The sequence below is a fragment of the Aquarana catesbeiana genome, linkage group LG08 (assembly GCF_042186555.1).
Source record: "Aquarana catesbeiana isolate 2022-GZ linkage group LG08, ASM4218655v1, whole genome shotgun sequence".
Taxonomy (NCBI): Eukaryota; Metazoa; Chordata; class Amphibia; order Anura; family Ranidae; genus Aquarana; species Aquarana catesbeiana.
The window spans coordinates 267,230,650-267,374,828 of NC_133331.1; the positions used below are offsets into that span (position 1 = coordinate 267,230,650).

Genomic DNA, 144,179 nt, shown 5'->3' on the forward strand with positions numbered 1-144,179 from the left:
TCCTGAATAGCAGCAGCACGGAGGAACACGGAGGCGAGTGATTTCTACTGACCATTTATCAGAGAAATGCGATCTATATCTTTTACATCATGTTAGTGGATCTATTGGGCTCTTTGTTAACTCTATTTAGTAGAAGTTATGTGCGCAATGGTCTTGTCCCACTTTTGTATTTCATATGAGGGAAAGCATATGAACGGGAGAAGCGGAGATTAGATGATCCAAGCCGGCGGATGTAAGCCTATCCTCTGCCGATTAACCCAGACTCAGTAAGCCTTGTTTAACACATATAAGAGGTATCATCATCATTTTTACTCTAACCTGCAAAGGAATCACCTTTTCAAGTAAGGTGTATAGGAATTCACACAACTGTAATCCTTTTATAATTGTTACCATCTACATATTTATTTAATATATCTTTTTTAATATATTTTTCACTCTATTTTCTCACCACCTTTTCCACATATGTTTGTTTGTTTATTATTTCACAAGAACAAATGGTGAACTAACTTTTGGATTTGTATTCCGGGAGGTCTCCAATTAGACTTTCACAGTAGACTTTTCAACACATTGTATTTATATTTATTTATATTATGCTAATCACTGTTCAAGTTTTTGTATAGTTTGTAACAAAGTGTCCACAAGTAGGATGTGACCTGTCAGCACATTGAATAGTAGGATATCCTATAGATATTACGAGCGCATCACTTTATCTATTTAATGCAGATCGCATTGCAGTACAATCTTTCCTGGGATTGTTGGCTGAGGACAATGAGAGTCAGACCCGGAAGTAACGCCAATCATGTGTGTAGTTTCCCTTCCCTCTACCTGGCGACACCCACTATGTCAGTCTCAGGCCCACAGTTACTGGGGAGTGTGGAAGAAATCAGGCAGCAGTGCACCTGCCCGCATGCTTCCATCTGACAGGCAGGAGTCTGTCAGATTTACACATAATCCCGGTGTGTAAACCCCCCCTGCGGTCAGGTCCATATGATGTATGGACCCGGCAGCGAAAGGGTTAAAAAGCAAATATCACAGAACCCTGGTCCCAGGTCACATGAACTGACCCCATCATATGAAAAAGAGCAGCGTAGGTGCTGATAATAACATTTTCAATTACCAGGACTTTACAGTTCAGGTCTGCTTTAACCTCTTGCTGTCCCGTGCACAGTAGATCTACTGCGAGCAGGCGGCACAGCCAGGCACCGTGACGTGCTCGTGCATTACAGTGTACTTCCTGGTTGGACGGCGTGCCCCCCTGCTGTGATTGGACACAAAACAAGTTTGGCAGCTGATTTTAGCCAATGATTTTGGCTGAAGTCAGCTGATTGGCTCGAATCAAAGCACAGAGTTCTGTGTCTACAAACATCCAGAACTCTGTGTACAGAGAACAGTGATCTGGCTGTTTCTTCCCCCTGAAAAGTAAAAGCAGCACACGTTACACATTGTCAGGCACAAGGTTAACCCCTTAATTGCCCCTAGATGTCAACCCCTTCCCAGCCAGTGTCATTAGTGCAGTGTACGTGTATGATTGTATGATTACTCAACCTGTGGCCCTTCAACTGTTGTGGAACTACAAGTCCCATCATGCCTCTGCCTTTTTGAGTCATGCTTGTAACAGTCAGCCTGAAAATGCCTCATGGGACTTGTAGTTCCGTAAAAGCTGGAGGGCCACAGGTTGGGCCCCCATGGTGTACAGAGCGATTACTGTATCAGTGTCAGTTAGTGACCCTTCCTGCCTATGTCTGTTAGCGCCAGATTGGCCACAACACTATCACAGTCCCACTTTAAGTCGCTGATCACCACCATTATTAGTATAGCGTTTATAGCTGCGTAAATTCCAGTATACAGGTACATCTCAAAAAATTAGAATGTCATCAAAAAGTTAATTGATTTCAGGAATGCAATTCAAAAAGTGAAATTCATATTTTATTTAGATTACACGCAGAGTTATATATTTCAAGCATTTCTTTCTTTTACTTTGATGATTATGGCTTACAGCTAGTGAAAACCCCAAAATCAGTATCTCAGAAAATTAAAATATTACATAAGATCAATAAAAAAAAAAAAAAAAAAGAAGGATTTTTAATACAGAAATGTTGGTTTACGGAAAAGTATGTCCATGTACAGTATCCACAGACCAGAGCACTTTTTTGATTTCGGCACTGCGTCGATTTAACTGACAATTGCGCGGTCATGTGACGTGGCTCCCAAACAAAATTGACGTCCTTTTTTCCCCACAAATAGAGCTTTCTTTTGGTGGTATTTGATCACCTCTGCGGTTTTTTTTTTTTTTTTTTTTTTTTGCGCTATAAACAAAAAAATGGCAACAATTTAGAAAAAAAAAAAAACGCATTATTTTTTGCTATAATAAATGTTCCCAAAAAAAAAATATATAAAAATTTTTTTTTTTCCTCAGTTTAGACCACTACAAGTCCCATCATGCCTCTGCCTTTTTGAGTCATGCTTGTAACAGTCAGCCTGGAAATGCCTCATGGGACTTGTAGTTCCGTAAAAGCTGGCGGGCCACAGGTTGGGCCCCCATGGTGTACAGAGCGATTACTGTATCAGCGTCACTAGCGATGTCAGGGTCAGTTAGTGACCCCTTTTTTTTTTTTACTAGTAATGGCGGCGATCAGCGATTTTTATTGTGACTGCGACATTATGGCGGACAGATCGGACACTTCTGGCGCTATTTTGGGACCATTCACATTTATACAGCGATCAGTACGATTAAAAATGCATTGATTACTGTTTAAATGTGACTGGCAGTGAAGGGGTTAACCACTAGGGGGCAGTGAAGGGGTTAAGTGTGTCCTAGGGAGTGATTCTAACTGTGGGGGGGGATGGGCTATGTGTGACATGACACTGATCACTGCTCCCAATTATAGGGAGCGGTGATCAGTGACAGTGTCACTAGGCAGAACGGGGAAATGCTTGCTTACATCAGCATTTCCCCGTTCTTCCTCTCCATGAGACGATCACTGGTATCTTCGCGGACATCAAGTCCGCGGGACCTGCGATCACACTCACGGAGCTTGCAGTGGGCGCGCGCCTGCAAACCGCTTCTCAAAGGGCTACCTACAGGTACGTTAATATGCCTGTACGTGTCCTTCTGCTGATGTATATCAGTGTGAGCCGGTCGGGAAGCGGGCATAGTATGCACTCAATACTTGGTCGGGCCCCTTTTGCATGAATTACTGCATCAATACAGCATGGCATGGAGGCGATCAGCCTGTGGCAATGTTGAGGTTTTATGGAAGCCCAGGTTTCTTTGATAGCAGCCTTCGGCTCATCTGCATTGTTGGGTTTGGTGTCTCTCATCTTCTGCTTGACAATACCCCACAGAATATCTATGGGGTTTAGGTCAGGTGAGTTTGCTGGGCAATCGAGCACAGTGATACCATGATCATTAAACCAGATATTGGTACTTTTGGCAATGTGGGCAGGTGTCAAGTCCTGCTGGAAAATTAAATCACCATCTCCATGAAGCTGGTCAGCAGAGGGAAGCATGAAGTGCTCTAGAATTTCCTGGTAGAGGCCTTCGCTGACTTTGAATTTGATAAAACACAGTGGGCCAACACCAGCAGATGACATGGCTCCCCAAATCTTCACCGACTGTGGAAACTTCACACTGGACCTCCTGCAACTTGGATTTTGTGCCTCTCCACTCTTCCTCCAGACTCGGGGACCTTGATTTCCAAATGAAATGCAACATTTACTTTCATCCAAAAGAGGACTTTGGGCCACTGAGCAAGAGTCCAGTCCTTTTTCTCCTTAGCCCAGGTAAGATGCTTCTGATGTGGTCTATGGTTCAGGAATGGCTTGACACAAGGAATGAGACAGTTGTAGCCCATGTCCTGTCTGTGTGTGTGTGGTGGCTCTTGAAGCCCTGACACCAGCTATAGTCCACTCCTTGTGAATCTCCCCCAAATTCTTGAATGGCCATTGCTTCACAATCCTTTCAAGGCTGTGGTTATCCCCGTTGCTTGCGCACCTTTTTCTACCACACTTTTTCCTTACACTCAACTTTCCATTAACATGCTTGGATACAGCACTCTGTGAACAGCCAGCTGACCTTTTTTGACTTACCCTCCTTGTCAATGACTGTCTTCTGGACACTTGTCCAATCAGTAGTCTTCCCCATGATTATATAACCTACTGAACCAGACGAAGGGACCATTCAAAGGCTCAAGAAACCTTTAAAAGTGTTTTGAGTTAATTAACCAATTACAGTGTGTCTACAATATTCAACTTTTTCACAATATTCTAATTCTCAGAGATACTGAATTTTGAGTTTTCACTAGCTGTAAGCCATAATCCTCAAATAAAAGAAATACTTGAAATATACCACTCTGTGTAATGAATCTATAGAATATGAGTTTCACTTTTGAATTGAATTACTGAAATAAATGTAACTTTTTGATGATATTCTAATTATTTAAGATGCACCTGTATATAACCAGAGTTTGTAGACACTATACATTTCACACAAACCAATCAATATACACTAATTGGGATTTATTTATTTATTTTTTTACCAAAGACATGTAGCAGAACACATTTTTGGCCACCCATTGACCCCCGTTTTATAACAGAAAGTAGAAAATATTGTTTTTTTCCCAAATTTTTTATTATTATTTATTTTATTTTATGTATATAATAAATAATGAAAAACCAAGTGGTGATCAAATACCACCAAAAGAAAGCTCTATTTGCGTGGCAAAAAAAAAATATATGAAATTAAACTGGGGTACAGTGTTGCATGACTGCAATTGTCAGTTAAAGTAACGCAGTGCTAAATAGCAAATAATGCCCTGGTCATAAAGGGGAGGGGGCCATCTGGTGAAGTGGTTAAAAAGTATATGTGCAAGTAGAAAGCAACACTGGCACTATAACTGACATGATGTGAGTAGGAGAGCCGGAGTCTAAGAGAAGCTGATGGCTTCGAAATCTCCCACTGTGAACTCACTGTGAACAAATGGCTAAGCACAAATTCTTTGGGCAGGCAGGTTAGCGGCGTATAAAATGACTACTCTCCCTCAACTCCTATACATGTTCTGCTCTCTTCCCGTCTCTATTCCCTGCTCCTACCTATATTTTTTACAATCCTTTTTAGGCAAATTTATCTGGCAAGGCAAAAGACCCAGAGTCGCCCGGGTTTGGCTAAGTAAACACACATCAACAGGAGGATCAGGCCTAGTAGACATCTCAGACTACTATTATTCTACCATCCTCGCCCAACTCAAAGGATGGTTCCTCCCAGCAACCCAATCTCTTTGGTGCAAACTAGAATGCCAATTCATCCCTAACAGGAATCTAAAACTTTGGCTATACAGCCTCCCTCTGAAAGCTCCGCTCTCCAAGCACTTCCCTCCTACAGTCATAGCTTCAGTCAAGATCTGGAGAAAATTCATCTCCATGTCTTGGCAAAATACATCTAGAACGCCTATGCAACTCCCCATCGCTATCATTCCACTTATGATCACCAACCTAACTCTCACCTCCTGGCCCAAGGACACTCCAGGCTTACTCAACGACATCATGATACGCAACTGTATTAAACCATTCATGCAGCTACAGACCTAAATCTACCCAATTCATCTCACTACCAGTACCTCCAAATCGCTCACTGTATTCGCTATAACCCTCACTTTCTAACCCCCATCCCCAATATAGCTTTAACATACTACTCTCCAGGTACTAAATTTTACAAAAGGAATCTCCCTATTCTACAGCTTGCTACAGGAAAAAATGCTCTTTCAACTCTCCAATCCATTTCACCTATGAGAACGAGATTTAGCACAAAGCTACAATATACCCACCAATGGGAACCAGCAGTACACTCTATATACAAAGCGACTAACTGCAATGCCCTTTGGAAGTTAACTCAAAACATAACCCAACACAAAATTAACTCCCCTCAAAAGTGCCAACTTCAACCACAATGCATCCCCAAAATGCTGAAGAACCTGTGGAGCAACTGGTTCACTTCTCCATATTTTGTGGGAATGCCCAATACTAACAGCCTACTGGTCGGCAATTTACACTCTAATATCCCAGGTCACAGAAATAACCTTGTCTCCTTCACCTGACCTAGCACTTCTGAACCTAACCATTGACAACACCCCCTACAACTTCCACAAAATAGTAACTCACATCCTACTAGCAGCCAGACACAACATCACAAAAATGTGGTAAGTAAATATAAGGGGTTATACCACGCTAAAGTGTGCAATAAACATATACAGCCGCAACAAAAACTATCAGATATCTCCACAGTGCAAAAAATGTATATAAATAAGTTGAGCTCATATACAGCGTGAGTGATCACAAAAAATGATTAAATAAATGAAATAAAGTGCAAGTGCAACACAAATATAAGTCTACGAGTAAACACTCTGCATAAAAAAGAAACGCGGACAGAGGCACAGACAAACACACATGGATTTCTTCAGAATAACAAAAGTGATGGATGTTACAGTTGTCAATGATAATAAGTGATAGTAATACAAGATTAGCTGCTTTGTGATGTGAGGCAGAAGATTTCATGCTTAGAAAAAAACTATAGCAAGCTTTCATACATTGACAGATTGCTTGGTCCACAATACTTACAGATATAATAAGTGCCACTTGGTGAAAACGACATGATTTCCCATTTTCAAGTTGGATATTGAGGAGGACTTCCAGCCACTGTCAGAGAGCTCCAGTGACAAGGAGGACCTAAAGACCCTGCAGAGGGCTAAGTCTGCTGCGTATATGACCTTGCTCTTTAGAGGGTCCACCCGTTCCGGTAAGAGTCCCACGTATTGAGTGGGTTTTTTCTATTCAATATACCCCCCCATCTCCTTGGTGACGGTGGAAAGTGACCAAGAGTTCATCACCTCATTGGAATCACCCCCTCATTTCATTTAATCATTTTTTGTGATCACTCACGCTATATATGAGCGCAACTTATTTATATACAACATCACAACCGGCTGCGGATCGCGCTCTCCATTTCAGGGACGAATCTGGAATGAATCTTTGCCTGAATTTGGCCCTCATACGGAGCCAAAGACACACAGCATTTCTGTGCAGTGCACTCCACAGATATGTGAACCGGCTCCATAGAGAGTCGGTCACATTCTCCTGCTATGCGAATTGGCATAGGTGTGAACCCAGCCTCAGTGTTTAATACTCACCTGTGCTTATCTCTGGAGGGATCTCCTCCTTCTTACATGGATCATCCTCCATCATATACAGTTCTTCCTCCTCCCCTGCATTTTCCACTTTAATATTAATCAAAGTTTCACCCTAGAACAAACAAGGGACATTAAAATACATTATTATTTATTGATTGGATATTAAAATGATATTCTCACTATAGCCCCTGGCTGTGTTCCCATTACTCTTGCATTCCATGTAATGGTATATCAAGAAAAAAAAACCCTGCAGGGAGAGTGGGGGTCTGTGCCTAGGGGTCATGACAAGGTTCACAAAGCACAACTGCCCTGTAACAGCAAAACCACCCAGGTATGCCAAAGGGGATCAGTTACCTTGTAATAGATATTAAAGAAGAAGTTCAGGCAAAACTAACTCTAAATCTAGTCTATCTAGCCCTAAAAGCAAAAATCGCTATACTGTACATATCTTTTCTGCAGCCGCCCCGATCCCACATTGAGCTGTCAGCGGTGGCTTGTGTGTGTAGGAGTGTGCAGGAGAGGCAGCTGACAACGGAAGCCTCATAGTAAGTTTATGGGTGACGTCACTTCCCAGCCATTGTCGGTTCTCTCCTGTGCACAGCATTCATCGCTGGAGACCGCACTGGAGTGGCTGCAGAAAAGGTATGTATAGAGATTTTTCCTTTACAGGGTTAGATAGATTAGTCTTAGGATGTGGCTGCCAGTAGATTTAGAGTTAGTTAGTTTTTGCCTGAATTTCTACTTTAACACAACCTTTTCTCTGTTCTTTCTGTCCAGCCAGCTTGATCTCCCTGAGTCTATATGATCCATCCAGCCACCTGCCTTTCCACCATCCGATGGATCCCCAAAGTCATAGGTTTTGTAAACCTTAATCCCCTATTCTATCTTTCCTTACTCTGACTGGCTGCCCTTCCTCTATACAAATCTGGAATCTTTCTCATCTTGGTGTCTGACCTACCTGAGAGTTCAATGGAATCTTGTGGCTCTCCTGGTAGCTCAAAAAAGATGAACATTTCTCTGTTGTATCTGAAGGAATTTCCTCCTCACTCTGCTCATCATCCCTCATGTACGTCTCTTCTTCTCTGTCTTTAATCCTATATTCAGTCATTTTTTCTTTCTACATAACACACAAAGCAATACAATTATTATCCAGCTCCACGCACATGGTTGAACTCTGATCATCCTACCTGATCCTCCTGAGGGATCTCTTGATCTTCCTGTGTGGAATCCCAAGAATACAGAGGACGGGGACATCTATCTGGGGGATTTCTGTTACTGGATCCATCTGTAGGAAACACACACACTGACTGAATCCATTGTTTCTATGTCTTTATATCAGAGGATGTGTGTATCTAGGGGGATCCTCAATACTCTTCTCTCCTTTACAAGAAATGAAAGTCTCCTCTTACCCGGTGATGTGAGGGGCGTCCGGTTCTCCATCATGATGTCCTTGTAGAGATACTGGTGTCCTTCTATATACTCCCACTCCTCCATGGAGAAATAGACAGTGACATCCTGACACCTTATAGGAACCTGACACACACAATGATACAGTCACCATCCAGACACATCCCTTGTCTGTTACTGGATAATGTCCCGGAATTCCCGGCACCGCTCACCTCTCCCGTCAGCACCTCAATGATCTTCTGGGTGACTTCTAGAATCTTCTTATCGGTGTTCCTCTCAGGTGTCAGGAAGGAAAGTGAAGGCACTGAGATGGGGCTGTGGCTGCTGATCTGCCCTCCAGACACACAGGAATGGTTGTTCAGAGCCATAAAGTCATTAGACTTCTTTATTGGTCCATAATCCTACATAGAGATAAAAGATTGCACATTGAACACTTGCTAACTGACCCATCATCTCAGGTGGCTTAATAAGCTCTGTTCTATTAAGTAATGTCATGTGACCTCCCAGAATCCTCCTCACCTCTCCAGTCAGCAGGTAGATGATCTCTAGGGAGAGCTGTAATATCCTCTCAGTAATATGACTCAGTTCCTTCTCCATCCTCACGGCTGAGACCAGGACTAACCTCTGCTTCTTCCAGAAGGCAATGACATTGATATCACTACAAAGATAAACACATGGCCCTATATAAATCCCCATAATATACAGAACAAATGAGATAAGTAATAAAGGTGCTGGATATGACAAAGAAAGGCCATCAATCAGTGAGCATGCCCACCTCTTTCATTCACTGGATTTTAGTTATTTTAAGACTGGAAGTTGAGCATCACATATGGGCATCACCTACAATGATGTGCATGCAAAAACAGCCTGCATAGGAATGCCCACTCCACCCATTAAGACATTACATATAACGCTTCCCAAGAGCCAGTCTACTACTTGCATCAAGACTGGTGGCTCTTGAGAAAAGCACTAAGGCAGGGTGCTGTAATGATTTCAGGAAGCTATCTACAGTACCCCGCTGTCCCCTTCCACAGCCATGATCTTTCTGCATTGCATAGAGAAGCCCAGAGACTCAGTGATGACATCACAGGGTCTATCATTAGGTATGTCATGAAAATGGAAACATTTTATTGAATCATTTCATTACCATGTTGATGGAGTGAGGGAAGCGAGTAACCAGGGAATGCAAAATATAATTAGAATAAACTTCAAGATTAAATAAGTAAATGCACAGGATAACATTAATAAAAATATAAAATTCATTTGGTAGAGTGTTGTATGACAGAGCAATTGTTCATCAAACTATCACAGCACTGAGGAGTATATACAGGCTGGTAGTCCGCCCAGACACGAGACGACATGTGGCTGATGTCACATCTATCTGGATATGTAGACACCTGCCTGCTGCCAGGGAAAAATCTTGTTCTAGGTCCACAGTCTCTGGCTACCTCCCGTTCCCCATCCACAGTCTCTGGCCACCTCCCGTTCCCCGTCCACAGTCTCTGGTCACCTCCCGTTCCCCGTCCACAGTCTCTGGTCACCTCCCGTTCCCCGTCCACAGTCTCTGGTCACCTCCCGTTCCCCGTCCACAGTCTCTGGTCACCTCCCGTTCCCCGTCCACAGTCTCTGGTCACCTCCCGTTCCCCCGTCCACAGTCTCTGGTCACCTCCCGTTCCCCGTCCACAGTCTCTGGTCACCTCCCGTTCCCCGTCCACAGTCTCTGGTCACCTCCCGTTCCCCGTCCACAGTCTCTGGTCACCTCCCGTTCCCCGTCCACAGTCTCTGGTCACCTCCCGTTCCCCGTCCACAGTCTCTGGCCACCTCCCGTTCCCCGTCCACAGTCTCTGGCCACCTCCCGTTCCCCGTCCACAGTCTCTGGCCACCTCCCGTTCCCCGTCCACAGTCTCTGGCCACCTCCCGTTCCCCGTCCACAGTCTCTGGCCACCTCCCGTTCCCCGTCCACAGTCTCTGGCCACCTCCCGTTCCCCGTCCACAGTCTCTGGCCACCTCCCCGTCCACAGTCTCTGGCCACCTCCCCGTCCACAGTCTCTGGCCACCTCCCCGTCCACAGTCTCTGGCCACCTCCCCGTCCACAGTCTCTGGCCACCTCCCCGTCCACAGTCTCTGGCCACCTCCCCGTCCACAGTCTCTGGCCACCTCCCGTTCCCCGTCCACAGTCTCTGGCCACCTCCCGTTCCCCGTCCACAGTCTCTGGCCACCTCCCCGTCCACAGTCTCTGGCCACCTCCCCGTCCACAGTCTCTGGCCACCTCCCCGTCCACAGTCTCTGGCCACCTCCCCGTCCACAGTCTCTGGCCACCTCCCCGTCCACAGTCTCTGGCCACCTCCCCGTCCACAGTCTCTGGCCACCTCCCCGTCCACAGTCTCTGGCCACCTCCCGTTCCCCGTCCACAGTCTCTGGCCACCTCCCGTTTCCCGTCCACAGTCTCTGGCCACCTCCCGTTTCCCGTCCACAGTCTCTGGCCACCTCCCGTTCCCCGTCCACAGTCTCTGGCCACCTCCCGTTTCCCGTCCACAGTCTCTGGCCACCTCCCGTTTCCCGTCCACAGTCTCTAGCCACCTCCCGTTCCCCGTCCACAGTCTCTGGCCACCTCCCTGTCCATAGTCTCTGGCTACCTCCTGTTCTATGTGCCCACTCTTTGGTCACCTCCCGTTTTTCTTCCACAGTCTCTGGATGCCTACTATTCCACATCCAACGTCTCTGACCATCTCCTATTCCACATCCTCAGTCGATGTCCATCTTTTGTTCCACATCCCCACTCTTTGGCCATCTCCTGTTCCACGTCCCCAGTCCCAGACAGTTTTCTGTAACATTACAGTCACAGAATATTATAAGTAGACCTTTGGTGATTTCAGTGGCTGCATCTGAAGCCCACTACATCAAATACATTTACCACTATTGCTCTGCCCAATCCGCACACCTCCCCCCATCATTTCTCTACCCAATCCACACACCTCCCCCACCTGCAACTCTTCCCATGGATCTGGATCCATGAGGGAGGAATAAATAGCCATGGGAGGGGCATTTAATTCCCACTTACCAATGATGTGACAGCCCAGTAAAAACTGTATATAACAACAAGAGTAATAATGTATCTACATACATAAGTATTGAATAAACAAATCTAATAAAATATAATAACATAATAATTACAGCAGTCTTTCCCATGCCTGAATATCTTCCACTCCTCACACTGCAATGAATGCGAGCTTATTCAGCCCATGATATACCAAACCAGCTGCTTTTATCAGCACTTCGGCGACCACTTCCTACTTCCGCTCTGTGCGTTCCATGAGTTCCTGGTTGCCATAGTGACGCCCAGAGCGCCTGGAGAATCCTCCTGAGGTTAGACGGTGATAGATTACTTTCTTTTTCGAACCACCACTAGAGGGCGGTCGCGTGCCGCGTGAGAGAAGGAAATGTCTTCAGCTCAGGAGCGGCGGCCATTTTGTCGTGGAACTGTTTTATTATTATTATTATTATTATTATTATTATTATTATTATTATTTTTTTTTTTTTTTTTAAACATACCTGAATAGTATGGGATTGAAACAACCTATAGTTGCCCAGAATGCTGTTATATAGCTCTGAATTTAACAATGTTTTCAGTGTGATAAAAAAAGAATTTTCACTAAACTATTTTGTTGTAGCACAGATTTTTTTTTTTTTTACACACCAGTTTAGATATTGCACCTTTATGCCAGAGTAATTAATTTTTACCTATTGAATTGGTGATAATTGCAATTGTTAAAGTTGGGAAGATTTGCACACGAACAAGAATTTTATTGCAGAAGAAATAAACTGTGGAGATTTCATAAAGGGTGTTTAATGCCCCGTACACACGATCCGAAAATCGCACGACAGACATAGTTGCCAACAGTCCCGATTTTCCTGGGACAATCCCAAATTTGGGACCCTCGTCCCGATTTAAGCTTGACCCGATAATTTTCCCGGGGTTTTGAGTTTGTCCCAAGAAAATCGGGAATGTTTTTGCTAAAAAACAGCAGCGGCTACACAAACATATCCGCCGCCGCCACCACGAGTGTTATTTCCCCTTGTGTTCAGTGCAGAGGAGAGGGGCAGCCAATCGGCTTCTCTCTTCAGTGTACAAATAGAAAATTCTATTGTACACTGAAGCCTATTGGCTGCAGGGATTGGCGGCCCCTCCCCGCTCTCCACTGAACACAAGGATGTAATCTTTTGGATGAGGTACAGGGAGAGATGGAGCTGGGTTCTGTTAGACCATGCTCGGCTGGGGACTCCTGGTGTGAGGGGGGGTCCTCTGGGGACTCCTGATGTGAGGGGGGTCCGCTGGGGACTCCTGGTGTGAGGGGGGGTCCGCTGGGGACTCCTGATGTGAGGGGGGGTCCACTGGGGACTCCTGGTGTGAGGGGGGGGTCCGCTGGGGACTCCTGATGTGAGGGGGGGTCCGCTGGGGACTCCTGGTGTGAGGGGGGTCCGATGGGGACTCCTGATGTGAGGGGGGGTCCACTGGGGACTCCTGGTGTGAGGGGGGGTCCGCTGGGGACTCCTGGTGTGAGGGGGGCTCCGCTGGTGACTCCTGATGTGAGGGGGGCTCCGCTGGGGACTCCTGATGTGAGGGGTGCTCCGCTGGGGACTCCTGATGTAAGGGGGGGCTCCGCTGGGGACGCCTGATGTGAGGGGGGTCTGCTAGGGACTCCTGATGTGAGGGGGGGCTCCGCTGGGGACTCCTAATGTAAGGGAGGCTCTGCTGGGGACACCTGATGTAAGGGGGGGCTCCGCTGGGGACACCTAATGTAAGGGGGGCTCCGCTGGGGACACCTGATGTAAGTGGGGGCTCTGCTGGGGACTCCTGATGTGAGGTGGGGGTCCGCTGGGGACTCCTGGTGTGAGGGGGGTCCGCTGGGGACTCCTGGTGTGAAGGGGTCCGCTGGGGACTCCTGATGTGAGGGGGGGCTCCGCTGGGGACTCCTGATGTGAGGTAGGGGTCCGCTGGGGACTCCTGGTGTGAGGGGTGTCCTCTGGGGACTCCTAGTATGAAGGGGTCCGCTGGGGACTCCTGATGTGAGGGGGGTCCGCTGGGGACACCTGGTGTGAGGGGGGTCCGCTGGGGACTCCTGGTGTGAGGGGGGGTCCGCTGGGGACTCCTGATGTGAGGGGGGATCCGCTGATGTAAGAGGGGGCTCTGCTGGGGACACCTGATGTAAGGGGGGCACAGCTGGAGACATCTGATGTAAGGGGGGATTCTGCTGGGGGCACCTGATGCAAGGGCGGACTCTGCTGGGACACCTGATGCAAGGAAGGACTCTGCTGGTGGCAGGCGACGTGGCAGGTGACACGCTCATGGATCCCACTGATTCAGCATTATGGTAAGTTGAATGATTTAATTTTATATTACAATGTAATAATAGAAATAATGCACTTCAATCATCCTGACACCAAATCAACAATGGTGCCAGGATGTTTGAAGTGCTAACGCCAGGTGTTTGGAGTATCTTTTTCTGCTGATTGTTAAACTTTCTAGAATACACATATTTGCATTGTTGTGTAGGATCTGGGGCTGCTGTCCCTCCATCCCTCTCCCTCCCTTTCCCTCTCCATCCCTCATTTATCTCAGACTCTAACCACACCCCCTTTGAGCCATGCCCATTTAAGACACGCCCACTATTTTGCATAAACCACGCCCATTTTTCGATGCAGCACGCTTCGCGAGCCACCTTTTTATTTTTCCCATATGCCACGCCCACAAACGCATGCCCTGCCCCCTAATTATAATAAGACTCCGCCTACAGCCAAAAAAGTGTCCCTAAAAATTTTTTCACAATGTTGGCAACTATGACGACAGATCGTTTGTTTCTTTTTGCATGCTAGTCGTATATCAAACCTGAATAGTTTACTAAAGTTCTCGTACGACAGAATAAAAAATCGGAAGTGATGTCATGTGTTGTAGTGTATTTGTATTGTTTTTTCGGATGACAACTGTACTGATTAAACGAAAATTGTACGATCTGGTATCATACGAGAAATATTTCCGTGCTTGTCCGATAAAATAAGATCGGATGAACTGTTGTGATCGGCTCTCGAAAGCTGTGTACTAATGATCCGATTATCGTACGGTCGTGTAAAGCGGTATTTTTCGTCCGATTTTCAGGTCATGTGTTCGGCCATTAGACAGTGTTTAGATTTCCAACAAATGTCGGTGTGGGTAACAAATTCATATAGTTACATAATTACATATAGTTAGTCAGGTTGAAAAAAAGACCATCTAGTTCAACCTATTAAAAAAATAAAAAAAATAAAAAATCATACAATCCCATATACACAATCCTATTCCCACAGTTGATCCAGAGGAAGGCAAAAAAACCCCAGCAAAGCATGATCCAATTTGCTAGAGCAAGGGAAAAAATTCTTTCCTGATCCCCCGAGAGGCAATCTGATATTCCCTGGATCAACTTTACCTATAAATGTTAGTATCCAGTTATATTATGTACATTTAGGAAAGTATCCAGGCCTTTTTTAAAGCAATCTACGGAGCTGGCCAGAACTACCTCTGGCAGGAGTCTATTCCACATTTTCACAGCTCTTACTGTGAAGAACCCTTTCCGTACTTGGAGATGAAATCTCTTTTCCTCTAGACATAAGAGTGCCCCCTTATCCTCTGTGGTGACCTCAAAGTGAATAACTCAACACCAAGTTCACTATATGGACCCCTTATGTATTTGTACAGGTTGATCATTTCCCCCCTAATCTCCCCGATTATCCTTTTTGAGAACTGGTGCCCAAAACTGAACTGCGTATTCCAGATGAGGTCTTACTAATGATTTGTACAGGGGCACAATTATATCTCTCTCTGGAGTCCATACCTCTCCTAATACAAGAAAGGACTTTGCTCATTTTGGAAAACACAGCTTGGCATTGCATGCTATTAAGGGGTTAACTGTGTTCCCTAGGTGAGTAATAACTGTGGGGGGGATGGGATTGACTGGGGGAGTAGACTGATCGGTATTCCTATATACTAGGAACACACAAGTGTCTCCTCTCCCCTGGCGGGACGTGGATCTGTGTTTTTACACACACAGATCCACGTTCCTGCTCTGCCTCGAGCGATTGCGGGTGCCATAGCGGACATCACGGCCGCCGGGCACACGCATGGGCTCCCCCTATACCAGCGGGAAGCCAAGGACGTCATATGACGCCCGCCCTGGATAGGAGAGCCACGTCATATGACTATGGGCGGGATGGGAAGTGGTTAAAGTGAATGTAAACCCTCACATATACCCAGTGAAGTGAACACCCTCAGATGATACACAGAGATTAAACAATTCTCTCTACATAAGTTTTACATGTATATCTGCTGTCTTCAGCTCTATATACTTTTAGAAAGTGCACGTCCTATTAGAATTTTCTCCTCCGGATTCACCTGTGGGTGTGGATTCTTGCCATACACTGTGAGACAGCTGATTGGAGGAAAGGCACCCCACCTCCACATAGGCAGAAAAAGGAAGGAACAATGCAGAGCTGTGCTGTGAATAGACCAGCTCTCTGCTAATCTTTTCATAGCACCTACCCAGACACAAAATTCAGCCTGGTTTTAATACAGTTGATAGAGAACTTGTCAGAATTTATCAGGCTGATAACAGAAGAACAGAGCAGTAGAAAGACACGAGACTTAGGGCTTTGAAGAAAGATAAGAAAACACTGCAGATATATGTGGCCAGCTCAAATTTCATGAATGGGGTTTACATCCACTTTTAAGCTTACGATCTACTAAAACCCCCATATCCTTCACCGCCATTGATTCCCCTAGTTGTACTCCCCCTAGTATGTATGATGTATGCATATTCTTAGCCCCCAAGTGCATAACTTTACATTTATCTACATTAAACCTCATCTGCCACATAGTCGCCCAATTAAACAGTGCATTGAGGTCAGCTTCATGTACATAATTAAAATAGTATTTAAAATTAGGACTGTGACTTTGTATAGCAGTGACTGTCAGAAAAGCCCCTCGCTGACTGTTATAGTACTACTGTGCTATTGTATGTGCAGGGATGGAGAAAAAGGGAAATGGTTTTAGGCTGAATAGACTTTGAGGAAAAACACAAAAGTAAAGCTAATTAAATATCTGGACTGACTATATTGATGGTAGGACATGATCAGGGTAATAGTGGCTGGTAGGTTGAATCAGGGCAGGGGCGGATACACAGTCTAGTCTCGGGAGGGGCACTGCCAGAAAATATGTTTTTTTTGCGGGCAATGTATCGGGGAAATGGCTGGTGTTACTTCTTCAATCACCCCGGCACCATGGTTGTTATGGTGTCAGGATGATTGAAGCGCATTATTTCTATTATTACATTGTTATATAAAATGAAATGGTTCAACTCACCATAATGCAGAATCAGTGGGAGCCCTGAGTGTGTCACTTGCCACTGTCGCCTGCCCAACAGATGCGGATTGTCACTTGGGATGCCATCTAACACACATTGCAGATTGTCATTTGCCACACCACCTGCCACATGTTGCGAATTGTCACTTGCCACCCTCACCTGCCACCAGATGCGGATTGTCACTTGCCACGTCACCTGCCACATGTTGCGGATTGTCACTTGCCACTGCCACCTGCCACACGTTGCAGATTGTCACTTGCCACAAGTTGCGGTTTGTCACTGCCACGTCCCTGCCACAAATTGCGGATTGTCACTTGCCTGCCACCAGATGCAGATTGTCACTTGCCACGTCACCTGCCACAAGTTGCGGACTGTCACATGCCATGTCACCTGCCACTCGCTGCGGACTGTCACTTGCCACACGTTGCGGATTGTCCCTTGCCATGTCACCTGTCACTCGTTGCCGATTGTCACTTGCTGTGTCACTTTCCTGCTAAGGTGGGGATTGTCTCTTGCTGTGTCCCAGAGTCAGGCAAGCAGAGAGATGATGTAATCTCTCTGCTGCCCGCGCCTGCCCACCGAGCATCTCAACTACCTGGCCCGTCTGCTCTCTCACCCGCCCGTGGAGCCACCCGCTCTCTCGCCCGCCCGTGGAGCCGCCCGCTCTCACCCGCCCAGTTGCCCGCCTGTGGAGCCGCCCGCTCTCTCAGCTGCCCGCCGAACATCTCAGCTACCTGGCCCGTCCGATCTCTCACCCGCCCGTGGAGTCGCCCGCTCTCTCACCCACCCACTAACGCACTTGGATCTAATTTTTTGGGGGGGGGGGGGGGCAATTGCCCCGTTGCCCCACCTCGATTCGCCCCTGAATCAAGGTTAAGAAATTCTATAAGATTACAATTATTGTATGGGAAAAAGTATGCGTTGGGAGCTACGAAATAAAATGTAAGAGGATAATTTATGTAAAATACTTCCTATTGGAAATACTGTATGTACTTGAATGGATGTATACTGATAATATGGAATGGAGATATACCCTAAATGTATTGTATTATGATAAAACTGTATAGATACATGCATGCTATTTTAGTGGATGTTGGAGGAGTAACAGAAACGCATTTAATTAAATAATTAACTAAAATAGATAGTACATAGTAGGTGAGGTTGAAAAGAGACACAAGTCCATCCAGTCCAACCTATGAGTGTGATTATATTACATTGTATACCCCTGTATGTTGTTCATTAGTTTTTTGAAACTATCGATGCTCCCCGCTGAGACCACAGCCATTGGAAGGGAATTCCTATCATCTACTAGGACCCCCAGGTCCTTTTCCAACTTAGATTCCCCCAGAGGTTCACCCCCTAGTGAGTAAATTGCATTCATATTTTTGCCACCTAAATGCATTATTTTACATTTTTCTACATTAAACCTCATTTGCCATGTAGTTGCCCACCCCATTAATTTGTTCAGATCTTCTTGCAAGGTTTCCACATCCTGCGGAGAATTTATTGCCCTGCTTAGCTTAGTGTCGTCCATAAATACAGAGATTGAACTGTTTATCCCATCCTCCAGGTCGTTTATGAACAATTTAAACAGGATTGGTCCCAGCACAGAACCCTGGGGGATTCCACTACCCACCCCTGACCATTTAGAGTATTCCCCATTAATCACCACCCTCTGAACTGGCCCTTGTAGCCAGTTTTCAATCCATGTACTCACCCTATGGTCCATGCCAACCAACCTTACTTTGTACAGTAAACGTTTATGGGGAACTGTATCAAATGCTTTTTGCGAAATCCAGATACACCACGTCTACAGGCCTTCTTTTATCTAGATGGCAGTTCCCCAAGTCTATTTCTAATTCTGTCCTCTGTTAACCATGGAGGTGCTTCCTGTGATGCAGTTTTGGTTACTGAAGCCCCCCGATTCCCTCATGAAGACTGAGGAGAAGAATAAATTCAATACCTTGGCCATCTCCTAATCCTTTGTAACCAGATGTCCTTCCTCATTCTTTATGGGGCCAATATGGTCTGTCCTCCCTTTTTTACTGTTTAACACCCCCCTGTTCGGTTCGCATCCAGAACATGCGAACAGGCAAAAAATTTGTTCAAGCACGCGAACACCATTAAAGTCTATGGGACAGGAACATGAAAAATCAAAAGTGCTAATTTTAAAGGTTAATATGCAAGTTATTGTCATAAAAAAGTGTTTGGGGACCTGGGTCCTGTCCCAGGGGACATGTATCAATGCAAAAAAAAGTTTTAAAAACTGGCATTTTTTTGGGAGCAGTGATTTTAAAAATGCTTAAAGTGAAACAATAAAAGTGAACTATTCCTTGAAATTTCGTACCTGGGGGTGTCTATAGTATGCCTGTAAAGTAGCGCATGTTTCCCGTGTTTATAACAGTCCGAGAGCAAAATTACATTTCTAAAGGAAAAAAAAGTCATTTAAAAGTGCTAGCGCTAGTTCCGGCTATTAATGAATTGTCGGTCCAGACAATACACATAAAAGTCACTGAAAGTCATTTAAAAAAAAAAAATGCATGGGGGTCCCCCAAAATTCCATTACCAGGCCCTTCAGGTCTGGTATGGGTATTAAGGGGAACTCCGCGCCAAAATAAAAAAAAAATGGCGTGGGGTTCCCCCCAAAAATCCATACCAGACTCTTCAGGAACTCCGCGCCAAAATTTAAAAAAAAATGGCGTGGGGTTCCCCCAAAAATCCTCACCAGACCCTTATCCGAGCACGCAACCTGGCAGGCTGCAGGAAAAGAGGGGGGGGGACGAGAGCGCGCCCCCCCTCCTGAACCATACCAGGCCACATGCCCTCAACATGGGGAGCATGTCCCCATGTTGATGGGGACAAGGGCCTCATCCCCACAACCCTTGTCCGGTGGTTGTGGGGGTCTGCGGGCAGGGGCTTATCGGAATCTGGAAGCCCCCTTTAACAAAGGAGACACCCAGATCCCGCCCCCCATGTGAATTGGTAAGGGGTACATTGTACCCCTACCATTTCACAAAAAGAAAGTGTCAAAATGTTAAAAAACCACAGGAGACGGCTTGATGCAACTCCTTTATTAAAAATAAAATAAACAATAAAAAAGAGATTCCAGAGATGTAATCCAATAAATCCTTGTTCCTACTCCAGCGATGTAATCCAATTCTCGATCTCCAGCAATGGATGATCTCCAGCGACTCCAGCGAGGAACACGCACAGGATCCTGCCTCCACCGGAGGCACCCAGCCAATGACGCGGCACCAGCTTGACAGCTCTTATGTAGCTGAGGGCGGGGCCACCCGTCACGTGACCCCCATCCCCCCCTGACAGGAATGCATCAGAGGGGGGCGGGGTCACCCGTAACAGCCTCACATAATTTTTAAATGAGCAGTGATTTAATAATGCTTAAAGTGAAACCATAAAAATGAAAAATTCCTTTAAATATAGTGTGATGGGGGGGGTGTCCCCTTGGTATCCCTGTAAAATGGTGCATTTGTACCGTATATAGAACCTACAGCAGCAAAAATTACATTTATAAAGCTCAAAAAATACATTTTCCCTATAAAATAAAGCTTTCTTTATTTTATAAACAACGACTTGTCTGTATGATGATGCCACACTTTAGTGTATTTGGAGCAAGATTACAGATTTTTTGGATGAATTCTGGTGTCTCTTTTGCAGACTTTGGATAGAAGTAACAGTTGTGGAAAAATAAGACTTTTGGTGTTGGCAGTGCCTGCATACCGTAACCCTGATGAAAGCAAGAATTGACCTTGCTGTCAAAAAATTAAATAATATGACCCGGTCAAACAGTGGTGGAAAAATTGGGCTTTGGATGTTGGTGGTGGACAAGGAGGCAGAATAAGATGCTCTGGTAGCTGGGGTGTACTGTGCACTAGTCTCTGCTTGGGCGATTGAGGAGGAGGAGGAGGATGGTTTAGTAAGCCAGTTCACCACCTCGTCTGCATGCTGTGGCTGGATACCATGGGCATCATCACTAAACAGAGGAAATAGTGCCCTGCCCTAGGACAGACCACGTCCACCTTTGCCTGTGGACACATACGCTTCTGGCCCCCTCATAGTGCCATGGGACATCTGCCTCTCCTTGTTGGGGGGGGGGGGGTTATTACCGAAATGTAATAGTGACAAGGAAATGTGTACATAGATGCATTTTAATCAATGGAAAGTGGTGTTTGGTGCACTCTAACCTGAGTACTCACTACACAGACACACTCCACTGACACACTTCAATATGCTGCAGTAAAACTGCACTGACGCACTTCAATATACTGCAGTAAAAGTGCAGGGGCGGGGCCAGGGGGCGGCAAAATGAGGTTTCGCCTAGGGTGTTGAGAATCCTTGCACCGGACCTGGTGGGGTGGGTCTATGAGCAATGAGCCATGATTGGGCACAGTCATCATTACTTTCTCTGATTATGGCTCTGACAGTGTTCTGTGCCCTGATTGGGCAAATCCTTCATTGCTTCAGACATTCAGGGCTTTCAATGCACTGTGCGATGTGCAGTACATTGTGGGGCGCTCGGCAAGCCAAACAAACGGTCGAACGCCCAGACAATTCACGTGTTCGCCGAACGGGCAAACAGCAAATGTTCGGCCCGAACTGCTCGGGCCAAACTGTTTGCCCAACACTATTCAGCATTGCGTTACTTTAACTGGCAATTGCGCAGTCATGCAACACTGTACACAAATTAAATTTTTTTTATTTTTTTCACACAAATAGAGCTTTCTTTTATTGGCATCTGATCACCACTGTTTTTTTTTTTATTTTTTTGCGATATAAATGGAAAATATATATGGAAAAAGACCAAAAATTTTGAAAAAAATAATATTTTCTTATTTCTGTTATAAAACCAATTGTCTTCATAAAATTAGGACCAAATTTATTCTGCTACATTTCTTTGGTAAAAAAATCCCAATAAGTGTATATTAATTGGCTTGGGTAAAAATTATGTTTTACATATTTGAAAATTGATCAATTCTAATTTACTGATGGGCTCTTATTTCTTGAGGCCCTTTTAAATGCAAGAACAGTACAAATACCCCACAAATGGTCAAGTTTTAGTATTTGGTAAGAGGCATGGCAAGTTATTTGAAGTTGTAAAAAAAACACATTTTATTAAATTTCTTCATTTTTAACAAAATTGAGACAAAAAATTACATTTTTATTTTATATACTGTCACCAGTGCTGTATAGCATCATTATATGATTGGTGTGGCAAAGAAACAGTTGTGTGCATAACAAGTATAATGTGTGCTGCTTTTACTAGTAGATGTGGCAAGTTTTTCTCCCTGCTTTGCATTGAGAAAAAAACAGCCACATCTCTGCTCTCTGTACAGAGCTTTGTGTTGTTTGTAAACACAGGGCTCTGCACTGTGATTGGCTAAGCCGAACAGCAGGTCCTGGCCATAAATCATTGGCTGGGATCTGCTAACCGACTTGTTGGTGCTGGAAATGCCAGCTCACGTATATGTATGTGATCCGACGCAGAGGTCCTGATTCCTCTCTCTCTCTCTCTCTCTCTCTCTATATATATGATTCCTCTATATAGATCTTTATATCACTAGAGGGATCACCAGCAGGAGAAAGGAGGTCCTGATTCCTCTATTCCTCTATATAGATCTTTATATCACTAGAGGGATCACCAGCAGGAGAAAGGAGGTCCTGATTCCTCTATATAGATCTTTATATCACTAGAGGGATCACCAGCAGGAGGAAGGAGGTCCTAATTCTCCTATATAGATCTTTAGTTAGACCTCATTTAGAATTCTGTGTCCAGTTCTGGTGACCTCACTTACAAAATGATATTGATAAGACAGGATTCCAGAGACGGGTAACAAAAATGGTGAAAGGTCTGGAGGATAAAACATATGGACAGCGACTTCAGGAACTTAATATGTACAGTCTGGAGGAAAGAAGGGAAAGGGGAGACATGATTGAAACCTTCAAATACTTCAAAGGGGGTAAAAAAGGTTCAGGAGGGCAGTGTTTTCAATATGAAACAAAAATCAAGAGCATGGGGACATGACCTCAAACTAACTGGAGGAAAGTTCAAAACTAATCATAGAAAGTATTATTTTACTGAAAGGGTAGTTGATGCTTGGAATAGACTTCCAGCAGAGAAAACGAGTCAGTGAACAGTAAATGACTCCAAACATGTGTAGCGCCCTGGGGTTTAGTCAGCGAGCTCCCCACCAAATTCCTTGTCAGGAGTAGCTACCATAGTTAAATTGTTAGAGATCCATTGATTTCTCCCTAAGTTTGGCCTTGTTGTATTTTTCTCTTCTACCACTAGGTGGCCGGGCACTTGGTGGTACTAGATATGAGAAGGACAACTCAAGGTCAGGTTATGGGTATATGGGGTATCTCAGCCAATGGGCAGGGCATTATGCCATGTACACACGGTCGGATTTTCCGACGGAAAATGTGTGATAGGGCCTTGATGTCGGAAATTCCGACCGTGTGTGGGCTCCATCACACATTTTCCATCTGAATTTCCAACACAAAGTTTGAGAGCTTGCTATAAAATTTTCCGACAACAAAATCCGTTGTCGGAAATTCCGATCGTGTGTATACAAATCTGACGCACAAAGTGCCACACATGCTCAGAATAAATTAAGAGACGAAAGCTATTGGCCCCGTTTATAGTCCTGACGTACGTGTTTTATGTCACCGCGTTCAGAACGATCAGATTTTCCGACAACTTTGTGTGACCGTGTGTATGCAAGACAAGTTTGAGCCAACATCCGTCGGAAAAAATCCATGGATTTTGTTGTCGGAATATCCGATCAATGTCTGACCGTGTGTACAGGGCATTATTGTTATGCAGTATAATATTAACATCGATGACCGTTACTTGGTATAGGGAGTGAATTTAGCTAGGAGAGCCTCGTCATTCATGTTAAGATTGTAAACATAAATTTTAGGAATTAATATTAAAACAAAGAGAAAAAACAAGGGAAAAATGAGGGGGGGGGGGGGAATCAAGTGCTGGGTGTGGATTGTGGAAGAAAGGGATGGAAAGGGGGGAAAAGGAGGGAAGAAGAGACAGAGGGAAAGTAAGTAAGAAGAAATTGGGGAAGAGTGTGAGAGATGCTGAGGAGACATTCAGAGAGGAGTAACTAGGGGACAGTGGGGGAGGGGGGCCCTTAAGTACATGCCCTGCCCATCCAAATGTCATGTTACATGCTAGGATGATCATGTCGGGGTAGACAACATGTTTGCGAGAGTATCGGAGGCGGACAAGCAGAGCCAGATGGACCACAGTATCTTATACTTATCAAAGGTGTCGTTGTCAAGGGTTAGCATCTCCTCCATGCTCATGGTGTCGTTCATAATCGAGACCCATTGTGATAAAGGAAGAGTGGTGGATGACTTCCAATAGGATGGGATGAGCTGTCTAGCTGAAGACATAAAGAAATGGAGGAGGTTCCGTTTCTGTGATGTTATTGATCCTGGGGGTACAGAGTGAAGGGCAATCTTAGGGGAAGGTGTCAGCGTTTCATCATAAATTTTGTTACAGCATTCAAATACCTGAATCCAGAAGGGATGGATCCTCTCGCATTCCTACCAGACATGTAGGTAGGTCCCTGTAGATGTAGAACATCGCCAGCAGGATGCTGAGGTGAATGGGGAAATTTTGTGTAATGTGGAGGGGTCCCCTGTACTATCTTGACAGAATCTTGTAGTTCTTTTCCTGCGAGTAGCAGGATATTGTGAATTTATGAGTAAAATGGAATGAGGTCTGCCAATCTGGTCGGGGGATGTCCTCTCCCAAGTATGCAGACCACATCCTGGGGCAACATGGGAGATCATTATTTGTAAGAGACAATATATGGTCGAGAGGAGGTGTCTGGGTGTCTCAGAGAGGGAGCACAGCCATTCAAATTCTGTACAGGAGCGGTGGATTTGGGAGGAAGAATGTAAATGTTTTGCGAATGTAGATAAGTGGAGGATGGTGAGCCAATCGTAGGATCTTGTCGGTGTTACAGGTGTCTCTTGTATTGGGTGTAGAAAGGAGTGCGCTTGGGGCCAGTCAGTCCTTTTGAAGGGACCCATTGTTGTCGTTCCTATACCCTGAGGAAAATGCGGGGTTATCGAATAGGGAAGATAATGGAGAGGGATCGGAGGACAGAGTGGAACACAAACCCCTATTATACCAGAGTCAAAGAGTGGCGAGCGTTAGCGGTGAAGAAGAGGGCATACGGGTGATATCAGTTTTATATCCCCATAGCAGTGCTCGGAGGTCTACGGGAGCTAAATCCTGTTCTATGGCAACAGAAGCCTTTAGGAAGGGACAGGGGAACCATTCCAGGATGCGTGCCACATGGGTGGTCAGACAGGCCCGCTCCACCCTGTAGCTTTGGACGGGTGAGCAAATTGTATTTCACCCTAGGTAACCCCCGGTTCCACATAAATCTAATAGCGAGTGAGCGTAGAGATGTAAAGAAGGATTTGGGAACTATAATGGGGATCATTTGGAGGAGGTACAATGGGGACGGAAAGTATTCAGACTCCCTTAAATTTTTCACTCTTTGTTATATTGCAGCCATTTGCTAAAATCATTTAAGTTCATTTTTTTTCCTCATTAATGTACACACAGCACCCCATATTGACAGAAAAACACAGAATTGTTGACATTTTTGCAGATTTATTAAAAAAGAAAAACTGAAATATCACATGGTCCTAAGTATTCAGACCCTTTGCTGTGACACTCATATATTTAACTCAGGTGCTGTCCATTTCTTCTGATCATCATTAAGATGATTCTACACCCTCATTTGAGTCCAGCTGTGTTTGATTATACTGATTAGACTTGATTAGGAAAGCCATACACCTGTCTATATAAGACCTTACAGCTCACAGTGCATGTCAGAGCAATTGAGAATCATGAGGTCAAAGGAACTGCCTGAAGAGCTCAGAGGCAGAATTGTAGCAAGGCACAGATCTGGCCAAGGTTACAAAAAAATTCTGCTGCACTTAAGGTTCCTAAGAGCACAGTGGCCTCCATAATCCTTAAATGGAAGACATTTGGGATGACCAGAACCCTTCCTAGAGCTGGCCGTCCGGCCGGACTGAGCTATCGGGGTTGAGCCTTGGTGAGAGAGGTAAAGAAGCCAAAGATCACTGTGGCTGAGCTCCAGAGATGCAATCGGGAGATGGGAGAAAGTTGTAGAAAGTCAACCATTACTGCAGCCCTCCACCAGTCAGGGTTTTATGGCAGAGTGGCTTGACGGAAGCCTCTCCTCAGTGCAAGACACATGAAAGCCCGCCTGGAGCTTGCTAAAAACCACCTGAAGGACTCCAAGATGGTGAGAAATAATATTCTTTGGTCTGATGAGAGCAAGATAGAACTTTTTGGCCTTAATTCTAAGCCGTATGTGTGGAGAAAACCAGGCACTGCTCATCACCTGTCCAATACAGTCCCAACAGTGAAGCATGGTGGTGGCAGCATCATGCTGTGGGGGTGTTTTTCAGCTGCAGGGACAGGAAGACTGGTTGCAATCGAGGGAAAGATGAATGCGGCCAAGTACAGGGATATCCTGGACGAAAACCTTCTCCAGAGTGCTCAGGACCTCAGACTGGGCTGAAGGTTTACCTTCCAACAAGACAATGACCCTAAGCACACAGCGAAAATAACGAAAGAGTGGCTTCACAACAACTCTGTGACTGTTCTTGAATGGCCCAGCCAGAGCCCTGACTTAAACCCAATTGAGCATCTCTGGAGAGACCGAAAAATGGCTGTCCACCAAGAGTTTAACATCCAACCTGATAGAACTGGAGAGGATCTGCAAGGAGGAATGGCAGAGGATCCCCAAATCCAGGTGTGAAAAACTTGTTGCATCTTTCCCAAAAAGACTCATGGCTGTATAAGATGATACTAAATACTGAGCTTCAGTCTTGGATATATTAAGTTTGAAATTGCTAAAGGAGCCAAATCGACGGAATTCTGAGAAAAGGGATGGTAAGGAGGTAGGTGTCTAATGGCACAGGCTGGGTGTTCTATAACAATGACAAACAGGAGGGGAGAAAGGGGACAGCCCTGCTAAGTGCCATTGGAGATATCGAATGGTTCAGAGGCAGTGCCATTTACTAAGACTGAGGCCGAAGGTTGGGAGTATAGGGACAGCACCTTAGAGATAAAGGTTGTTCTTAAGCCTAACTGTTCTAATGAGAGTCGGAGGAATCTCCAGTTGACTCTATTGAACGCTTTTTCAGCGTCGAAGGAGAGAAGACAGGCTTTCAGATCTTTGCGTTCAATAAGGGAGATGAGGTGAATAGTTTTGGTGGTATTGTCCCTTGCCTCGTGACCCGGGACAAATCCCACTTGGTCATTATGGATCAGAGGAGATAAGCGGTTGGCCAATACCTTTGCGAACAGTTTAAGGTCTATGTTGAGCAGAGGTATTGGCTGGTAGCTGCTACATTGGGATGGGTCTTTGCCTGGCTTGGGTAATATGGAGATATTAGCACACAATAAACCTTTAGGTGGCGGGTGGGAGTCGTCTATGGTATTGTACGCCTTAGTCATAAGTGGAGCTAGTTGATGGGCAAAAGTTTTGTAAAAACGGCGGGTGTACACATCTGGGCCAGGGCATTTGCCTATCTTCAGATCTTTGATGGCACCTAGAGATTCGGGTGCGACCAGAGGTTTGTCTAGTTCTTCAGCATCTGGTGTGTTGATAGTGGGTAGTGCCATTTCCATAATGTAGTCTTGCATTTCGTCGCTCGAGGAGGTGGTATGTGTGTTTGTGGACTGTAAGTTGTAGAGTTGGGAATGGTATTCCCAAAAGGCAGAGGACATGCCTTTCGTGTTGAACATTTTATTTTGATTGGGATGTGTAATAAAGGGAATAGAGTATCGGGGTGGCCTAGGGTGGAGGACCCATGCCAGGTGTTTGCCGCATTTGTTTGCTAAAGAGTAGTGATAATTGCATGCCCTATCTCGAGCTATTAAGAAATGTGAGTCTAAAAGTTGGAGTAGGTCTCTGCGGGCATTCGACAATCGGACAAAAATGGCAGGGTCTAAATCTCGTTTGTGTAGAGGTTCGAGTTCTGCTATAGTAGAGAGGAGACGACGGATATACGTTCATATCCGTTTGAGGCGGGAGCCGTGTTGTATAAATATGCCCCGAACCACGCATTTCAGGGCCTCCCGTTGAATAAGGGGGGAGGTAGTGTCTGAGGAGTGGTCGGAGACAAAGTTACAAATGGTTTCGGAAATATCCACTACACAGACACAGACACAGAGTCCCGTAATAAATTGTCATTGAGCCCCCATTGTGTACCTCTACGCAATGTTGAGGGGCGTGCAAGGGTCAAATAGACCAGGGCGTGGTCAGACCAGAGTAGGTGACCCAGTGATGCCTGGATGGAGGTATCCAGTACTAATTGGAGTATTAGAAAGTGGTCGAGTCTGCTGTAGGAATTGTTTGCTGCTGAATAATGGCTGTAATCCCTCTCTGTGGGATGCTGGACACACCAAACATTCACTAGGTGGGAAGAATGTAGTAGGGCTTCGATGCGTGTCAGTGTAGAGGATGGAACAGAGGACTTACCCGAGGATGTGTCTGCATACGGGGACATGGCGATGTTGAGATCTCCACCAATGATAAAGCAGGGACTCCCGAATGAGGATAGTCTGGTGAGAACGGACGAGAGGAACCGAGCCTGATCCACGTTAGGTACATATATGTTGGCCACTGTGAAGAGAAAATTGTTTAGTTTCAGTTTAAGAAAGATGAAGCGACAACATCAACAAGGGAGTCTAGGACCTCAGGCTTAAAAGATTTATGGAAGGCGATGGATACCCCCTTAGATTTGGCCTGGGGGTTAGTACTGTGGTACCATTGTGAATAGTACCTGTTGTGTAAGGCGTGTACAGAGTCCGTATAGAAGTGAGTTTCCTGTAGTAAAAATGTTTTGAGCGCTTTTTATGAAAGTGATAGAGAATCTGGCTCCGCTTCCCTGGTGTGTTAAACCCCCTGCAGTTGAAAGATGCTAAATCGGGCAAACAGAAGCCATGATATAGTCAGGTGCCGGGTGGGGATTTGGGGAGGGGGAGAAGTTTGACATGTCGGGTGTCTCATAGGTCAGCAGCTCTTGGAGATGAAAACAAGGCCATAGGAGGCCTAGAAAGGGAAAGAGAAAAGATGTAGGCAGGGGGAAAAGAGAGAAAAGAGGGGAAAGTAGACAAAAAGAAAAAGAGGAAGAGGGGGTGATACAGGTCAGTAGGACCAGGTTAATATATAAGCACTTGGTTCAGTCGTGGTCATCAGCCCCACATCTGATAATAGTAAACAGAAATGTCAAGGAAAATTCACATTGGATCAGTGGGGAAGAGGACCACTATATCAAAATTACAAAAAGTTGAACATAAACAAAAAAGGCCACCAGGTGGCTCCAAAAGACTGTAAGTAAAGTAATGGCCCGGAGACAGAGGAACTCTAGGGGGAGGGCCAGCATGACTTGGGTGGGGCAGTGAGGCGGAGTTGTTAAGGTAGTGTAATTAGGATAGGAGGTGCTGTGGGGGGAGTTTTAGATAAAAGTGGGGGGCGGAGTTATATCAGGGTCAGTGTGAGAGAGGAGCGGCCGTTAGAAGAATTGGAGTAGAATCGGCACGGTCTCCGCGTTACAGCATGGGTGACTTGGAGACGCTTCTGTCTCAGCTTAGGGAGGAGGCGGCGGCCAGAGGCACGGGATGGCTGCAGGCTTCCGTTGCTAGTTTGTTACAGGGCCCCAGCCAGTCCTCCTCTGCTCTCCCCACCAGCCCCCCTCCTCCGGGCCGCACACGTGCTAGGCGGTCCAGGCCGCCGGAGCGTTTTAGCCCTGAACCGGATCGCTCAGGGAGTCGGGCAATGGAAGTGCGGACTCCGCCGGCCAAGCGCAAGTCAGCAGTGGCGGCGGCAAGCGGGGACAGGCACGGAACTCGAGCGGTGCGGGAGACGAGCGGCGCGAAAGTGTCAGGTACCGCCCCCCCTGCAGACAGTATGAGACGCATGGCGGCTGCCACGGCGGGCTCTCAGCCTGGCCGGAGGGAAGCCCGGCGAGGGAGAGATGCCTCGGCGGGTGACGGCTACGGGGCCGTAACGGCCGGGGCCCGTATTCCTGAAGGGAGGGGAAGAAAGAAAAACTCGGCGGGTGCCCCGCATGTTCGTGGGGACTTGGATGAGTCACAGTCCGGATCTACGGCCAGGCGGGCTCCCCCTGCCCGGCCCAGGGCTCAGCTACAGTGCCTTGAGGAGACAAGTGATGGTGCGGCGCGCAGGGATGACGTCTCTGTGTTGCGCTCAACGGCGGCGGTGAATCCTGCTGTGCGGCCTGCGACGGTGGAGCGGAGAGAGGCTGGGAGTTCCCAGGACAGCCTGTCTGAGGGTGAGCTGGATGATCGTGCGGAGGATGAACTACAAGAGCCGGCGCGTGCAGCGGGGATTGCGGCTGGATGCCCCGTGCGGCAGCGGCAGCCAGGTGAGCACCCTTCTGTGTTGTCTTTGTCTTCTTCTAATGTTAGTAAAGGGGGGTCTGTTATTGGTGATGTTGTAGGGGTGTCAGGGGCTCAGGGTGTTCTAAGTAATTTAGGGCAAAATGTGGGTTCCACGTCACTGGGGTCACAAGACGTGGGGGTGGTGCAGACATTGCTGGCTGGTTTGCGGGAGGTGCTGGCGCGCTGTGAGGCTGGTCAGCGGCCGGTGGCGGGCGCTTCTCCGGTGGCGGCGTGGGCTACGGCCCACGCGGCCGCACCACAGGATGTGGTGAGGGTGGGTCCGGCATCGGGTGCAGCGGCCAGCTCGTTGGTTGCTGGGGTGGGGACGGAGATTCCTGTCACACCGCCGGCGACGATAGTGGCCGGTGCTGCAGCGAAGGTTGGGGATGCTGCGACGGCGGGTAAAGGGACAGCGGGATTGGATGGGGTACGTTTGGCGGATTCTGCCAAATGTGAGGTATACGTCTGTTTTGAGGGGCCCTTGGGCTCTCATTTAAAGACAGAAGTGAAAGAGCGTATTTGGAAGGGTGAATATGTCGAAATTTTCTCCTTGTTGCCCTTGGAAAAGTTTAACTTGGACAAAGTTAAGCCGGACGAGAGCAAAAAAGAGGAGGAGGAGAAGCGGCGTTACCGTTTAATACCGCGCACTTTTTCAAATTGGCTCCAAGCGTTTCCAATTCTGGCAAGCGTTATTGGGGAAAAGTCGCCCGAGCATTGCTCTGCTCTTTTCTGCTACCTTGACTCCATTGGCGAGGCGCAAAGAGTGTACGGCGGTACAGCCTGGTTGCGCTACGATGAGCAATTCAGGCAGAGGAAGGCAGTACGCCCTGCGTTAAGGTGGGACCACAAGGACATTAGTCTTTGGATGAAGTTAATGTCATCTCCAAGAGGTTCTTCGGCTCCCTTTCAGGGTGGGGCCGGGGGTTCGGCTAGTTCCGGACAACCGGCCAGCAGTCGCATGGGTTTCTGCTGGCAATTCAATGCCGGTAACTGCAAATTTGGGGCAAAATGTCGATTCCGGCATGAGTGTTCAGCATGTGGAGGGTCACACTCACAGTTCAGGTGTTTTAAACAAGGCCGCGGAAAAGCGACAGAGGCTGGAAAAAGGGATGACACCAGTGAGGGTAAAAAGGATGGCTCCTTTTTTAAGGCGGTACCCTGATCAGAAAGCAGCCGAGTTATTAGAGTTGGGATTTACGGTCGGTTTTAGGTTGAGTAGCCGGCTTATAGTGGTTCCGCCTATGGCGGATAATTTGAGGTCGGCCAGGGAACACTCCAGCATTGTTACGAAAAAATTGTTAAAAGAGGTTTCATTGGGGCGCATGGCGGGCCCGTTTGAGTCCACCCCAATGCCTGATTTGGTTGTTTCCCCGTTAGGTGTGGTCCCTAAGAAAGAGCCGAACAAATTTCGGCTCATTCACCATTTGTCGTACCCGCGAGGGGGATCAGTTAATGATTCAATAGACCCTGATTTGTGTAAGGTGTCTTACACATCTTTTGACACGGCGGTCGTGTGGGTTCAACGTTTTGGAAGAGGCGCATTGTTGGCAAAAACGGACATTGAGGCGGCTTTTCGCCTCTTGCCGGTTCACCCAGATTGCTGCCGTTTGTTGGGGTGTCGCTGGCAAGGCAAGTTTTTTGTTGACAGGTGTTTGCCCATGGGGTGTGCGATTTCATGTTCGTTGTTTGAACAATTTAGTTCCTTTTTAGAATGGGCAGTGCGGGATGTTTCAGGCTTGTCATCCGTCATCCATTATTTGGATGATTTTCTATGTATAGGGCCTGCGGGTAGCTTGGTGTGTGCGTCATTGTTAGCTACAATTCAGCAGCTTTTTGAGTCTTTCGGGGTTCCGTTGGCTACTGACAAGACGGAGGGCCCAGTTACGGTTTTGTGTTTCTTGGGGATTGTTATAGACACGGTGGCTATGGAATGCAGATTGCCATTGGACAAATTGGAGGGTTTAAAACGGGAGGTGGCCGCGGCGTACCGGGCAAAGAAGATACAGCTTAGGTCTTTACAATCGCTGCTAGGCAAATTGAATTTTGCCTGCCGCATCATGCCTATGGGGCGGGTTTTTTGCAGGCGCCTTGCCGCCGCTACGGCCGGAGTCCGGGCCCCACATCATTATATCCGGTTAAGTAGGGATCATAAGGAAGATTTGAAGGTATGGGATTCCTTTTTGGCTACCTACAATGGCCGCTCTTTGTGGATGGATGCGGTAGTTTCAAACTTTGATTTGGAACTTTTTACTGACGCAGCAGGGTCATGCGGCTTTGGGGCTTTTTATCAGGGGAAGTGGAGTGCTGGGGAATGGCCGGTGAGTTGGAAGGAGGCTGGCTTGATACGCAACTTAGCGGTATTGGAATTGTTTCCGATTGTGCTGGCGGTGGAGCTTTGGGGCTCAGACTTTGCGAACCGTAGGGTGCGTTTTCACTGTGATAACTTGGGGGTTGTACAGGCCATTAACAATAACACTGCATCTTCCCCCCCAGTTGTGCGTTTACTGCGGCACCTGGTGTTATGCTGTTTGTGTATTAATTGTTGTGTGTCTGCGATTCATGTTCCGGGGGTGGACAATTCTGTGGCTGATGCGTTGTCTCGTTTCCAGTGGGACAGGTTTCGTCAACTGGTGCCGGGAGCGGATGTGTCCGGGATTCCTTGTCCCGAGAGGTTGTGGAGCATCGCATTGCCATCGCTCAACGGTTGATACATCGATCGATATCCGCAGCCACTCGGGCTGTGTACAGTAAGGTCTGGGAGGAATGGGAGGCTCTGATAGGTGAAGTGGAGGACAGTTCCCAAGATGAAGGGAGGATTCAGATGCTGCTCTATTTTATAGGCAGGAACTTTGAGGAGGGAGTGTCTGTTTCTTCTATGTCTAGTAAACTGTCGGGACTGGCCTTCATGTTCCAGTTGGCTGGGCAAAGGGACGTGACAAAGGCATTCATGGTTCGGCGTGCTATGCGTGGATATCGCGCTGGTCGAACGGCTGCCGACAAACGACGCCCGGTTTCATTTGAGGTTTTAAGGGAGGTAGTTGGGCAGTTGGGGGATGTTTGTTTTTCGCATTTCGAAAAGGTTTTGTTCCGGGCCATTTTTGTAATGGCTTTTTTCGGAGCTTTTCGGGTAGGTGAGATGGTGAGTAAGAATAAAAAGGGGGATGGGGGGTTGGAAGTACAGGATGTTTGGTTAAGGGGGGACACGCTGGGGGTATTTTTGAAAAGGTCCAAGACGGATCAGTTAGGGAAGGGGAAGTGGGTGAAGTTAAAAAGCATCCCGGGTTCCCCTGTATGTCCGGTTACGGCAGTTGGTGAGTTTTGCGCAATTAGGCCTCGTGTAGGGGGGGTCTTCTTCCAACATGAGGATGGTAGGGCGGTCTCGCGTTTCCAGTTTCAGGCGGTTTTTAAAAAATGTTTGGAGGCTGCGGGTTTAAATGTAGAGAATTACTCTTCTCACTCATTTCGCATTGGAGCAGCTACGGAGGCGGTTCGGTGGGGATTGGATGAGCAGGTGGTGAGGAGTATTGGTAGGTGGGAATCATCTAGGTTTAAGTTGTATGTTCGTCCTCACTTACTTTAGTAATATAATCCTACAGGGTTGGGTGAGGGCTGCTGTGTTGACTAAACATAATAATGATAGACAGCATTTAAGTTCAGAAAGCCAGGGGTTTTTAGCTGCCAGGGAATGTAGGGTGATGTTCGTTTTTCTCCTTGTATTCCTTTTGTTTGTTTTCAATGTTTTTCAGATTCGGACTCCTGTTTGGTGTGGATCCTGGGACACTCTTATGTGTATTGGGGAGCCAGGAGGGCTGATGTTAGGAGGGGGGGCAGGTTGTTGGGGCTGACAGAAGGGGAGGGAGTAGTACGTTGGATCGGGATTCCGGGCATGCTCTGGTCCAGGGTAGTACCCGAGATGCATAAGTTCGCAAGTCTGGATCGCACTCCTGATGTGGTTGTGATTCATGCGGGTGGTAACGATCTGGGGATTCGATGTGCGAGAGAGCTTATACGGGACATTAAGTTTGATCTGCTTCGGTTACAGTCATTTTTTCCGGATACCATTTTCATTTGGTCGGATATTGTGGCCAGGTCGGCTTGGCGTTTGGCTCGCTCTGTGGCAGGACTGAACAGAGCAAGGATAAAGGTCAATAAAGCCGTGGCAAAATTTTTTGTTCGTAATGGCGGTTTGGCAGTGCGTCATCGGGATTTGGAAGAAGAAACCTGGCGTTTTTTGCGAGCGGATGGTGTACACTTAAATGCAATTGGCCTTGACCTGTGGCAATTGGCTCTGCAAGACGGTGTACACCGGGCATTTCGGGTGTGGAGGGCGACACGCACGTAAGGTGTCACGTGCGCGTGCTGTGGCGGCAGGTCTATGGGGTCCTTGAAGGCGGGGCTGAAAAATAATGGAGGTTTAAGGGGGTTGGGCCCTACGGAGGTATGGGCGTCCTTCTCCCTGGTATGGAAACAATGGTGGAGCAAGTTGTATCTGGAAGGAGGTAGCTGTTTGTCCCCGAGCTTTCGTAATTACACGGCGGGGGGCCGTTTATGGGTATACCGATACAACTAGTTGGTGGTAAAAAACATTGATATTTGCCTTCAAGGATCTCTAGACCAAAAAAGGTTATTAGGAAGGTTCAGTTTGGTAAAATGTTTATAAGAATATATATTATGCATTAAGTTATTTGTTCACAAAGTATTTTTTGTATTTTATTTTGTTGTAATAAAAGGCTGCTATGGCCATTCGACTCCAATAAGAGTAGTGTCGTGTGGTCAATGGTGGGTAAAAAGGGGGGTAAGATAGAAGTATCAGTATTTCACGGTAGCCTCACTTATAGACACATCCCTTAGTCAAGTAATGGCCCGGAGACAGAGGAACTCTAGGGGGAGGGCCAGCATGACTTGGGTGGGGCAGTGAGGCGGAGTTGTTAAGGTAGTGTAATTAGGATAGGAGGTGCTGTGGGGGGAGTTTTAGATAAAAGTGGGGGGCGGAGTTATATCAGGGTCAGTGTGAGAGAGGAGCGGCCGTTAGAAGAATTCCCACCCTCCCTCCCCTTTTTTCATTGATGGATACAGTTACGGGTATTAGGGGGGGGTATGGGATGTTTATGTTTCGGGTTATTGTTTATGAGGTAAGAATTGGGGATGGTTAGGATTTTGATTGTCGTAGCAGCGGCAGGTCTATGGGGTCCTTGAAGGCGGGGCTGAAAAATAATGGAGGTTTAAGGGGGTTGGGCCCTACGGAGGTATGGGCGTCCTTCTCCCTGGTATGGAAACAATGGTGGAGCAAGTTGTATCTGGAAGGAGGTAGCTGTTTGTCCCCGAGCTTTCGTAATTACACGGCGGGGGGCCGTTTATGGGTATACCGATACAACTAGTTGGTGGTAAAAAACATTGATATTTGCCTTCAAGGATCTCTAGACCAAAAAAGGTTATTAGGAAGGTTCAGTTTGGTAAAATGTTTATAAGAATATATATTATGCATTAAGTTATTTGTTCACAAAGTATTTTTTGTATTTTATTTTGTTGTAATAAAAGGCTGCTATGGCCATTCGACTCCAATAAGAGTAGTGTCGTGTGGTCAATGGTGGGTAAAAAGGGGGGTAAGATAGAAGTATCAGTATTTCACGGTAGCCTCACTTATAGACACATCCCTTAGTCAAGGATAAAAAGACCTTAGGTGTGACATAGAGCCGTATATCAGTCAGTGTCCATAGTGACACTGAAAAAAGAAAAACCCCTTTAAGGAGGGATGCAGGGGAAACTTGCTGGGCAGAGTAGCCCCTTGGTCCCCGGCTCCACGGGGAATCAAATAAGAAACAGAACCAATAGGCATAAATCACAACATTAACCACTTGCTTACTGGACACTTAAACCCCCCTCCTATCCAGACCAATTTTCAGCTTTCAGTACTGATGCACTTTGAATGACAATTGCGCAGTCAGACAACACTGTACCCAAATGAAATTTTTATAATTTTTCCCCACAAATAGAGCTTTCTTTTGGTGGTATTTGATCACCTCTGCGGTTTTTATTTTTTATAAAAAAAAAATGTAAAAAGACTGAATTAAAAAAAATATATATATATATTTTGTTATAAATAATTTAAAACAGGTAATTTTTCTCCTTCATTGATGTACGCTGATGAGGCGGCACTGATGGGCACTGATAGGCGGCAGTGATGGGCACTGATAGGTGGCAGTGATGGGCACTGATAGGTGGCAGTGATGGGCACTGATGGGTGGCAGTGATGGGCACTGATGGGTGGCAATAATGGGCACTGATCAGTTACACTGATAGGCAGCACTGCTAGGTGGCACTGATTGGCACTACTGGTGGGCATTGATAGCTGGCACTTGTGGGCATTGATAGGTGGCACTTGTGGGCACTGTTAGGTGGCACTGTGGGCACTGTTAGGTGGCACTGTTAAGAAGCACAGATGAGGCAGATGTGCCTCTTCCACTTCGGGACCTTTGTCCCTCGCATCTGAGCCGGTGATCGGCTTTTTTTTCTACTCACGCTATCAGCGTGAGTAGAAAAAAAAACGATTACCGATCTTTTGTTTACACCATGTGATCAGCTGTCATTGGCCCCTTACTCGGATCGGTGATCAGCCGAGTCTCAGTGATTCGGTGATCACAGCGCAGCGCGTGCACAGGGGAGGCCGTCATATGACGGCCTCCCGGAAATTCAGGTCCGTGCTGTGGCCGTCATTCGGCCATAGCGTGGATGTCAAGTGGTTAAGATGGTGATGCATAAAATTGGTTATGAACGGGTTATAGGAAACTCAGGATTCAGGAAGGCATATAATATGGCTTAGGGCTAGCATAGTATAAAAATCATAGGTGGGAGGTGGAAGCAAAATAGAAACATGCACATTAAAGCTGCAAAGAAATAATATATGTTAACATATATCAATAAGCTCATGGCATGAGCTAGATAACTTGAGCAACCTGGAAAAAATGTAATGGGGTTAACAAGAGTAAAACAATTACAATAGTCCAGGGCTTGGGGTGAGTAAACCGTGAAGAAAACAGTAACAGTAATGCGATGAGGAGATCAAAATAGGCCTCAAAAACTGTAATAGTAACATGTATACGGGGGGGGCAGACTGTACTAGGATCGTGTCTGCATCAGCCCTGTGTTGTCACAGGGGTAGACCCTGTGAAGGCAGAGAAAGTGAAGCATCAAATTCGATCAGTCCGGGTTCAATCCTTGGGGTCCTGTTGAGGCGAAGGTTTAGAATTATGTTTATGACCCTGCTTCTGCCATTGTGGGGCAAAGGGTAGGCCAGGGGTAGTCGGTGTGAACGGCCAATCTGGAATAGACATCTGTGGAAGTTCCAGTATAATGAGAAAGGACGGCAGGTCTCCTAGTGTGCGGAAGATGGCAGTTTTGCCCTCCTGGTGTACTCGTAAGTGGAAGGGAAACCACCATTGATATTTCAACTATTTAGATTGTAAGAGCTGTGTAAGCGGTTTCAGCGCTTTACTCATCGCCAGTGTCTGACGGGACAGGTCTGGGAGAAGCATCACGGGGGTGTCGTTAAAGAGTATGGTGTCCTGCGAGCTAGCAGCTCTCATGGAGGGGTCCAGGGTCCACGGGCCTGAGGTTCTGTGAACACAGTCCAGCTCAATGGGTTCATCCTTAGGGCGCTGTAGCAATTGTTTGAAGATGGCGGTCACGGCCGCAGGCAGGTGTTTGGCATCTACAGACCCAGGAATCCCACGAATGCGGATATTATTACGACTATTACGATTCTCTATGTCTTCCTGTTGGTATGCAAAATGCTGCAGCATGACAGTGTGAGTGTTAAGAATTTTGTCATCTTTTCTGTTAAAAAAAAAAAAGAATTTTGTCATGTGCCTGCACTGCGTTGCTGAGACTGTCTGTGGTAGTGTCCATGTCCTCAAAGCAGGCACCCATATCCCTCTTGAGGTCAGAGATCTCTTTCTTATAAGCTTTCTCTATCCTATGGGCACAGTGTTCAAAGTCTGCTTTAGTGGGCAGGGATCTGATGTAACTGTGCAGGGAACGGATCTGTGACTCCATATCCCAGCCTTCACCTGAGCCCAGGGAGGCATTAGAGCGGCTTCAGGTGAGCATAAAGTCAGAGTCCTCAGGGAGGGGGCAACGGCTGTGAGAGCTCACCTGTGAGTGCAGGGATGATTCGGAGCGGGCCGGGGACGGATGTGCTGGTGCCATCTTGGATTCAGAACGGCGCTGTGTAGCGGCCCGAGATCAGGCAAAACAATCCTCCAAATCGCCTCCTTTTCGGTTCCCACAGGTGCCCTTCTGTGCACGGTGCTTATCTTTTCCCATATGCCAAGTTTGGGTGAGTTTCCTGGTGTTATATAGTCTGTGGAGCCGAAGGACCTGGGAGCTGTGAGGAAACACGTTTCACTGCTCCATGCGGCAAGCCACACCCCCCTAGTTATTTTATTTAATTTTTATTTTGACCAACGGGGTTAAAAAGTAATTGGAGATTTGTAATTTTTATTATGTTTTCCTTTTATTTTAATGTGATCTGTTTTATGTTTTAAGATTTAGGAAAAGTCAGAAGTGATGCCAGAATATTTAAAATTAGGACTGTGACTTTGTATATCAGTGACGGTCAGAAAAGCCCCTCGCTGACTGTTATAGTACTACTGTGCTATTGTATGTGCAGGGATGGAGAAAAAAGGAAATGGTTTTAGGCTGAATAGACTGTGGGAAAACACAAAAGTAAAGCTAATGAAATATCTGGACTGACTATGTTGATGGTAGGACATGATCAGGGTAATAGTGGCTGGTAGGGCCTATTCTGGCACTCCTCTCCTACATGTAAAAATCATAATTTTTTTGCTAGAAAATTACTCAGAACCACCAAACATTATATATGTTTTTTTAGCAGACATCCTAGGGAATAAAATGGCGGTCTTTGCAACTTTTTATGTTGCACAGTATTTGCGCAACAATATTGCAAACACGTTTTTTTTGGGAAAAAAAAAAACAGTTTCATGAATTAAAAAATAACAAAACATTCAAGTTAGCCCATTTTTTTGTATAATGTGAAAGATGAAGTTACGCTGAGTAAATAGATACCCAACATCTCATGTTTTAATATTGTACGCAATCATGGAATAGCTCCAAACTTCGGTACTTAAAAATCTCCTAGGCAACATTATAAAATGTTTTACAGGTTACCAGTTTAGAGTTACAGAGGAGGTCTAGTGCTAGAATTATTGCTCTCGCTCTAACGCATGCGGTGATACCTCACATGTGTGGTTTGAACGTCATTTACATATGTGAGCGGGACTCATGTGTGTGTTCGCTTCTGTGCACGAGCTACTGGGGGCAGGGGTGCTTTTATTTTTTTTTTTTTTTTTTATTGCTTATTTTACTTTTTTTTTTTATTTTGACATTTTCTCTTTTAATTTTTTTTTTATCACTTTTATTCTTATTGCAAGGAATGTAAACATCCCTTGTAATAGGAATGGTGTGTGACAGGTCCTCTTTATGGAGAGATGCGGGGTCAAAAAGACCCCACATCTCTCCCCCAGGCTGGAAAGCATGAGATAAAAAAAAAAAAAATTCACGATCCCATGCTTTCCAGCCGCGATCGCGGCTTTGTTTACAAGCGCAGTCCGGACATGACGTCATAACTTCGTGCCCGGGCCTCCGACGGTCATAGAGATGGGAATCTCTATGATCGTCATCTAGGGGTGGTCGATTCTTTCTCCGATGGCACGAGAGAGCCCAGAGAAGCACCGCCTGTAACAGCGATCTAGCGGCTGAACTGCCGCTATGATCATTCTTACGGTGCACAGAATCGCCGGCTGAAAAAGAGGATATCTGAATGATGCCTGTAGCTGCAGGCATCATTCAGATATTCCCACTGAAAGTCCAGGACGTCATATGACGGCCTTGGGCTGGAAGTGGTTAATGCCCATGTCCCCCAAATCTCCAAGTCTAAACAAAAGCTGATCCACTTTATCCTCCTTGGAGCAAAGCTGACTATAGCTAGGGCCTGGAAACAGTCCAAGATTTCCTTAGCGGCAGCACAAAGCAAGATCTCCTGGATTATGTCCCAAGAAAATGTATCCTAACAGACACAACCCAGAAATTTTTGAAATTGTCTGGGAGCCTTGGGCCCTATTTGTAGGCATTTTGTTTACTCCCGGTGATCTCCCCAACCAACCTGTATTCACAAACTAAGGACTGGCTCATATATTTTACCCTCTTCTTTCTCTATCACCTCCTTGTCTTCCTTTCTTATCTTCTTTCTAATAGTTCGAATTAAGGAGATGATATATTTAGCACTTGATAATTAATTTTGCACAGCAATGCAAACCTCGTCGTATATCAAATTCCCCAGAAGTAGGCTCCCATGGTGATTGCTTTCCATTTGGTGGTTACGGGGTGGGGTGGTGGCAGTAGAGGTGGGGTTTCCCCCTGGCACAGAATGATCCCATCAGGGGTGCTGGGGGCAGGGATTTCCCCCTTCTAAACCTGCTACCGCTCCCCTCCGGACGCTAGCCCAGGACCAAGATACCTGTGGAAGCCTCTATAAAGACCAGGCCATAGTTGTCAGGAAGCCCCTAGTAACCTAACTTGGTTGCATTGTTTGTGCTTATACCTCCACATCTCCAATAAACTGTCAATTTCCATGATGTATGTTGATATATCCTATTGTGATGATTTTTCATTGGTTTGAAATATAAAAAATCTTTTGAAAGTAAAAAAATAAATAGTGTCCCTCGATGTAAATCCATCCTCAATCACAATGCCCATCATCCTAAAAAATAGAAAAAATAAAACGCTTTTGCCTCTTGGGAGGCCACCGCCCGTTTGCCTCCTCTCTGCTTTGACAGATCTTATATAGGTAAGGGGCGGGAACCGCTCCCTTCTAACATCACATGACACATTACACCCTCTCAACAGGCCATTGTTAGCCTGGGGATACAACTACTACATATTCCACAGTATTCCTCATTTCTGTAGCACTGGGTGGCTACATACCAAACTTTCCAGAGATGGACCAAATGTTTTTATAGCTCATATGCTATGTATGTATGATGTTTTTATTAAGTCGCTTTCTACAATTTTTGATATCAGTAAAATAGTTTTTTTTTCTCAATAACGGTTGTATGGTGAGTGGAGTCATAGACATGTTCTACCATAAGGGTTGGTTGAGCTATTACAGGTTTTTATTTTTGAGTTTCTAGTTATATGCATAACGTGAGCTCCCATCCCTTCTCTCCTCCCCCTCTACATTATCATTATTGTATTTTTTCTTTGAGGGCATACATTCCAAATATATATGTTTATCACTGTTGATTAATTAATCATAATTATTAGGGTACGCAGCACCTTGAGGGTCCTAAACTTTCAGTGTATCTACTGTATATCTATACACACACATACATTTTGCTTCCTTTTAGGTTGAATATATTTTTATTTGCATTTCCTTAAACAATACATCTCTACATCACAAGAGTAAGAAAACAATCTTGTCCATTTAGGAAACTATGTAGAAACAACAGTATTCAAGTACATCTCTAGAATTAGAGGAGCCCTCGTGTCCCGAAATGGAAATATGCCATCAGAGAAAACAAAAGTATATCCAAATGAGGGCACATTTAATATAACAACAATTTATTTTGCTTCCTTTTATATGACACATACTGTAGAAACATATAAAACTGACAGCTAAAAAAGGACCAAATGTTCATAAAATCTGCCCTTTTTTTTTTGTTTTAATTTATATATACTGTATATATAAATATATTGATATACTACACTGACTGTATTGTGTAAACCACCTGAAGTGTAGTAGCAACTGCACTACAGCTGCACTGTATTGTGTACTGTGTACACCACCAGAAAAGTTGTAGCAAATGCACTACGGGTGCACTGTATTGTGTACACCACCAGAAGTGTAGTAGCAACTGCACTACAGGTGCACTGTGTTGTGTACTGTGCATACCACCAGAAAAGTAGTAGCAACTGCACTGCAGGTGCACTGAATTGTGTACACCTCCAGAAGTGTAGTAGCAAGTGCACTACGGCTGCACTGTATTGTGTACACCACCAGAAAAGTAGTAGCAACTGCATTACAGGTGCACTGTATTGTGTACACCACCAGAAGTGTAGTAGAAAAGGTATACCAGGAATGCACTGCAGTCTAATATATATATATATATATATATATATATATATATACTATACTGTATATATATTATTGCACCGCCTGAAGTAAATTAGAAAAAGTATTCCTGGTGTACTTTTTAGAATATACTTCAGGCGGTGTATTAATATATATATCTATATATACATATATAGATATATATACATACATACTAATACACTGCCTGAAGTATATTAGAAAAAGTACACCAGGTATATATATATATATATATATATATATATATATATATATATATATATATATATTAGACTGGCTGTATATATATATATATATATATATATATATATATATATATATATATGAAATACACTGCAGCTAACTGAATAACCTGTCTGATTAATCTAAATCACTCTATCTCTCCGTCCACACCAACAACACTACACAGGGCCGCCGTGCAGGCATCCTTATATAGTGTGGGGCATGGACTTAGTCCCCCTGAGCCATGATTGGCCAAAGGCACCCTGCCTTTGGCCAATTATGGCTCTCTTAGCAGAGGGCGCTGGGATTGGCCAAAACATGCAGGTCATGGTGCATGCTTTGGCCAATCATCATATAGCAATGCACTGCCATCTCGCAGTGCATTATGGGGCATTCCGCGGCGCTCAAATTTGCCGCAAACACCTCATAATGTTAGTTTTCGACGAACGGGCGAACACCCGATGTTCGAGTCAAACTTATGTTCGACCCGAACATCAAGCTCATCCCTACTTATGACATACTTCTGAGGATGCCAACCCTTGGATTCGCACCAAGAAACATATGCCCTCCAGATTCTATAATAAATGACTCTAGAGGCCGGATTCCTAGCATTGATCAGGGTAGTCACCACTGAACTTGAAAGCCCCCAATCTTTTAGAATGTGGGTTTCAATAGCCAAACCGTTAAATTTTGTGTTTGTAAGGTAGGATGGAACACTGGTCCCTGCGAAAGCAGGTCTGGACATGGTGGAAGGGTCCACGGGTCCCCTACTGCCATCTTTACGATTTCTGCATAACAGGATCTTCTGGGCCATGCCGGGGCTACAAGAACTGATGGGGGCAGTATGTACAGGAGAGGAGTGTGAAGGGTATTATGGGGGGCAGTATGTACAGGAGAGGAGTGTGGAGGGTATGATGGGGGTAGTATGTACAGGAGAGGAGTGCGGCGGGTATGATGGGGGCAGTATATATAGGAGAGGAGTGCGGAGAGTATTATGGGGCGGTATGTACAGGAGAGGAGTGCGAAGGGTATGATGAGGGTAGTATGTACAGGGGAGAAGTGCGGTGGGTATGATGGGGGCAGTATATACAGGAAAGGAGTGCGGAGGGTATTATGGGGCAGTATGTACAGGAGAGGAGTGCGAAGGGTATGATGAGGGTAGTATGTACAGGAGAGGAGTGTTGAGGGTATGATGAGGGTAGTATGTACAGTAGATGAGAGTAGTATGTACAGGAGAGGAGTGTGGAGGGTATGATGGGGGTAGTATGTACAGGAGAGGAGTGCGGAGGGTATTATGGGGCGGTATGTACAGGAGAGGAGTGTGGAGGGTATTATGGGGTGGTATGTATAGGAGAGGAGTGTGGAGGGTATGATGGGGGTAGTATGTACAGGAGAGGAGTGCGGCGGGTATGATGGGGGCAGTATATACAGGAGAGGAGTGCGGAAAGTATTATGGGGCAGTATGTGCAGGAGAGGAGTGCGAAGGGTATGATGAGGGTAGTGTGTACAGGGGAGGAGTGTGGAGGGTATGATGGGGGTAGTATGTACAGGAGATGAGTGTGGAGGGTATGATGGGGGTAGTATGTACAGGAGAGGAGTGTGGAGGGTATGATGGGGGTAGTATGTACAGGAGAGGAGTGCGGTGGGTATGATGGGGGCAGTATATACAGGAGAGGATTGCGGAGGGTATTATGGGGCAGTATGTACAGGAGAGGAGTGCGAAGGGTATGATGAGGGTAGTATGTACAGGAGAGGAGTGTGGAGGGTATGATGGGGGCAGTATGTACAAGAGAGGAGTGCGGAGGGTATGATGGAGCAGTATGTACAGGAGAGGAGTGTGGAGGGTATGATGGGGGTATTATGTACAGGAGAGGAGTGTGGAGGGTATGATGGGGCGGTATGTACAGGAGAGGAGTGTGGGGGGTATGATGAGGGTAGTATGTACAGGAGAGGAGTGAGGACGGTATGATGGGGGCAGAATGGGGAGGGATTTCGTGCATTGTCTGTGGGGCGACTATGGAATGATGTCCCTCAGCTGGGGGGTAAGAAGCAGCTCTAAGTGATGTCTGTCAGCTGGATATGAAGTGGTCTGGGGGTGATACAAGCTGGAGGGGGGTTGGGGCGAAGTGGTCAGATAGTGATGTCTGTCTATAATAAAAAAAAGCTATTGTGCTCATCCACTAATATATACAACAATAAATCATACAACAATACTACTCAATGAAAACAAATCTCCTGTTATAAAAGATGCCAGCCCCTAGCACTCTGTGTATGCCCAGATGATGTGATGGTAATTGATGACCATTCACGTAACCCTGTGTTATCCAGGCTCTGAGTCTGTACAATCAGAGGTGTAAACTCACCACATATATACAGGGTTAAGTGAATGGTCATAAATTAACTTCACATTATCTGGACAGAGGATTGGGGGATGTTTGTATAGATAGATATGTGTACTGCTTGGGAGATACTGTGAGGCTGTGAAAGGAGCTTTTGAGATTCCCAACACACTTGCCAAGACAGTATATTTCTTTAGAAGCAATGACACTGCTACTGTCTCCACAGCAACTAGTATGCAAAAAGCCCTAGAGTTGCCACCTGTCCAGGATTCACCCGGACAGTCAGGGTTTTGAATCATGTGTCCGGGTTTCAGTCTGCCTGAAACCCAGACACATGATTCAAACTGGGCTGTGGCTCTCCTATGAACTGAGAGCCACACGGAGCTGTGGACAGCTGTCTGTGGGCAGATTCGGCATCACTGGGGGGGCACAGGGTGATGATGTCAGCAAGAACATCTTGGCCACACCCATTGTTCACCACAGCGTGCATAGCGTACCACATTTCTACTCTTCTTGGGGCACACAAAGTTGTAATCCTATAGTGTATACTACGGAGAAAAAGAAGTGCTCTGTGCCGCTATGGTGTTCGGGTTTGGCTTTAAGAAAAGGTGGCAAGCCTAAAAAAGCCCCCCCCCACCTGAATGGTCTGCCCCTGGTCTGAGCTGAATAATGTACCCGGGTCTCCGGCAGTACAAAACTAAGCCCATTGCATACCTTTCTTAGGCCTTACAGCAAATCACCCCCATAGCAGCCCCACCCAGCACAAAGTTTGTTTTCAGAAGAAGTTTCCAACTTAAGCTTAGGAGAAAGAAGAGTCCACACAACGACAGACATTTTACTCTTTATTGGAACACAGTTGATTCATAGTTGATTTACACTAGATTATGTCAGTCATCCCAATGGTGACAGTACATTCCTTAAGTTGCAAGCAGATAGAGAACAGCATAGATGGGAGTCAAGGAGCAGCCCAAACCTTTAGGATTTTTTTCCAGAGTCCTACATCCTAAGCCAAAGGGATATGAGTATCTCCATGAGTCTTGTACCTCCTTTCCTTGTTTCTCCCCTATTTGAAACCCCCGGGAAGTTAAGGCCTAACATACATAACTAAATATTAACAAATTATGAAGAAACATTTACCAACCCATTTTCTTTTCAAGACTAAGATCAGGTGTGTTCCTATTTAGTAAGTTCAGTAATTGGTTGGTCTTTTATTGCCTTATCAAAAGATTATTTCTGATTGGTTGTTTTGGCTTAGTGCCACCGTGCATTATTTCTCTTTGCAAAACATTTCTGAAAGCGGTACATATTTAGAAGAAACATCAAAACTGGAGATTCGGTGATAAATCGTAAATAAGATGTAATTTTTCGTATAGTCACATGTATTTAATGCTTTTCAGGAGAATAACTGAAGACAATCACCAAAATGTATTAAAGTGATTGTAAACCTCAGACATGAAATATGAACAAAGCATATCCCTCTATAGTCTGTACGTATCTCAATCCAGAGCACTAAGTGTCATTTCTGTCTGCTGCTTCATTCCTCTGCTATGTGTATCACTCACTTCTGACAAGTTTTTCTGGCATCAAGTGCCTGTGATTGACAGCCTCAGCTCTGTTACGGTGTGCTGTGTGAAGGGGGGAGTGTCTCTTCCCTCCAATCAGCTCTCAGCGATCCCCTCACTGAGCTCTGCAGTGTGTCGTGTGTGTGATGCCATCTCCCCCCCTGCTTTCTGAAAGCTCAGACAAGCTGCATAAATTCTGCACTTTGAAGCTCTGTAGAGAATATAGGACTGTAGATAAACAGGTACAACTTAAGTAGGAAGATTTGTTTCATCTCTGTGTATCATCTCAGGCCAGTCACTTCGCTGGGTTAATGTAAGGATTTACAACCACTTTAATGCTTGGTATATGGAGTCGCGCAAGAGAAAAAAGGAATGCAGCTTCTAAAAGTTTGGTTTTTGAAAAATTATAAAAGGAGAATTTGAAGGATAAAAGAGGTGCATGAATTCAAAGAATTGGCTTATTTGCACTGATTTAAAACTCACAAACGAAAAAACGTCTGTTTGCGCAATTCTCATCATTCCACCCTCCATCTTCCCACATTTCCACGCAGTCCTCATTGTTACGAAGGTTGTTGGGTTCACCTGCGCGCCAGTTGAAGTATGTAATGACTTGTCCAGACAGATCTCTAAAGTCACCCTCACTCTCTATGTCGTTTATACCCATGAATGAGTGCGCTTGAACCTTTTTGCGGAGGGAGAAAATGGCTTGGTTTTCTTCTTGGGTCCGGGGTACGGCCAACTGACCTCCGCCACTGGCACAGATAGCTTTGGCCTCATCGTAAGTGACTTCTAAATTATTCATAATATAGATTTTGTTGCTGCTTCTAGCAATCCCTTTTCCAAATGAAAATACTGTCATAGTGGGAAGAAAGGAAAAAGAAAACATTTTTATCATGAGACTTCATGGAACACATAGTAGAAAGTAACATCTGCCAGTTTTTATTAGGTTAAAGGGATCCTGTAGGTCAGGGGTGTCCAAACTTTTTTCAAAGAGGGCCAGATTTGATGAATTTAACATGCGTGAGGGTCGACCATTTTGCCTGATATTCTTTGAACCATTAAAATTAAAAGCAAATTGACTAATACAATGGCAGCCATTGATGATCTCCATCTAATAATTGTCATTTAGAGCAGTGGTCATCAACCCTGTCCTCAGGGCCCACTAACAGGCCAGCTTTGCAAGATAACTGAAATACATCACAGGTGATATCATTTGCTGCTCAGTGATTGCAATATTCTAGTCTTCATCTCCCCAAGGTAATACATAAAACCTGGCCTGTTAGTGGGCCCTGAGGACAGGGTTGATGACCACTGATTTAGAGGGCTCAGCTGCTTAAAATCCAGATGTCTAAACTGTAGCCTCAGCAGTAGCTCTTGTTCATCTAAACATGTACTCCAGGACACCTAAAAATCATCCCTTGTAGTAGGGCTGCATCTGCAAGGCAGGGTTAAATGCTTGTTTATGACTAGAGAACTTGGTAAAACACTTTTACTAACCTGATCCTCCAATCCTGCAGGCTCCTCTGCACTGCTGGGTCAGTTCCTGAAGCCTGAACTCTCCTATGCTTCTGTGGTCTAAGGTCTTCTGACTTCAACAAGACCAATGCACTGCTTTTTTGCTTACTACTGCAAGGGAATGCTTTTAGGTTTCCTGGAGTTGGGCTTTAAGCTTGCCACACAAATTTAGAGCATTTACATTATTGGCTCAGTAGACTGCTGATGTCGACTATGAGCTGTGGACTTCAATAGCATAGGTTGGACCTCCAATTCTTTCAGCTCTCCTCCCCCTACTGAAGTGTCCAAAGCAACTATCTCTTCTGCGTACCTAACTATCCATTGTCCCCAAATACAAGATATACATAACCCAACTGAAAGTAGCCCCTATACAAAGCATCCAGCTAACCTTTTTCTTGCCTTTCAAGGTTTGATTGCAGATCTCTCATCCGTGAATCCATAGCAGTCATTTGCAATTTAAGATTTTCGATAGCTAAGAAAAGAGTTCACACAATCAATTTGAATGTATTATATGCTAAATAATTTTTATGTTCAGGACTTAACATTAGAATATTTTTCTACTTTTTTTTTTGCTCAGGAGACATTGAGAATTAAGAGGAAACTTTTCATTCCAGTTTTCCAGTGTTTGTAGCGGGCACCATAAAATAATAACATGCCTCTAACTGACTGAAATGGCAAAAACAAAGGACCATTTCCACCATATTACCCAATGCAGAAACCCCCTATAGACAACTTCAGACTACCAACCATATGACTCTTTACTAAATCCAACTATTCCATTTAACTTTTGTGGTTCCCAAGATCTGAGCATTTACCGTATGGACTGCATGTGTTCCTAGGGCTTTAACATCAGCAGTGAAAGCATATAACCACAAAATAGGAAGAAGGGTCCTTGTACCCAAAAGTGATGTCTGAGATGTTCTGAAAAGATCCAGAAAGTTTCTGCTGAGGAAGGTCTCCAATGAAGAGCCACTGAGAGAGAGCTGGGCTGCTGAGGCTAGTGACCCTGATGAGTACCAGTACTTAATACTGTATCAAGGCTACACTGCTACACCTGGCTAGAGACCAACAGTGCTGGAGGGACCACAGAGGACCATGCCCTGCAGTGGAGGAACCCACAAGGCCAGGGTTGCACACCACGATTGGTGAAAGACTGCTTCTCACATCCTTGCCCAGGTGGGACCTCGCTAAAGTTGCAGTATCCAGGTCTGTATCACTATAGGACTGCAAGACCCCGTGAGTTGCAAGAGAGAACTTCTGAACCCAGAACATCTCCTTTGCCCAAGATATCTGCTACAGTGTTCAGAGCTGTTGATGTCACCCTCAGTGACCGCAAGAGTTGGCCTGCTCATGTAGCCAGAGTTTCAGACACCTACAAGAGGAAGAAAATTGTTTGACAGACCTCAGAGAGGTGAGAGGCCTTGGCCACCATCTTTATTATACTCCTGCTTAATGACACAGCCTCCAGGGATTTATTCTAAGGATATGTCCCCCTTTCCTGTTGAAATTCCGAATTTCTGTTGACAGCATTTCAACATAGCCTTGGACCCCAACACTGGCCACCATCGGTCATTAGGAGAAACTGTGATTTATAGTCCTTGAGTGTTGACTTCCTGTATTTAGGGTACCCCATAGATCAGGTCTTAAGAGGTATAGACTTTGCCCCTTCAAATCAAGTTTTGGGTACCCTGTTTAAGAAGCTTTCATATTTTTTTTAACAAACTGTGTTTTGGTTCAACCCTGATTTGCTTCTGTTTACAATTGTTTGTTATTATTGTTGCTGTTATTTGCCCTGTTGAACATGCTGCCCCCCAAAAATCCTTTCCTTTAGCCTTAATGTCAGAGATTGCGGTACTGCACGAAGAGTCATTACCACCAAGAGCCAGGGAACCCAAACATCAATGACTCTTTTGGGAGAAAGCACTACAAGTTCAGACTCTAGGCCCTAAAAATAACTTCCATCCATCTAGCAAGGGTGAAGCAAGAAGCATGAAGACCCCTGTTGTAATCCTCAGGAAACAAAAGAGGAAATCTGATTGTTTAAAAGAAGGTAAGCTTCCTTCTCTGGAAAAGTGCACTGAGCATACAGAACTGCTCCCCAGTCCAATAAAGTTTGGGACACCCATGCCCCACATTTAAAGAAAAACTTTCTTTAAATGTTTTGGAGCAGGACATAAGGAAGGAAGTACAATGCTCTGACTTGATTCTCATCTGGTGTCTTGGCAATAGAGGAGACAACCGCGTTGCTCTTAGATCTGGAAAGTTAATGGGAAGGAGAACTTCATTCTCTGACAAAGTGCGCTGAGCATCCAGAACTTCTCCCCAGTACAAAAAAGTTTGGGACATCTACAACGGTCCCAAAGCATAATGTTTCCACCTCCGTGCTTGACTGTAGGGATGGTGTTCTTAGGGTTATAGTCAGCATTTTTCTTCCTCCAAACACAGCAAGTCGAGTTTATGCCAAAGAGCTGAATTTTGGTGGAAACATTATGCTTTGGGGCTGTTTCTCTGCTAAAGTTACAGGCCGACTTTGCCACATTGAGGGGCCAATGGACAGGACCATGTATTGTAAAATCTTATAAATTAAAATTTGTGCGCTAGCAAAATATATAATGAAGTAGTACAATTAGGAAGCTCCTTGGGATAATACCCGGAGCCACAATGTGTTTGAATCCCAACACAGAAAAAATACCAAGACAATAAATACAAGTAGTGCATTAAATCATATCTCCATAAAAATAAAATGAAAGAATATGAAAAAATATTTGAAAAGAGGTGAAAGTTCTGAAGGTACGATTGATCACTCTATCGTTTACAAGACACCGCATTCAGTCCATGAAAACAAGTTAGCAAAAATAAGTGAAAAAGAAAAAGAAAAAAAGGAGACGTTCCTTTGGTGTGTCACATCAAAAGCAGAAAAGTGAAAAGATGCCAAAACGCTTCCAAACCACCATTGATTGCAGGAGAGGAGTAATGGATGTGCCCTTACCCCATTCGTTGGACCTCCTCTATGGCGAGGTCGTACGGGCTTGCAGATATAACCCTCTGCGGGGACAGATGGAATATTGGTGTCCGGGTCCTGTTAGCGTGTACCACCGACTCCGAGCTGATCCGACTGATCCGACTGATCCGACTGCTCAGCCACCAGCTTGTTGTATAAGCTGTTTAATTTATATGCTTTTTACTTTATGGATATTTGGAGTATTTTGTTGCAGCTGCATTTTGTGAATTTAAGCAATTTTCATTTACTGTGTCTTGCTCATTAGCGCAGGTTTTTTCCACCATTTATTGTAAAATCTTGGATGGGAAACTTCTCCCTTTAGACAGAACACTGTCGTGTTGGGTCGTGGATGGGTCTTCCAGCATGACAATGACCCAAAACATATTGCCAAGGCAACAAAGGAGTGGCTCAAGAAGAAGCACATTAAGGTCATGGAGTATCTCCAGACCTCAGTCCTATAGAAAATGTATAGAGGGAACTGAAACTTCGAGTCGTCAAGCGACGGCCAAAAAACCTTAAGAATTTAGAGAAGATATGTAAAGAAGTGTGGACCAAAATCCCTCCAGAGCTGTGTGCAAACCTGGTAACCAACTACAAGAAATGTCTTACATCTTTTGCTTGGGGATCAAATACTTATTTTACTTACTGAACAGCAACTCAAATTATAACATTTGTATCATGTGTTTTTTGTGGATTTTTGGTTGATATTCTGTCTCTATCATTTAACATACACCTATGATAAAAGTTATAGATCCTTCATTACTTTGTAAGTGGGCAAACTTACAAAATCTGCAGGGGATTAAATAATTATTTTCCCCGCTGTATGCACACTTTGGACAGAGCATCTGTTAGGATGGAGCTAGAATCTTGTTCCATGCCCTTAATCCAGACAGCAATAATCTTGGAAGACTGCCACAGAAGCAATGTCATGTTGCATGGGCCCTCCAAGGAAAAAGAGAACTTTGTACACAGGCTTATTCACCATGAAGACCACGAGGGTCTTGTTAAGACAAGAAAGAGCAGGATGTAATAGAGGAACTGGCCACATTAGTAGGAAACATTCCTAGATAGGATAGCATTGAGCAGTGCAGGTGAGATTTTGCTGATCCAAACTCCCACCCAGAAAGAGGAAGAGGTGGGGTTTGCAGCTTCAGTAACTCCATTGAAAACAAGGTGGCTCAGGAACAGTGTGCACTTAGGCCATGCAGTAAATACCTGGTTTGGGCAGGCACACTAGGCACCACAATGATGTGCCAACAGAGGCACACCATTGAAGCCTACGTTTACTCAAATCAATAAAAAATAAGCACAAGGGATATTACTTACCTTTAGTGTGATGTGTCCCTTTTGCTGCTGTGTCTTGGTTTATTAGAAATCTTCCTCCTCTGATGTCCCCACAACCCCACCGCCATAATCTTCCAATACAGTGGTGGTTAAAAGAACTGAGGGAGCTCTTACAGGCACTCATCTAGAATGCTCACCTATGCCAGCCCTTTCTACTCCATTCTTAAAGCCCATACACACGATAAAACTTTTCGACAACAACGGTCTGACGGACGTGTTTTAATCGGACAATCTGACTGTCTGTATCGGACAATTGTTGTCGGAATTTCCACGGACAAATGTTCGCTGTGCATGCTCTCAAACTGTCCGACAACAAATGTCCAATGGAGTATCATCTGATCGTGTGTACACAAGTCCATCGGACTAAAATCCTAAGTACAAACACGCATGCTCAGAACCAATGCTAAACAGCAGACAACAATAGCAGAGGTTGCCCAAAGAGCTGAAAAACCACGCGATTTGGTGAATGTTGGCTAAAAATGTTCTGCCGTGTGTATGCAGAACAAGTTCACGGCCAATGCCCTTCGGACCAAAATCCATGGAAAAGTCTGATGGAAGTCCGATTGTGTGTATGAGGCTTTAGAAGCCATAGCTAAAGCTATGAATGAAATGTGATCTATGAATGGAGGATGGATGGATGATTGAAAGGTCTGCCCCCTCTATTCAAAGACCCTGTTTCATTCATAGAAGCTGTAGTATAGCTTTATAAATGGGGTGGAATGAAAGAGTGGGTAAAGTTGGGCAGTCTCGATAAGAACTTGTCAAAAGTGCCTCAGTTCTATTAACCCCCACTAGACATAGGCCAAACATCCCCTTCTTCGTTTAGCAGCAGAACTCCCGAACAGGGGAAATGTTCAAACCTGAACAGCAAACCCTATTGAAGTCTATGTGAGCTGAACAAGAAAAACCAAAAGTGCCCATTTTGAAGGCTTATAGGCAAGTATTTGGCAATAATAGAGGTATGGGGGTCTGGGTACTGCTCTTGGGGACATGTATCAATGCTAAAAATGTTTCTAAAAGTGATATTTTTTTTTCAGGTATACCGTAGTGCTTTTAATTATGCTTAAAGTGCAACAATAAAAATGAAAAATTCCTTTAAATATAGTGCCTGGGGGTCCCCTTAGTCTGCCTGTAAAGTGGTGCATCTGTAGCATATAGAGTCAAATCCCATTTAAAATGACTTGCAGTTACAATTGCCGTAGCTCGGCTATTAGAAAAAAAGAAACAGCGTGGGGTCCCCCCCAAAATCTATACCAGACCCTTATCCGGGCATAGCCTGGCAGGTCAGGAAAGGGGTGGAATGAGCGAGTGCCCTGCCCCCGATCCATACCAGGCCACATGCCCTCAATATGGGGGGTGGGTGCTTTGCCCATGTTGATGGGGACAAGGGCCTCATCCCCACAACCATGGCCAGTGGTTGTGGGGGTTTGCGGATGGGGGACTTATCAGAAACTAGAAGCCCCTTTAACAAGGGGGTCCCCAGATCCCGCCCCCCCATGTGAATGAGTAGGGGTCATTCACCCATTCAACAAAAAAGTGTACAAAAAGTAATAAAAACACACACAGTTTTGGACAAATCCCCCGATTTAAACCATTGTCAATCATGCTACCCGCCGCACCGGAAAAAGAAAAAAAAAAGGCACCCGCCCACTATGAAGGCTGGCTGCCTACTGCAGGATCCGATGTTTGACGGTTTTTATATAGGTAAGGGGCGGGGCCACCTGGCTATGTCACCTGGTGGCACCTCCCCCTTGGGACATCACAGACTGGTGCATGCTGGCTCAGCAACGTCACAAGGGGCGGTGCCACCAGATTACGTTGCCAAGTGGCCCCACCCTTACCTGTATAAGAACTGTCAAAGCGCAGAGGAGGCATTCGGCGGGCAGCCACCCCAGAAGACAGAGCGTTTTTTTATTTTTTGGGTCGGTGGTGCAGCAGGCGGCCTGATTGAGGATGGATTCACATTGAGGGACACTGTTTTTTTATTTTTAATAAAGGATTTGTCAAGAACTTGTCTCCTGTTTTTATTTATTTTGTACACTTTTTTTGGTGGATGGATAGGGGTACTATGTACCCGATACTCATTGACATGGGGGGGGGGGGTCAGGATCTGGGGGCCCCCTTCAAAGGGGGCCTCCAGATTCCGATAAGACCGCAGACCCCCACAACCACTGATCACGGTTGTGGGGATGAGGCCCTTGTCCCCATCAACACAAAGCACCCACCCCCCCATGTTGAGGACATGTGGCCTGGTATGGTTAAGGAGGGGAGGGGGCACTCGCTCATCCCCAGATTTCCTGCCCTGCCAGGCTGCAAGGCCGGATAAGGGTATGGATTTTGGGGGCATGGGGTTCCCCTTAAAATCCATACCAGACCCAAAGGGACTGGGGGAGGGCCCCGTTTTTTTCTTTATTTTTTCAATAGCTGGGTGTCGGCAATTGTAACTGCAAGTCATTTTAAATGGGATTTGATTTTTTTTTCTTTAGAAATGTCTGTTTCGCTTTACATTCTGGCTGTTTTTTTATTTAGCTGTTGGCGGGGGAAACCCATTGACAGCTGATGACCCATTGGTTGTTAAGGACACCATGGCCAGCTTCCTGGCCCCGTTCCTTAACAATCAGCTTACACTGTGCCCTGACAGGCATACCCACACAGAGATAATCAGGGACAGGGTTCTGCTGCTGCCAGATTACAGCCCTGGACCTGTGAATCACAACTTTAGCTAACTCCACTTATTGCATTACCTGTCAAAAGGACCACCTACAGCAGGATCCAGAGCATGGCAGCAACATCACAGGCCAGCCCCACCACTTCCATATGGGTACAGTCTCCAAGGCCTCTATAGGTTTTAAAAGATGGGGCTTTAGGGTAGAGTGAAGTCTGGAAGGAGTGAAGTCTTGAACAACATGCATGAACTTGAGAGGGTGGGCTTATCCTCTGGGCTCACCAGGTTGGAGTTAAAGGCCTGATCATGGGATAATACTGTATAGCTTACATCAGGTTTTTTACTACTTAAGTGTGATTACCACAATACCTGTCTTCCCCTGTATATTTGCCTTCTTTTATTCCTTATATGGGACCTATTGTCAAAAATATGGATTGAGGACTTGTTGAGTACAATCTGTCTTTTACTGTGTATATGGAATTGTACATTTATACCAACTGTTTGGATTGTTCATGTTACATTTCAGTAAAGGAAATTATTCTATAAGGATTCATGTTTCTGTGCGATTTGGCTTACGCCCTACATGTGCATCAAGTGGCTGTACTTAGGAACCTGTTTAGGCAAGACAGTCTAATTGTTGCAGGATTAGGATTAATTTAATCCACATCTTTTATAAGGGGGAGAAGAAAGCAGCAAGCTCTGGAGAAGGAGTGGTGGTGTAATAGTGGAGTGATTGGTCTGCAATGGTGGACAGTAGTCTTCCCTTGTCGCACCTCCTTTGCCCCTAAGCGGGGCTGGACTGGGACAAAAATTTGGCCCTGGACTTTATCATGACCGGCCACTTTAATTTTGAATGTCCCCAACAGCGCCCCCCTTACATCAGAGAGTCCCCATCAGAAGTCCCCTTCACATCAGAGTCCCCATCAGATGCCCTTTCACATCAGAGAGTCCCCATCAGAAGTCCCCTTCACATCAGAGTCCCCACCAGCAGTCCCCTTCACATCACAGTCCCCACCAGCAGTCCCCTTACATCAGAGAATCCCCACCAGAAGTCACCTTCACATCAGAGTCCCCACTAGCAGTCCCCTTCACATCAGAGTCCCCACCAGCAGTCTCCTTCACATCAGAGAGTCCCCACCAGCAGTCCCCTTACATCAGAGAGTCCCCACCAGCAGTCCCCTTACATCAGAGAATCCCCACCAGAAGTCACCTTCACATCAGAGTCCCCACCAGCAGTCCCCTTCACATCAGAGAGTCCCCACCAGCAGTCCCCTTACATCAGAGAGTCCCCATCAGAAGTCCCCTTCACATCAGAGAGTCCCCATCAGCAGCCCCCTTTACATAAGAGTCCCCACCAGCAGTCCCCTTCACATCAGAGAGTCCCCATCAGAAGTCCCTTCACATCAGAGTCCCTACTAGCAGTCCCCTTCACATCAGAGTCCCCATCAGAAGTCCCTTCACATCAGAGTCCCCATCAGAAGTCCCCTTCACATCAGAGAGTCCCCATCAGAAGTCCCCTTTACATCAGAGAGTCCCAATCAGAAGTCCCCTTCACATCAGAGTCCCCACCAGCAGTCCCCTTACATCAGAGAGTCCCCACCAGAAGTCCACTTCACATCAGAGAGTCCCCGTCAGAAGTCCCTTCACATTAGAGTCCCCACCAGAAGTCCCTTCACATCAGAGTCCCCATCAGAAGTCCCCTTCACATCAGAGAGTCCCCATCAGAAGTCCCCTTTATATCAGAGAGTCCCAATCAGAAGTCCCCTTCACATCAGAGTCCCCACCAGCAGTCCCCTTCACATCAGAGTCCCCACCAGCAGTCCCCTTCACATCAGAGTCCCCACCAGCAGTCCCCTTACATCAGAGAGTCCCCACCAGAAGTCCACTTCACATCAGAGAGTCCCCATCAGAAGTCCCTTCACATTAGAGTCCTCACCAGAAGTCCCTTCACATCAGAGAGTCCCCATCAGAAGTCCCCTTCACATCAGAGTCCCCATTAGAAGTCCCTGTCACATCAGAGAGTCCCCATCAGAAGTCCCCTTTACATCAGAGTCCCCATCAGAAGTCCCCTTCACATCAGAATCCCCACCAGCAGTCCCCTTCACATCAGAGAGTCTCCATCAGAAGCCCCTTCACATCAGAGTCCCCATCAGCATTCCCCTTCACATCAGAGTTCCCATCAGTAGTCCCCTTCACATCAGAGTCCCCACCAGCAGTCCCCTTCACATCAGAGTCCCCATCAGCTTCCCCTTCACATCAGAGTCCCCACCAGCAGTCCCCTTCACATCAGAGAGTCCCCATCAGCAGTCCCCTTCACATCAGAGAGTCCCCATCAGCAGTCCCCTTCACATCAGAGATTCCCCATCAGAAGTCCCCTTCACATCAGAGTCCCCACCAGAAGTCCCCCTCACATCAGAGAGTCCCCATCAGAAGTCCCCTTCACATCAGAGTCTCCACCAGCAGTCCCCTTCACATCAGAGAGTCCTCCCTCTCCTCCCCCTCCCACATGTACTCACCGTTTTGAAGACAGCTTCTCATTCCTCTCTCCATTAATGTGATGACAAGTGCTAAGGGGAGAGAGGAAGGAAAGTCTGCCGGCTGTCCATCTCCCCCTGCATGCTGGGGGGAGCATAACACCTAATGCTCTCTCCAGCAAGTGATGGAAGCAGCTCCTCCTGACAGGAGTGAAATCGCGATCACTCACTGTCAGAGAGGAGCGGCTCCAGGACCGCACCTGACTGGCCCACTGAGCCATTGGCCCACCGGGAAACTCCTGGTAGTCCCGATGGCCAGTCCATGCCTGCCCCTAAGTACTAGTGTTTTGGACCTCCTTGTGAATGCAGTCAAATGCCACATTGCACCTGCAACCATGTGTGTACTGAGGCCTTGGATGAGGTAAAAGTCTTCTCCTTCCCAGGCTTATCACCATCAGAGAAGCAGAACTGTGTGGTAGAACTGGTGGGGGTGAAAATCATCTGGATCTTGTCCATGAAAAGCTCAAGGATTGAAAAACTGGCTTGACAACTCCAGGTTACTGGAAGGCCTTATTCGGACCATTTCTTATACGTATGTAAATGCATTAAACAAGCAAACTAGATAAAAGTGGTCAGGGCTAACAGTTTAAATTGAAGGCATCATACACACGGGCATTATAAAAAACGAGCTGTAAAGTTAGTACCAACGCCAGGAAAAGAGCATGTGAAAAATGCGAGTCTATCAGCGTTTTGCATTGGAGTCAATCCTTGTTTAGCCGCGCTAGATTTCAGCAGCTTTTCTCTGCCTCTATTCAAAATCAATGGTTCCCTATGGGAGCCCATTAATTTGGATAGAAGTCGCACCAGAAGTCGGATCATGATGATCCGACTTTCAGTGCGACTTGTGTGCTGAGGATCTTGAAGTAAAACCCCCCGCCAAAAAAAAAAAAAAATATTGACGTGTGGTTCCCCCCCAAGATCCATACAAAGACCCTTATGTGAGCATGCAATCTGGCAGGTCAGGAAAGGGGGGGGGGGGCGAGTGAGGCCTCGTATCTTGTGACGTCACAATCCAGGGCATGATGGGGGCGGTGATGTCCCGGGGGCTGGGCCTCTGGATGACGTCAGCGGATGGCCCCGCCCCATGCCAATATGTCATGGCACACAGCGGACTGGCAGAGGGAGAAGACATCGCCGGAGGAGAGAGAACAGCCAGAGAGGGGAGAAGAAATAGGAAGAGACGCTGGATTTGCTTTAATAAAATACTTAAAAAAAAAACTGTGTACTGTGTTTATTTTTGACACTTTTTTAGGTGAATGGGTAGTGGTACAATGTATCCCATACTCATTCACATAGGTTGGGGGGCCGGGATCTGGGTGCCTCCCTTGTTAAAGGGGGCTTCCAGATTCTGATAAGCCCCAGCCGAAGACCCTGACAACCACTGGCCAGGGTTGTCTGGAAAAGGCCCTTGTCCTCATCAACATGTTGAGGGCATGTGGCCTGGTATGGTCCAGGAGGGGGGGAGAGGCACTCGCTCTCCCCCCTTTCCTGACCTGCCGGGCTGCATGCTTGGATAAGGGTCTGGTGTAGATTTTGGGGGGGACCCCCTTAAAATCCATACCAGACCGAAGGGGGGGGGGGGCCCAGGCCAATTTTTTTTTTCATTTTAGCAGGGTGTTCCCTTTCATGATCCTCGGCACACAAGTCGCACCGCAAGTCGGATCATCATGATCTGACTTCTGGTGCGACTTCTATTCAAATCAATGGGCTCCCATAGGGAACCATTGATTTTGAATAGAGGCAGAGAAATGCCTGACAAGGCTTAACGCTCTGTATACAGTGTTAAACCACGTTTAACAGCTTTTACCAGCGTCTGCTGGTCCTGGGGTTTTTTTTGGAGCTTAAAGCTGTAAAAAAAGCTCCAAAACACGGCTGTAAAAACGTCCATGTGTATGAGGCCCAGGGCTTTTTTTCAGGGAGAACTTGGTGGAACTCAGTTCCACCACCTCTGGCTCAGACCCTCTGCTCCCTGCCCACCACTATCACTTGTAAACACAAAAGTCCGGTTTCTGTGTTTACAAGTGACAGCTCTGCACTGTGTGTGTAATGCAATCCTGGTATTTAATGACCTTTAAGACCCCCAATACTGTTCATGAAATTTGACTGACCACACCCGCTATTTGATGTGATTTGGAGGGTGTGTGTAGGGGAGCAGTTTTGGGGGGGTCGTGGTTGAGTTCCAGCACCTATTGTGAAAAAAAGCCCTGATGAGGCCTAATACTGAATTAAAATAAAGCAACATGTAATTATGTGAGCAAGAAACTTTCCCTTTCAAGAAAAATGGTCTTTTACCTGGACCCATGCTGTCTCCTCTTTCCCCTTTTGGTCCTTGTGGTCCTGTCAATTATGAAACATATTTAATGAGAGAGTTAGTGAAGAAAACTGATAAAGTTCTATCTTTATATACTGAGTGCAGAACAAGGTCAAAATAAACTACATCCTACAAATATCCTTTAGTCGAAGATCTTTATTTTAACCAGAGTTGTCGATGACAGTGTAGCGGTGCCCCCGTGGGGTCGCTGAGTACAGTAGTTCCACATGTCACCCTGGCCAGCCTTCACCTCCAGTCAGACATTTCTAGACAGGGAACAGTCCATCAGCTTGTTTTTGTGGTTTTTATTTGAAGGGATTAAATTTGGAAGGGAAAAGGGGAACATGGGATGCCCAAGTAATTAATCATCTCAGGTGAACAAGGTATTTGGAATCTGAATTGGCAGTCTCTAAAGCTCCAACTCCTCCAGCACATCACTTCTGAGTGAACTCCACTTTCTCTACTGCGCAATGCTTGATTCCTGGTACAACTAGCACATGGCTAGGCCCCACTCTGAATAAGGCCTAGCAATTTAAGATCCACCATTTCCTGGAACGGGTACGCAGTCCCCTTTGATGTAGCAACCAATGACAATGAAAAAAAAGAGTACTTGTTGTGCTAGCTTTAACTTGGTGAACTACTGGTCCCAGTCAGTCCTGTGCAAGTCCCGCCAACCCTCCTGGCTGCAGCAACCTGCCTCGAATGCCAGTAACATCACAATCTCTCCCTCTGGCTTTACATCCAATCCTGGCATGTCTCTCCTAGATCTTCTCACTGTGCATGTCACTCACTGAACCCGGATGGATCCCTCCTGATGATTTGCCTGGCAATGTTCTCCGCTGTCCTTCTCCTGCTTCTGTTCAGGACACCCCTGATGTGGGTTGTATGAGAGGTCCCTTCACAGCTCCCGAGCTCCGGCCCAAGGTCACCCCCCCTACATAAGGGGCTCCCTCAAAGGCCCCGACAGCCTAACACTCCATCACTCAGTTCTTCCACCTGATAACTCTTCCCACAGCAGGCTGACCCTGAGTATATTTAGGAGGCCTGCCCCTGCCAATTCTAGCTGGGGATTGGTCAGGGCTCCCAGATACACTCCATGCCACTCCAATCCTTATCCCTGCCTCTTTTCCAGAACCTTCTAGAAACAGAGGGCGGTGCCAGAGACATGAAGTACATGTCAGTCACCTGCTGCTGCTCTGAAAAGACTCCCAGCCCCCAGATCAAAAACAAACAAGCTTGCCTAAATTTACCTGCACTGGCTGTAAAAAAACACAACTACCTCTAGCAACCTACCTACCTAAGCTACCTGTTGCTTTACTTTTCACTGATGAGTGTGTGAAGGTATCTAGGCAATCCTGTACCTACAGCCCAATAACTGTATGTAATGAAATGTCCCACACTCCGTTTGAGTGCTTTCATCATATACCACTTCCTCCCAGTCTGAACACAGACATCATATATTCCAACCGCTCACAAGCACAAAACAAGACGATACTTGTTTAGTTGCTGAACATGGACTGTTTATTAGAACCAAAATACAAGTCTTATATGCAGTTAAAGATGAGGTTCCTACTTCCTGCTCATATTACTCTAACAATACAACTGTAACCAGAAACCTAATTAACATGAGATAATTAACTAATCCCTTAATGCAGCCGATGTGACTCCGTGCCCTACTGAACGTTGTTATGATTAATCAGGATTTCAGTACAGGTCAGACTTGTCACCGAGCTTCACACAGTAGATTATACATTTTCATAAGTATAAACACAGGACACCTTCACATAATAGCAGGAGCTCCAGCAGGCGTCGGCCCGTCTCCTACATTGTACAGAGGCCAATGTGATCAGCTCTCTCAACTAGCATGTTGAGTTCAGAATCAAACAAACCAAGAATAGTCTTTACATATATCCTGGGAGATATTGTGGATAAATATTACTGTCCCATTTTAAGTAATCTAAGATATATTTTCTCAGTCACTATTTCTAATATGGCATATACAGGGTTCCCAGAGTCTGTGTGTCTTGGGGGACATGGACCTGAATCTAAAGTAACAACACCTCAAGGGTCCCCAGGCATACAGCTCACAAAGAGCAGCGTTCCCCCAAATGCCAGGGCCCATAATCGGTAGGCAAGAGGCCAGCATTCAGTCCCCTCCAAAAGCCTCTGTCCCAGGTGAGTCTGTCACACTGTATATCTGCAGTGGGCACTTTGGGGTGGACTGGACTGAGGCACAGGAATGAGGGGCCGTGAGCTTTCCATGAGTGTAGGGCCTGTTCTCCGCACAAGGTCACCCCAGAACACATGGCCCCTCTATCCATCATCACCTCAGAACCCTTTAAACTAGTGTCTATGGACTTCCTAATGGTGTCAGCCTTCCCATCCACGTTCCGCTATGTCTTGTTGTTTATAGACCACTTCTCGAAATCTGCAATAGTGGTGCTCACAAAGGACCAGACTGCTGTAACCACCGCTAAGGTGTTGTGGAATCATGTGGTTTAGCCCTATGAGTAACCCAAGCGCATCCTGTCAGACCAGGGCCCCAATTTGAAGTCCCATGTATTTTCAGAGTTGTGTTGATTAAGCAGAATTCGTAAGTCCCACATGCCCCCCTACCATCCACATGGCAATGGGGTCTGGGAACACTTTAATCACAAACTGTTGGGTATGCTATGGACCCTGTAGCATGGGGATCGAGACCACTGGCACCAGCACATAGGGAAACATTGTCTGGGCCTATAAGAGTACACCCCCTTCTTCCTCATGTTTGGACGTAATGAAAGGCTCTCCATGGACTTGCCCAACAAATGGGTGCAAGAGCAGTGGGAAAGGCTGAGAAAGGCTCAACAGCAGGTTCTTGAGCATTATCAGGAGGTGGCCGAGGAAGCCACCCTGGACCTGTTGCCACTGTAGCTGGGGGATGGAGTGCTAGTGAAAAACCCAATGTTATAAAGGGGGAGTAGACTGGAAACGTTGTGGGAGACCACCCCGTACCGGGTAGAGAAACAGCCATTCTCACTGCTCTAACTATTTAATGTGGTGTCTGAGGACCCTGAAGTCAACAGGATATGTCTCCACTAGAATCTGTGTATGGGGCGGAGACAGCTCCATTAAGCCCCCTACAGACTCACAGGATTTTAATCCTGTGAACATTCCGCCATTAAAGAGGTTCCAGTTGAGTGGTATCAGCCACCCATCGACGTGATCCCCACTGATCATCCCAGGTCTGAAGATGAAACTGCTGCCTCTTCTTTAGAAGATCACTCAGCAGAGGACTGGGAAAATTCTAGCAGTCCTGAGGAACTTGAAGACTCCTGTGAGGACACTAATGAGAGCCCAGGTGAGGGTACCCATGATAACCCCCAAGCATCTGAAGCTCCTGGGCAAGCTCAAGTAAATGACAATCCTGATGAGCTGGAGGATTCCAGCGAAGGTCGCTTGACCTATTTGGTCTAACCAGGGAGCAACTGCTGGCCAAATATTCTGTTGTATAACGTACTGCTTGTTGTTATTGTGTTCTCTTTGGTTAACCATCTGTGTTGAATCTCACTGTTTTATTGTGTTTTGTGAGAGGCGATGCCGAGGACTGCATCTGTCAAAGCTGGGAAGTGTAGGCAGGTGCAGATTGACCTTCTTACACAGGTGGCACTGTAGGGAGAGTGGAGGACAGGAGGAATAGCCATTCCTCATTTCTCTTCCATACGTGTCATTGGGTGGGCTGCTGTCAAATTGGAAACTGACACCCGGGCAACCTCTGTGGCCATCTTTAGTGAGGGCAAAACTTATAAAAAGCCCTACCTCACTGCCGTTGTGAGTGTGGCTAGGTTAAGGGACAGTTAACCTGCTTCACAGGGAGAGTGTTCCTAGCGTAGGGAAAGGTTCCAGGGGAATGACAGCACAGGGATCGTCATCAGAGCTCCTTGGGGAACTTCCCAGCAACCTGTGCTTACTGCATCTGGCTGCTCCCTGCACTAGGTGCTGTCAGCCTCTGTGCATCACTCTTTCTATGCAAGTCCCGCCTACTGCTGTGAGTGTTGCCACTTATTTCATACTGCTGGATAGACTCTGTTGCTGTATCTGGAATTGTCTGACAATATAACTTCGCATTTTCAACCACTGTGTGTGCCATGCCTTCCCTCTGGGTGCTTACCACCTGGGCCTTTCCCCACACCACAGCCTACATGGTTTAGAAACACATAATTAAAATATCCATGAGAAAACTAAGACATGCTTTTAGATTTGTTTTCATTTAAAGTCATACAAATCATTCATGTAAGCAGAGAGGGTTCCCCTTAGTGGGACAAGTTCCCAGTTACCTTGCTGCCCATTGTCTCCTCTTTCCCCTTTTGCTCCAGGTGATCCGGCAGTTCCTTGTAATCCAGGAGGACCTAATCAGTCAAAAAAGAATAAAAGCTAAAGTTTAATCTGCTTAGCATTTGACCCCTGTGGTTCCTCCTTTGCCCCCTTAAAAATGTGCTAATAAAGTTTTTAAATGCAGTTGTAACATTAAATAGAATAAAATTATATTTTTCTTAATTCAGATGTCAACAGTTAGGCAAATGTTTGCAATTAAACTGAATTTAAAGTTCAGAGTTCAGAATTTAGCCGAAGCCCCTGTGTCCCCTACTACTCCCTTTAGTCCTGTTGGCCCCTGCTCTAGGGTTGCCACCTTTTCTTCAAGTCAAACCCAAACACTTTAATGGCACACAGCAATTTTCTTTATAGTATATAAACTATACATATATTTTGCTATTAAAGAACATTTCTAATCATATGAAGTTAATAACAAGAGTCCCCCTTTACATCAGAGTCCACAGAGTTCCCCTTTTATATCTGAATTTGAAGAGTTCCCTTTCTCTGTAAGGGGGGACTCTGTAGACTCTGGTGTAAGGGAGAACTCTGGGGCCTCTAACATAAGGGATGCTCTGGGAGCCCTGATTTAAGGGGGAACACTGAGAACTCTGATGTACGGAGAAGTCTCTGATGTAAGGGGAAACATTGTGGCCTCTGGTGTAAAGGCGAACTCTGATGTAAGAGGTGCTGTAAGAACCCTGAATTACCTTAGTGTACTTACTCAGAGGCAGGAGAGAGGAGGGGGAGACTTCAGTCACAGACAGGAATGGATGGTGAGCTTTCTCACCCCTTGGCAGTAGGGATGGGCTTTATGTTCGGGTCGAACAATTTGGGGTGTTCGCGGCAAATTGGAAAGCCATGGAACACCCTTTAAAAGTCTACGGGAGAAATCAAAAGTGCTAATTTTAAAGGCTTATATGCAAGTTATTGTCATAAAAAGTGTTTAGGGACTTGGGCCCTGCCCTAGGGGACATGTATCAATGCAAAAAAAAAAATTTAAAAACAGCTGTTTTTTCGGGAGCAGTGATTTTAATAATGCTTAAAGTGAAACAATAAAAGTGTAATATTCCTTTAAATTTCGTACCTGGGGGGTGTCTATAGTATGCCTGTAAAGGGGCGCATTTTTCCCATGTTTAGAACCGTCTGACAGCAAAATGACATTTCTAAAGGAAAAAAAAGTAATGTAAAACTACTATCGCTAGCGCCGGCTATAATGAATTGTAAGTCCGGCAATACACATAAAAGTTCATTGATAAAAACGGCATGGAATTTCCCCACAGGGGAACCCCGCACCAAAATTGAAAAAAAAAATGGCGTGGGGGTCCCTCTCAAAATCCATACCAGACCCTCCAGGTCTGGTATGGATTTTAAGGGGAACCCCGCACCAAAATAAAAAAAAATGGCGTGGGGTGCCCCCAAAAATCCATACCAGACTCTTATCCGAGCACGCAACCTGGCAGGCCGCAGGAAAAGAGGGGGGGACGAGAGAACGCCCCCCTCCTGAACCATACCAGGACACATGTCCTCAACATTGGGAGGGTGCTTTGGGGTAGCCCCTCAAAGCACCTTGTCCCCATGTTGATGGGGAGAAGGGCCTCATCCCCACAACCCTTGCCCGGTGGTTGTGGGGGTCTGCAGGCGGGGGGCTTATCGAAATCTGGAAGCACCCTTTAACAAGGGGACCCCCAGATCCCAGCCCCCCCTGTGTGAATCGGTAATGGGGTACAAATGTACCCCTACCATTTCACAAAAAAAAGTGTCAAAAATGTTAAAAAACACAAGAGACTGTTTTTGACAAGTCCTTTATTAATTTCTTCTTCTTTCCACTTCTTCTTCCATCTTCTTTCTTCTGGTCTTCCTTCGGTGTTCTTCTTCTTCCTCCATCTTCTTCTTCTCCATCTTCTTCTTCTCCCGCTCTTCTCGTCCCACATCTTCCTCTGGCTTCTTTTCCGCTCCGTCCGCACGATCCGCCTCAGTGGGAGTCTTCCGCCCTGTGACACTTCGGTTCTTCTGAAATTTCTTATATAACGGAGGGCGGGGCCACTCGGTGACCCCACCCTTCTCTGACGCACGGGGACTTCACGGGACATCCTTATGGCTTTCCCCGTGTTGTCAGAGGGGGGCGGGGTCACCCGGTAACGCCCATAAAAAAACTTTTGTGCTTTTTCAAAGGAGTGCGTTACACTCAGAATGTAGGGATTAGGGATGCATTACGCTCAGAATACAGGGATCAGACATGTATTGTGCTCAGAATACAGGGATCAGAGATGTATTGTGCTCAGAATACAGCGATCAGAGATGTATTGTGCTCAGAATACAGCGATCAGAGATGTATTGTGCTCAGAATACAGGGATCAGAGATATATTGTGCTCAGAATACAGGGACCAGAGATGTATTGTGCTCAGAATACAGGGATCAAAGATGCATTGTGCTCAGAATACAGGGATCAGACATGTATTGTGCTCAGAATACAGGGATCAGAGATGTATTGTGCTCAGAATACAGGGATCAAAGATGCACTGTGCTCAGAATACAGGGATCAGACATGTATTGTGCTTAGAATACAGGGATCAGAGATGTATTGTGCTCAGAATACAGGGATCAGAGATGTATTGTGCTCAGAATACAGGGATCAGACATGTATTGTGCTCAGAATACAGGGATCAGAGATGTATTTGGATCAGAATACAAGGATCAGAGATGCGTTGTGCTCAGAATACAAGGATCAGAGATGCATTGTGCTCAGAATACAGGGATCAGAGATGCATTGTGCTCAGAATACAGGGATCAGAGATGTATTGTGCTCAGAATACAGGGATCAGAGATGTATTGTGCTCAGAATACAGGGATCAGAGATGTATTGTGCTCAGAATACAGGGATCAGAGATGTATTGTGCTCAGAATACAGGGATCAGAGATGTATTGTGCTCAGAATACAGGGATCAGAGATGTATTGTGCTCAGAGTACAGGGATCAGAGATGTATTGTGCTCAGAATACAGGGATCAGAGATGTATTGGGATCAGAGATGAATTGTGCTCAGAATACAGGGATCAGAGATGCATTGTGCTCAGAATACAGGGATCAGAGATGGATGCATTGTGCTCAGAATACTAGGATTGGGGGGGGTGATGTGAAGGCCAGCAGAGGACACTGCTATGGGGGTGGCCCTTCCCAAAGCAGTATCCACCCCCCTCCCTTTCCCCCCTACCACTGTCCTACCTGTGTATGTAGAGCCAGAGTCCTCCACATTGGCATGCTTCAGCGCCCGCTGCCCGAGCCCCTGCACAGGAAGCCACTCTCCTATTGGCTCTCAAAGTCTAGGAAGGGAGGAGTCATTCTTCTCTTCCTCGGTATCGCGGCACTGCTTACAGAGGCTGCCCTCAGTGCATGCAGGAAGGGTTTTGCTCACATCTGCCACCCCGCTGTGCGATCTCGACTCGCCAGTGCAAGTGACTGCCTAGCAGGGGGATTCCCTCCCCTATCCTGGCAGCGCGCTGCGTACCCACAGAGAGGGCTCAGCGTGCCAGCTGTGGCACGTGTGAAATAGGTTCGCCATCACTGTACTAGAGGGTGCTACAATACCTTGACAGCTCATCAGTTTATAAACCATAAATGAGGGACCTTGTGCACTCTATTCTCCTCAAAAACATAAAAGTGGTCGGGCAACGCTATAGCTGCCCAGATTACTTTTAAACAAAAGCCCAAAGGCTACTGTACAAAAATTGAACAGTTCAACCACTTCAGACTTTGGATGTACTAGACATGTCTGAAGATCCAATAAGGTTAAATTATGTTTTTTCGAAGAACTACAAACAGCAATACGTTTTTAACTGAGGAGATACTCTAGATCACTCTGGATTTTGTACAGCCTGAGGAAGACTACATTAGTCATACAGGGTACATTTCAGTGCTGGCTGGGATGATCAGAAGCTCTGAGAACAATAAGCTTACAATACTAAAGCAGGTAGTCAAATCTTCTTCTTACTGCATAGCTTGCAAAGGGGGATCTGTGACCAGTAACAAAAATTCGGAAGGCTCTTCCTGTACTTTTGACACCAACCCTTGATTAGAAATGTCGGGGGGGGGGGGGGGAGGGTTGGGGGTTGGTACAGGGCCACAGCAACTTCTGCAATCAATAATGATTCAGTACTGAATCTGTGTTGTCTATGTTTAAATTACTCTAAAAAACCCTTAACAGTGCCACCTCCACCACCAGGCCTCAGAGCAACTGTGAGGGCTGCTATGGCTAGTGTTAAGTGTAGGTCTGCTTAATAATGTGTTGGTGTAAGTCCCCAGTTCTCCAGAATCATAGCTCCCAACTGTCCCTTATTTGGAGGGACTGTCCCTGATTTGGAGCAATGTCCCTTTTTCCCTCTTTTCTCCTCATTTGTCCATCATATAGTTGTATATAAAATGCACTATTTATCTTTCAAAAAGTGTTTCCCAGTGCTAAACCTTTCATCCAATTTCTAAATTGCTGCATTTGTAAATTTTAAAAGCCAATAAAAAAGGAATGGTAGTGGTAAAAAAAAAGTTCTTGTGGATTTAACTAATCTTTATTTTTTTTTTTTTTTTAGTTAAATCTCCTTTAAGGGGGCATGGCAGGGGCATATCCTATACCAACATACTTTTGCTAGTAGGTGTCCCTCATTCTCATTTTTAAATCTTGGGAGGTATGCAGAATCCACCTGGTGAAGTATTAGGCTACAGATCGTTATTGGTATTAAAATTGTGTTCATTTTTACCTGGTTCACCAATTTCCCCCTTTGCTCCATTTGACCCATTCATGCCAGGTAAACCGTTCTTCCCAGGAGCTCCACATGTGATGATTGAGTAGGCATTCTCATCGGGGTTTTGGCATATCTGTGTTCCTGGAGTCACTAATCCCACATGGAGCAAAATCAGACCAAGAACCTTCATAACTGACATATTCCAATTACAGCTGGTCTGTATGAGAGAAAGAAACACCTGTGGTTACTATTACAGCAAATAAGTTCATGTTCTGCTCTAGGACATCTACTCTAGGTTTAGGGCTATTCTAGGAGAACTAGATCCATTCCAGGACATAGGGCTAGTCTAGGACATCTAGGCCACTCAAGGACATATAGGGCTACTCTAGGACATCTAAAGGTACTCTAGGACATCCAGGAACAACCCAGGATATCTAGGGCTACTCTAGGGCATCTAAAGCTACTCTAGGACATCTAGGGCCTCTCCAGGACATCTTGAACCGCTCCAGGACATCTGGTTGTACTCTATGACATCTAGGGCCTCTCCAGAACATGTATGGCCACTCCAGAACATCTAGGGATACTCTAAGACAACTAAAGCTACTCCAGGTCATCTAGGAGTACCCTAGGACACCTAGGGCAGGCAATTGCTCTCCCGTTGCTTATAGTCACATTCTGTTTGTTCTCCTGCCATACTGTTCGCTCACCCAGACAAGGTGAAATATCTGGTACTTTTGTTGTTGTAGAGTATGGGACCCACTACCCTTCCTTTTTTTTTTTGCGGTGCAGCACCAGATTTTTTATAGTTGCATTGGTCCAACTAGGATCAATGTAAGTATGCATGTTACCCATTATGTTCAAATACCTTTCTGTTGTTGGAAAATAATATAACCAGAGAGTGCCTTTTGAGAACATGAATAGGGGAGAGGTGGGGGAGCAGAGCATGCAGAGTGCAGTTGAGATCACACATGATTGAGAGACTGTACTGAATATAAACATGGAGGTCTAGGTACAAAAACATTTACCATGTTGATTTCTTAAGCATTCGCACAGGTGCAAAAAAATGATTTCCGCATTGCTTGTAATATCATTATCTCCTATGATTGTCAACTCCATCTAGTGGCCATAATGCAGCATTTTTCCTAAAATATCTCAATCAAAGAGATATTGCATTATGGCCACGAGATGGAGCTGATGATCTTAGGTGATAATCATTTTACAAACAATGCAGCTCTCATTTGTTGTGTCCTAATGCTTAAGACACAGCAATATCTTATATCTAGACCCCTAGGAAACACTGTTCTATTTAATGATAATTTATTTTGTAAAACAATCTACTAGATATAAACAGGAAAAGTCACTGCAAATGATTTATATAGTTCACTTATTATGATATATTACATTGCTTTATTAGGTAATTATGTAAGTTAGTGTTTAGAGCACTGCAGATTTTGATTTATATTTATATACTAAAATTAAAGTTTTTGTGTCTGAAGTTCAGCATTAATGATATCAGATCAGATCATGGAACAGCTGTGGGCCCAGGATCAGAGGGGAACCAGAGCTATCCGGCTAAGCAGTCATTTATATAGGTAACATTAAGCAAATACATTCAGATTGCATCAACAAGTATCTAAACCCAAAATAAAAAATGTAACATATTGCAGCTCACTAGTCGTTATTCTGTATGAGGTGACTGCAGTCGCTTTTTTTTTTACTCAGGCTTTTTTCTTTATTTTCACCTGGTGATCCTTCCAGTAACACACTTCCTGTCCTATGGAGAGGATGCTTATTCACTGTTCTGTAAGTGATGACAGCTTTGTCACCCTGGGGCAGGACTACAGAACACCCCCCCCCCTACTTATCTCCGTAACATGGGGGGAAGTGCTCTCTAGTCCACAGTGGTGGCTGGGTACAAAGTTACTGATAAGAATTCAGCAAAAACCAATAGCCCAGGAAGTTATCAACCGACAAAATATCTGGAAGGATTGACAGGACTTTTTTTGCACATATTAAACAGATATAACAAAACACTTCTGCTGATATATTTAATCCGATCTTCTGCGTCAGTGTCAAAGTCCACTTATTCAAGTTGTATCATTGTTAGGGATTATATACCCTTTAATGTGTAAAAAGTTTAATAATCACTATACCAGCCATTCCCAACTTTTATATCCCAAAGGAACCCTTCAAATGATTTTCAGGTTTCAGGGAAAATAATTTATTAAGGGACAAAGGGAAGAATGCTCCTTACATTGGTGATCATTGAGAAAAATGTTCCTTAATTGGTGATCAGTGGTAAGAATACCCCTTACATTGGTGGTCAGTGGGAAGAATGCTCCTTACATTGGTGGTCAGTGGGAAGAATGCTCCTTACATTGGTGGTCAGTGGGAAAAATGTTCCTTAATTGGTGATCAGTGGGAAGAATGCTCCTTACATTGGTGATCAGTGGGAAAAATGCCCATTACACTGGTAGTCAGTGGGAAAAATGGCCCTTACATTGGTGATCAGTGAGAAGAATGCCCCTTACATTGGTGATCAGTGAGAAAAATTGCCCTTACATTGGTGGTCAGTGGGAAGAATGCTGCCTACATTGGTGGTCAGTGGGAAGATTGCTCCTTACGTTGGTGGTCAGTGGGAAGAATGCCCAGTACATTGGTGATCAGTGGAAAAATGCCCCTTACATTAGAGATCAGTGGGAAGAATGCCCTTAGATTGGTGGTCAGTGGGAAGAATGCCCCTTACATTGGTGGTCAGTGGGAAGAATGCTCCTTACATTGGTGATCAGTTTGAGCGATGCCCAGTATATTGGTGATCAGGGGGGAACAATGCCCCTTACATTGGTGGTCAGTGGGAAGAATGCCCCTAACATTGGTGGTCAGTAGGAAGAATGCTCCTTACATTGGTGGTCAGTGGGAAGAATGCTCATTACATTGGTGGTCAGTGGGAAGAAGGAGGAGGACACACCCAAGGAGTTCTCTCTGAGAACTAGCCTTTTTTAAGCCTGGGTCTTGCCTGCTAGCTTGGCCCAGGAATAATGCCTGATCCTGGGGGAGGCCCTGGGAGAAATCCCCCTGATGACACGGGGCCTAGTGAGGAGGAGGTAGAGGACCTGACTGTGGGTCCAGGCCCTGGTGTGGATGCAAATGTCTTCAGTCAGAAGATTATCAATCATTTTAGGGCGAAGAAAAACGTAAAGTTTGGAAGGCTGAACACAAATCCTTCAGAGCCAAATACTGCCAGGCCTGGAGTAAAAATCGTTTGGCCATGAAGCCTGAGTTGCAGGAATTGGAAGAAAAGGTAAAGAAACAATCTTTATTATTGGAAAAGCTGAAAGATAGAACTGGAGCGTTTAAAGAAAAGTTTGATAATGAGAGGAGATTTGCCGGCTGTCACGGTAATACTTACAGTGAGCCCACAAGCCAGCAGGTGACACGGGATCCCCCAGGGCGAGGAGTCTATGGGCCAGCTGGTATTCTGCCAGGGACCCCTCACAAGGCTTTGGGCTTAGCTGCGTGCTGACCCCAGGTCATGACCCCCGGGTTCACCCTGCTCGCTGGGGAAGTACCAGAAGACTCTGTCAGACAAGGATGAATGGATGAAGCAAAGGAGAGCCGGATAGCGAGCCAAGGTCAGGGCGGGCTGCAGACAACGTAATCAGAACAAGCCGAGTCGGTACACAAGAGATCAGTTCACGAGAGGTCAGGTTAAAGCAGGTTACAAGCAGGGAGCTCAGAAACAAGCATTGCTCAAGCAACCAGAAAGTGGTCTGAGAGGGATTTAAATAGAGAAGCACATGAGGGGCTGGATAGGAAGTAGCAGGAAGGAATTATATTTTAAGCAACAGGTGATGCCGGCGACACCCGTAGTTGCAGAGTGCAGCAGAGCTGAACACAAGCTAGTGGAACAGGTGCCAGCCGACCTACAGCAGTAAAGGTGAGACACAGATCAGCTCCGCAGCTGATCTGTGACAGTAGCCAGACAGCAAGTTCCATGGATCAGCAGCCTCAGGTAATGGATGACCTGGGTCCATTTGCTTCTGCACCTCTCCCCCCATGTAAGGGCTTGGAATCGCCAGGGGGTTGAGAGTGAGCATGGCACCCTGACCTTCATCCAGCAGATGGAGTCACCCCTGAGAGCAGACAAGCTCGCCTTTACTGATGATCCATCAGAAGTCCCTGAAGATGAGCAGAGATACAAACCGGTACAGGTGAAGAAATCCCAGTACACCACGCTGCCTTCCACTTCCAACATGTCTGCCCCACCTGCTGTGGTGGATGGTGTCCTGGCTGAGGAGCAGAAAGAGAAGGCCTTGTGCAAAGGGCTGCCTGGAGTTTCTGCTGTAAAAGATACCTCTACAGACATGGAAGGAAAACCCCTGACAGAGATGCCTTTGGACCATCAGAGGAATGCTGATGAACCTACAGCAAGCACCTCGGACATGGATGTTTCTGGTCATGTTTCTGCTGTGACTTGTAGTTCCTCTCCTAAGTTTCCCGCATGTGTTTCACACAGCCTGCCTGCTGCTTGCAAGGAGATTGCCTCACCTGAGCCTCCCTGTGGTGGGGGAGGGGATCAGCATATTGCACCATGTGCAGTGGAAGTCATGGATGTTTCACATGTTGCAGTGTCAGACCAGCCTGCACTATCCCCTGTTGAAAGTCCTGTCCTGATGGAAGATAACGGGCCAGCTGAATCTTCTACAATTGTAGCAGCGGGAACTGACACTGTTGTGAAGACTGCAGGAACTATGAATATACCAGCAAGTATTGAGAATGACAGTAATGATAAAACAATAAATGTGGTGTAAGGTGGTGAAGGGGTTAATACTCCTGGGAAAAACAAAAATGACATTCCTCTCCCTGATCAGCAAAGGAAAGACTCATCGATTGTGCAGACCAAATCTGTACAATCGATATCTGCTAGAAATGTGTCAGATGGTTCAAAACACACAAATGTTTTTTCTGCTGGGAGGAATGTGGGGAGTTACGCGTCAGTTTTGGGGAGTCGCAGCAAGGAGGGTGGAAGGAAATTTGTAAATGTTACTGGTCACAATTTGGAGAGGTTTGGTGGGGGGGATGGTTAGTGGGTACAGGAGGAGAAATGTGGTTCAGTTGAAGTAGGAGTAGGAGGGGACCCCACCAGTAAGGGGGGAGGGTGGCTGAGTTGGTTTTGGAAATGGGGTTTAAAGCCTCGGATATATTTGCTTTAATTTGCCCAGTGGGGAGTTCTGAATTTGATTTGTCCTTTGTAAAGCCTGAGGGTTTGGATTTTTTTGAGGTGCAAGGGCCTTCCGCAATGGAGTGGTTTGGTGCCAAAGGTGATTTTGAGGCAGCCTCTGATAAAATCTGTGACGATCCTGGTGCGTAACGAATCCATACCAGATGCTGATTTGATAGTATGGCTACGCCGATATGGTAAGGTCCTCGCTCCACTGTGGAAGGTCCTTGATCTGCATGGGATATGGACAGGGGCCTGGACAGTGTCATTAAAATTGGGGGTTCTGGGAAATGTAGTTCTACACCTGCCCTGTTCAGCCTTTCTGGGGAGGGATAGGCTGACCATTTTTTACCAGGGTCAGCCTAAAGTTTGTAATGAATGTGGTGAAAAAGGCCATTTTGCATCTACCTGCACCCATAAGAAATGCTCACTATGCCAGGATCTGGACCATTTGTCTAAGGATTGTACCGAAATTCGGTGCAATTTGTGCCAAAAGCTCGGTCATCCTTATAGTCTGTGCCCGGAGGCATTACATGTCTTGCCAAGATTGGAGGCTGAGTTGCAGAGGCTAGATAAGGAGGCTGCTGAAACTGTTGTTGTCCCTCCTGTGTCTGTTGCATCTGTTGTTTTGGATTCTGTTTCCCCTAGTGATGTGGTCCCTTAGTCTGTCTCCTGTGGCCTTTTCGGCAATTTGCCAAAAGAGAATTCTTGCCGATAATGGCGCCGAAAATCGCACATGCGCAGTAGCGGTGGGAGAACCAGCAGGTGAGGTCACTTGATGTGTGGGTGGCGTGCACGTTCCTCGCGGTTAAGACGCCGCACTCGTAAGCATGTTCCCTGCTGAGATGCTGGCTCCTTCCCCGTGGACGCTCCTCGTGCTTGTGAGACACTGCTGGGACCCGAGAGATGCTGCTGGGACCCGAGAGACGCTGCTGGGACCCAAGAGATAGCTTCATAGAGGGCTGCACATAGCATACTCAAGTACAAGAGTGGGCACTGTCCCTCCTGGATGGCTACCATTACTACTATTCGCCACTGAGCATTGCCGCTTTTGCCTTACTTAAACTGACAGAAACAATCCAACTAGCAATATTATTTATTTTATTATAGTACTGAAACTGAAATGATGATCTTTCTGTCCTATAGCAGTCAAACAACATGTATTACTTACTACTTGGCCTTTGTTAAACAACAAGCCAGCACTCTTGCCATGCAATACTAGTATTTAAAATGTCTGTCTGTCTGCACTGCAGTACATCTGACTTTATATAAATGAACTGATTAAATATGATTTGAAATGGAATGGCATTCTATTTATTTTTTGAGCTATTCTGTAGTATAATATAAAATGTGTGCGCTTGTTGTCATTGAATTTGTCACTTTGTCAGCGTAGTATAGTTATACTACACTGACATGACAGCAAGCACATGAATTTTTAAACATGACAGTATGCAATAAATATAATATATATTTATCAAATATATATTATATTTATTACGTACTGTCATGTTGAAAAAATGAATGCGCTTGCTGTCATGTCAGTGTAGTATAACTTATAATACTACACTGAGAAAGTGACAAATTCAATGACAACAAGCGCATGAAGTTTATATTATAGTATACTACAGAATAGCTCAAAAAAATAAAATAGCATGCAATTGCAATTTACAAGCAATCCATTCCATTTCAAATCAAATTTAATAAGTTCAATTATCTTTTCTTTTTGGTAAAAGTCAGATGTACTGCAGTGCAGACATAACTACCTTGCATGGCGAGAGCTGCACAGTAAAAAAAAAAGATTGGTTAGTTTTTTTATCTTTTTAAAGCTGCCTCCTGGGGTTTAGCTGTTAAATTGATTTTGTCCCCCCCCCCCCTCAGATTTCACTCCCACTATAAAAAATCATTCTATGCTATTATTCTGCGCTACCAGCAAAGGTAGACCATGTCTGCAGTGTGGAAATATTTTAAAGTATCTGATAAAGACCCCAAATTTGCAATCTGTAGTCTTTGCTCAGCAGAAATTTCAAGAGGGGGTACAGTGCCAAGGCATTTTTCAACAACAGGTTTGACATACCACCTGAAAACATGTCATCCAGTTCAGCATTCAGATTACAAGAAAACAGTGCCACTTCCAAAATGTGCCACAGGCTTAACACCATCTGTGGCCACAGTCTTTGAAAAGGTTGCAAAATTTACAAGTGACAGTCCCAAAGCTCGTGCCATTACAGATAAAATTATGGAATTTATTGCATTAGACGACCAACCATTCTATGTTGCGGAGGATATTGGATTCCGTAGGCTCATGGAACATATTGAGCCGCATTACTCACTACCAAGCAGACGCTACTTTGCAGATACCTGTCTACCTGAATTGTTTTGCAATGTTAGAAAACACATTCATGAGCTTGTGACTACTGACATCATAGCATTCAGTTTTACTACCGACATTTGGAGTTCAGACATCAGTCCAACGAGCATGCTTAGCCTGACAGCGCAGTGGATAGATGACAATAGATTTCAATTGCAAAACATCCTACTTAACGCACGTGAGTTTGTTGGATCACAAACTGCAGCAGCAATATCTGACGCTTTAAAAACCATGCTTGACACTTGGCCCATTGAGAAGTCTAAAGTGCATTTGATTGTCCGAGATAATGCGCTGAACATTGCAAAAGCAATGGAGGACAGTGAACTTCAAAGCATACCGTGTATGGCTCACACGCTGCAATTGGCTGTGAATGAAGGATTGCTTAGTCAGCGCACCATATCTGATATCGTATCAAAAGGAAGAAAAATTGTGGGTCACTTTAAGCATTCTCCGCTTGCTTATTCCAGATTACAAGCTTTGCAGATGCAGTTTGGAATGCCACTGAAACGACTGCAGCAAGATATAGCCACTCGTTGGAACAGCACCTACTATATGCTGCAAAGTCTTTTTGAACAAAAGCGCGTTTTAGCTGCATACATTGCAGATTACGAGCTGCCGGCAACACTGAGCGCACATCACTGGATGTTAGTTGAAAATAGTTTGTCTCTTCTATCTCCATTTGAACAGTTAACAAAAGAAATAAGCTCAACTAATGCTTCCATTTCTGAAGTTATTCCCTTGATTGCTGCACTGAAGCATATGCTAGGAAAAGAGATAGAAACAGACCATGGCGTAAAAACGGCTAAAGCCACTCTACTGGAGGCCGTTACCAACCGGTTTCAAGACACCGAGTCCAACCCTCTGTACTGCATTGCAACAGTTCTAGATCCTCGATTTAAAGAGCATTATTTTAATGTGGAGAAAAAGAAGCGTGCACGGGAAATGATACAGGCACAAATGGAGGTGGTGGAAGCATCTGGTGAAGGAGTTTCGAGGTATAGCACAGAGGAAAGTGAGAAGAAACGGTCGCATACAAGTGAAGAGGAACACACTCCCTCCATATCTAATATGTTTGAAGAAATTTTACATGATTGCATCCCGATCCATAGCTGTGCCACAACAACTGAAGCTACCCAACAGCTGGACATTTATTTAGCTGAACAGCCTATCGCCAGAAGCGACAATCCCCTTGAGTACTGGCGCATCAACAAACAACGTTTTCCTTTGCTTGCACAGATTGCACGCAGATATTTATCTGCCCCAATCACCAGTACAGAGAGTGAGAGACTATTCAGTCTAGCATCTTATATTCTTGATGAGAAGAGAAACCGTCTCTCCTGTGAGAAAGCTGAACAACTTTTGTTCTTAAAGCGAAATCTGCCACTTTTACTGAAATAGATTTTCAAATCCGTAGCATAGACCAATTCATTTACCATGTTGAACATAGTAAATTAATTGGTATTGGAATGTGCTGTTGGACAATTGGAACATACAACGTAGTATGATTGACTACCTAGTATGTTCCAATTGTCTAGTTGTGCCATTTGTTGGTTGTTCATTGTAGTTCTTCTACAGTTTTTTGCACTTCTTCAATTTAAGAGAGAACTCCAGCTTTTGAACTACTGTACATACATAGTTTGTTGCTGTTGGGCCAAACTTTGTCTCTCCGTAAACTATCAGCCCGCTGCATGTGCAAATGCAAAACTGTATGTTTTGTATCTGTGGCTCTCTACATACTCCAGTACTACACACTATAACGCACTGTGTTCCGGGTATGGGCGGAGACTTCCAGGAACACAGACTAGTCTACATTGCTTGCTGTCATTGGCTGAGCACCGCTGCTGTAGACTAGTCTGTGTTCCGGGAAGTCTCCGCCCATACCCGGGGGCTGGAACACAGTGCGGTCTACTGTATGACTATGTATGTAACTCGCAGCTACATACGTACACTTTTATATCGCACATCCAGCCTCTGACACCTTAGGGAGAGAACTTAGGGAAAAAATTACTAGTTCTCAAATTAATAAAAATTTTATCATAACATTAGCATATGTTAAACTTATATTTACAGAAACTGTGAAACAGAATAATGGCCTTCTGCCATATTTATGTTATGGTCAGTTGTTCTTTATACTTAGTTATACATAGTTTGTTGAGCCAAACTATGTCAGTCATTGTCTCTCCCTAAGCTGTCTGCATGTGCAAAACTGTATGTTCTGTATCTGTGGGTGTCTACATACTCCAGTACTATACACACTATACCGCACTGTGTTCCGGGTATGGGCGGAGACTTCCAGAAACACAGACTAGTCTACATAGCTTGCTGTGATTGGCTGCTGCTGTAGACCAGACTGTAGACTAGTCTGTGTTCCGGGAAGTTTCCGCTCATACCCGGGGCTGGAACACAGTGTGGTCTACTGTATGACTATGTATGTAACCTGCAGCTACATAATACACTTTTATTACACATGCAGCGGCTGACGCCTTAGGGGGAGAGAACTGAATTACTAGTTCTGAAGTTGAACATTAATAAAATAAAAAAAATCTTCTTCTTATGCCCTGTACACACGACCGGTTTTCCTGTCGGAATAAACTCTGCAGGTTTTTCCGACAGAGTTCCGATGGAATTCCGCTCAAGCTGTCTTGCATACACATGGTCACACCAAATTCCAACCATCCAGAACACGATGACGTACAACACGTAGGACGGGACTAGAAAACGGAAGTTCCATAGCCAGTAGATAAAAGCTTCCGTCTTGTACTTGCTTCAGAGCATGCGTTGTTTTTGGTATGTCGAAACAGCATACAGACAAGCGGTTTTCCCGATAGGAATTTAGAACATGTTCTCTTTCTAGGTCCGTCAGAATTTTCAACGTAAAAAGTCCAATGGGGCATACACACGATCGGAATATACGATGAAAAGCTCCCGTCGGACTTTTTCTGTCGGACATTCTGCTCGTGTGTACACGGCATTAGACTTAGTCTTAGGCATTTTTTATATTATTTGTTTATTATTTTTTATGCCTGTTTTTTTTTGTTTTTATTTTATTTTGTTGTTATGGTGCAATGTGCACTGACTGCAGTCTGCAGTGCAGGATATGCTGTAGTTACTTTAATTCATTATAATTTTTTATTTGATTTGATTTTATTTTCTCTCTCCGCTGTCCAATTTATGTGGGTTGCTTTTTATTAAAGTACTTATTTACATTACTGGATTGTACTATTCTTTTATTCATAAAATCAACTATTAAGTTGAATATGAATAATATAACAAATATAACACAATTTTATATATATCAAATAATTTTTTTGTTTAATATATAAAAAAGCCATTTTCTGTATCGGTCAGGTTCGGTATCAGTTTCGGTTTTCGGCCTAGTGTATTTTTCATTTTTGAAATCGGTTTCGGCACCAAAAAACCCATTTAGTGCACCCCTAGTTTAATTGATTTAGAAAGAATCCCTTTGATTGAAGGCTCTATGTGAGAGGGAACTTGAAGCATCGCCCTATGGATGATCAGGATTGTCCTAAAGCGAGGTATGTTGGTAAAGTGGAGTCTATGGACCACTTTTTGCTCCAGTGTCCCTTTAACATAGAGATATATAAAAGGGTGGAGAGGGCTCTAGGCATCCCCTTTCTCTATCCCATGAGTTATGCGGAGTGGGTGTATGGTGCATTCCCAATTCGCTGGGATTTTGATTTGGATACACTTTTTCTAGTTAGTATAGTTGTCCGTTAGTTCATGTGGAATGCACGATGCCAGATTACCCTGCGGAAGAAAGTCTTCCCAGTTGAGGTGGTGGTGCAGGATATTCTAGGTGAGGTTGGGAAGATTTGAAGTCTTGAGAAGGGCGTGAGGGAATATCAGACCTGCCCTTGGTGAACTGTCCATCTCTGGGTGAGGAGCTCTTTTCTTATACTGTTCTTTTCACTCCCTTAGCTTTTTTTGGTTAGTATGTTCTTTTTGAAGAAGGGCTGCATGGATAATGAGTGCTGTTTGTTTCTTGATCTCACAGTTTTGATATCTGGTGTAGTGGTGTACTAAGATTAACCCCAGTAATGACATGTTCATGGTGAGTTTTGTTTTTGCTGTAAAGTAATTTTTTGTTTGAGAGCATATTTGCTATATTTGTTTTCATTTTTATGTAAATATGTATATTAGACTTCTAGTGCTGCTCCAAGCGAGAGGACCCAGTCTAATGCCCCGTACACACAGTCGGATTTTCCGATGGAAAATGTGTGATAGGACCTTGTTGTCGGAAATTCTGACCATGTGTGGGCTCCATCACACATTTTCCATCGGATTTTCCGACACACAAAGTTTGAGAGCAGGCTATAAAATTTTCCGACAACAAAATCCGTTGTCGGAAATTCCGATCGTGTGTACACAAATCCGACGGACAAAGTGCCACGCATGCTCAGAATAAATAAAGAGATGAAAGCTATTGGCCACTGCCCCGTTTATAGTCCCGACGTACGTAATGTCTGAACAAAGTCCGACCGTGTGTACGGGGCATTACTCAACCAGTGGTGGCGATATAAAATAATATATGTTGAGTGCGCTACTCCCCTTGCAATACACACACCTATTTAGTGTTTATCCTATATGAATATCCTAACTACTAGCTTGTGTACCAATACCTTCAATAACCAAATATTCTAAAATATCAGCATGTGAACAGCATACAAAAAAAACATATATGAAAAAATTTTCCCCAAAAGTAAAATAGTTAGTCCAAATTCATGTGCAAAGTGTAATGTGCAATGTAACCTTTCATTTGCAAATATCAGCATGTAAACAACATACAAAAAACATATATAAAATTTTCCCCGAAAGTCCAAATTCGTGTGCAAAGTGCAATGTGCAATGCAGCCCTCCTTTAGATCAGTGTTATACGTGGCAATTCCACCACTGGCGTGACAAAAACCACCACCGTCTAGATTGGCCACTCACCAGTTGTCAGTGGACAATGCACCTTTGGTTCATTAGTAGGGATAACCACTCCACCTTTATCGTGCTTTTGCTGACCCCTATGAGTGTTATATGAGCCTTGTTATCCTCATAAAAAACAAATAGCGATCATTGCACAATATATAAAAGCTGTTTATTGTAGCCAAGTTTAAAATAGGTTATTCACTCACATTTGGAAGTGCCCATGAGCCAGCACCAAGCTGTTCCAGCAGCTAATGATGGGTGTGGGTATGGTGTTGTTTGATTCCCGTGCCGGCGTGCGATACAAGCCTCGTTCTCAACCAGCTTGCGTTCCACCCCTCGCTTTCGCCCGGTCCGGAAGTGACGTATTAACGTGACAAAAGAATCTCCCAGCAGCCTCTACGCGTTTTGCATCATAGTATGCGTCATCAGGAAGCTGCTTCTGATTGGTGTGTCACCCTATTTATACTTTACTTATCCGGAAATAGGCTAGCCGCCATTTTAACTAAGGGTCCTTGCCCACACTTACTCCTGTGTGTCTAGCATACACCTCCACGGAAGTTATTCCGCCGCCATTTTGACTAAGGTTAATTACCCACTTATTTTACTGAGAGTTCCCCTCTCTCAAACTTCACTCTCCGTTGTACCCAAATGTTACTAATTCCTTTCCCTCACCAGGGGTCACCCATCTGGAGTGGCTGGAGGAACTTTTACAATTACACAAATGACATAATTCTGCTTTCAATATAATTCTATCTAGATCCGAAATATAATGACACATTAAAATATTTAAAATTTGATAGACCTACTAATAAAATCATTTACTCCATAGTTACAGAAAAAATTCCATTTGGACAAAATTGAAAAATTATTCGAATAACTGAATTAGAAATAAAAATGGATGAAATGAAAAAATAAAAATAAATAATAGAATTAAATGAAAAATAAAAATACGAATAAATAAAAATAAAGAATGGAAAATAAATAAAGAATGTAAATAGAAAATAGACTAATCATAAAAAAAAAAAAAATAAATAAATAAAAAAGTAAAAAATAAAAAACTAAAAATAAAAAAATGAAAAAAATGAAAAAATGAAAAAAATATAAAAAAATAAAAAAATATAAAATATAAAAAAATAAAAAAAGAAAACAATTTTGAAAAAAATATCAAAAATGTTTAATAATCCTCTAAATAACAATTGATATCAAGTTCCACATTCAACCCCAGTGGCCTCATTGTGTCTAATTTGAATATCCAATAAGTCTCATTCTTTGACACCTCCCTTCGCATATTATTATTTCTCCAATTCTTGTCAATTTTGTCTATGCCATAAAACTTCAGATGTTGGGGGTTCCTTCCATGCACATACCTAAAGTGTTTTGACACACTGTGGTGTCTAAATCCTTTTTTGATGTTTCTAACGTGTTCACCTATTCTTACCGAGAGTGCCCTGGTGGTTCTGCCTACTTACTGTAGCCCACAACTACATTCTAATATATAGGTGACGTGTGTGCTACAGCACGTAATCAGTTTATCAATTGTGTATTTCTGTTTGAATTTGACTCAAAATTAGTTATTCTCCTATTTTCCCTGTTTGTGAGTCTGCAGGCCTTGCATTTGCCGCATCTTTAAAAACCTTTTTGATTGAAAAATGTAGAGATATTCTGGGGTGGGTCTGGTACATTGTTGACTATCTGATCTCTAATTCTTTTTGCCCTTCTGTATATAAATGTCGGTTTCGCTGGCAACACCTTATTCAACTGTGGATCATTACTAATTATAGGCCAATTTCTTTTGATAATTCCTTCCAATATTTTCTACTGTTTATTGAATCCTGTTATAAATGGTATTTTATCTTTTTGGTTATGGGTTCTATTTTTATTTTGTAATATAATCTCCCTATCCATATCAGCAATCCTTTGACGGGTATGCTCCAGTTCATACCTATTGTAACCCTTATCCACAAATCTTTCTATTAAAATATCAGTTTGTGTAAAAAAAATCTTCTGTTAAATCACAATTTCGTCTAATCCTGATAAGCTGGCCCTTGGGTATGGCCTTCTTCCACTGGGGGTGGTGGCAACTTCTTATTGGTATGTAACCATTATGATCAGTTTCTTTGAAGTGCGTTCTGGTATTAAGTCTGTTGGTGGCGATATACAGCATCCAGTAAGCCGCTGTCCTGACCCGACCAGTATAAGGTGTTAGACGGCCTCAGCCAGCGCTACTCCACTAACCACGCCTCCCTGATGCATGTTGCCTTGCCCACAGGTTCTTAGTCATGGAGGTTCTTACATTGATAGTCAGTGGGAAGAAAGCTCCTTACATTGGTTATCAGTCAGAAAAATGCTCCTTACATTGATAGCCAGTGGGGAAAATGCCCCATGTATTGGTGATTAGTGGGAAGAATGCCCCTTACATTGGGGATCAGTGAGAAAATGCCCCTTACATTGGTGGTCAGTGGGAAAAATGCCCATTACATTGGTGGTCAGTGGGAAGAATTCCCTTTACATGGTGGTCAGTGGGAACAATGCCCCTTACATTGGTGGTCAGTGGAAACAATGCCGCTTACATTGGTGGTCAGTGGGAACAATGCCCCTTACATTGGCGGTCAGTGGGAAGAATGACCCTTACATTGGTGATAAGTGCAAACAATGCCCCTTACATTGGCGATCAGTGGGTACAATGCCCCTTACATTGGCGATCAGTGGGTACAATGCCCCTTATATTGATGATCAGGGGGAACAATTCCCAGTACATTGGTGATCAGTGGGAACAATTCCTAGTACATTGGTGATTAGTGGGAACAATGCCCCTTATGTAGCACCCTGTAGCTTGGGCAGGGAGTGCCTCACAAATTTACTTACCAGGAGTAGTTATCCTGGTCGATTGATAGAGATCCATTGATTTCTCCCTAACTTTGGCCTTGTTGCACTTTTCTCTTCTACCACTAGGTGGTGATATTGGTGATACTAGTGACGTAGAGGGCAACCCAAGGTCAGGTTTTGGGTATATGGGGTATCTCAGCCAATGGGCAGGGGTTTTCCTTGAATCCCTTGGCCTGCTGGGAGCACCTATATATTTGGGTGGAGTCAGGTGATCTACGTTCTGTGCCACCTGGATGGCTGTCCGGGTGGACATGTGTCATACGCCCCAGGCTGCAAGGCCGGAGATTGGGCCTATCCCGGGGGGCATCTGGCTTCCAGGCTGTGTGAGGGCCTATCCAGAAGTAAGAGAGCAGCACAGGGTTAGAACTGTGGCTTGCAGTCCAACAAGAAGCAACGGTTCTGCTGGCCGGAGAACCTGTCAAGGTCGGAGGTAGAAGTGGAGCTGTCGCCACTAAGGGACCAACCACCTTTACCAGGGACCACAGTTGGTAACTGAAGCAAGTACCGGAGCAGCATTTTCACCGAATGGGCTCGGGAGAGTATCGGGAAACTTCAGGTGTTGATGAAGTCAGAGACCCAACCAGCAGAGGTGATGCTTGCAGAGCAGCCTTGTGTGTCAAGCCAGGGACCGAGCCGGTCAGCAGGGGTGAAGCTTGAGAAGTATCTGGAGTGCCAAGCTAGGGATCCAGTAAGGAAGTGTGGGTGACGCTTGAGGGAGATACCATCATAAAGATTGGAGGAGCTCAAGGGATTCAGAGTCAGTGAATCAGTGGGTCTAGTGAGAGACCGGGAGCTCAGTGTTGAAGAACTACAAGAAGCAGTTGTAGTGAAGCTGAAGGAACTGTTACGTTTAATTTAGGAACTATTAACCCCTTCAGATTCGTGCTATAGCTGAATGACGGCTACAGCGCGGGCCTACTTTGCCGGGAGGCCGTCAATAGACATCCTCTCCTTTGCATGCTCCCCGCGCGCCCCCTGCAGGGCGCGCTCTGTGATCACCAAGTCAATGAGACTCGGGTGATCACAGATCGGAGTAAGGGGCCGATCTCAGCCCCTTACCACGTGATCAGCTGTCAGCCAATGACAGCTAATCGGGTGATGTAAACAGAAGATCGGTAATCATTTTTTTTTCTCCTCATGCTGACAGCAGGAGAAAAAAGAGCCGATCACCGGCTTCTGTGCAAGGGATATTGGTCCCGAAGAGGAAGATGCACAGCCATTTCATCTGTGCATAACAGTGCCACGAATCAGTGCCCACCAGTGCATAACAGTGCCAGCAATCATTGCCATCTATCAATGCCCACGAGTGCCACCTATCAATGCCCTCCAGTGGTGCCAATCAGTGTGGCCTATCAGTGTTGCCTACCAGTGCCGATCAGTGCCCATCACTGTCACCCATCAGTGCCAGTTATCAGTGCCATCTATTAGTGGGCATGTCTCAGTGCCCACTAGTGCCACCTATAAATGCCCTTCAGTGCCACCCATCAGTGCCACCTCTCAGTGCCACTTCTAAGTGCCCACCAGTGCCACCTCATCAGTGCCCATTAGTGCTGCCTTATCAGTGCCCATTGGTTCAGCCTCATCAGCGTACATCAATGAACGAGAAAAATTGCCTGTTTGCAAAATTTTATAACAAAATATAAAACGATTTTGTATTAAAAAAAAAGGATCTTTTTTAATTTTAACAAAAAATAAAAACCTCAGAGGTGATCAAATACCCTTAAAAGAAATCTCTAGTTGTGGAAAAAAAATGATTTGGGTACAGTGTTGTATGACCGCGCAAATGTTGTTTAGCCACTTCAGCCCCAGAAGGATTTACCCCCTTCCTGACCAGAGCACTTTTTACAATTTGGCGCTGCGTCGCTTTAACTGCTAATTGCGCGGTCATGCAATGCTGTACCCAAACGAAATTTGCGTCCTTTTCTTCCCACAAATAGAGCTTTCTTTTGATGGTATTTGATCACCTCTGCGGTTTTTATTTTTTGCGCTATAAATGGAAAAAGAACAAAAATTTTGAAAAAAAATGATATTTTCTACTTTTTGTTTTAAAAAAAAATCCAATAAACTCAATTTTAGTCATACATTTAGGCCAAAATGTATTCGGCCACATGTCTCTGGTAAAAAAACGTCAATAAGCGTATATTTATTGGTTTGCGCAAAAGTTATAGCGTCTACAAACTAGGGTACATTTTCTGGAATTTACACAGCTTTTAGTTTATGACTGCCTATCTCATTTCTTGAGGTGCTAAAATGGCAGGGCAGTACAAAACCCCCCCAAATGACCCCATTTTGGAAAGTAGACACCCCAAGTAAATTACTGAGAGGCATGTTGAGCCCATTGAATATTAATTTTTTTTGTCCCAAGTGATTGAATAATGACAAAAAAAAAAAAATTTACAAAAAGTTGTCACTAAATGATATATTGCTCACACAGACCATGGGCATATGTGGAATTGCACCCCAAAATACATTTAGCTGCTTCTCCTGAGTATGGGGATACCACATGTGTGGGACTTTTTGGGAGCCTAGCCGCGTACGGGACCCCGAAAACCAATCACTGCCTTCAGGATGGGCGTAAATTTTTGATTTCACTCCTCACTACCTATCACAGTTTTGAAGGCCATAAAATGCCAAGATGGCACAAACCCCCCCCCAAATTACCCCATTTTGGAAAGTAGATACCCCAGGCTATTTGCTGAGAGGCATGTTGAGTCCATGGAATATTTTATATTTTGACACAAGTTGCGGGAAAATTACAAACTTTCTTTTTTTGCACAAATTTGTCACTAAATGATATATTGCTCAAACATGACATGGGCATATGTGGAATTACATCCCAAAATACATTCTGCTGCTTTTCCTGAGTATGGGGATAGCACATGTGTGGGACTTTTTGGGAGCCTAGCCGCGTACGGGGCCCCGAAACCAAGCACCGCCTTCAGGATTTCTAAGGGCGTATATTTTTGATTTCACTCCTCACTACCTATCACAGTTTTGAAGGCCATAAAATGCCAAGATGGCACGAACACCCCCAAATGACCCCATTTTGGAAAGTAGACACCCCAAGCTATTTGCAGAGAGGCATGGTGAGTATTTTGCAGCTCTCATTTGTTTTTGAAAATGAAGAAAGACAAGAACATTTTTTTTTCTTTTTTTCAATTTTCAAAACTTTGTGACAAAAAGTGAGGTCTGCAAAATACTCACTACACCTCTCAGCAAATAGCTTGGGGTGTCTACTTTCCAAAATAGGGTCATTTAGGGGGGTTTTGTGCCACCTGGGCATTCCATGGCCTCCGAAGCTGTGATAGGCAGTGAGGAGTGAAATCATAAATTTACGCCCTTAGAAAACCTGAAGGCGGTGCTTGGTTTTCGGGGTCCCGTACGCGGCTAGGCTCCCAAAAAGTCTCACACATGTGGTATCCCCGTACTCAGGGGAAGCAACAGAATGTATTTTGGGGTGTAATTTCACATATTCCCATGGCATGTTTGAGCAATATATCATTTAGTGACAACTTTGTGCAAAAAAAAAAAAAAAATTGTCTCTTTCGCACAACTTGTGTCACAATATAAAATATTCCATGGACTCGACATGCCTCTCAGCAAATAGCTTGGGGTGTCTACTTTCCAAAATGGGGTCATTTGGGGGGGTTTTGAACTGTCCTGGCATTTTATGCACAACATTTAGAAGCTTATGTCACACATCACCCACTCTTCTAACCACTTGAAGACAAAGCCCTTTCTGACACTTTTTGTTTACATGAAAAAATTATTTTTTTTTGCAAGAAAATTACTTTGAACCCCCGAACATTATATATATTTTTAAAGCAAATGCCCTACAGATTAAAATGGTGGGTGTTTCATTTTTTTTCACACAGTATTTGCGCAGCGATTTTTCAAACGCATTTTTTGGGGAAAAAACACACTTTTTTAAATTTTAATGCACTAAAAAACACTATATTGCCCAAATGTTTGATGAAATAAAAAATATGATCTTAGGCCGAGTACATGGATACCAAACATGACATGCTTTAAAACTGCACACAAACGTGCAGTGGCGACAAACGAAATACATTTTTAAAAGCCTTTAAAAGCCTTTACAGGTTACCACTTTAGATTTACAGAGGAGGTCTACTGCTAAAATTACTGTGCTCGATCTGACCTTCGCGGTGATACCTCACATGCATGGTGCAATTGCTGTTTACATTTGATGCCTGACTGACGCTTGCGTTCGCCTTTGCGCGAGAGCAGGGGGGGACAGGGGTGCTTTTTTTTTTTTTTTTTTCTTTATTATTTTTTTGCTTTTTTATCTTATTTTTAAACTGTTTCTTTCATTTTTTTTTTTTTTATCATTTTTATTGTTATCTTAGGGAATGTAAATATCCCCTATGATAGCAGTAGGTAGTGACAGGTACTCTTTTTTGAAAAAATTGGGGTCTATTAGACCCTAGATCTCTCCTCTGCCCTAAAAGCATCTGACCACACCAAGATCGGTGTGATAAAATTCTTTCCCAATTTCCCAATGGTGCTGTTTACATCCGGCGAAATCTAAGTCATGAAATGCTCATAGCTTCCGGTTTCTTAGGCCATAGAGATGTTTGGAGCCATTCTGGTCTCTAATCAGCTCTATGGTCAGCTGGCTGAATCACCGGCTGCATTCTCAGGTTCCCTGTTGGGACAGGAGAGCCAGAGAAAAACACGGAAGACGGGGGGGGCATTCCCTCCCACTGCTTGTAAAAGCAGTATAGAGGCTAATTAGCCGCTAGGATTGCTTTTACATAAAAGCCAGCCGCTGGCTGAAAAGAATGATACCAAGATGATACCTAAACCTGCAGGCATCATTCTGGTATAACCACTCAAAGTCCAGCAACATACCAGTACGTTGCTGGTCTTGTTGGGCATATATTGTAACCTTTTTTTTCATGCAGCCTGTGGGCTGAACGAAAAAAAGAGATAGATCGGTGGGTATGCCCACCATTAGAATACCTCCCTTCATCCACCCACTTCTAACGATGGGCATACATGCACCGTTTATATATGCCGAAGCATGGGGGCATCCTCCTGCAAAAGGTAGGAGCAAATCGCTCCTCCGCCCACTGCTGCTCCCACGCTTCGGCATATATGCTGAAGTATGTAACTGTGGTGGTGAAATCACCTCCAACAGCGCTGGAGTCACGGCTTTATGTATCGTGGGAGCAAACGCTGTTGCTGTCAAGATAAATAAATCCGCGCTGCAACTGAATGGCGTACCTGCTAAGAAAATGATGGTTAACAATAAAACAAAGTAACATTACAGTATAACAGTAAGACTTACCATACCTGCAAAGCAAATACAAAAAAAACATAGTAAAAAATAAAACATTTAACGCAACCTGTGCCTAAAATATATATATGCCGAAGCATGGGGGCATCCTCCCGCAAAAGGTAGGAGCAAATCGCTCCTCCGCCCACTGCTGCTCCCACGCTTCGGCATATTTGCTGAAGTATGTAACTGTGGTGGTGAAATCACCTCCAATAGCACTGGAGTCACGGCTTTATATATCGTGGGAGCAAATGCTGTTGCTGTCAAGATAAATAAATCCGCTCTGCAGCTGAATGGCGTACCTGCTAAGCAAATGATGGTTAACAATAAAACAAAGTAACATTACAGTATAACAGTAAGACTTACCGTACCTGCAAAGCAAATAAAAAAAAAAACATAGTAAAAAATAAAACATTTAACGCAACCTGTGCCTAAAATATATATATGCCGAAGCATGGGGGCATCCTTCCGCAAAAGGTAGGAGCAAATCGCTCCTCCGCCCACTGCTGCCCCCACACTTCGGCATATATGCTGAAGTATGTAACTGTGGTGGTGAAATCACCTCCGACAGCGCTGGAGTCACGGCTTTATGTATCCTGGGAGCAAACGCTGTTGCTGTCAAGTTAAATAAATCCGCTCTGCAGTTGAATGGCGTACCTGAAAACAAAAAAATGGTTAACAATAAAACACAGTAAACCGTAAAGTATAAAAAAATTGCATACCTATAAAGCAAACATGATAAAAACATAGTAACAATAACACTCGTTACACAGGGTCTCCATGAGGACGACAGAGTTCATTGTCATTGAAGTGCATGAACCACAAGATCTGCTCGTATCGTGCCCTGGTCATGGAGGCAGAGAACACGGGCATATGGTGAATTGGGTCAGTGGACCAATATGACCGCAACTCACTCTTTTTGGTTATGCCCATGTTGAGGGAAAGGCCCAGAAAGATCTTAAATTCAGAGACCGTAATTGGTCTCCAATCTCTGGCAAGGGAGGACTGGGGAATAGTAGCGATGTGTTGACCAGCGTACAAATTGCTTTGGTCCACAATAGATCTATAGAGATCTTCGGTGAAAAACAGCAAATAAAAATCAAGTGGCGTAAAATCAATTGTTTCCACATGAATGCCGGGTTGGCCAGTGAATGGGGGAAGTACGGGTGCTGCAGAAGTGGTGGGTTCCCAATTTGGATTGGCGAATGCAGCAGGAAGGGCACTATGGGCACGACGGGCCTGTGTTCGTCTTCTTGGTGGCAGCGGGACACTACTTGTGCTTGCCACCTCACCAGCTTGAACTGCACTTATGGGAATCGCCACGTCACCAAGTGTTACTGCAGTGCTGGATGTACAACCAGGGTGTACAAGGCCGCTGGTGCTTGCCAGTTCACCAGAAGGAATAGCGGCGCTAGCACTTCTCTGCTCCATACGAGAGCCCTGCGGTTCTTGTACATCAAGGACAGAAGAAGAAGTTTGGGGTCTGGTGCGCCTGACCTTGGCAGGGACCACAACTCCGTCGTCAGAGCTATCTGTCATGGAGCCGCTGTTCTCTACAGGATTGTATTCTGAGCCTAAATCTGACAGATGAGTGACTTCCTCTTCACTATCTGTCATGCTCAGAAACGTGTAGGCCTCTTCACTACTGTACCTTCGATTTGCCATTTTGGGCTCTAAATTTAGTGGTACACTAGTGAGACTCACAGGCAAAAAAGCTCCTGACTGTTAGCGACTGATTCAAAACGCTACCAAAAAACTGTTAGCGATCGCAGGGATCAGGCCTGACTCTGCGAACGCTGCAGTTATGTGTTTAGTGTTTTGTAAGTGACAGTGATCGATTGATACTGCACTTGGCTGGGCTGGGCGGAGGGGCAAAACGCAGGTGCTAGCAGGTATCTGGGCTGATCCCGCTAACACTGCGTTTTTGGGGACCCTAAACTGCTGGGGACGCTAGTATAGATTTGATCAGATCAGATATTGATCCGTTCAGATACTATACCACTAAGGGAGGTGTATGCTGCCTGCGTGGGTGTTAGCGGTACTGGCACTAACCTGACACTGCCTGGGGCGACGCAGACCTTATCTGACCCTAAAAACTTTTTTTTTTCTTTCTTTTTTGCAGCATCAGCCAGATATTTCTCTGGGAGTCATGTTTCATTTTTAAATTTCAAAGATTGTCCCTTTACTTCATCACATCATAGTGGCAACTTTTATCCGTACTATACAAAACTTTTACATCACAAGAAGTACCCTTAGTGCGCTGAGATGCACTCTTGTTTTAACATCCCTACCAAAAACACGCCCCCCCCCACCCCCTCCCAACTCACTCCCCACCCCAAACCGCCCCTCCTTTATTCCATCCCCCTCTACCACTCCTTATCGTTGCACCTCCTGTCTTCCCGAGTGATCTCTCATCGCCCTCTATACCATATACCACAATCTAGCCGATTCCTCCACCCTGAACTAAGAACCCCATACCTCGGCAGCTCTCAGAGAGTCTTTGAACTCTACCCATTCCCTCCACTTCATTTCGAAGGACTCCATTTTCGTCCCTTCACTGAACCTAAGGTATTCTAGGCTGTAGATTTCATTGATTTTGTTAAACCAATCTCTCATCATTGGTCTTCCTTTCTTGTTCCAATACATAGGAATGAGACTCTTAGCCGCGTCGGTGAGCTGTGGGACTAGCGTTTTAAGATATGCCTTTATAGGCAATTCGCTCTTATGGAATAGGCATTCCCAAGGGTCGTCCAGGATATCCGTGTTGGTAATCTCTTTAATTATTTCCCTTACTTCCCCCCAAAATGTTCTAATTTCCGGGCAATGCCACCAAATGTGCGCCATTGACCCTATCTGACCCTAAAAACTTAACTTATATCACCGCCGGGCAATTAGGGGGTTAAACCTTTATTAGGTAATAAATGGCGGGTGCCCTGAAACTATAATAAACAAACTAACTAACCAGCGTCACCCGTAAAACTTATACGGTGATCACTGGTGAGAGGGTTAACTAGGGGCCAATCAGGGGGTTAATACCTTTATTAGGTAGTATATGGGGGGTCCCTGACGCTATAAAACACTGACGGCGAACCTATATACTTACCTCCCTAACTAGCGTCACCTGTGTCACCAATACAGCGATCAGAAAAACGATCGCTTAGTGACACTGGCGACGGGGGGTGATCAAGGGGTTAACCTTTATGAGGGGGGGTTAGGGGGGTACCCTAGACCTAAAGGGGGCTAACCCTAACTGCCCTAACACTTATAACTGTCATAAACTGACACCAATGCAAAAAAAAAACCCTGCTATTGGTGTCACTGTGACAGGGGGTACAGGGGGGTGATCGGGGGGGGGACTGAGGGGTGAAAAGTCTGCCTGCGTGTTCTACTGTAAGTGTATGTGTTGTGCAAACTCACATTGATGTCTTCTCTCCTCGGCGCCGGAACGAAAAGACCGGCTCGAGGAGAGATGACATCACTTCCTCCGCTTCTGTTTACATTACAGAAGCCGAGGAAGCTTCTTATTCGCCAGGAGCGATCGCGAGGGGGTGGCCACGAATGAGTGGCCTCCCCCTCACCTCTGATCGCCCCTGACCTGAATCTGACCGCCGTAGGCACCGGGGGGGGGGTTTCCGATAGGACCCCCCCCGCGGGCAGGCAGGGACGTACAGGTAAGTCCTTATGCCTGCCATTGTGCCGACGTACATCGGCGTGCGGCGGTCGGCAACTGGTTAATGAGTGACAGCCCTGAAAGCTGAAAATTGGTCTGGGCAGGAGGGGGATTTAAGTGCCACTGCCCGGTAAGCAAGTGGTTAAAGACTATTGCCATAGGAGACAGCATTCCTGCATGTGCAGATATGGCTTCTTGCTGGGGCCTTTCCCTGCATGGCTGTCCTCCTATTGAATTTATGGAGTCTGCTAATTAAATCTACAACTACTTAAGGGTGTCCTGGCCCCAACCCTTTTTCCCCCAAAAATATAAAAAGGACTGTTAAGAGAAATAAAACCTCTTTTACATCCAAGAAATGTCTGGCGCCCATTGACTTTCACCATCTTTGTACCCACTATGCCCCACAACCCACTACATACTGAAGGATATCAGCTATCTTTAGCCTATTCCAGTCTAATGAGGACCTCTAAGGCCAAAGACTTTGCTACACTTACGTTGGTGATAAGTGGGAGAAATGTCCCTTACATTGGTGATCAGTGGGAGAAATGTCCCTTACATTGGAGATCTGATCAATGGAATGAATGCTTCTTACATTGGTAATAATTGTGAACAATGCCCCTTACAATAGTGGTCATTGGGAAAATGCCCCTTACATTGGTGATCATTGGGAAGAATGCTCCTTACATTGGTGATCAGTGGGAAAAATGAGCCCCTTTACACTGTGGCTGCTCGTGTGTTCGCCGTAATGGGTCGCTCGTTTTAGCGGTACTTTACCGCTATTTAAGTGGAGCTTTGCGCTGCTTTTCGGCTGCTAGCAGGGCGCTTCTAAGCCCAAAAAAGGGGTTAAAAACTCCCGTGTTGCAGTGCTTTCAAAATGCTTTTTAGGCATTACGAAAGCACTGCCCATTCATTGCAGTTTCAAAGATGCTGTGTGCAGAACTTTTTCTAACGTCCCACAAGTGCACCGCCCGGGTGTGAAAGCACCCATTGCAATGGATGGTAGGTAGTTTTCAGGTGCTTTAAAGGCGCTATTTCCAGCGATAAAATGCCTGAAAACTGCTTCAGTGTGAAAGGGGTCTTTCGGATGATCAGTGGGAAAAATGCGTCTTACAATAGTTGTAAGTGGGAAGAATGCTCCTTACCAGTGGTGGCTGGTAAAGTTTTTAAGGATGGGGGGCGCCAGACCCTGCCCTTTTGACCCCTCACAGTTCTCATAAGCCCCACCCCTTAGAGAATCCACCAACTCCGTCAGGGTATACAGCTCAGAAAAAAAACGAGAAAGATTCCCAAAGGATATTCTTCAAAGAGGATAAACCGGGTGAAACTAAATTTCTTTATTGAATATACACATTATAAATTTAGAAAAAATATTATTATATACACCCACTTCCAACACATATAGGTAAAATTAAGACAAAGGTCTTAATGGGACACAGGTGGCCAACACAGCCAATCATACACAACTTCCTGAAGAAGCTTGGTTACAAGAGAAACGTGTAAAAAATACGTCCAGGGGCGTTGCTAGGTGGCAAAAAGACCAGGGGCTTCAGCCCGAAGTCCAAGGCCGGCACAGGGGGGGCCTCTAGTGGCGCTGGGTTTTTTTGGTTGGGCGGAGGGGTTGTGTGGTTGTGTGGCGAGGGGTAAGCTGACTTGTTGGTTGCTGCCTGGCTTACCAGTGCCCATCAATGCTGACCACTAAACTGACCTACCTACCTGACACACACACTGACCTACCTGACACACACACTGACCTACCTGACACACACACTGACCTACCTGACACACACACTGACCTACCTGACATACACACACTGACCTACCTACCTGACATACACTGACCTACCTGACCCACACTGACCTACATACACTGATCTACCTGACATGCACTGACCTACATACACTGACCTACCTGACATGCACTGACCTACCTGACATACACTGACCTACATACACTGACCTACCTGACATACACTGACCTACGTACACTGACCTACCTGACATACACTGACCTACATACACTGACCTACCTGACCCACACTGACCTACCTGACCCACACTGACCTACCTGACATACACTGACCTACCTGACATACACTGACCTACATACACTGACCCACACTGACATACACTGACCTACCTGACATACACTGACCTACATACACTGACCTACCTGACCCACACTGACCTACCTGACACACACTGACCTACCTGACCCACACTGACCTACCTGACCCACACTGACCTACACACACTGACCTACCTGACATAAACTGACCTACACTGACCTACATACACTGACCTACCTGACCCACACTGACCTACCTGACCCACACTGACCTACACTGACCTACATACACTGACCCACCCACACTGACCTACCTGACCCACACTGACCTACCTGACATACACTGACCTACATACACTGACCCACACACACTGACCTACCCGACCCACACTGACCTACCTGACCAACACTGACCTACATACACTGACCTACCTGATATACATACACTGACCTGGTACCTGCCATACACACACTGACTGACCTACCTGTGTCCAGGTCCTGCAGCAGCAGCTCAGCCGTGGTGCTGGTGTGTGAGGCAGCCAGAGGAGAGGAGAGCCGCCCGCCCGAGCGCCAATCGATGTCGCACGGCGGTCAAATTGTAATTCCCGCCTTCTTCCTCTTCCAGTCACAGCGCGCTGGGAGAGGATTGATAGGTGGAGTGCAGGCTCTGGGAGGCACTGGGGATGCTGCTCAAGGTGGCAGTGTCTTCTCTCTCTCCCTCCTGGGCTCTTCCCGGCTGCCCAGGTATCCCCCTCCCTGCTGCTCTGCACTCCACGGCACCACCAGAGGGACGCTCCAGTCCAGAAATGGCAGGCCTTATGAGCACTAGCGCGGAGGAGGAGGAAGTGCAATCCTCCCCTGCTTTGAATGCTGGGCAGTGTGGGCACAGTGAGCAGTGATGTCACTGGTTGCTATAGCCGCTAGATGGCGGCTATAGCAACCAGTGACCAAGAGTAGAGTCAGGCTGGGGCGGAGCTGGAGCTGGAGCTGGAGCCAGCACTACCACAGCTCAGTCCGCCCCGTCCCCTGCATTCTAGGACCGGGACAAGAGACTCGGGGCTATTAGCCCCAGGCTCTGGGTTGTAGCCCCAATAGCCACCCCCCGACGACGCCTCTGAATACGCCATCACATTTTTCGTGGTGGGGGCACGGATGTTTCCATCCATACAACGGACTACCTCCATCCATCCCAAGTCTCTGCTAGCTTATGCCTCAAGCGTCTGTTGGGAAGCCGGGGCGGATGATACTGCATAGTCTGCATGATCTGTGGATGCTTTGAAACATTGCTACAAGGCAATTGAACTAGATGAACACATTGGGTGTTTTGTGAGGTGAGGATCATGTTGATTTTGTAGTAAAGACCCGTGTCTATGTTTCATCATTGAGGCAATTGGGCCATATATACATGGACTTGAAATGAAAGGAATAACGACACGAAACAAGACGTCAAACGGTGAGCTGTATCTGCCCCCATGTAAATGAAGGGGATGTTCATTCAGATTTAAAACCGTTTGTTTCCTTAAATACTGTCACCTTTATATTTATCAGTCCGTGATCACAGATCCATCTTCCTAATAACCCCTTAACATACCCATACAGATCCTTTGTGCAGTGAATTCCATCTTGCTGTCTCTACTTTCAAATTAAGACTGACAACACTACATATGCACTTTATTCAACCTGAGCAATGAAATGAACTCTCAATACAGATCAAGTTCATATATTTTTTTTATCCTGAATATTTATAATTTTTTCTGAATTAGCATTTTTTTGATAACTTTACATCAAGATAACGAGATTGTTTTGAGTAGAATCTATAGCGTGGGGTGGATGAGAGTTGCGTATGATTGGCTGTGGTGGCCACCTGTGTCCCATTAAGACCTTTGTCTTAATTTTAACTATATGTGTTGGAGGTGGGTGTATATAATAATCAGGGCTTTTTTTTCTCAGAGAATAGGTGCAGGAACTCCTACCTTCTGAGTCAGCCATCGTTTCTGCCCCCCTACCCACCTCTGAGCAATGTCCCTTGGTTCCACCTTCTACATACCTCCCAGTACCGCCCCTTTTAGAGAATACAGAACCAAGTATCATTTTGTACTACTAAGTGATTTGTTAATGATAACAAGACAGTAAAATCGAATCCCTGCTGTGAGCGACAATAGACCCCACCCTAGCATCAGTAAACCCCCCCAAAAAACAATAGAGCTCCCCCCAGAAACAATAGACATCCCTCAGCAACACAAGATCCCATACACAACAATAGACTGCCCCCCCCCAGCAACAATAGACCCCCAGCAGCAACAACAGATCTCCCAGCAGCCAACATCAATAGACCTCTCCATCAACAGTAGATCCCTTCCAGCAACAATTGAACCCCACCAGCAACAATAGACCTACCAGCAAGAATAGACCCCCATGCAAAAATAGATCCTTACTAGCAACAATAGATTCCTCAAGCAGCCAGCATCAATAGACCCTCCAGCACACCCCAGCACTCCTTTCCATTACATACATTCATTGCTGGAGGTGCCGGAACTGCGTTCCCCCGTGTACCCGCTGAAAAAAAGCCCTGATAGTAATAATTTTTCTAAATTTATAATGTGGATATTCAATAAAGAAATGTCGTTTCACCCGATTTATCCTCTTTGAATAATATCCTTTGGGAATCCTTCCAGGTTTTTTTCTTATATGTTTGTGTATTCAGAGGATTACCACCCCGGGGGATTTGACTGAATGTGTTAAATACCTTCGGCTTATGGTGCAAACAGATTGTTATATAGGGAAGGCATCTTTTCAAGCCATTATTTTTATTCCCATTCAATCTGGACTAAATTGGATGAGCCTTAGTGTCCCCCCTTTTTTTTTTTTTAGGGTATTCAACTCAGCCTCACAGATCAGGGTATATAGCCCCCACCCCGCATCAGTACAGAACTCCCCAGGAAAAACCACACCATCAGCACAGACCCCCCCCCAGGACAATCCCCCCCCCCAACATCAGCACATGCCCCCCAGGACAATACCACCCCTCCACCATCATATAAATATAATTCAAATAGTACCTGAAAGTGTAGTTCTTTTCACCGACTTGCACACGTAGGAATCTGAGTCTGGTGTAGTGCAATAGCTCCAACATGCCTCTATATACACTGATAAGATGCTGGCTTACTGCATATTCTAAATAAACAAATTTATCAGGATGAGATTTCCCATAGAGTAATTGCGTAATAAAGATCACACCCTTCTCCTGAAAAATGTTTGAGTACAATGAAAGTGAACAGTTTTCTGCTCTTTACATTGTATGACATTTATACAGTAAGTCTAGTAAATCAGCAAATCCCAAACTGGGTGGACACAGGATAAATTATATGTGAAATGACCAATACATTTTCAGTCCAGTAGCTAAACCGTTTAACCACTTAACCCCCCGGAAGAATTGGCTGCCCAATGACCGGGCCATTTTTTGCGATTCGGCACTGCGTCGCTTTAACTGACAATTGTGCGGTCGTACAACGCTGTACCCAAACAAAATTGATGTCCTTTTTTTTCACAAATAGAGCTTTGTTTTAGTGGTATTTGATCTCTGCGATTTTTATTTTTTGCGCTGCAAACAAAAAAAGAGATAATTTTGAAAAAAACACAATATTTTGTACTTTTTGCTATAATAATAATCCCCAATTTTTTTTAAAAAAAAGCTATTTTTTTTTCCCAGTTTAGGCCGATATGTATTCTTCTGTGTATTTTTGGTAATAAAAATCGCAATAAGCGTATATTGATTGGCTTGTGCAAAAGTTATAGCGTCTACAAAATAGGGGATAGATTTATAGCATTTTTATTATTATTTTTACTAGTAATGGCGGTGATCTGCGATTTTTATCGGGACTGCAACATTATGGTGGACACATCGGACACTTTTGACACATTTTTGGGACCATTTCTACAGTGATCAGTGCTATAAAAATGCATTGATTACTGTAAAAATGTCACTGGCAGGGAAGGGGTTAACACTAGGGGGCAATCAAGGGGTTAATTGTGTTCCCTAGTGTGTTTCTAACTGTAGGGGGAGGGAACTGACCTAGAGGAAATGAGAGATCGTGGTTCCTAGCTATTAGGAACTCACGAGCTGTCTTTCGTCACAGAACAGAACAGTCCCTGTACTGTTTCTCGTGCCCGCAATCGCTTGCGGATGGTGGTGATCGTGACCACCGGTCACAAGCATCGGTACCCCAGTGATGCAGCCTGCTATCCCGCTTAAAGGGACCGACGTACAACTACGGGATTGTGCCGACCTGCCGCCGTATAACGAGCAAGTGGTTTTTAAAGCCCCATTCCTTGCTAAAATTATAATTTTTCCCCAATCCTACCTCTCATTCCCTTCGAACCCAGTGGTGTCTGGTGGTAATTGTTTTTTTCTTTTTGGGGGCGGGGGCCGCGGCAAACCGTGCCAGTTCCCCCCTCCCCATCTATGGTGGCTAGAACTTCTGCCACGCTTCACTGGCGGCTTCCCCTGCTCTCTGTGATCATCACGGTGGCGGCTTCCTCTTCCCCTGCTCTCCGCGGGAATCATGGTAGCAGCAGCTTCTGTTTCTTCCCTCCTCCTTGGTGGCCAATCGGGATACTTCTCCTTTCGGCCAAACTGGGAAACAGATCTCAGACCTGCTTGTGCATGCTTGCTCCAGAGCCCTGCTTTATATGTCCATAAGACACATTAGAGCCACAGCTCGGCCCTATCCCCCACTCTCTTCTCATTGGTTCACTGGCTGTGATTGACAGCAGCGGGAGCCAGTGGCTCCCGCTGCTGTCTTAGCCAATGAGGAGAGAGAGTCCTGGGACAGCCGAGGCTCTCGTGCACACCTCTGAATCGAGAGGGGGCTCAGGTGAGTATTAGAGGGGGTTGTGGGGGGAGCAACACACAGCTTTTTTACCTTCAGACACAAATCCTCAGCCTTTACGATCACTTTAAGTTAAGTCAAAAGGGCATTTACATTTTTTAAATTTTTTTATCCGGTGATCAGATAGAGGTGGGTGGTACGAAGGAGTGGGCAGTACCCCAGTATAAAATGTAAAACATTTAGCAATGGGTTCCTCTACACTGCTCATGTAAATAGCTCTAAAAAAGAGGATGAAGTACAGAAATACCTTGTTCTTTTTCAGTTTATTAGGGGATGAGCACAGGCTTGGTTTGAACTTAGGTTCGGACAGGACCCAGATCCAAGCTATGACTCCAATCAGCGCCCAATCGGCCATGGCCAGGACATTCCTCGCAGCTGCATTTAAAGCGTTTGTTAACCTAAAAAGAAAATGGTTCCTGTCCCTTTAAAGAATGTTATACAGCACAGAGCTTGTGCTGTGTAATTTGGCCCCCTGTATTACCTGAAATACCTGGCTGATCCTGCCTGGCTATACCCTCCCTCCTGTAAATTGTCCACGGTATATCATGGCTGCTTAGCTAATGGGCAGGGGTTTTCTTGAATCGTTTAGCATGCTTGGAGAACCTATATATTTGGGTGGAGTCAGGTGATTTATGTTCTGTGCCACCCGGACTGCCATCTGGGTGGACATGTGTCGTCTGCCCCGGGCTGCTAGGCTGGAGATTGGGCCTATCCAGGGGGCATCTGGCTGCCAGGCTGTGTGAGGGCCTATCCAGAAGTAAGAGGGCAGCGTAGGGTTAGGTCTGCGGCTTTCCTTGTCAAAAGAAGTTTATTGAGTATACAATGTTATAAAGATACATAAAGTAAGTTTACAAGGATCTATAAAGTAAGCTCATTGTTTTACAGTAGGGTTTATATAGGTAAATATCATGAAATTTCAAATATTAAACATTGGGTTCACGTAAACCTAAATTAAAGATATATATCATTTACTTAGTTACTTTTGTAGGTATTTAAATGATTTATACCTACTATACATATTGTTTACAAGTAGAGTGTATATAGGTCAAATAAATTCTGATAATGAGCTTTAATCGTAAGGTGGAGAAAAGGAAAGAGAAAGAAGAAAAAGGGTTGAAAGGTAGAGGTATGGTCCACAAGGTTGTCCCGCTCGTCAGTTTATTATTCTTTTTAGTTCTCTTTGAAGCCTTAGAATGGGTGTCTCTGTAAGTCATTTAATCTGTTACCATGGCAACAGGACAGAGTCATTGAAGTTTGACAGGAACTGTTGTTTTATCCAAGGATGCCAAAGTTTTTCGAATTTTGGAATTTGGTTTTGATCGATGGCTACCATCTTAGCATGGGACATTGTATTATTCATTCTGTGAATTGTTTCTGCTAGTACCAATGTAGGAGATTTCCATGCCTTGGCCACTGTTTGTTTTGCAGCCGTTATTAGTTGGATCATAAGTTTGAATTGAGAGAGTGTTAACCATTCCGGTTTTAGATTAAGTAAAGTTAAATATGGATCTGGTTGTATTATTTTTTTAAATATTTTAGATGCAATCACGAAGACTTCCTTCCAGAAGGTTTGGATTACTGGGCACGTCCACCATATGTGTAAATATGTGCCTATTTCTGGGCATCCTCGAAGGTCTGCGGCTTTCAGTCCAACCAAAAGTAATGGTTCTGCGGGCCAGAGAAACTGTTGAGGTCGAAGGGAAGCTGTCACCACTAAAGGACCAACCGCCTTTACCCAGGGACCACAGTGAGTAACTGAAGCAAGTACTGGAGCAATATTCTCACTGAACGGGCACAGTGGAGGATCGGGGAAACTTCAGGCGGTGATCGAGTCAGGGACCCAACCAGCGGAAGTTACGCTTGCAGAGCAGCCTTGTGTGTCAAGCCAGGGACCGAGCCGGTCAGCAGGGGTGAAGCTTGAAAGGTATCTGGAGTGCCAAGCTAGGGACCCAGCAGGGAAGCGTGGGTGACGCTTGAGCGAGATACCACTCCAATTGCCTTGAGGAGCTCATGGGATTCAGAGTCAGTGAATCAGAGAGTCCAGTGAGAGACTAGTAGCTCAAGGTGCTGAGGAGCTACAAGTGGACACAGTAGTGAAGCAGAGAGAACTGTTGGACTTTGCATTAGGAACTATTAAATACTGTTGCCATAAGAGACAGCAAATCTGCATGTGCAGAAGTGGCATCTTGCTGGGGACTTTCCCTGTATGGCTGTCCTCCTATTGAAGTCTTGGACTCTGCCAAATGAAATTGCAACCACTTAAGGGTGTCCTGGCCCAAACTCTCTTTCCCTTGCAAAATATAAAAGGACTGTTAAAAGAAATAAAACCTCTTTTGCATCCAAGAAGTGTCTGGCGCCCAATGAGTTTTACCATCTTTTCACCCACTATGCCTTACAACCTATACATATTGAAGGATGTCTGGGGTCTGTGGCCTCAAAGGTTCGCATTAGACTGGAAGAGGTTAGAGATTCTGCTACATATAAAAGGTGGATTTTATGCCATGGCATCTAATGTTATTATTACTATACAGGATTTATATAGCGCCAACAGTTTGTGCAGCTTTTTACAACATGAAGGTAGACAGTACAGTTTCAATACAGAAGGAATCAGAGGGCCCAGCTCTTAAAGATTACAATCTAAAAGGGAGGGTCAAGTGATACAAAAGATAATATGCATATATGTGTTACGCTAAGAGTCTAAATAGACAATAATAAAAAGATATTAATAGTCAAAGTGCATTCATAGACAATCCCAAATGAGTGAAAAAAAAATGATGAAAAAAAAGGGGAAAAGTCTTGTATTTCAAAATGGAGCTAAATCCCTTCACCACATGAATCCACCATAAGTAAGGATGTACTCTTACCACAGAGTATGGAGCTCCTATTATGGAAGGTCATACAAGCTCTAAAATCTCCTTGTGCACTGATCACATATGGAAGACAGATGAGAGCAGTTCCAGGACCAACCGTATCAATGGCAGCAATCCCAATAAAGAGATAAGCACTAATAGTGTAAAACCACCTTATGAGTGGTATTTATTGTAAACATTACACTTACATGTTTCAGGAATAAAACAGCATAAACGATAAATTCCAATTCGTAAACGGCAATCACTACTTTATCCAGGTATCGCGATGACAGGAACGTGTAACTCCGCCCGACCGATTTTGTCACCAAAGCACTTCTTGGACCCCGGAAAAAGTCCTTTGGTGACGAAACCGGTCGGGCGCAGTTACACGTTCCTGTCATCACGATACCTGGATATAGTAGTGATTGCCATTTACTAATTGAAACTTATCGTTTATGCTGTTACTGCAGCCAGACTTAGTGAAGGGAGATTTTTGCAGCATATTTGGCAAGTACAGAATCACAGTATATATAAAATAATATGCAAAGTGGTTGTAGGGACGCTTCAGAATGGCAAAGATGTTTTTATTACAAATTATGTGAGCAGACTGCAGTTCGCCTTTAATGAAATAGATTCCTTTAATTAATGCATGTCTGCGTGAATACATTGGTTATTTTATACAACCTTTGGTCCAATGTGCAGACTCATATTTAAGAGACACACAGCATCTCCATAAAAGGAGGTGAGCAGTGTTACGATTACAATTATTTACCATGCTTAACTATGGAGGCGGTCAAATGGGCATTGGATACTTTTTCAGGCTTATTGGATCAACATGAAAGGTTGATTCCAGGGATCACTAAATGGCAGGCGGCAGTCCAGATCAAGACAGAGTCACTGTCCTGTCTGGACCGACATGGTCCTGCCATTTAGGAGCCTGTTCTCCCCCAGACATCACTACTGTCATCAACACAGAGCCAATAACGGGAGGCAGGACAATTCTGGATGGAGGGCAGGAGTTTCCTGAGTTAATAAGCAGGTGATTGGTTGCTAGGATGCAGGGCAGTCTTCTGCCCTCAATCCAGACCTGTCATGCCTCCCGCCCTCCTGTCCTCACCCCCCCATTACTGTTCTCAACCCCTTTGTAAATTACAGTTCTCAGCCCCCCCCCACATTACTGTCCTCGGACCCCCACATTACTGTTCTCGGACCCCCACATTGCAGTCCTCAGCCCCCCTACATTGCAGTCCTCAGCCCCCCTACATTGCAGTCCTCACCCCTCTACATTGCAGTCCTCAGCCTCCCCGACATTACAATGCTCACTCCCCACATTACAGTCCTCGCCCCCAAACATTACAGTTCTCAGCCCCCCACGTTACAATTCTGACCCCCCATGAATACAGTCCTCAACCCCCCCTCCGCACTGCAGTCCTCAGCCCCCAACATTACAATCCTCCCCCACACACACACTGCAGTTTTCAGCCCCCCTCATTGCATTATAATCCTCACCCCCCCATTCCTTGGTGCCCCCACATTCAGCCCCCCCACATGTTAATCCTCACTCCCTTAACACTGGTGTCCTCAGCCTTCTTTTCATGTTGCCCCCTCCCCCACCTCTCTGTCCTATCTCACACAGCCACCCAGTTTCAAATATTTTTCATGTCAAAAGGGGAGTTGGATTATGTTTTGAAAATCGAACAACACAATTTAAACGTATTAGTAATGGATCCCTGTGCAAAATATACACCCTATGTGGAAGCTGCGAGCCTTGCAGCTGTGAATGCTGAAATATACAGGTAAAAGAAAAGGCAAGAAGTTGCGCTCCTTAAATAAATGTGTCAAAAATATATAAAGTGTCAGATAAAATAATATTGTGTGACAACCAAAACCATACTGTGTGATATTCTTATAAAGTATTCAAAACAGTACACCAATCATTTCTTAAAGTCCAATAAATTACAAAAGAGATCTTCAATAAAGTGCTTGCTGCTATAAAAGTGCTTATTTGTGCAATGAAGTGCCTTAAGTGCCAAATGAAGCCTCCAATCAGTGCTCTTAAGTGAATGCACACCGCACTTACTGTACCAGAAAGATTTGACCCCTTTTCCCAAAGGAGGTCAATCAGCGCTCACTTGTAAGTATATCTTCATGGGGTTACCCATCACACGATCTCTCAGATAAGGAAAGGCTATGAGGCAATCAGCCTTGGACACTTTGATACTCCTCTTTCTTGCGATAATTACTCCACAATCTCATTGGCACGGGAGAAATGTAAAGGATTAACTCTCAGTGTAGTAATTTGAATCGGTCTGTTAAAAGAATAAAATATAGCACTTATATCATGACAATTAAAATGAGCATGATGTAATAAGCAGATTCAAATTACTACACATTAAGGTTATCCTTTATATTTCTCCCATGTCAATGGTGATTGAGATTGTGGAGTAATTATCACAAGAAAGAGGAGTATCAAAGTGTCCAAGGCTGATTGCCTCATAGCCGTTCCTCATTTTGGAGATCATGTGATGAGTGACCCCATGGAGATATACTTACCTGTGAGCGCTGATTAACTTCCTTTGAGAAAAGGGGTCAAATCTTTCTGGTAAGTGTTCATTGTTGATATCCTGTTGATATGGAAAGGAGACAGGGAAAGCTTGAAAGACTTTAAAAGGAAGATGGACACTAATAACATGAATATAAAACTCTCCTGAAAATAACATATGGAAAGGATTGAATTTCTAGATTTGGTAAGAAAAAAATAAGAAAGTAATTAATCCACAAGCAGTTTTTTTCAAATCCTCTGATAGGAATGCATTTAATCCGTTAGGAATTCGCCTTCATGATATGTGGCTGGGGAGCATTCCAAAGTGTCAGTTAATTTGGTTCCTCAGAAGTTGTACAGAAGAGGAAACATACCTAGTGCAGGCAAGACAGTGATAGACAGTTATCTGTAAGAATGAGGAATTTATTAAGAATGGTTTTCAGTAAAGGTTATGATAGGGCATTTATTTCTGAACAGGTTGAGAAAGTAAGATTTATGGAAAGGAATGAACTGTTAATTGATTCGGTGAAGAATGACTCCAATAGGAAGGATTTTGAGACAGCAATTATTTTAGACTACAATTTTCAATATCAAAAATTAAAAAAAAAAAGTTGGTCAATTTTAAGGAAAGATTAACATTTTGTTACCATCCTACCAGAATACCTTACAAAACAGAAACTTCACCCTAGGACTTTAGATGAGGTGAGCACCGTATTGCCAATAAGAGTAACAACATTAAATACAGTAAGTATTTATTCCAGTGAAAGTAGTACATGCATTGATATCATCAATAAAAGCCTATTCATACAGGATACATAACATAAATAGATAAAATAATGGTACATACTGTATATGTGTGAGCAATCGTATAACACACAGGCATCAAGTGTACCTGACACGTTTCGTGAGACCCAGCTCGCTCTTCAGGGGTAGATGCGTGTAGAATGTACCTAGGATGAGAGGATACAAATTGGGTATGTACCGTAATATTATTACTATAGGCACAGGGTGGGCGGGCCTTTGTTGAAAGGAACCCCATACTTAACACAGAACATAGCTCAGCCAGCGGAAGTATAGCTCCCAGACAGCGGCAGTGGGAGTCCTGCCAGGGAGCTGAGGAGGCGGAGCCAAACAAGACCCCACCCAGGGCAACATGGAGGGAAGGCATAGAGTAACAACATTAAATACAGTAAGTATTTATTCCAGTGAAAGTAGTACATACATTGATATCATCAATAAAAGCCAATTCATACAGGATACATAACATAAATAGATAAAATAATGGTACATATATGTATGAGCAATCGTATAACACATAGGCATCAAGTGTACCCGATGCGTTTTGCGAGAACCAGCTCGTTCTTTAGGGGTAGATGCGTGTAGAATGTATCTAGGATGAGAGGATAATGTATTTAATGTTGTTACTCTTATTGGCAATACAGTGCTCACCTCATTTAAAGTCCCAGGGCGAAGTTTCTGTTTTGTTGGATACTTTAGGGATGGAGGTGTGTCACTGGTGACACCAGACCTTTCTCTCATTTTACCAGAACACCTTAAATTTATAAATAAGAAGGCACCGACACTGCGAGATAAAATGGTGGAAAGTGTGATAGATCCTCATAAACCAGTGTTTCTCAACCTTTTCTGGAGAAGCAACCCTGCAGGTCTAAAAAAATGTGCTAAGTACCCTTGTCTCAAGTAATTTCTATTGTTTGGGTGTATTGTCAGTATGTGTTTGTGATGATAGGCGGCACTGATAGGCGGCACTGATGGGGCTGCACTGATAGACGGCACCGATGAGGCTGCACTGATAGGCGGCACTGATGGGCGGCACTGATAAGGCTGCACTGATGGGCACTGATTAGGCTGCACTAATGGGCACTGATGAGGCTGCACAGATAGAAGGCACTGATGGGAGGCACTGATAGGCGGCACTGATGAGGCTGCACTGATAGGAGGCACTGATGAGGCTGCACTGAGAGGGGGCAATGCTAGGGGGCACTGATGAGGCTGCACTGATGGGTCGCACAGTGATCAGTGCTAAAAATATACACTGACATTGTAGTAATGACACTGGCAGGAAAGGGATTAACATCAGGGGCGATCAAGGGGATAAATGTGTTCCCTCAGTGTGTTTCTAACTATGTAGGGGGATGGACTGCCTGGGACAACACACAGAACCATCTTCCTTCATAGCAGGAAGACAAGATCCTGTGTCATCCCCTGTCAGAATGGAGATTTGCCTTGTTTACACAGGCAGATCCCCATTCTGTCTCTGCGGGGAATGATCGTGCGTGGCTGCCGGACATCGAGTCCACCGGACACACTGATTGGCTCCCCCATTGGCCAATTGGCACGCATGCCAACAGAGCCTTGTGCACGAACCGACGTACACCTATGGCGATTTGCGCAGCTTAGCCAACCTGCCACAATTTAACTGCGACGGCTGGTCGGCAAGGGGTTAATGTAATATATAGTGACAATACTTGTCTTCTCCAGCTGAGGACAGACAACATTTCAAACGCATACATAAATGTTGCCTTAGTATAGATATTACTATAATGGTAGATTGTAGTATAGAGTATTGCTTAGAAAAAATGATATATACTGCTTCTTCCTTAGCTAAGGAGAGACAATACTTCTAATTTTGTACAGTAATGTTCATTTTCTATTAGTATTGAATAGTCAGTTACTAGTTTGTGTTCTATACTTGCGTCTTCCTCAGATGAGGAGAGACAGTGCCTTAAACTAGTTTAATGATACAATTTTCTACTACTTAGAGTATAGTATTAGATAAGATAGACAGTTAGGATATGATGTCATTGATATTGCATTTTTAACCTTTTTTTGTGTGGAAAGCCACTCGTATTTTTAACTCAAAGCTTATCCCTTCCTTTACCCTTCCATATCCACTTTTTGCCAGGACATACATTCTTAGGCTTGAGAGCAAATGTGTTTTTCTTTTTCAGACTCCGAGGATGTAGTCTCCTTGGCAGGGGGAGAATGTAGCACCCTTTTTTCCAAAGCAGGGCTACAGGTACATTTTAGTTGTGCTGGGTGGTATCCAGCCTGGCTAATTTGTAGTGTTTAGTGGCTTTTCTCCTAATCCTGTTTAGCTGTGGTTCCTCCCTTTTGTCAGTAGGTGGTGTGTTGCCTTTGACATTAGTGTGATGAGCTACAGTGCATTCATTCAGTGCCTTTCTCAGCCAATCAGATTCGCCGCTATGAATGCTGGGAGAGGCTATTTATTTGGAGAGAGTCAGGTGATCTAGGTCTTTCTGCCCAGACTTCGGTCTTGGTGGATGTGTGTGAAACAGCTCCTGGCTGTTATGTCTGTAGCCTGAGGCCTATCCAGGTGCTCTCCTGGCTGCTAGGTCTATCCAAGGCCTATCCAGGTGTTCAAAAATATTCTAAAAAAAGCCTACTAAACATCTAGATACAATTCTGAGAGGTATGGAAAGCTGAGATGAAGTACCACTACCAAAGGTGACTCTTGCATGGAAAGGGGACTCATGGAGAGCCTGGGAATGTGTCAAGATGATACCATCCATAGAATTCCCGCACCTTCTGTGAATTAAGTTCAGTTACTATAAGAGACAGCCTATTCTACAAAGTACAGATGTGCTGGTTCAGCTTAAAGGCTTTTTTCCTGTACTTTTTTCCTGTCTACCTTATCTCACCATTTTTTGTCTAAGGAGTCTGCTGATCTGCCTGTCTGCTGATCATTACTGTTTTTGACTAAGGGGGTCCTGTACCCTATCCCCTCTCTCACACATTTTCTCCCACATTTTTCCTGTTGTAAGAAATAAACTTCGCTCTGTTCAAGCATAAAAGTGACTGGCGCCCAATTTCTATCTTGTACATCACCCACTATGCCTAGTAACCTGCACCCTGAGGAAGTATGTCAGCCCTCCCTGCCTCTGAGGTTCATCACCAGGCCCCTGGAAATGTGGGCTAGGTGCTACATAATGATACCCTGTTCATAAGGGAAGTATAAAGGGAAAGCTTGGAAGACTTCAAAAAGAAGATGGACACAAATAACAAAAATATAAAACTCTCCTGGGAACAACATATGGAAAAGATTGAGAGATTTCAAACCCTCTGATAGAAATTCATATATTCCTAGAGGAAGTTGTCTTCATCATATGTGGCTAGGGAACATTCCAAAGTACCAGTTTATTCAGTTCCTCAGAAATTGTATAGAAGAGGAAACATACCTAGTGCAGGCACACATGTTGAGGGATAGATTTAGGGCCGGCCCTACAATGGGACCCGATGGAGCCATGGTTCCAGGCGGCACATTCAGGGGGGGCGGCAAATTGCCGCCCACCAGCCTGCCCGTTCCGCCCGCTCCGTCCCACTGTGAGGATCTGCCTAGAAAGGTCCCCCATCAGATACTGTCTGCCCTGTACTGCGCAGGCACAGCGCTTGCGGAGTACGGAGGTCAAAGGAGACGCCTAAAGTCTCCGAACATGAACAGCTGTTCATGAGCTCTACACAGTGCCTGCGCTTCAGAATACATTGTGCCACACGCTCTCGCTGTTGATGTTCGGAGACTTTCGGCGTCTCCTTTGTCCTCCGTACTGCGCAAGCGCAGTACAGGGTGGACACTATCCGATGGGGGGACCTTTTTCAGCAGAACACCTGGCTCCTCGCAGTGGGATCAGCAGCAGTGGCAAGTGACAATCCACAATGTGTGCCAGGTGATGTGGCAAGCGACAATCCGGTATGTGTGGCAGGTGATGTGGCAAGCAACAATCGGCACGTGTGGCAGGTGCCGTGGCAAGCGACAATCCGGTACGTGTGGCAGGTGATGTGGCAAGCGACAATCCGGTACATGTGGCAAGTGACAATCTGCAAAGTGTGGCAGGTGGAGTCGTGGCAAGTGACAATCTGCAATGTGTGGCAGGTGGAGTAGTGGCAAGTAACAATCCGCAATGTGTGGCAGTTGGCGCCGTGGCAATGTGTGGCAGGTGGAGTTGTGGCAAGTGACAATCCGCAATGTGTGGCAGGTGGAGTCATGGCAAGTGACAATCCGCAATGTGTGGCAGGTGGAGTCATGGCAAGTGACAATCCGCAATGTGTGGCAGGTGGCGCTGTGGCAATCTGCAATGTGTGGCAGGTGGCGTTGTGGCAATCCGCAATGTGTGGCGGGTGGTGTCGTGGCAAGTGACAATCCGCAATGTGTGGCAGGTGGCGTCCTGGCAAGTGACAATCCGCATCTGAAGGCAGGTGATGACAAGTGACAAGTGACACGATCAGGGCTCCCACTGATTCTGCATTATGGTGAGTTGAACTAATTGATCTTATTTTATATAACAATGTAATAATAGAAATATTGCACTTCAATCTTTTTTTTTTGCGATACGGCACTGCATCGCTTTAACTGACAATTGCGCGGTCGTGCGACGTTGCACCTAAACAAAATTTACGTCCTTTTTTCCCCACAAATAGAGCTTTCCTTTGGTGGTATTTGGTCATCTCTGCGGTTTGTATTTTTACAGGTCCTCTTTATACTCCTTTAAATGTATAGAGCCATGACAGGTCCACTTTAGTTACCATGATATAAAATAATGGATGTGGGGGCATTTTGGTGGGCGTGATTTTTTTTTGGGGGGGGAGCATTTCATTCTAGGTACCAAGCAGCACAATGTCTTGGGCCGGCACTGGATAGATTTATTTATTTAATTTATTTTATTTCAGTTACTTATATAGCGCCGTCAATTTATGCAGCGCTTTACATATACATTGTACATTCACATCAGTCCCTACCCTCAAGGAGCTTACAATCTAGTAAATCATTAATAAAGAGTTATCTGTAAGAATGAGGAAACATATTTACAAGGTTATGATAGAGCATTTATTTCTAAACAGGTTGAGAAAGTAAGAATTATGGAGAGAAAGTAACTTTTAGTTAATTCAGTGAAGAATGGCTCCAATAGGAAGGGTTTTGAGACTGACATTATTTTAGACTACAACTTTCAATATCTGAAAATAGAAAAATTTATTAAGAAATGGTACAAGAAAGATTTAATTGAAGGAAAGATCAACATTTGGTCACTATCCTACCAGAATACCCTAAATGTATATATAGTAAGACACCAACACCGAAAGATAAGAGAGTGGAAAGTGTGATAGATCCTCCTAAATAACTTACCTTTTGGTTCCCCAGGCAGTAAGGCTTCTACGCATGTGGAAAGTCTTACGCATGCAAGGAGGTCAGGGGTAGCATTGCGAGAAGAAGATAAGAGTTTACAGCAACAGCTACAGGGAAATACTATGTTTTGAAGGATTTTTCATAATTTCCAACAGAAGAATCTTAGAATGCCCGTGTGGGCTACAATATGTTCGCCGCACTTCTAAACAGTTATATGGAAGAATAAGGGAACATATTTACAATATTAAGAATGGTTTCACAAGGCATTGTGTTTCCAAACATTTTAAAACCAATCATAATAAAACCCCGAGGGGTCTGCAATTTTGGGGAGTGGAGAAGGTATGTAAATGCCGAAGAGGTGGGAACTGAATTCAGAAATTGAGTCAAAGAGAGTCATGGTGGATTTTTGATACAAAGATTCTTTGCAGAAAAACACCTTTTTACCTTCATCTTTTAGGTAAAAGGAGGTTCTATGGGGACCTGCATCAGTGCATTTTATTGTGTCATTAAGTGTCCTATAGATTTTTAGGGTTATGCATAGTCATGTTTTTAGATTGTTTTTGGATTTCCCTTATTTACATTTTAACCATTTTGTATATGTTTTTACATATACAGTATTTTAGGTTCTTTGAATTTTAGTTAAATTATCTATGTTAGGAATAAAAGTATGCTTTTTTATGGTTTTAGGGGAATAATAGTAATGCACCAATGTATAAAAATAATTGTATGGTGTAATGTTTATTCAGAATCACTGTGACCCTTAACACCTTTCTCCTGATGCATGCTGGGGGAGGGGCTGTACCAGAAAGTCAGTCAGTGTGTGTGGGACTGAAAGCAGCAGCATGATACTGAGAGGGAGACCTGTTGTATAAGACTCCTCCAAGTAAGAATGTACATCGCTTTCTGAGTGAGTAATAAACCCTTCCCTGGTTAAGAAGTGCATCCAGCCTGTGTGTAACTTGCTGAGCGGATACTGGCAGCATTGCTAGCAACACCCTGAGAGACCCTGTGTCAAGGGGACATAACAGTGGCGACAAGGATTATGGATTTTAGCACACATGGCTTTCATAGGATTTATTCAACCATTTGATCCTGCTGCTGAATCATGGAGCTCCTGGGTGGAGAGGCTGGAGCAGTATATGGAAGCAAATAGTGTGACTGTAGAAAAGAAAGTTGCAGTTTTCCTCACAGCATTGGGTCAAGCTGCATATGACACTCTCAGAGACCTAATTTCTCCAGACAAGTCTGCCTCTAAGCCCCTGCCTGAGTTAATTCAGAGGCTACATGAGCACTACAACGCAAAGCCGTTAGAAATCGCAGAGCAGTTTAAATTTTACAGTAGGAGGCAGCATGCCAGGGAGGATATAAATACTTATATCATTGCTTTATGTAAACTAGCTGCCACTTGTCAGTTTGGAGACTACTCGCAGATGGCTCTCCGCGACATGTTTGTCATGGGACTCTGCGACCCACCCATACAGAAACGTTTACTCACAGAACCCGACTTGACTCTGACGAAAGCCACGGAGCTTGCTACAGTCATGGAGTTGGCTACACGGGACGCCACCCTACTGAAGGCACCACCTGAACCTCCTGCAAGCCATGGAGAAGAAATATTCCACACTGCTATCACCCAACACCCTTGACGGCCGTCGCCAAATCAACCTAAACCTCGCCACCCTAATTCTCCTGTCTCTAGGACACCAACTTGCTACCGTTGTAGTAACACTTCTCACAGTGCACCTGCTTGCAAGTTCAAGGATGTCATTTGTTTTCTTTGTGGAAAGACTGGTCATATTGGGCGTGTTTGCCGCAGCTCACGCTCCCCGAACGCTACCACAAAAGGTAGACGTAAACAGACATTTCATGTGGATACTGACAATAACGGCTCCAGCTCTGATGAGGAGACCTGTGTCCAGCATGTTGGACTGTTTCGGGTAGCTGGGAACACTCCTGTGATAAAAGTGGATGTCACACTCAATGGCTGTCCTGTCTCCATGGATGTTGATACAGGGGCGGCTGTGTCCATCATTTCATGGACTGATTTAAAGGCATCGGGTCTGTCCCTACCGCTCCAACCTACAAATCTCACACTACAAACCTACAGCAAGGAACTGCTACAGCCCTTAGGTTATGTGAAACCCATTGTGACATTAGGCAAGCGCAGTCAAACTCTATGCCTTTATGTTGTAAGTAAAGAATGGTAGGGAATGGATCAAAGCCCTGGGCTTGCCCCCTCTTGCCATTGCCCAATGTACATTGCTTTCTGAGGTAGACCATTGGGTGGAATCCCTGAAGTCACGCTTTAAGGAGGTTTTTGAGGACTCTTTGGGCTCAGTAAAAGGAAAAATGGCCCACCTTCTCTTAAAGCCTGGTGCTACACCTCGTTTTTGTAAGGCAAGATCAGTGCCCTTTGCCTTGCGGAAGAAAGTGGAAGCAGAGCTGGACCACCTATTGGCTGAAAAGATCATAACTAAAGTTGATAGAAGTGAATGGGCATCACCAATTGTGCCTGTCAAGAAAAAGAATGGAGACATTAGAATTTGTGGAGACTTCAGGGTTGCCCTGAACAACCAACTTCTTGTGGATCAATATCCATTGCCTCGACTTGAAGATCTATTTGGCTCACTGGCTGGGGGGCAAAAGTTTACAAAAATAGACTTAAAGCAAGCTTACCTGCAACTGCAAGTACACCCAGATTCACGCTATCTGTTGACCATTAACACCCATAAAGGATTACTCCAATATAACCGCATGGTTTTTGGCATAGCCCCAGCTCCAGCCATCTGGCAGCAGATCATGGATGAGGTCCTGGCAGGCATACCTTACACCCAATGTCTACTAGATGACATGCTCATCACTGGTCCCACTGATGAAGAACACAGAAAGAATGTTGAAGCTGTGCGAGAGAGACTCCAATGGTATGGTTTACATGTTAATTTTTCAAAATGCGAATTTCTGAAGTCTCGACTGGAATTTTGTGCCCACACTGTGGACCGACATGGGTTACACACTACTGAAGAAAAGGTTAAAGCCCTTACCCATGCCCCTACTCCCCAGAATGTCACACAACTCAGGTCCTACCTTGGCTTCCTAAATTACTACCACCGTTTCTTACCGACCCTAGCACACCAGCTCTACCCGTTACATCACTTACTGGATGCAAGGGCTAAATGGATATGGACAGACAAATGTAAAGAAGCTTTTCGGCTTTCTAAAGAGCTCATTCTGTCCTCTCAGGTTCTAGTCCACTATGATTTAAAGAAACACGTCACTTTGGCTTGTGACGCCTCACCTTATGGACTGGGTGCCATGCTTTCCCATGTCATGCCAGATGGCACGGAGCGCCCTATTTCTTTTGCCTCCAGGTCTTTAACCTCAGCAGAACAAAACTACTCCCAGATAGACAAGGAAGCTTTGGCCATTGTATGGGCCACAAAAAAATTTCACACGTACATCTATGGTCAGAAGTTCACACTTATCACTGACCACAAGCCTTTGTTGTCCATACTGAACCCCCAGAAAGGAATTTCTACAACTGCATCTCACTTACAAAGGTACACTTTATTCTTGGGAGCTTATACTTATTATATCAAATACCGCTCTCATGAGGCCCTTGGCAATGCAGATGCATTTTCCAGATTGCCAATTGGAGACCACCCCCCTAGAGACATACGCATAGTGGAAGTACACAGGCCACGGTCCTGCATGTCCACCTCCCTAATTGCCAGACATACAGCCACAGATCCCTTCCTGTCTCAGATATTCTCGTATGTTCAGGCTGGATGGCCATAAAAAGTCCCAGGTGAATTTCGTCCGTACTTTGCCAGAAAATGTCAGCTTGTGACTAATGCTGGTTGCCTACAGTGGGGCAATAGAGTGATTATACCTCAGTATTCTCAACCAACCATGCTAAGGATACTGCATGAGAACCATCCTGGCGTGGTGCGCATGAAGCAGTGAGCCCAGAGCTATGTTTGGTGGCCACAAATGGATACAGCAATTGAAGATTATATGGTAAACCCACATAGTATGAAGAATGAATTGCAGACATGCTGTCTTTATTATATTTACCCACCTCCAGTGCCCTGATAAGAGCCATTATAAATATTGTTTACTTGATGTTTTGGCAACCAGCTATGGACTTGATTCATGTTTGGCCTGGGATTGCCAGTGAGGGAGAACAGCAGAATGTTCACATGCCGAATAGCAATAGGTTATAAGGAAACGTATTTAAGCGTGATGTGGCTATGACTCCTCCTAACTCTGAGGTCCAATAGGGTTGTAATCCATCAGATGGGAGTGTCTGTGAAGTTGTTACAATAGGCAGGGCTCAGCAGAACCTCAGAAAAAACGATCATGTAATTGTTGCGTACGCTGTATAGCAGGGCCGCCCTACCATGGGTCCCAGTGGGTCCATGGGACCCAGGCGGCAATTTGAGAGGGGCAGCAATTCAGGGGCGGACTGGGCCAATGGGAGTGTGCTGTGAACTGCAGTGTTCAGGTCAGCTTCTCTGCTACTGCTGCTGAAGCTGCAGGCTTCTTATCATTGCCGGCCCGCCCACCACCTGTAGCACAGAGCCGACAGGGTTTTGGAGCACTTCTTTCTACTGGCTGCGATAGCTGTCTGATAGGTCATGGTGGTGGGTGGGGACAAAGGCCCTCTGGTGGCTGCTGTTGCTGCATCCTCCGGATCATCCCTGCTGTCAGTGTGTGGGCAGCCGGTGACAGCTGACTCAGTGCAGCTGTCCTAGAAGAGGGGATCTGCACACTGCTCCATCCAGCATTGCCTGCCCAGCTTGTGACACACACCTCTTCTCCTGCCCCTCTCTCTCTGCCCACGTGCTGCATCTGTGAAGAGCAAAAGGGGGCAGGAAGATTAAACAAGCAGCCGACAGCCACCTCTCTCTCTCCCTGTCCCCCTCTCTCTGCCACCCCTCACTCTCTCTTTCTCCCTGTCCCCCTCTCTCTCTCCCTGTCCCCCTCTCACTGCCCTCCTCCCCCACTCTCTCTCCCCCTCTCTCTGCCCCCTACCTGCCCCCTCTCTCTGCCCCCCTTTCTATGCCCCCCTCTATTTGCCCCCCCTCTGTCTCTCCCTATCCCCCTCTCTCTCTCCCTCTCCCCCCTCCACCTCTTCCTGTCCCCCCTCTCTCTGCCCCCCTGTCCCCCCTCTCTCTGCTCCCCTGTCCCCCCCTCTCTCTGCCTCCCTCCTTGTCCCCCCTCTCTCTGCCCCGTCCCCCTCTCCCTGTCCACCCTCTCCCTATAGTGTGGGGTGTGGACTTGGCCCCTGAGCCTTGATTGGCCAAAGGCACCCTGCCTTTGGCCGGTCATGGCTCTCTTAGTACATTGTGCTGTGATTGGCCAAAGCATACAGGTCGCGTGCATGCTTTGGCCAATCAGCAGCCTTCAATGCACTGCAAAATCACAGTGCATTATGGGGTGCTTGTCGACTGGTGAACGTCCTGTGAGCGCCCCATATGTTTGTTTGTTCGACTCGAACATCGGGCCCTTACTAATCACTAGAGGGATCACCAGGCAATGAAAGGTGGTCCTAATTCTTCTATATAGATCTTTCTATCACTAGAGGGGTCACCAGTAGGAGGAAGGAGGTCCTGATTCCTCTAAATACACCTTTATATCACTAGAGGGGTTACCAGCAGGAGAAAGGAGGCTCTGATTCCTCTATATAGATCTTTATATTACTAGAGGAGTTACCAGAAGGAGGAGTAAGGTCCTGATTCCCGTATATAGATTTTTTTTTTTTTTTTTTCTTTTCAAAACCTTTATTTTATATCTGAGAAGAAACATCACAACAGATATTAAGTGCTTTCATTTAAGTGCAATTCAAATCGATAATCCGAGGAGGAAAACGGATCTTCTAGGAAGGAAATTCTTCTAATGTATAAAAAGTTTAAAGTCCAACTCCAACCAATCAAAAACTTTTTTTAATTTAATTTTTTTAAAGTTTTGCATAGAACAGGGAGGGGCTATGGATTCTGTGGGGGTTAAGATTTGGAGTTCTTTTCATTGCGGTCCAGGTGACTGACACGCCCATTTCTTATACTGCGGTCACAGGAAAATCCCTCCAGAGGGGTCACCGAAATAAGAAAAATAAATAGATTTTTGTCCGAAGCCAGATTTTAAGCCTTTCCTTCCAGCGATACCAGTTGGATGAGAATTCGGTTCTTTCATACACGAGGCCCAACGTATCCCCAGGATGAGATGTGAAGGTCGATCGATGAAAGTTTTTGGTGAATCTAACCTAGAACCAGCGGGGGGGGGGGGGGACGGGCGGGGGTCTCAGTCCTTGAGGACCAGAGGAGCCTTCACCTGATCCACCGTCTCCTTCCCCACCAAATATTCCACAATGGCCAAACCAAACTCAAAGCTGGTGCCGGAACCGCGACTGGCGAGGATGTGCCCATCCTTCTCCACCCGATTCTCAGAGTATTTGTAGTGATCTCCAATCATCATCTTGTCCTTGGCCAAACCCACAATGGCCAAACCAAACTCAAAGCTGGTGCCGGAACCGCGACTGGCGAGGATGTGCCCATCCTTCTCCACCCGATTCTCAGAGTATTTGTAGTGATCTCCAATCATCATCTTGTCCTTGGCCAGGGGATGGGTGGTGACACTTTTTCCGAATCCAATTCCATGTGCCAGGAGGGCGGAGGGGCCAGCACATATGGCGGCGATCAGAGCTTTCCTCCCATCTTGTTCCTGTAAGACTTTCTTCACCGCCGGAGACTCTGACAAGTTCTGAGCTCTGAGAATCCCTCCAGGAAGGACCACAACATCATACGGACCCTGTTTGCGCGCCTCCTCTAGACTGCTGTCCGGACAGATGACGACGTCTCGGCTGCACTGGACGGGTTCTTTGCCTGTCAGACCGCCGACCGTCACCGAGATCCCAGCCCTCCTCATCACATCTGTAGGGATCACAGTCTCCATCTCCTCCGCTCCCTTAGCGAGGATCACCAGAGCTCTCTTACAGGACATGTTGCTGGAAGATTCTGCAAAAGTGAAATGTCAGCGATAGCAAAGAGTATATAGATCTTTAGTTATCACTAGAGGGGTCACCAGCAGGGGGAAGGAGGGCCTGATTCCTTTATATATATCTTTATATCACTAGAGGGATAACCAACAGGGATAAGTTATGGAGACCTCACATACAAAAAGATATTGATAAGATAGAATGAGTCCAGAGACGGGTAACAAAAATGATGAAAGGTCTGGGGATAAAACATTTGGAAAGAGACTTCAGGAACTTAAAGCAGAGTTCCGCCGAAAAATAAAAGTCAGCAGCTAAAAATACTGCAGCTTCTGACTTTTAATATATGGACACTTACCTGTCCAGGGTGCCCGCGATGTTGGCACCCGAAGCCAATCTGTCCCTCTGGTGGAGGTGCCGCGATCTTCGGTAAGGGAATCAGGAAGTGAAGCCTTACGGCTTCACAGCCTGGTTTCCTACGGCGCATGCGCGATCTCACTGGTCCCTGCTGTCTTCTAGGACCTGTGTGTCTCGCAGAAAACAGCAGGGGGGACGGAGGAGGAGCCGGACTTGGCATAGATCGCCGCGGATACTGCGGTGATCTATGCCCGGAAGTGGGAGCAAATACCTGGATTACACAGGTATCTGCTCCCCCCCCCTGAAAGGTGCCAAATGTGATACTGGTGGGGGGGAGGAATCCGAAAAGCAGAAGTTGCATTTTTGGGTGGAACTCCGCTTTAATATGTACAGTCTGGAAGAAAGAAGGGAAAGGAAAGACATGATTGAAACCTTCAAATACATCAAGGGGGTGAATAAGGTTCAGGAGGGCAGTATTTTCAATACAAATCTAAAAACAAGAACATGAGGACATGTCCTCAAACTAACTGGAGGAAAGTTCAAAACTAATCTTAAAAAGCATTATTTTACTGAAAGGGTAGTTGATAGACTTCCAGTAGAGGAAGCGAGTTAGCCAATAGTAAATGGCTTCAAACATGCTTGGGACAAACATAGATCTATACTCAGACAAAAAAAATTAACAAAAAAAAACCAAAAAAATACTAAAACTATGTATAAATAAAAAATAATGGCAGATTCGTTGGACCACTTGATTTTTTTTTTTCTGACTTCACTTTTCTATGTTTATATAAAAGAAAGCAAAATCCATTTTTGGTATATTTAACATGCCCTCATTTTGATATATTTTTGTTTTCTCTGATGGCATATTTCCATGTTGGCTCCTCTGATCTTAGAGATGTACTTGAATACTACATATATTCTTAAATGGACAAGGTTGTTTTCTTACACTTGTGATGTGTAGAGATGTATTGTTTTAAGGAAACGCAAGTAGAAATATATTCAACCTAAAAGGAAGCAAAATGTATGTGTGTGTGTGTGTGTGTGTGTGTGTGTGTGTGTGTGTGTGTGTGTGTGTGTGTGTGTGTATATATATATATATATATATATATATATATATATATATATATATATATATATATACATTTTTTTTTTCTTACTTATTTCATTTTTTGTGTTGTCCAACGCGGTTAAAAAGGTATTGGAGATTTGTAATTTTTTTGATGATTTATGTTTTAAGACATAGAAGATGCCAGAGTATTTAAAATTAGAACTCTAACTGAGTACGGCAGTGACTGTCAGAAAGACCCTCACTGACCATCATAGTAGTACTGTGCTATTGTATGTGCAGGGATGAAGAAAAAGGGAAATGGTTTTGGGCTGAATAGACTTTGTGGGAAAACACAAAAGTAAAGCTAATGAAATATCTGGACTGACTATATTGATGGTAGGACATGATTGGGGCAATTGTGGCTGGTAGGTGGAATCAGGGTTAAGAAAATCTGTAAGTTTACATTTGTTCTATGGTATGACAGACCCAGCCAGAACAGGAGTTTTTGGAGGGGACTCTTACCCACTGACCATGGCCTATGCCTTTTAAGGGAACACTACTCTTTGGGAGGTGTATGCCTGGGGGACCATTGGAGTGGTCTTCTTTCTGATTCAAATTCATGTCTCCCCAAAACACACAGGCTCTGGAAATCTAAGCCCAGGATCCATGTTTAGGGCCTAGATGCCTCACTACCAACAATAACTGCTTCACACTGTGAGGCTCATAGCAGATGTTAATAGAATCAGCTCAAGCCACCTGTCTGGGGTCTCCTAATGAAGTTACCTATTGTTTCTGTCTGTCTGATCATCTCATGCAGAGGTGATTGATATTGTGACCACTGTACACTTTATTATCCAACCATTGTGGGATGTTTATGTTTATGATGCGTTATGCACTTTGCATCCATGGTGTAGGAGCTTGGTGCCGAATAGCCTGGGTGGGCACTGAGTCATCCAGGTAGCTAGTTGTTTCATTAACTTACTGTTTATAGTATATGTTGGCTGTCCCTTAGCCATGTTGATTAGATTCCTGTTTACAGTTTGCATTGTTAGGTTAATATGATCAGGAGGGGAATGTCATCCTGTGGGGTATAAAGTATGTGTCTGAGTTTCAATAAACAGTCATTCCTTTGGATTTTACCTCACATCTTGTCTTTGTACGATGACTGGGGTAAAAAGGGCTGGCATTAGCTCTTGGTCTGCTCGGTGTGGAGGGCAGGGAGGCACTCTTTGGCAGAAAGCAGCACCTAATCGGGTGCTAAGTGATTTCGTCACATATGGGAAATAGTATGTGTTGGGAGGCAGTGGCGGCTGGTAAAGTTTTAAGATGGTGGGGCGCCAGACCCCGCCCTTCCTTTTTGACCCCTCACACTTCTCAGAAGCCCCACCCCTTATAGACTCCACCCACTCTGTACACAATGTACAGTGTAACTCAACTGTCAGTCCTAATTCTCAATAAAATTCTGATGGCTCATTCATCCATTACATACCAAAAGTAAAAGAACTACATTAGCTGTGAGGTCTGTACAGGAACCCAGCACAGACTGGTATTATGTGGGTTTTCCTATCCCATGAAGCTCCATCCTAATTCCTTATTTTATAGTAGGAATATTAGTAATCCTACACTAACCTAATCACTGACACATGATGAGCCATAGAAATGTCCCTGGTTTTTCGAACTGACCAGCTTCACAAACATAAACCTTCATTATCTGTCAATAAAAGTTTAAAAAGTAATTATAAAATCAGGCAATTTAAGATGGCATTCATTGAAAAGCAGTTATTTTCGAGAATTACTTGACTCAACACAATCCGGAGATCCTTCGTTAAATTCTGTTTGTCTAGACCACCAAATCAGCAGATTAATTTTCTGCTCAGATTTGAACAGAAATCGCAAATTTTTATAGAGTGAGTGGTTTGACACACTCTTGTTGTTCTTGTTCTTTTCAGTTTTCAGTTTGCTGTTTTATTTTCCCAAGTTCAGAAATTTGCAAGTCTCACTGAATTTTTTAAAGAAGTTCCATTCCACAATACAGACTTCCTGTTCTTATCCAAGTGGACACAAGGACCCACACCTTCAAACCACAGATTCCTTCCACCAGCAGGTTCATCATCAGGGTAAGACTTTATTAACTTTATAAGAAATACACCACCCCCCTTCCAAAGGGGTATCTGTGTTCCTAACAATGGCTTTTAAAATCACATCCTTGAATGTCAACAGCCTTAACAGCCCACAGAAGAGGCATATATTATGGAGGGAAGCCCGTACCCAAAATTGCGATGTATTCTGCATCCAAGAAACCCATTTCAAGGCACAGAACCATGCAAGCCTGGCGCACAGTCAATACCCTCATGCCTATTTTGCATGCGCTCCAACCAAAAAAAGAGGAGTTGCCATTTTAGTAAAGCAAACAGTGGCATTTCAACACATCTCCAGCCAATGTGACAAAGATGGTAGGTATATTATTCTATCATGCGAGATTAATAATACAGCCTACACCGTCGTAAATGTCTATGTACCAAACACTAGGCAAATAAGTTTTTTAAATAGAGCAAAAGAGGAAAAAATGGTGGGACTTTATATGAAGCACATAACTCAGTCAGATGAACCAATCATTGTATACCATAATTATTACAAAAGGTGTACATACACATGTAAGGTAGTAAGAAAAAATTAATACAATAATATAATATTAGATCTCATTAGATAAATAAAATTCAAAATAATTCATGATAGAACAAATGTCTCAACATATTGTGCATAGTAGTTATGGTATAATATAGTAATGGATTTCAATAAGTAAGACCTGAACAATTTATAATATACAACACTTGTCTGAACATCTTGGTACATGATAATAAACATATGGTATGTAAACTGCAATTGTAATGGTAGCATATAGGCATAGTAGCAATAAGAAATTAGTTCATTCTAATAGACTGTAATATCGGGGATAGAGGTATATGTTACTATTGCCTCATATAAAGTCCCAACCCATTTTAGCTTTATGCTTTGTTTTTCTCAAGTTTTTTAAATAAGCTTTGGAAGAAAGTCAAACAACACAGTCCCGGCCACATCATCCTTTGCGGTGACCTAAACGCTATTTCCAATCATCAGTTGGACATATCGAACAAAACACACAGAAAAGGTTTTAGAACTACTATAAGTAACTTTACCAACTGGAATAATCTTTATGACGTTTGCAGATGCCAGCACTCCACCGAGAAAGACTATACCTTCTTCTCTCAGGTCCACTTACTCCAGGATAGACACATTTATACTGGACAAATTCCTATTACAGAAAATTTCTCACTCAGACATTGGAAACATCAGGTGGGCTGACCACGCTCTGGTGTCTATATCCGTGGGGAACCATGGATTCTCAACCCGGGCCAATAGATGGAAAAACGATGTACATCTATTCTCAGATCCAGTAATCTCACTGGACATTGAGAAATCGTTATTAGAATTCAAGCTACAGTCGTTACATTGCCAAAACCAGGGAAGGAGCCGGACAGAGCACAGAATTTTAGACCCATTTCACTTTTAAATGTTGATCTAAAAGTGTATGCCAAAATACTAGCAAATAGAATCTCACGTCTACTCCCTGCACTGATGCAGCCTGATCAGGTTGGATTCGTAGCGGGCAGGTAAGCCACAGATGCAACAAGATGAATATTACATTTAATACATTCTGCAACCAAATTTAAGAGGCACTCAGTCCTCCTGTCATTGGACACTGAGAAGGCCTTTGACAGGATTCACTGGGGCTATCTCTCACATGTTCTCACAAAATTTGGATTCACAGGCCAAATCTGGGAGCCTCCTCTCCCAGTCGATGCCTGTTTAGGAGAAACGTACGTTGGGTGGAGCCAGAGGACCTGACGTCACCACACTCTCAGCTGATCGGCTTCGGCGTCGGCTGTGTTTTTTAATTGCTACGGTGTTTTACTCTGCCAATGCTTTGATGTCAGTTGTTCATTCATGGATTAAAGCATTTTAAACTACTGCACAATGAAGCGCCTCTTTTTCTTTTAAAATATACTATATCCTGCTATGAGTGGTCTTGCTGGAGCAGCTAATGGAGGAGAGCGTTCCTGATTGCCGCCTCTGAAATTTCAACTACCAGGCATGGAGGGAAGTCTGTCTCTACTCAAAGACCAGCTGTTCCTGACCCCGAGAGGAGTTTGTTCAGGCTCGTATGATCTCTGTGGTGGGGATCCATCAAATCTGGTAAGCAGCCCCCTTTTCCTATTTCTGCACTGTCTTAGAAGATTCATAGAAGATTTACTGAAGATTCAAAGAGGAATCACACCTCCGGTTTATGATACCATCATTTTCCATATGAACTATAATTTTTTCATTTCTTTATAGTCACATTATTATTTGAGTAGCTCACTGAACTTTTTTCTTTATACTGTATAAAACCTCATGTTCAAGGTTTTTTAGTTGCAGCACTCAGGATTATTTATGTTTCATATATTTGCGATTTTGTGTTTTTTTTATGCACTTTTAAAATAGATTTTCACTAATTTAAATTTCACATTGGTTTATCACAGTTGGGGTAGCGCAGAACATTTACCATATATTAAGTTAACTAACCCACTTTCACAACTGTACGCCTCCAATTTTGAACCTCTGATAAGCAATTTGACACAAGAAATGCTTAGACTTAGGAAATTCTATCTTTTCTGGTCAGGAAGGTTAGCGGCACATAAAATGATTCTGCTTCCCAAGTTGCTGTATTACTTTAGAGCACTCCCAATTCAATTACCATCTTAATTTTACATAAATATGCAACAAGCTCTATCCAAATTTATATGGGAGGGGAAAAAGGCCAGATGCCCCCATAACATTCTTATAAAACACAGGAAAATAGGGGGCATGGGAGTTCCAGATATCAGAGACTACCATATTGCAGCAATTTTAGATCAAGTCAAGTCATGGTTTGTCACCTCCGACCAATTTCATTGGTGTAAAGCAGAACAGGCACAGGTAGACAAAGGTGATATTAAAATCTTATTGTTCTCCACAACCCTAAATAAGCAATTAACCTATAAGAGTCACCCGACCATAGCTGCTGCATTAATCGCATGGGAATACTTCATGGTGAATAAGAATCCACACGTTGACCATAAAAATGTACCCATCCCTGTGACAGCGCTTTCGTTTCTATCCCCAGACCTATATATACGACACTGGAAGAAATACGGCACCAAAAATATATCAGATCTGTTTAATCAGGACTGTATCAAACCGTTCTCAGAATTACAACATACAAACTCTCTCCCTGCGAAGGAATTCATGATGTATGCAAAGGTTACTAGCATTTTAAATGATGCCAAGGTTCAATATGTAAGAATTCCAGAATCTGTTTACAAATTGTGGAATTCAGCCCTTACTCCCACAAAATGAATTACAGAATTCTATAATCTATTACACAGTAAACTCCACTTTGAAACCCCAAAGCAACTTTTAAAATGGGAATCAGTTAAACATAACAGTTTCTCAGAAGCAATGGAGTCGTGCAATTAAAACCAACTATACTCATACCAAATGTTCTAACTTCAGAGAAATAGCCCAGAAGATACATTTGAGATGGTACAGAACCACATATACAATAGCACAGTTTATGAAAAATTCATCTAATCTCTGTTGGAGGGAATGTGGACAAGTGGGTAATTTAGCCCACATGTTTTGGTTCTGTATATCCCTACGTAGTTTCTGGGTTACAATAGCACGACTGATTGCAAAACTAACAGGAATACTTTACAAATTGAAAGCTGAACAAGCTCTTCTAAGCATTGACCTTGACATCTACGCAGCTCCTAGTCGCACATTGGTGATGCACATTCTATATGCAGCTTGATTGGTGATTGCCCGTAAATGGAAATCTACAGCATCTCCTACTATGAGGGAAGTAATACACTTGGTAAATGCTTACGAGAAAACCATAGCCTTTAGGGAGAGACGACAAAAAGAATTTACAAAATGCTGGTCCTTATGGGAAAAATACAATGAGGAACACAAACATTATAAATAGAAAGGCCTGTCACTTATACTGAGTAATCCACCTATTAAGTGCCTTAGCTAAAACCAGACTTCTTGAGGTCCAAATATAATCTGTGGACATAGGCGTGCACACAGGGTGTGCCGGGTGTGCCTGGGCACACCCTAATCCCCCCTATGACAGCCAGGGCTTTTTTCTAGGGAAAATGCTGGGTTTGCTAATGGACACTCACTGGCAGTGACAGTGCTGCCAGTGAGACAATTTTGATTGGTAAGTATACCCCCTAGACTCCCCTTATGAGAACTGCAGCCACGGAGTAAGCTGACAGCTGGCCACATTTCCCGATGCTCCCTCTATAGTTCCGGCAAGTGATCTCTTACTGTAGGTGGTGGAGTGATACAGCTGCACTCCGCCTTCCCTCCAGTGCCTCTTCTGCTGCCATAGGATAGGAGGTAAGCAGCATCTAGTGGGGAGCATGGATGAATCTAGGAGGGTAGAATCCACTTCATTTACAAGACTCTGTCAGCAGAAATACCCCCGTCCTCCCCCCTCCTCCACACCACCTGAAAAGGAGAGGAGAGAGGACTCAATCCTCTCTGGCTCCTCCAGCCCCACCCCCTGTGTCTGCCCTGCCCACACTGCAATCCTTGTGTGCAGCCTGTGTCTGAGAAAGGAGATGTGTGGGGGGCGGGAGAGTTTATGTTCAGCAGCTGGAAGATCCGTGGGGGCGGCTCCACTGATTGTCCTGTGTGATCCTACAGATACCAGCCAGGTGAGTGAGCAGTCCCTCATCTCCCTCCCCTTTCTCCCTCATCTCCCTCCCCTCTCCCCCCCTCCAGGAGCTGCCAAGTTGCTTTCTTGTCCAGCTAGCACGTAGGGATGACTTAACTGTTAAGTCAGGGGGCACTGTGCCATGCTCTGATGTCAGGGGGCACTGTGCCATGTTCTGATGTCAGGGGGCACTGTGCCATGCTCTGATGTCAGGGAGCACTGTGCCATGCTCTGATGTCAGGGGGAACTGTGCAATGTTCTGATGTCAGGGGAAACTACTGTGCCATGTTCTGATGTCAGGGGAAACTACTGTGCCATGCTCTGATGTCAGGGGGCACTGTACCATGCTCTGATGTGATGTCAGGGGACACTGTGCCATGCTCTGGTGTAAAGGGGCACTGTGCAATGCTCTGATGTTAGGGGGAACTACTGTGTCATGCTCTGATGTAAGGTGCACTGTGCCATTCTCAGATGTAAGGGGCACTGTGCCATGCTCTGATGTGAGGGGTACTGTGCCATGCTCTGATGTCAGGGGGCACTGTGCCCCTCTGCGGGCAATCTGGTACTAACTGACACTGGCTGGCGGGGTCACGAACTGACACTGATGTCACTAGTGCAGTGATAATACAGTAATACAGTGATAATACTATACACTGCACCATAGTTGCCAACATTGCAAAAAAAATATGTAGGACACTTTTTTGGCTGTAGGCGGAGCCGTAGAATAATTAGGGGCGGATCATTCGTTTGTAGGCGTGGCCTAGCAAAAAATGACAAGTGTGGCGCGGGAAGCGCGCCGCGGCAAAAAATGGGCGTAGCTTACGCGTAAAGGTGGGCGTGGCTTAAATGGGCATGGCTCAAGAGGGTGTGGTTAGAATCTGAGATAAATGAGGGATGGAGAGGGAAAGGGGGAGAAGGAAAGGGGGAGAGGGGAATGACGGGACAGCAGCCCCAGATCCTACACAATAGAAATATGTGTATTCTAGAAAGTTTAACAATCAGCAGATAAGGATAATCCAAACACCTGGTGTTAACGCTTCAATCATCCCGGCACCATGGTTGTTATGGTGTCAGGATGATTGAAGCGCATTATTTCTATTATTACATTGTAATATAAAATTAAATCATTCAACTCACCATAATGCCGAATCAGTGGGATCCCTGAGCGTGTCACTAGCCACGTCGCGTGCCACCAGCAGAGTCTGTCCTTGCATCAGGTGCCCCCGGCAGAGCCTGTCCTTGCATCAGGTGCCCCCGCCAGAGTCTGTCCTTGCATCAGGTGCCCCTGGCAGAGTCTGTCCTTGCATCAGGTGCCCCCGGCAGAGTCTGTCCTTGCACCAGGTGCCCCCGGAAGAGTCTGTCCTTGCATCAGGTGCCCCCGGCAGAGTCTGTATAGACCCCCTCAGTGCAGACCCCCCTCTATTAGTGCAGCCCCCCCCTCAGTGCATCCCCCCTCTATTAGTGCAGACCCCCCCTAGGTGCAGCCCCCCCTCTATTAGTGCAGACCCCCCCCAGGTGCAGCCCCCCCCTCAATTAGTGCAGCCCCCTCTCTATAAGTGCAGACCCCCCCTAGGTGCAGCCCCCCCTCAATTAGTGCAGCCCCCTCAATGCAGCCCCCCCCTCTATTAGTGCAGACCCCCCCTCAATTAGTGCAGCCCCCTCAGTGCAGCCCCCCTCAATTAGTGCAGCCCCCTCAGTGCAGACCCCCCCTCAATGCAGCCCCCCCTCACCCCCCGCTCAGTGCAGGTGCGGCCGGCCGGTGTTCTGTTTGCCGAGAAAGTTCCCCTCGGCAAGTATGGACCCCCTCTACTGCGCAGGCGCAGCGCTTGCGCAGTACGGGGCAGGGGAACTTAGTTTTGGCAAGACACGGCGCCGTCGCCGTTGTCTTCTCCTTCAGTGGAGAGGGGAGGGGACAATTTAACAGAAAACTGACCAATGTTTTGTACGCATTGTTATTGGAGCATGTAAACTCCAGTATATGTGTATGTTACTTTTGCAAGATTCAATAAAAAACATATTAAAAAAAAAAAAAAGAAAAAACCCTTTCACATTAAGCAGGCCGCTAGCAGGGGGCACTGTCATCCACTTCTGGGAGGCCGTCATATGAGGGCCTCCTGTGATTGCACCCATTGCTGGGCGCGGGCAGCCCACTCTGGGGTTGATTTACTAAAGGCAAATAGACTGTGCACTTTGTGAAGTGCAGTTGCACTCTGCAAGGGCAGTTACTCCAGAGCTTAGTAAATGAGGTAAAGCCTCACTTTGCAAATAATACCCAATCATGTGCAAAGTGAATTAAAAAAAAAATGCTTTTTTGCTTGCACATGATTGGATGATGGAAGTCAGCAGAGCTTTTGCTCATTTAACTCATTTTTGCTCATTTAAGTTCTGAAGCAACTGCTCCTACAGAGTACAACTGCACTTTGCAAAGTGCACAGTCTGTTTGCCTTTAGTAAATCAACCCTTCTGTGTTCGCAGTGTGCTTTGCACACTGGTGTGCGGCACAGTGGTGTAGTGGATAGCACCCTCGCCTAGCAGTAAGAAGAGTCGCTGGTTCAAATCCCAACCACAACACTACCTGCCTGGAGTTTGCATGTTCTCCCTGTGCCTGCGTGTGTTTCCTCCGGGTACTCCGGTTTCCCCCCACACTCCAAAGACATGCTGGTAGGTTAATTGGATCCTGTCTAAATTGTCCCTAGTATGTATGAATGTGAGTTAGGGACCTTAGATTGTAAGCTCCTTGAGGGTAGGGACTGATGTGAATGTATATGTAAAGCTCTGCATAAATAGACGGCGCTATATAAGTACCATAAATAAAATAAAATAAATAATCAGTACAGCTATCATTCGAAAATGCATTATAACACATGACATCACTTCCGAATTTTATTTCTGTCGTGCAGGAATTAGCATGCATTAAAAACCGGACGGTCATTCATCCGATAATCTCATCGTTTGTCTGGGACATTAATTCCCTAAAGGAGGAAATGGAAAATCAGATACTTGTATCCTTGCAAAACTGGTATTCACTGAACTTGTGTCTTACAGCATCCAAAGGAGCTTGTGCTATGAAACTGGACCAATGAATTTTACCAAACATTTGGGCAATATAATGTGTTTTAGTGCATCAAAAAAAGTGTTTTTTTCCCAAAAAAATTGCGTTAGAAAAATCTCTGCACCAATACGATGTGAACAAAAAAATTGCAACACCCACCGTTTTATTCTGTAGGGCCTATGCTTTAAAAACATATATAATGTTTGGGGGTTCAAAGTAAATTTTCTAGCAAAATTTTTTATGTAAACAAAAAGTGTCAGATAGGACTTGGTGATTCAAGTGGTTAGAAGAGTGGGTGATGTGTGGCATAAACTTCTAAATGTTGTGCATAAAATGCCAGGACAGTTCAACCCCCCCCCCCCCCCAATTGGAAAGTAGACACCCCAAGCTATTTGCTGAGAGGCATGTTGAATCCATGGAATATTTTATATTTTGGGAAAATTACAATTTTTTTTACACAAAGTTCTCACTAAATGATATTTTGCTCAAACATGCCAAGGTTATATGTGAAATTACACCCCAAAATACATTCTGCTGCCTCTCCTGAGTACAGGGATACCACATGTGTAAGACTTTTTGGGAGCCTAGCCGCGTACGGGGCCCCGAAAACCAATCACCGCCTTCAGGCTTTCTAAGGGCGTAAATTTTTGATTTCCCTTCCTCACTACCTATCACAGTTTCAGGGGCCATGAAATGTTCAGATAGCACAAAACCCCCCTTAATGACCCCATTTTGGAAAGTAGACACCCCAAGCTAGACTGCCAAAAAGTCTCACACATGTGGTATCCCCGTACTCAGGAGAAGCAGCAGAATGTATTTTGGGGTGTTATTTCACATACACCCATGGCACGTTTGAGCAATATATCATTTAGCCCAGGTTCACACTGGGCTGCGGGAATGAAGCCATGTGAGTTCAGCTGAACTCGCACTATTTCACTCCCCCTTGTCAGTCCCGATTTCGGCTGCGATTTCAGAGATATCTGTGCAGTCAATGTCGGATTGTCGGATACATTGTCAGATGTCAATGTAAATTGCGTCCCGAAATCACAAACAGTAGTACAGAAACTACTTTTTGAAATCGGCGCAGCGCACTGATTAGGACAGTGTCATTGCTGGCAAATGCCGCCGATTTGACATGTCAATTCGCATGTCAAAACGCACCAGTGTGAACCAGGGCTTAGTGACAACTTTGTGTAAAAAAATGAAAAATTTTAATTTTCCAAAATATAAAATATTCAATGGACTCACCATGCCTCTCAGAAAATAGCTTGGGGTGTCTACTTTCCAAAATGGGGTCATTTGTGGGGGTTTTGTGCTATCTTGACATTTCATGTCCTCCGTAACTGTGATAGGTAGTGAGCAAGTGAAATCCCCATTTTACGCCCTTAAAAAGCCTGAAGGCGGTGCTTGGTTTTCAGAGTCCCGTACGCGGCTAGGCTCCCAAAAAGTCTCACACATGTGGTATCCCCATACTCAGGAGAAGCAACAGAATGTATTTTAGGGGGTAATTCCACATATACCCATGGCATGTGTGAGCAATAAATCATTTCAGTGACAATTTTGTTTAAAGAATTTTTCTCACCTCACCTTCCAGGATGGCAACACATGAGAGATGAGAGGCTCCTCCCTACAGGAAACACAATCAGTTCACAGCTGTTTAAAAGGCCCCACCTTACCCCTTGTCCCTTAGTATTGATTGTGTTTCTCCCACAGCGAAACGTTTGTTTTTTTTCTCTGACCAGAAGACTAAAAAGAGGCATTTGTGCAGGCGGTCCGGGCATATTCAACCCCCCCTGTAGCTTGCCACTCAGCAGCTCGGGTCTCCTCCTGTCCTTCCCTGGTGCAGCGGGCGCCATTTTGCTGAAACCCAAAGGATGTAAGACACCAAGGGAAAAACTTGGTGCGCTCCAAACCTCATTCTCATTCTCATTCTCAGGTTGAAACTTCCTGTCAGCAGGAAGAATGTGGAGCATGCCCAGCGCGACCCAGCAGTGGGCTTAAAGCGTGGGGGAGACGCCAGATCCGCCTGGCTGCTGAGGCTGAAGCATCCCTGTCCCAAACCAGGGCTCAGCTGCAAGGAGCTAAAAGTCTGTCTGAGCCCACCTCATGGTAAAGGAGGATGGAAAGACAGCACAGATGGCTTCGGGCAAGTGCAAACCGATGCCGGGTAAGTGCTGTTTACCTACTATGTGGGGTGACACCAGATTAAGAAGTAAACCCCCATGCTCTCACCCCTTGGGATGGGGGCCTGGAGCCATGATACAGGGGGCAGGAAGAGTGACTGTTGGTTGTTCCCTCTTCCAGACATCCCAACATGCAAAAACTCATTTCAGGGAGGTGGCAAACTCATTTCAGGGAGGTGGCGCTCCGTGCACGCCCCCCCCCACCAATTTAACACAACTACAGAATGATCAAACAAAATGGAATCAGTATACAGAGGTTTACTTCTTCTAAGAGATATTAAAGGAACACTCTAACCACCATGACCACTACAGTGATTTGAAGTGGCCATGGTCGTAGGAGTCAGTATGTGCAGTGTTTCTGCTTGAAACAGGTAGGGGGGCTTAGAGAGAGAGAAGTGGGGCTGAGAGAGAGAGGGGTGCTGAAGGAGAGAGGGGGGCTCTGAGAGAGAGGGGTGCTGAGAGGGGGGAGAGCTGAGAGAGGGGGGCGCTGAAGGAGAGAGGGGGGCTCTGAGAGAGAGGGGTGCTGAGAGGGGGGAGAGCTGAGAGAGGGGGGTACTGAGAGAGGGGAGGGCTGAGAGAGGGGGTGGCTAAGAGACCGGAGGGCTGAGAGAGGGGGTTCTGAGAGAGGGGATGGCTAAGAGAGGGGATGGCTAAGAGAGGGGAGGGCTGAGAGAGGGGGGGTGCTGAGAGAGAGAGGGAGTGCTGAGAAAGGGGAGGTGCTGAGAGAGGGGGGGTGCTGAGAGAGGGGGGGGTGCTGAGAGAGGGAGTGCTGAGAGAGGGGGGGGTGCTGAGAAAACCATTTCACATGGTTTTATTTTCCTATCATTGCAGAGCAGTGTGGACTGTTACGCATACACCAGATTCACATGGTCATGACATGGTCACCTGGTCTTCACCTGGCTGTTGTCTCTGGATGGGACTCCTCACCTCAGCCCGGGGGGGGATGATCAACCTTGTCCCTCTTCTTCCCTTGGATTTAAGGTTGGGTGTCACCATTTAGCCGTACTGTAAGTTACACACCTTTATTTTGAGAGATTGTTCTCCGTTTAAAGGATATCCTATACTTATAGATATCACTGATTTAATTTCAGAGCATTTTACTCGTGATGATTGGCATGAGCCATGAAACGTGCGTCACGTTACATCGTACTGATGCTTAGACAATTTTGGCTCACCATGAAAAATTGATTATGTTCATTGAACTTTTATGAATGGATGAGTGTCTTTTTGTAACTATAATGCTTATTATGTTTTATCTTACTCTTTCTAACTATTACATATTCATGCAAATGTATTACATTATATTGTGTCCTGTATTATAGATTGACACTCTCTATGATGTGATTTGTTATTAATAAATCATTTTATAAATGATTTGAATAAGGTATGCATTCAGTGACTTGCCTCATACAAAGTCCCATTTCTTTCCTCCTTTTGTTGTATACATATCAGGGATGGAGGCTTGTCATTGTTACAATCAGGTTGTGTTAGGTCGCATTCATTATATTGTGAAAAGTGCATTAACTGCATGGAAAGATTGTCTAAGCCAAGCCATTTTGTTATAGGTGTATTAACAAACTGGCTGGGAAACAGGCCTCAGGATTAATGGAAGATTTTCTTAAATCTGTTCAAGAGGAAATGTTGGCCACTATTCAATCTTTCCGCACCTCTGTACCCACATCTCAGATGGTAGACTCAGAGCAACTCACCCCTAAAGAAGGTAATGACCCTGGCCTCTCCCTCCCCCTTCCTTTTTGAAAGAAGTTTTGATCTCAGAAGAGGTGTGTGGGCATGCTGCTCTTGTAGTGTACACAGCCTAACTTGGCAGCTCCCTAGTTGGGACAGCAACTTGGAAGGGGGTGATTTTTGGCCACTATCCTCTTCTCATGTGACCTTGAGGAGAGAAAAGCAAGCCCTGTGGCTGTGGCAAAAGGAAAGGAAATAGTGTGAGTACTTCCCTTTTTTACCTTGGAAGATTAGCAACAGAACCCCTACTAGCAGCCATGTGGATTATGGGCATTGAGATAGGACTCCCTCCCCCAATACAGGGTGCCATAGGCGTGCGCACAGGGTGTGCCGGGTGTGCCTAGGCACACCCTAATCACCCCATGTGCATTATCATTATCCAGGAGCAGCACCAGGTGGGAGGTTGGGGGTGCCAGTGGCCATTGTAAATGCCCCATTATATTAAAATCTAGGTTCAACTTTAGGAACACGTTACACACATAATTAGGGTGTATCGTAATATGCTCCCAATCAACTGGCTTCCACCACCAGAGCCCCCTTCCTGTGACAGCAGGTGGCGCTCATTTGTGTTTGAGCTTTGGGGTGCACATCCTAATTCAATAGGCTGCACACACCTATGCAGGGTGCTACTATCCTTGCCCTTGGGTCTGGGAACAAATAGCCCATAAGCTTTAGCTAGACCAATGTCCACAGCTCCCTTTTACCTCAGGAAATGTGGCTATTGCAACACTTATTTGCCAGCCTCTCACTATAAATCCATCAATAAGGATAAATATAGTGAAGAGTTATTAGACACAATTGGTCTCCTACAGGCTATTTCTGCCACTAAACAACTTATACATTCCTAAAGGGTTAACTGGATGGGATGTGAAGTGGTCTGCAGGTACCTGGTGATTCCAGGAGTAATAGTACAGATTTCCCCTGGTCAGCAATGCACATCAGGTAATCTGAACATACTGGGCCAGCTGCTATGAATCTGGCATGTAGCTCCAAGAGGGTTCATTTAGAGGTTGTTGGCTTTTAAAGGCATGCCTCCTAGTTTTTTTCCCCAAATGGGGGGTGGCACAGCAAGGGGTACCATTGTGAAATATTCTTTTTGTGGGTGTAGCTTGGTATGTATAAACATCTTAACAAGCTCCAACCTATTTATTCCTTCTTACACTGTTTATACCTGTGGTGTGTAAGAGTTAATCTGGACTTCTTGTGGTTTGGGCTACAGCTAGGGTTGCCACCTGTCCAGGATTCACCTGGACAGTTCAGGTTTGGGATCATGCATCCGGGTTTCAGACAGCCTGAAACCTGGACACATTATTTAGACTGGACTATGGCTTCCCAACAGGGTTTCTGGCTGCAGTTGTCTAAGCTGAGATTATCTGTTACACTCTTTCACACTGCCCGAGAGAGGGCTCGATCTGCACCTATTCCTCCTACCCCTACCCCTCTGTGTCTGCCCACACTTCAATCCCCAGTGCTGTGCCTCAGAAAAGGAAAGTTGGGGCTGGAAATGTGAAGTACAGCAGCCTCAGATACATCTGGATGAGAGGTGCTGAATGCCAAGGGGTGAGTGAGCTCACCATCCATCCCTGTCTGTGACTGAAGTCTCCCCCCTTCTCTCTCCTGCCTCTGAGTGAGTACACTAAGGCAAACCAGGGTTCTCAGAGCACCCCTTACATCAAATTTCCCCTTTTTTTTTAGGTGCCCCGTTCAGGGGCATTGGTGCAATAGCAGCAGGGGGAATCGACGCCTCTCAAGGTGATTAGGGTGTGCTCAGGCACACCCGGCACACCCCCTCAGCACGCCTAGGATTGTAACCACCTCTTGTTGGGGCTGGCTTAATTGATCTCTAGGTCTGTGCTCATTAAGATCTTAGATGCTTGGGAGGTTTGGCCTCGCTCTCTAACTACACCCTACTCTTACTTTGAAAGTGGTAGGGCAACAGCTATTGTTACTGTGGAGTTCTTACCCACCTTTTAGACTCCCATTATTTGGAACTATCCTGGTTTTCCTCTGGTGGATGAAGCTTTAGTATATTAAGTCCAGGCTATGTCTTGGTAGATTTTGCCCTTTGTTGGGCAGTTAAATATACCATGACTCTGACTTTATACTTTGCCTGGTTGTACATCAGAAACGCACAATGTGGAAGTTATTTGTGTCTTTACTGGTTGTCTTGCTGCTCATCAGAAATACACAACAGTAAATGATACTGTACTTTGTTGCTAATTAGTAATGCATAGCATTAAGGTCGTTAGCGACTTTTCTGTTGATCATAAGAATGTACCCCGTTGCTAATCAGACATGCACAGCATTTCAATAGCTAGTGACTTTTCTGTTATGACTGTACGCTATTGCTGATATAAAATGCACAGCATTTAAAGTTTTGTTAGCGACTTTTCTGTCGCTCATAAGACTGTAACCTGTTACTAATCAGAAATGCACAGCATTAAAGTTGCTTGTGACTTTTCCGTGATAGGGCTATATGCTGTTGTTAATAAAAAATGCACAGCATTTAAAGTTGTTAGCAATTTTTTTTTTTTGTCGTTCTTAGGACTGTACCCTGTTGCTAATCAGAAATACACAACATTTAAAGTTGCTAGTGACATTTCTGATTGGTCATATGACTATACGCTGTTGCTAATCAAAAATCCACAGCATTGAAAGTTTGTTAGTGACATCTCTGTTGTTCTTAAAGCGGAGTTCCACTCAAAAATGGAACTTCCGCTTTTTGGAATCCCCCCCCCCCCCTCCGGTGTCACATTTGGCACTTTTCAGGGGGGAGGAGGGAGCAGATACCCGTCTAATACAGGTATTTTCTCCCACTTCCTGGCATAGATCACCGCGGTGACCTACGCCACGTCTGGCGCCTACTCTGTCCCCCCTGCTGTCTTCTGGGAGACACACAGGTCCCAGAAGGCAGCAGGGACCAGTGAGGACGCGTAGCGTGACTTGCACATGCGCAGTAGGGAACCAGGAAGTGAAGCCACAAGGCTTCACTTCCTGATTCCCTTACCGATTCCCTTACCGACGATGGCGGCGCCTCCACCCGAGAGCTGAGGGACAAATCGGCTTCGGGACCCGACTTCGCGGGCGCCCTGGACAGGTAAGTGTCCATATATTAAAAGTCAGCAGCTGCAGTATTTGTAGCTGCTGACTTTTAATTTTTTTTTTTTTTTGCGGAACACCGCTTTAAGACTGCACCCTGTTGCTATTCAGAAATGGGCAGCTTTGAAGTTGCTAGTGACATTTCTGTTGGTATTATGACTGTACGCCGTTGCTAATTCAATAAGCACAGCATTTAAAGTTGCTAGTGACATTTCTGCTATATGACTGTACGCTGTTGCTAATTAAAAAGGTACACCATTGGAGCATCAGCAATACACAGCTCTAAAGTTCGTGCCCTTCTGTCCTTAAGTTGCTGCTTTTTTTTTTTTTTTTTTGCCACACTTCAGAAATACACAACACTGCAAGTTTCTGTGTCATTTCTGTTTTTGGCTGCACATCAGAATATGCAACAGTGAAGACTGTTTGCGTCTTTCCTATTTATATTTATTATATAGCCATAGCTTGTTGCACTTTTGAAATTCAGGACTTTGAAGTTTATGTCGTGTCATTTCTGTGAGGGTCTATCTAGCTGCACTTCAGAAATACACAACATTGTTGTTTATGATATTTATATTTGTGATATTAATCATACATGTATCACTTTTATTTCAGACCTTAGTTTCCCGTGGACACGGAAGGGGCCAAGAATTCTGGCTGCAGAAACTCAAAATTCAGTCCCTTACATTCAGGCATACCTGAGGTATTCCCTGTGCTTGTAACCCAGTAGGGTTGTATGACACTAGAAGAAGGTTATAAAATTACCTTTTTTAGTAAGAACTTCGGTTCATATGAGTATTACCTGAAGATGCAGTATCAGAAGTTATCTGTCCCATACACCTAACTCAATAGGTTTACAGTTCTATATGTTTTCTTCATATCACCCTTTAAGCAGAGCTGGTGGAAGCAAACCAACGTGAGTGTTCTGCTCCTGCTATATAGACTTAACCTCCTGTAGCAGGGTTCTGCTTAATGTATCCCTCATTAATACCAAATGGCACCCAATGGTGTTGGAGTAGGGTATGGGTTCAGACATCTGGTGGGGCACCTGATATTAACAGAGTAGGTACAATCAGGTGTTTTCCAAGCTCTTTTTCACTTTATTTTAATGAATTTGTGTGCAGGTATGTAGGGGGCTTGGAATATAAAGCAATTTCACAGCTGACATGCCAGCATTCAGATGTGAAGGAAGTCTTGTGTTTGGTGTGCTTTGTATACATACCTGTCCAGCCTTCTGAGCCCAGGGAACAACCTTTCCTTGTTCTTTTTCCCTTAAGTGGGCTTCCCTTTACCCATCACTAGGAATACATAATAAATTAAAGGGGACCTGCAAGGTCTGTCAGGGGAAAAAAATAATTGGATGCCTGGATCAACCGTTAAATACTATTAAATTAAGCTATAATTTACAAAAATTGATCAATCTTTCATCTGAGTGGATAATCAAAAGATGCAGTCCTAGCAACCCTAAAATCGTATATAACAAAAAAGGGGGAAGAAAGTTCTCCCAAGAGGGCCAGACATAGGACACTGTGATTGATTTAATTGATTTATTAAATAGAAAAGGTTACACACAACAATTTTAATGAAAAATTAAAAAACGGTCTGTCAGGGAGTCCTTTTAAATCATTCTCCTGAACAGAGTAGTGTTTAAGCCAGATCCTCTTTGTTGATCAAAGTAGTGTCCCTGTGTCACAAAGCATATCTTTGAGTCCTTTTAGTGGTCCTAAGAAGTGTTACAGGTATGTTAGGCCACAATTGCTAGATGGTTGAGACAGTCAAACCATGCTAATCTACTAATTCCTCAGGTTTTTTTTTCTGATTCTATCTTTAAGAGCACCCCACATAGATCCTGCATCCGAAGTGGAGAAGGCAGGGACATCAGTGAAGCAAACTGCTGATCAGCCTCCTGATCCAGCTAAGATACGTTCATTAGTCATAATGAAGTGGAGGTAAAACGTGCTGCAGAACCTGGCATTTGGCAGGAGAATCTTGCAGTTAGTGGTCCCACCCTAAGGTAGGCCTATGGATTACTTTATTATCCTCTCATGTGTTGCCGTCCTGGAAGGTGAGGTGAGGTGAGAAAACCGATGGTTACTTACTGATAACGGTGTTTCTACGAAACCTTCCAGGATGGCAGGCCTACTTCCTACCTGTTAGGGGTGGAGGAAAATGTATACAATAGGTGGTAAGTGTCTAAGTGTCTAAAGACCCCTTATGAATCGGTTGGGAGAATTACTTTACAACAACTGAGTGACAAGGGGTAAGATGGGGCCTTTTTAAACAGCTGTGAACTGATTGTGTTTCCTATAGGGAGGAACCTCTCATCTCTCATATGTTGCCGTCCTGGAAGGTTTTGTAGGAACATTGTTATCGGTAAGTAACCATCGTTTTTTTTTAATTTTGCAATTTTTCAATCACTTGTGACAAAAAAATGTAATATTTAATGGGCTCAACATGCCGATGCATACTAGCACATTATGCCATTGTCTTGCAGGTTTTTTTGTTTTTTTTTCCAGCGGGTTAGTACCGCTTTAATCACAAAACCCAAGGAGCAATGCAGCATGGGATTGCCGAAGTTTAGGCTTTATTCTTATGCAACACACTTGGCCAGAGTGATAGACTGGCACTGTTATGCTAACTTTAAGGACTGAATCACCATATAATCCAATTTTGTTCCCATACCCCTGAAGTTTACATCTTGGATAACTTGGCACAACCTCCCTGCCCATATGAAGCTCCATCCTCTCTGACAGGTATCTCTTTAGAAGCCTTCCACAAGGCCCACTCAAAGGGCAAATTTTCTTCAATATTACACCCTTTAACCACCCTTTTCACTCATAGGATTGATAACCCTAAGCTCTTTTCAATAGAACAAAACAAATCCATCCAAGCTACACATTGTGTGCAGGCAGGTAAAATAAATGCTTAAGCCTCTTTGAAGGAAGATTGTAATGGCCCAAACTTTCCTTTCTGGTCTTATTTCCAATTGTGCAATTACCTGACTAGTTATAAACAGAAGAAATTCTTTACCAGGCCTTTAAACTATTTTGAATCTATGTATTTACGAGGTAAACCTGTCCAACGGGCTATTTCCCTATCTTATGCCTGGCTACAACAATCGAAAATTAAAGCACCTCCTAGATTTAAGAGTCTATGTTAATCGCCCCTGCAAAACTAACTTCTCTGACAAACAATGGCAACAAGCTTGCATCATGGCACTGGACATGTTATAGATAGGCAACTCCTATCCTCATATTGATTAGTGGTTCCAAATTAATAACTACTGCAGTAGGTAAAAGACACAAAAGATACACTCCGCATCTTTCTAAATAACTGTTCTGCTTTATTATGATGCAATTGAAGGTTTTTATACACATGATTACGTAGGTATCACGTTAATATTACAATTGTACGTTTATGGTAACAAGGAGCGTTATATAGACAGGCAAATTCTAATCAGGACTCGAAAGAATGCAAACATGTACTGAAAATATTATTAGTGCCGTGTGCACAGTGAGGGCAGTGTGCAATACATACAAAATAGAATACAATTATTTACAGAACTTACAAATTTCCTTTACAGTCTCCTCTCTTTTGATCAATATTTTAATCACTAACCATACCTGCTATCACCTTTAAACTGGAACCTCCACATGCTTAGGTGAAGGTAGTCCTGGCCAAAGAGGCAAAAACTCCATTGTGTAGAAAATAATAGCTGAGCAGCTTTTTTCATTACAAAATGACTTTTGAGTGTGAAAAACAAATGATTGATAAGACATATTTACAGAGTATAAACAAAAAAGTCAGTGCTACTACCCATACATCACATAGAAAGCAGAGATCCCGGGTGCTCGATCCACAGTCGCTGGCTGAGTAGGGAAGTGAGGAAAAGATGATCCGCACTCCGGTGATTGCTTTTAAAAAGTGTAATATTTATTGACAAGCCACAGTGTCCAAACGCAAATAAGAACAGTTGATGCGTTTCAGCCTATAAGGCCTTAGTCATAACCACCAGAGTACTGGCTGTATACTCCTGTGGCCAGAATGGCCTTCTAGCTGAATTGTGGGCATGCTGACTTATCAGCATATGTAAACACAGACAATTCTACATAAAATGGAAGACGTACAAAAGACAAATATGACTTCAACATGGCTAAACTACTTTTCAAATCACATTATATATATATAGATATATATAGCTATATATCTATATATATATCTATATATAGATATATATAGATATATATATCTATATATAGATATATATAGATATATATCTATATATAGATATATATATCTATATATATATAAATATATATAGATATATATATATCCCTTACAATTAAAGTAATTGAACTGTGATCGCAAGAGGGAAACAAATCAAACACAGATATTTCTTTAATTTAGTCAGATTTGCAGTGTCTGGTGTGGATCCAGGTGACTTTTCCTTCAAGTTTTGCATAACTTGTACATGAAATAGATGCTGTACTGAGTCTCCAAACATTTCCTTATATATAAATGTCTCTTAACATTTAGCTTTAGTTTTAGATCCTTCCAAACTTTTAGGATCTGGAATTGGGGCGAAAACACATAAATGAGTTTGTCAAAAACCTTAAAAGATCAGCAACGTTCTCTGTGAGATCCGAATGGAAGACTTCAGCTGCTGACACAAAATATAAGCGAGTAACACACTCCTGAACAAAATCCCATAGGGAGAGAGTCCAACATCCCCTTAGGGGCTTAATAAATTATAAGAAAACATTCAGGCAAAAGTTTTCTAGTTTCTTACTCTACTTTTTCCGCTACATTGTAGACAGTAGGGGGTGTAAAAATAAAACCTCAAAACTTCTAGTAAGGACTCTCCTATAAAAATGATTTCCTCTGTTACTCTCTGTAGATTCTGCACTCTGTACTTACAAACTACTTCCGATAACACTTTTTACTGTGGCCTTTGCAGTAGCATTTGCCACTGGACATCCAGAAAACATGTCCATACAGACAAAATGCATACTCGTAAGATCCTGACTTGGGCATCTGGATATATCTTTTTGCAATCTCTGGAAGGGATGTTCAGCTTTTGGTAACACCTTTAGTAACAGGTAAAACAAGAAGTGGTATGTTATAAAAACAACTGTGGTGAACCCTGGCTCTGTCCCATGCTCATTTACTAAGGCAGCCATAACTGCTTGTGACTGATGACACAGTCTATGTGTCAAGCTGGAGGGAAAAGCTGGAGTGGCTGGCAGACCTAAATGATCACCTTTTCCAAAGTCCTGTTTCATAAGAAGTTGCCCCCTGTGGACGACTTGTTCTTCTCGTTCTGGGGTCCTTAAAGTTGAATTATTAATCCCAGCTATACTGGGCCAGAACTAGGGTGGAATGTGTGAGCTGCACAGACCCAGCGAGTGTCCGGGGCTGTAATGCAGCATCCTTAGTCGCCTGGTCTGCTTCCATGTGTGAGTTTTAATGTTAATATGGCCACCTCAGCAAGAACCTGGAAGGCTGAAAACAGCCGATCAAATTAACTTAGTATGCTTGATTGGTTTACCTGCCGAAGTAAAAACAAACTTCTGGCCCTTCAAATGGAACCAAAAGCTCTCTATAGCTCGACTATCTATATAAATATATACTCTTTTTTTATAGCTCACAGGCTTTGCTAAAACATAGAGCTCTGCTTCTTAAACTGGGAAAATGGATTCAATGACTCTGAATACAGAGTATCCTTCTGGGTGATAAACTGAATCCTCAGTATAAAACCGGGAATGACTCTACAAAAAATTAAATATCTGGGTCTTCAGGGAGTGTGTCCTGCACTGGGCTCACAGCAGCTGATTCCTACATTATCAATTTAACATATGTGGTTTTTCTTTGTCTCCAGCCTCCTCCAATAGAGGCAATAAGGTGGCTGGATTCAAATGTATGCATTTTTCATTGTTATATTTGTACATAAACAAACAAAATAAATTCATATTTTGAACCTTTCATTAGACAAACATTTCGTTAGCTGTATATTTGCTGCGCAGAATGTTGGGCCTATTAAAAATTAAATATTTGACCAAAATAATGTCTGTAACTTTGTCTAAATAGCACCTTTGCATAAAGATACAGCTCTGATATATCGGGGTGAACCCTTCATTACTGGGTCCAGCTTACATTAATATATTACAATGGCTTGTTTTCTATCATGCTGTTTGTGTAAGAACTTCAGTTTTATGTTTCAAAAAGACAAATTTTTCCTGGCCATATTATAATAAATGATAACAATACCCTGCAGTCATGGAGAGATGTCCATAAATCCAAAATATTCTTCTGCTTATACCACTGCACTTACAAGGAAAAGGGGCACATCATTTCACAATCCACACATTCTGCTTTGGATTTCAAAAATAAAAATAAATAAAAACAAAAGGACCAACAATCTGTATATGATGGACCAGAAAGCTCTCAGCCACATCAAAAACTATACAATTGGCTGCAGGTGGCATCTATCCTAACACGGTGTGTGGACTTGATGTGACGGGTCTATTATATTTAAATTTTATTTATTATTACTCTCACATTGTGGACCACACATCAAGTTATTATCAGACCTTTAGATTTAATTTTTGTAGAAAAACTTCTTATGTATCCCATCCATCTTGGCTTTGTTAAATATTATGGCAGCTGTATTCCAAATAGCAACCTCATCTTAATCTTTTTTTCTCTCAATAAGGGCTTATTGTTTAAATGCAAAATTACAAAATTTTTATGTTAAATCTAAACTAATCCCATCTTACAAATTTCCCCAATAACCTGGATTTCATTTCCAACCAAAGGTTGTCTAAAT

General features: G+C 44.7%; 3 protein-coding genes across 3 annotated transcripts in view; all 3 read right to left on the minus strand.

The window, feature by feature from the left end:
- Window positions 1-12,652, minus strand: part of LOC141106422 (uncharacterized) — a 20,336-nt gene extending 7,684 nt beyond the window's left edge. The window contains exons 1-7 of the mRNA XM_073597195.1: window positions 11,763-12,652; window positions 9,108-9,246; window positions 8,801-8,989; window positions 8,591-8,714; window positions 8,369-8,466; window positions 8,140-8,298; window positions 7,182-7,293 (exon numbers count right to left, since the gene is read on the minus strand). Of these exons, the coding sequence (XP_073453296.1) occupies window positions 7,182-7,293; window positions 8,140-8,298; window positions 8,369-8,466; window positions 8,591-8,714; window positions 8,801-8,989; window positions 9,108-9,185 (760 nt within the window). The 5' untranslated portion in view covers window positions 9,186-9,246; window positions 11,763-12,652. The remainder of the gene's footprint in view (window positions 1-7,181; window positions 7,294-8,139; window positions 8,299-8,368; window positions 8,467-8,590; window positions 8,715-8,800; window positions 8,990-9,107; window positions 9,247-11,762) is intronic.
- Window positions 12,653-46,029: 33,377 nt separating this feature from the next.
- Window positions 46,030-98,869, minus strand: LOC141106423 (mannose-binding protein C-like). Its single transcript, XM_073597196.1, has 6 exons — window positions 98,722-98,869; window positions 69,234-69,435; window positions 64,449-64,520; window positions 60,114-60,158; window positions 48,666-48,749; window positions 46,030-47,614 (listed from the first exon to the last, which is right to left on the minus strand). Exons 2-6 carry the CDS (start codon window positions 69,415-69,417, stop codon window positions 47,235-47,237), a joined length of 765 nt encoding a protein of 254 aa, XP_073453297.1. The 5' UTR covers window positions 69,418-69,435; window positions 98,722-98,869; the 3' UTR covers window positions 46,030-47,234.
- A 19,334-nt stretch (window positions 98,870-118,203) lies between these two features.
- Window positions 118,204-119,142, minus strand: LOC141105377 (protein/nucleic acid deglycase DJ-1-like). Its single transcript, XM_073595247.1, has 2 exons — window positions 118,646-119,142; window positions 118,204-118,516 (listed from the first exon to the last, which is right to left on the minus strand). The coding sequence occupies exons 1-2, from the start codon at window positions 119,096-119,098 to the stop codon at window positions 118,400-118,402; spliced, it is 570 nt and encodes a 189-aa protein (XP_073451348.1). The 5' UTR covers window positions 119,099-119,142; the 3' UTR covers window positions 118,204-118,399.
- Between the last annotated feature and the right edge of the window lie 25,037 nt (window positions 119,143-144,179).

Coding starts and splice junctions, on each gene's coding strand:
- LOC141106423 (XM_073597196.1), bottom strand. CDS start 69,417: ATGTCAGTTATGAAGGTTCTTGGTCTGATTTTGCTCCATGTGGGATTA. Junction 48,750..60,113: donor AGGAGACAGCATGGGTCCAG/GTAAAAGACCAT, acceptor CTCTTTTCTTAG/CTATCGAAAATCTTAAATTG. Junction 47,615..48,665: donor CCTTGAAAGGCAAGAAAAAG/GTTAGCTGGATG, acceptor CCACTATGACAG/TATTTTCATTTGGAAAAGGG.
- LOC141105377 (XM_073595247.1), bottom strand. CDS start 119,098: ATGTCCTGTAAGAGAGCTCTGGTGATCCTCGCTAAGGGAGCGGAGGAG. Junction 118,517..118,645: donor GGGTGGAGAAGGATGGGCAC/ATCCTCGCCAGT, acceptor AAGGATGGGCAC/ATCCTCGCCAGTCGCGGTTC.